Source organism: Pelophylax lessonae (genome assembly GCF_965119305.1).
Source record: "Pelophylax lessonae genome assembly, chromosome: 1".
NCBI classification, from domain to species: domain Eukaryota; kingdom Metazoa; phylum Chordata; class Amphibia; order Anura; family Ranidae; genus Pelophylax; species Pelophylax lessonae.
In genome coordinates, this window is record NC_138768.1 from 388,264,165 (window position 1) to 388,408,343 (window position 144,179).

The following is a 144,179-nucleotide window of genomic DNA, read 5'->3' on the forward strand; positions in this document are numbered from 1 at the left end:
AGCCGATCTGCTCCAGCCTGCTTCCACGCCAGCCGATCTGCTCCAGCTTGCTTCCATGCCAGCTGATCTGCTCCAGCTTGCTTCCACGCCAGCCGATCTGCTCCAGCCTACTTCCACGCCAGCCGAACTGCTCCAGCCTGAAGTTCTGGTCCCTTTTGTCCAGCCTGAAGTTCTGGTCCCTTTTGCCCAGCCTGAAGTTCTGGTCCCTTTTGCCCAGCCTGAAGTTCCGGTCCCTTTTGCCCAGCCTAAAGTTCCGGTCCCTTTTGCCCAGCTTGAAGTTCCGGTCCCTTTTGCCCAGCTTGAAGTTCCGGTCCCTTTTGCCCAGCTTGAAGTTCCGGTCCCTTTTGTCCAGCCTGAAGTTCTGGTTCCTTTTGCCCAGCCTGAAGTTCTGGTCCCTTTTGCCCAGCCTGAAGTTCCAGTCCCTTTTGCCCAGCCTGAAGTTCCGGTCCCTTTTGCCCAGCCTGAAGTTCCGGTCCCTTTTGCCCAGCTTGAAGTTCCGGTCCCTTTTGCCCAGCTTGAAGTTCCGGTCCCTTTTGCCCAGCTTGAAGTTCCGGTCCCTGCTGCCCAGCTTGAAGTTCCGGTCCCTGCTGCCCAGCTTGAAGTTCTGGTCCCTGCTGCCCAGCTTGAAGTTCCGGTCCCTGCTGCCCAGCTTGAAGTTCCGGTCCCTGCTGCCCAGCTTGAAGTTCCGGTCCCTGCTGCCCAGCTTGAAGTTCCGGTCCCTGTTGCCCAGCTTGAAGTTCCGGTCCCTGTTGCCCAGCTTGAAGTTCCGGTCCCTGTTGCCCAGCTTGAAGTTCCGGTCCCTGTTGCCCAGCTTGAAGTTCCGGTCCCTGTTGCCCAGCCAAAGGGGCAGGTGCCCAATGCCCAGCCTGTCTCTGGACATCCTGTCCCTAACAACCTGCCTGCCTCTGATGGTCTGCTGCTCGATGACACGTCTACCCCTAGGGATCTGCTGTCTGACAACCTGCCTTCTTCTGCCTCTGATCCGGTGACAGATGTCCAGCCTGATGATCCCATGCTTGATGTCCAGCATGCGTCTGATGATCCTTTTACCATTGACCAGCCTGATCTTACTTCTCTTCTACTTACCACCCAGCCGGGTTCTACCGACTCAATACCAGCTGCTCGGTTGGACTGTCATGCAAAAACAAAGTGTTCACCTGCTAATGGGTTTGAAAGCTCTGAGTCCTCGCATGCTTTATATGGGTTACCTGCTTGGCCTGAGATTCGTTTGTCGGTTGCCTCGGTTGAGTCCCTCTGGCAGAGTGTTGTTCCTATGGCTCCAAAGCCTGGTGGTCCGGACATGCCCATGGTAACTAGTAGCTGCATTTGCCTTCATGGCCCTGGTCATGGTAAGCTCCTGGGGAATGGAGGGGTACTATCTGTGCCTCTCCATGATCCGGATGCGCTTGCCCCAGCTTTGGGTGCACTAGGGGACCCGGGTCAGGTAACCAGTGCCTCAGAGATACCTAGGTGGCTTTTGAAGTGCAGAGTAAGTCCTGGAAACCAGGCAAGCTACTTGGTTATGGCGAGACACTTCTGTGTCAGAGTTCTGGTATTGTCACATGACCCCATGGCTAAGTCTGCAGGCAACTCGTGGGACCCCAGCAATGGGGTACCTGCTGTTCTGAGGGACTTGAAGTATCAAATTCTGTACATGTCAGAGGATCTGGCCAGCAGGACACCCAGCCAGTTGCTTGACCTCAGCGGTGGGATACCCAGTCAGTCACCTGACCCAGGCGGTGGGACACTTTGCCTATTGTTGGATCTTGGCAATGGGGCATCTCGCTTGGAACCCGGCACTTCTTCAGCCTACAAGGAACTTTTGCTCTGGATTTGTGCAGAAAATGACTGTCTTTTATGGACTGGTTTAGCTAGGGTTTTTTGGAGCGATCTGAGGCCGCTCCTTAGAGGGGGGGTACTGTCAGGAAAGAGCTCACCTGCTGGTGGCACTGTAGCTCCCAGATCCATAAGCTGCAGTTCCAGTGTCCACCAGCGGGTGTCTCTCAGTAGTCAGAAGCGAACATCTTATGCAATCAGTCATCACCTGATGCTGGTTGCAGGAAGTATATTTAAACCCTGTGTATGCTTCTTCTCACTGCCTTGGTATTGTCTCCATGTGCGCCTGACCTGCATGCCTGTGTCCCTGTATCCTGATCCTGGACTCTGATCCTGACCCTGACCCTGCAGCCTGATTCCTTCCTTCCTGTTTGCTTACTCCGTCTCCTGCAACCCTCTCTCTGTTCTGTCTTGCTCCCAGCTCCCTCTGCTTGATCTCCCGTGTATGACCCCGGCTCTGTTACTATTACTATTCATTTATCCTGTTTTGTATATATTTGGTTTGAGCAGTTGTTTGCTGTGTGTCACTATTGTTTGGGTATCTGATTGGATTTACACAGTTATAGTTTTCTGGAGGTGCGTTTACATTTGTGTTATTCACTTATTTTTAAATAAATTATATTCTTTACACCTTAATTATGTCTAATGTTCTCTGTGTCAGTCCACACATTTCTGGTCACACCTGTTGCTGACACTACCATAACTCCAAGACCGCGGGGCATCCTGGAAAGAATCAGCTGTCCTGGGCTGTTTCACGTCTGTTCTGGTGGCCTTCCCTACGTTCCGACATCGCCGCATATGTAGCGGCATGCTCCGTTTGTGCCCAGAGTAGGTCCCCTCGGCACCTTCCGTTGGGCCTTCTGCAACCCATAGCCACCGGGGAGCGCCCATGGTCACACCTGGGGATGGATTTCATTGTGGACCTCCCTGCATCCCGAGGCCATACGGTCATTCTCATGATTGTGGATCGGTTTTCCAAAATGTGCCACTGTGTTCCTCTCAAGAAGTTACCCTCTGCACAGGAGTTGGCCACGATTTTTGCCAGGGAGGTCTTCCGGTTGCACGGTTTGCCCAAGGAGATTGTGTCGGATCAGGGGAGTCAGTTTGTGTCCAGGTTCTGGCGCGCCTTTTGCTCCCAGTTGGGGATTCATCTCTCCTTCTCCTCGGCCTACCACCCTCAGTCCAATGGGGCCGCAGAACGATCCAATCAGGCCTTGGAGCAATTCCTTCGTTGCTATGTCTCCGATCACCAAGACAATTGGGTTGACCTCCTGCCTTGGGCTGAGTTTGCCAGGAACACGGCGGTGAACTCTTCCTCTGGGACGTCTCCCTTCATGGCCAATTATGGGTTCCAACCTGCCGTGTTACCGGAGGTATTCTCTCCCCAGGATATTCCGGCTGTGGAGGATCACCTTTCCGTCCTACGTGCTTCTTGGGTACAGATCCAGAAGTCCCTTGAGGTCTCTGCGCAGCGCCAGAGACTCCAGGCTGATCGCAGACGAGCGCCTGCTCCTTCCTACCAGGCCGGAGACCGTGTATGGTTGTCCACCCGCAACCTCAACCTTCGAGTGCCCACTCCCAAGCTGGCGCCTCGCTTTGTTGGTCCCTTCCGAGTGCTTCGCAGGGTAAACCCGGTAGCCTATGCCCTTGCGCTTCCTCCTGGCATGCGGATCTCCAACGTGTTTCATGTCTCCCTGTTGAAACCACTGGTGTGTAATCGTTTCACTTCCTCGGTTCCTCGGCCTCGTCCGGTCCAAGTGGGCAATCGTGAGGAGTATGAGGTGAGCAATATCCTGGACTCACGCCTGGTCCGCGGTCGGGTGCAGTTTTTGGTTCATTGGCGTGGTTATGGTCCAGAGGAGCGTTCCTGGGTTCCCTCCGCAGATGTCCATGCTCCTGCCTTGCTCCGAGCCTTCCACGCACGCTTCCCTCAGAAACCGTTCTTTACTCCGCGGAGGAGGGGCCCTTGAGGGGGGAGGTACTGTCATGGTCTTACCTTCTTGCTGTTCTCCTTCGTTTGACATGTGCTGGCGGCCATCTTGGTTTCTGGGTTTCTTGTAGCCTCCCACCCTGCGGCTCCTCCTTCCCACTGGGAGGAGCTGGATGCCTAGCTCATATATATAGGAGGTCTGTGGCTTCAGTTCCTTGCTTGGTCCTCCTGTGTTCACATGCTTCTAAGACTGCTGTTGCTTCTGGTTCCTGATCCTGGCTTCGTCTGACTACCCTGCTGGTTCCTGATCCTGGCTTCGTCTGACTACCCTGCTGGTTCCTGATCCTGGCTTCGTCTGACTACCCTGCTGGTTCCTGATCCTGGCTTCGTCTGACTACCCTCCTGGTTCCTGACCTCTGGCTTCGCAGGACTCTGCTTCGGTTTCGCCATCCGTTTGGACTTTTGCTTTTCAGCTTGATTTTCAATAAAGCCTTCTTATTTTCACTTATCTGTTGTTGTACGTCTGGTTAATGGTTCCGTGACAGGAGCCCCGGATACTGCCCCTCCCTATGTGAATGGGTGCCCCTACCCATTCCCCCCAAAAAATGTACAAAAGTAAAAAAAAAAACCCAAGAGACAGTTTTTGACAAATCCTTTATTAAAAATTTTAAAAAAGTGTCCCTCGATGGTAAATCCATCATCAATCATACCGCCCACTGGACCCAAAAAATAAAAAAAAGTGAAAAAAGCTCTTTTTTTTAATTTTTTGGGTGCGTGATTGATGGTGGATTTACATCAAGGGACCCTTTTTTTTTATTTTTTTTAAATAAAACACGATGTACCGGATACCCATTCACTTAGGGGGAGGGGAGTATCTGGGGGTCCCCTAGTAAAAGGCTTCCAGATTCCGATAGGCCCCCCGCCCGAACACCCCAACAACCACAGCACAGGGTTTGCCAGGAGGAGGCCCTTGTCCCCATAAACATGGGGACAAGGTGCTTTGGGGTGGGGGGACCCCACGCCATTTTTTTTTAATATTGGAATATTGGCGTGGGGTTTCCCTCCAAAAAGAAAGAGAAAAAGAAAGGAGTTCAACCTAAGAATTCTCCTCCACCACCACCTGACCATCTACAGTCAGTGACTTCTGTGACTGGATATGGCTAGGAAAGAAAAAAAGTCACAACAAAATAATGAGGACCGATCAATTTCTATCTAGGTTATGATTCATAGTGAAAAAGAGGATCATCTTTCTCATTTATTTGTCCTTCCCCCCCTCCCCTTTTCCCCAATTGCCTTCCCCCGCTCATCTTAAACCTCCCCCTCCCTCCCTCCTACCCTCTTTGTCAAGGCTTACCTTGGTCCTTCCTTCATGTGTTCCCAGTGACCTGGCGCTTGTCTTCTCTGCTGACTTCTCGTACAGGGGGGCTGTGACACTGCGCAGGGGCAGACATGGCTTGTCTGTTCAGGAGAGCAATAGCAGAGCAGTCCAATACTTTCGGGTGACCCTCCTGCAGATCCTGGGACACGCTATTTGATCTTACACCATGGTTTTTCTCTGTGCACCTGCTGTTTTTATCAGTCTTACAAGTGAGTAAGTGACTACAATAAATGTGAGTTTGTTTATATGTACTGCACCATGAGCCCCTTTCCTCTTTTTGGGTATTGAAATTCATTGGTAAAACTGATTAACCCCTCTGGTGGATCGGCTTATCCGGGTATTGGATCATCCTTCATATGAGATCCCCTTTACCATTAAGAATCCACCTGGATCCCTGTAACCTGTATTCATGTCATCACACTAAGTGTTTCTGGTAAGCAGCCCATTTATTTACATCCACAGGTGATTTCTTGTAGCTCACAGGGATCTTGGTGGTGGTTTCTCATTAGATGCTATCCTGGTGTCCAAACATACCACACTATGTATTTCTTTTTTTTTTTTTAAGTTTAATTTATGTTTTTGAGACCTGATTTATGGAGTTTGTCTGCTATTGGAAGTGGAGAGGAGTTACAACCTGCGTACAACTGTGTACTTTTCATTAGAGTCTGGTAAGCAGCTTGTGTGACAATAACTGTTTGATGATTTTAAAGGGATCCTGGTGACGGTCTTTTGTTGAATACATCATCTATACTGTATTTATGCATTTCTGTTGGAAAAGCGAGATTCAACACCATCTTTACTTGCTGACAGGTTCATTTTGATTTTCTATCTGTTAAGCAGACTGGACTGTCCCTATCATTCATATGGACTGTTATTTGAGCGCCACAACCTTACATTTTCTTTGCTTGATCCGTAGTTGTCCATATCAGAATTTGCTGGCAGCCTTACTTTGGACTTTATCATTTTATATTATTTTGAGCGCAGAATTTCTTCTATATATTTTTTTGTGTGTATGTTTGTTTTTTCAGAATAATGAGGCTGTTTATGTCTCTTTTACAATATCGGTTGTAATTTATGAGGTTCCACTAGAGGACGTTGTTTCCCTGTTTCCTTGCTCTGCTAAAACGCAGAGTGCTGTGACCTGCTTAGTTGTATAAAAAATTACATAATGGCTCATGATGTATTTATACCCTTTTTTTACGGACCACATTTACCTCTACAGCTAAGCTTAATCAGAATGAAATGTGCGGAGGGCATTGACAAAATGAAGGGACTGTAGCTGAAGCCTCTGTTAGCCTCCCAGCAGATTTTTGTGAGCCAAAGTAATGCAGTGCCGAATCGCAAAATAGGGCCTGGTCATTAAGGAGGCAAATCCTTCCTGTCTTAAAGTGGTTAACTACTCCTCCAGCCTTCCTATAAACCTCTCCCCCAGCACAGCAGACCTCCTTCCATTTAAGTGCAAACCATCTTTAGTAAATAGGTTCTACCCAATAAAAAGTCAACCCAGTTCTCTGAAAACCAAAAACTTTACCTCTTACACCAGGTCTTTAGCCATGCATTCATTTATCTAATCATTGCTAGAAACATTCTCAACAATTGCTAGAAATGTTTACGAGTGTATAACAGTGTACATAGGGTTCATTCAGATTTTTAGTGTTCATGTGTTCACACCCCTTTATCACCTGATGGATTATATACGTGTGAAGCTATTTGGATTTGAGCACAGAAATATATTTCTTTAATTAAAGGGCAGGTCAGTGACCAGGCTTACATCTGTAGCTCTGCTACAATTATGTATTATTTGCCCCATATTGGCACTATATCCAATGAAGTATGCTGTAAAAGCAAGAAATCTGCATTTTGCAGAAAGGAGTATAGGCTTTCCAGGGAGGGATTGCTTTGATGCTGTTGGCTATCTTAAATATGTATTGTAATGTACATGAACCCAAAATCCCTGTTTTTTATGCAAAAATAGCTAAATAAAGCTATTTGGATTTAAACATATACATATACTTTTTCTCTATATAACATGGCTGTGAGGCTAAATTGCCCGAGCTATATTCAATGGCGATAATCCCATGCTAACTAAGGGTAGTGCAGTGGATATATGCGCACCTGCAGAATTATTGAGTTTTCTTGTTTTGTTTTTGGGGAAGAATCACAACCTTTTTGTTTTGGGACTATAGCTTATATTTCTTTGGTACAATAGATTGGAATATGATATAGACAGGTTTTACCAATAACTTTTGTTTTATATTGTAAAACTGTAATAGGTTTTGGATTGCTGTTTGTATCCCATTTATGGAGATTAATTTATCATTAGTCTTTTTATTACCAATGTCACCTAAAATGAATTTTAGGGCCAATCCTGATTTGGGGTTTTGCCAGAAAGAATGGAATTGAGGGTAAATCTTTCAATGGAAACAGCTGTCTATGAGGGTATTTCCCGGAACATTGGCCAATACATCCTTTTCCTTTTCTCTTAAGGAAACAAGAGAGGAATTTAAATTTAGTGTGTCTCTCTCAAAACAGAAAAGGGAAAATTGGCTGTAATAAAAAACTGAGTGCATGTGGAAAGTGTTCTGAACACAGCAGTGGATTGAGTATACCCGTATGTACTGCAATGACATATTGCAGTATGAGGAAGTTTTTGAGGCAACATTAAAATAACTACTAAATGTGGCTGATAAAATATGTGTTAGATCTGACTTCTGCATTTACTTGGGGGAGAAAAAATCAACATAGCGAAAAATTATAAGTGCTATGATTGCTTGTCTGCCTAAGTTGGTTACATAATGTATGTGTTAGGAGTTACTAATTATACAGCATTGCTGTCAAAGTATACAAGTGGATGTTAACATGAAGCTTTATTAATAAGTGAGGCAACAATACCAGAATGACAGTTGTGTTCCTCAAGCAGTTGGTTCTGACAAATGCCCAGAATAGCAAGTTTAACAATAGCTTTCACTTGGAGCTTTTTCACAAAAACCATTTAGTGCAGCGTAAGTGAACCAAAACCTACCATAACATTGCATACCAGCTACCACATACAGTATGTAAGTTGTCCATATCTCACCTTTCTTTCAAAAAGCTCTCTAGTTGATCATGTTTTTTTTCATAAAAATTAATAATCTCTGTGTTTTTCAGATGTGCCACCTTGAGAATTTCACAACTATCAATTTAATGCTTGAAAACAAATAGGTATTCCAGCCAATTTAATTTAAAATCATAGCTCACCACAACACAGCTCTCTGTCTGTCAGGCATTCCTATACTGAATAGCCCTACCGGATTAACACCAATCATACACTGGTTCATAAATACTGAGTAACATCACTTCATGTTTTGCTGAGGTTGCATAGATTCAGTTATCAGGACCTGCTCACTGCTTGATCTCTTTGGACGAACTTACTTTCTATCTTGTTTCTAGTGAACCTTGAACTCCTTGCTCCTCCTTTAAACTTCTTTTTTTAAAAATAAAAATGTTTACACTTCCTGTTTGTCAGATTATTGTGCTATTTTTCAGCCAATATCTTGCTCCTGTTCCCACCCACATCTTCATTATCATTCATTACGGACCTTTGGCTTGTTCCTCGACAACGCTTCCACTTCCATTGCAGCGAAAACTGTCTCAACCATCAGGAGCTCTGGTGAAGACTGATTAGTGCTTCAACCCCATGACTTGAATGAGCCCATGTCACCCACTGGGGGTATCTGCTTTTGTATTTATCCTGCTGGTGGCTGTGTGAGAGTTTCCACTGCTATAGCCACTGTCCTCTGAACCTGACCTCTGATCCTGTAATTAGCTCAGTCATAAAAGCAGTAAATTAGCACTAAAGACTGCAACCAAACATATTTTTCAGTAAAACTGAAATGGTTGGAATTACCATCTAGGTTATCATTATTGTGCCAAATTGTTATTTTTTTGTTGTTTGTTTGTTAAAGATAAATAAAAATGTGTAAGTCCCCGTTCACACTGGGGCGACCTGGGAGGTCGCCGTAGGTCGCCTTCCATAGGGAAGCTGCGGACCCATTCTAATAGGAGCGACACAAGTCGCTCCGACTTAGAAAAAGGGTCCGGAGCTTCTTTGGGGCGACCCGGAGCGACCGTCATAGACTTCAATGTTATGAAGTCCGTGCCGGCCGCTCCGAGGTCGCGGTGCACTGCTCGCACCGCGACCTCGGAGGTCGCCCCTGGAAGTCGGATCGCCCAGTGTGAACGGGGCCTTAAGAAAATGAGAAAGAAATATTTACTTTTCTCAAATTTATCTATTTTTTTTGGACTGGAGCTGGGTTAAGTAAGACAGCCTAGTATATTGGATATTTGTTCATATTCCCGAGAAGCAGAAAAAGGTGGTTCATAGACCTCTAACATAGTTACACAATATTAGTTTATATGCTCAGTAACATCACAAATATATACATAGATATTGCCTGTCTTCCTACATAACAAAATTGCAATTTCCAGGTACGCTTTTAGGGTTTTATTTTCTTCCATGTATAGACAGGTCTAGTACAGTAACTGATATAGCAAAGCGTATAAGTGTCCCATTCATTTGAAGTGTCATTTGGAGTGTCAAAAATAGTAAAAGTAGCATTGCGATGATTCCAATGTACATATAGACATGCAGTATGGTAGAACCATTAGTAATAAGTTGGTTAGTTGTCATTTTAGCTGGTGACTCTGAGATGTACAGTGAATATTATTTTAATTAGGAAACTATAGTGACATTTTGTCTCTGCAAAGTAAAACCTTTCCATGTCAATCAAAAAAAGAGCAAAGAAATTGTAGAAATTATGAAAAAAAATATTTACCGGACAGAAAATTTCATGTGGTCAGGAAATATTACTTATATTAACTACAGCCATGCTAATAATATTAAATATACATTTTCTGAAAATGCATAATAAAAAATTAAGACAATTACTTATGTAGCAAGATATTAGCAATGAGCAACTTGAAACATGAGAACCAGTTTTCATTAAACAGGAGTTAAAAACAGATAAACCCATAAGGATGCTTTAAAAAAAAAACACAATTTGGATATTTTTAGTGGAATCAATCCATGTTAGTAAGTGTGGTCCAATTGCAGACAACTGTAATGTAAATAAGTGGCAGAGATGGCATGAAAGGCCACAGCTCCAATTTATGTGATGGTGTCAAAACTCTTAGGGGTGGGGATCTCCGGTATCACATCCTGTCCACCTAGTGGAAGGCACCTTGGCTTCAGGGAGATACGAATCAGCGGTGGGCATTTCATAAATTATTCGAAGTGCCAAGACTGGGCACCCTCTTTGTGAGTATATTTTCGACCCTTTGGCTTTTAAATAGAGTTATGCTATGATGTTAGCCATGGTCTTTTTCCTTTTCTGAGTTAAACTGGGATGTGAATCCATTGTTCCTAGTTGGTGGTGCAGCATTAACCTGAAGCCTGGTTGACCTACCTTAGTATATACTTAGGGGATCCATATCGATGGGTGAGTGCATACCCTGGTGGGGTCACATATGGTGAATTGGAGTGGAATATTTGTGGATGCCTGGAGCACTGCTTGAAGGCATTTTTATAAGGATAGAAACAGCTTCCCAGACACAAGTGAGACATTACATACTGTATGTTTGATGAACTTTTATGCACTTTACTGACTTACTTTTTGCACTTTAATAATATTAAATGCACTTTATTTGCACTAGTAGCACTTTTATTTGTATAAATGATATTTCATATGTATTAATTTCATTTTTTTTACCTATTGGAGCACTTTAATATAGAAAGGGCAAGTGCAGCTTCTGAAATAACTAACTATAGGGATATCTGTAAAAATTTGGCAGATCTTCAAAAAAAATAAAAATATTGCTATTTTTAGCTCATGTTGCCTTTGCACAGTATACACATTTCCGAGTATACTTGTAACTGAATATATCGCTTAGTATAATTTATTTCCCTAATGTGCCACAGTCAAGCTGTGTACTTATTGCTACCCTAACTTATCATTATCCTCATATAACTGTACATTCCCAGATTGCATTCCAATCCTTATTTGCTAATTTTCTTTTAAGCATTTGCTAATCTTTTTTGAAGCCATATGGTTGGGATCCCATATGGCTTTGCTTTTAGCACAAAATACACAAGGTTGTTTACAGATTGTAGGAACAGGTCAATCTGAGAAACGGATCTCAGGCACTTTGATTAATGATGGTGTGGTGATGGATAACACTGGCGTTTATTAATGACACATCAAGAGGATTTTCTATCAGAGACAGCTCCATCAATTTGGGGGCTATTCCTAAAGCAACTTTTTTTGTCTCCCTCTTCTTTTCCGATTTTTTGGCTGCAGCAATAGAAAAAATGATGCCCTGACTCAAAATTACTTGGATGTAATCAATTTATCTTTTATCCTACAGCTTTCCTGAGGAAGAGAGAAAGGTTTTAAAATAAAGGTTCTACTTTTGTCCTCTCAGGGGCAGGGACAGATTTGATTTCATAAAAGGTCTCAATTTATTTGCATGCAATTTATCTTACAAATATTTGTTTGATAAGGAAGCAGATATGCAATTAAGACACTCATTTGAGCAATAGTAGGATTTTACAGCTAGTGACTTTTGGGCATTGAATGACGTGGTCCAACTCCTGGAGGAGAATGAGCCCCATTTAGAACAATATCCAAAACAGCAGAATATTTACACAACACATTTTTAGGAGCTGGAGAGTAATTGTCCTGTGTTTAAACCTAAAATGTCCAGCCTTACAAACCAACTTAAGTGCTTGAGCTTTATTAAAACAAACTACAAAGGAGAATGAACAATTGTCATTGGAGGATACATCAACTTTTAATTTGACGTGGCCGTAGTGACAGACTTTGTTTAAATTAGAAACAAATCATAGTATCATTATTAAATCGTCAGTTAAGAAAACACTGATGTAATGAAAAAGCATTTCAAGGCTATGGGGTTGATTTACTAAAGGTAGATATACTGTAAACTGCAAATGCACTACAATTGGACTTGCTCCAAAGCTTAGTAAATAAAGTAAAGCATCACTTTGCAAATAACACTTATTCACATGCAAGAAAAAGGAAACAAAATATCCTTTTTGCTTGTACTTGATTGGATGATAGAAACCAGCAGAGCATCTCCTCATTTCAGAGCTTCCCCTCAGATCTAGAGCAGATGCACTTGAAGTGCACTTGCAGTGCACAGTATATTTGCTGTTAGTAAATCAACCTTTCAGTGTTATATAATAACATATAATAGAGACTGGCATGAGCCAATATCCTCCATGTTAGTTTAGGAATTCCACAAAGAGATTTGAATATATTCCAAACAGGCATATGATAATACCATTATTTTCAGAGATACTTTTGAACATTTGAATGGTAAATTTCCAAAACCACCTACTTTATGCACTTCTATAGACCTACAAAAGCCTTGTACGACATTTAGGATGTCCTATAATTTCAAGCATTGGATCTCAAGTAGAATTTGATGGTCACCTAAATGATTACTACCTCAGACTGCATGTGGTAGTCTAGCATACTATATTGAGGATATGAATGATTTGCATAAAACTTTGGGAGAAATTCACATTCCACCAGAAGCATTTCTGGTGCCAATTGCTAATGAAGCTCAGTGCTCTAGTAAACCAAAAGCTGAGAAAAACCCTTGATAAATGAGTCTTTATATGCAGTAAAGCATGCTTAATATGTATCTCTATTCATTATTTGTGCAGAAACATAATATTTATATCACAATACATAATAGTTTTACAAAATGTAAGTGCAATCAGTGCACAAAATGTGCATGAACATTAAGTCCTTTAAAGTGCTGGTTATCTTATACTTCCAGTGTCAGTATGTTCCAACAAGTGCCGTTGTCCTCCTTATGTGCCCTTACTCACCGACTAGTGATGGGTTAAACGCCTGTAATTCAAAAATAATCCGCCAGTGGCAAAAACAGTTTTTTTCATTCTTTTGTGACTCCGGCAGGTAGGTCAAAGAACCTCATATGAGTGTAGGGAGAAAGAATCAGGATAAATCCATAGTGTAATTCTGTTTTTATTGTTTAAAAAAATACATATAAAAGCCAATTGCGCACTTATAAAACTCTCCTCTTGCATGTGAGCATGTAATGACGCCATTCTGGAATTCAAAAGTCGCAGTTTGCATTCCCAAGAGCGAATGTGACATAACCAAAAGTATGCACCTGCCTAATGCATTTCGCTCCACCCAGGAAGAGTCCTCAGAAGCTGAGGGATTCTGTATCTGATTCTATATTTATATGGTTAACACCTCCTACTACACCTATCACTACATCTTCTTTTACCTATTACACCCATACTTACTCCTTCCTGTTTACTCGATTATTTCCCTCCCATCTGCAGTCACTTCCTCCCCAAACTGCGTGACTACATTGTATGGATTTTCTTTTGTTTCACTATTAGTTATTTCTATGACTCTACCTTCCTATCTTTTTCCCATTTGCTTTGTATGTAAACTTACACATCTCCACATTCCCATTATTAGAGTCATAATTAACATCATAAATGTGAAAAAATGTAAACAAAAATAAAATAAAAAATAAAAATATATTTTTAAATAGATTTAAAAATTATTCATCATAAAAAATTTTTTTTAAACAAATGTTGATATGTCACTATCTATTTTTTATATCTATAAAAACATAATTGTACATATGAATATGCATGTAAGTTTTAGAACTTTTTCCTGTAAAAATATATAAAACCTCCCCTTTTTTATCCATTGTTCTTTCTCTTTCTTCTATACTATTTGTAGATGCTCATAGATGTTTTATTTCATAGTTCTTATTATGGATTTTGTTTTTATTCCCTAATGTGTATGAAATAATTTATATCTATTTCACTAAAAATTGAGAGTCATATTAGGAGAACACATAAACAGTATTAAAAAAGTTTTTAAATACCATAGTGTGTCAGAACATTTTAGGAAACATCACAAAAAAGATCCAAAAAACCTGAAAATGTGTGCAATAGATAGAATTGATGATCATTGGCAGGGGGTTCATTAAAAAACAGGCGATTTCACAAAATTAAACATTTTGGATCCACAGGCTCAATACTATGACCCCTGTGGGTCTAAACATTGAAATAGATATAAGTTCTAGATATACAGTGCCTTGCGAAAGTATTCGTCCCCCTTGAACTTTGCGAGCTTTTGCCACATTTCAGGCTTCAAACATAAAGATATAAAACTGTAATTTTTTGTGAAGAATCAACAAGAAGTGGGACACAATCATGAAGTGAAACGAAATTTATTGGATATTTCAAACTTTGTTAACAAATAAAAAACTGAAAAATTGAGTGTGCAAAATTATTCAGCCCCTTTACTTTCAGTGCAGCAAACTCTCTCCAGAAGTTCAGTGAGGATCTCTGAATGATCCAATGTTGACCTAAATGACTAATGATGATAAATAGAATCCACCTGTGTGTAATCAAGTCTCCGTATAAATGCACCTGCACTGTGATAGTCTCAGAGGTCCATTTAAAGCGCAGAGAGCATCATGAAGAACAAGGAACACACCAGACAGATCCAAGATACTGTTGTGCAGAAGTTTAAAGCTGGATTTGGATACAAAAAGATTTCCCAAGCTTTAAACATCCCAAGGAGCACTGTGCAAGCGATAATATTGAAATGTAAGGAGTATCAGACCACTGCAAATCTACGAAGACCTGGCAGTCCCTCTAAACTTTCAGCTCATACAAGGAGAAGACTGATCAGAGATGCAGCCAAGAGGCCCATGATCACTCTGGATGAACTGCAGAGATCTACAGCTGAGGTGGGAGACTCTGTCCATAGGACAACAATCAGTCGTATACTGCACAAATCTGGCCTTTATGGAAGAGTGGCAAGAAGAAAGCCATTTCCTAAAGATATCAATAAAAAGTGTTGTTTAAAGTTTGACACAAGCCACCTGGGAGACACACCAAACATGTGGAAGAAGGTGCTCTGTCAGATGAAACCAAAATCGATCTCTTTGGCAACAATGCAAAACCTTAATGTTTGGCGTAAAAGCAACACAGCTCATCACCCTGAACACACCATCCCCTCTGTCAAACATGGTGGTGGCAGCATCATGGTTTGGGCCTGCTTTTCTTCAGCAGGGACAGGGAAGATGGTTAAAATTGATGGGAAGATGGATGGAGCCAAATACAGGACCATTCTGGAAGAAAACCTGATGGAGTCTGCAAAAGACCTGAGATTGGGACAGAGATTTGTCTTCCAACAAGACAATGATCCAAAACATAAAGCAAAATCTACAATGTAATGGTTCACAAATAAACATATCCAGGTGTTAGAATGGCCAAGTCAAAGTCCAGACCTGAATCCAATCGAGAATCTGTGGAAAGAACTGAAAACTGCTGTTCACAAACGCTCTCCATCCAACCTCACTGAGCTTGAGCTGTTTTGCAAGGAGGAATGGGCAGAAATTTCAGTCTCTCGATGTGCAAAACTGATAGAGACATACCCCAAGCCACATACAGCTGTAATTGCAGCAAAAGGTGGCGCTACAAAGTATTAACTTAAGGGGGCCGAATAATTTTGCACGCCCAATTTTTCAGTTTTTTATTTGTTAACAAAGTTTGAAATATCCAATAAATTTAGTTCCACTTCATGATTGTGTCCCACTTGTTGTTGATTCTTCACAAAAAATTACAGTTTTATATCTTTATGTATGAAGCCTGAAATGTGGCAAAAGGTCGCAAAGTTCAAGGGGGCCGAATACATTCGCAAGGCACTGTAAATGATAAGAAAAGGAATTTAGCCATTTATATTTACTGAAATAACTGCATTTCCATGTTCTGTGTAATGTGAGAGACCGGATATAGCGAATATAGGGTCCTGGGTTTAAAAACTCTTTAACCTCTTGCCGACCACCACTCTGCAGTTTTACTATGGCAGGCTGGCTCGGCTGCGTGAAATGACATAGCTCTACATCAGTCGTGTGCGTGCTGCTGGTGGGGGGGGGGGGGGCGAGCGTGTGCCGCTGGCAGTGCGCTTCCATCCCTAGTGGGGATGCCGATGCACAGGGTCGGCAGCTGCGATTGCCGCTGGGCACCCACGATTGCTCCCCACTGAGAGAGAAGGACGGTTAGCTGTTGTAAACACAGATGACTGATCTTCTCTCTGAAATGATCACAGAGCACCTGTGATCCCTCTATTTAGGATCACAGGTCTCTGTGGTCATTTCAAAAGCCCATCCCCCATACAGTTAGTAAACACTCCCCTATACTCACACTTAACCCTTTGATCACCCCTAGGTTAACCCCTTCCCTGCCAATGTCATTATTACAGTAAAAGTGCATATTTTTAGCACTGATAACTGTAGTAATGTCACTGGTCCCCCCAAAAGTGTCAAAAATGTCAGTTAGGGGTCCGATCTGTCTGCAGCAATGTCGCAGTCCTGCTAAAAGTCGCTGATCGCCGTCATTACTAGTAAAAAAAAATGTCATAAATCTTTCTCCCAGTTTGTATATTAACTTTTGCGCAAACCTATCAAAATACGCTTATTGTTATTTTTTTTTACCAAAAATATGTAGCAGAATACAAATTGGCCTAAAAAGATGAAAATATTTGATTTTTACATTTTTTTTTTGGGGGGGGGGGGTGTTATATAGCAGAATGTGAAAAAAATATTTTATTTTTTTCAGAATTGTCGTAATTTTTTTGTTTATAGTGCAAAAATAAAAAAAATGGCCTGATCATTAAGGGGGCGAATCTTTCCAGTCCAGAACTGGTTAAGGAATTTGGCCAACCAGCATTTCCATACACATTTGTCCAACACTCACTTGAACATATTTTGACTTGGGATGTATTTGTATTCCAGGGCTCATACTAGCTCCAGGTGCAGGAGGTTGTGATGGGAACCTATTTTGCCCCATCATATGGCAACCTGTAACTGTGGGAATAGAAGCGTGTAATATTTTCAATTGATTCTAAATATATTTACTTATGTGAAAAAAATATACAAAGTATATACCACGCGCCAAAGGTAGGGTTCCAGATGAATATGTAAATAAATAAATAAATAGGGTTCCAGATGAATATATAAATAGGAGATAAAAGCAGCTGCTGTACAATAAAAGATGTATGTAAGAGAATGGACTTTAAAAGAAAGGGCCCACATACAGCGCTTGCTTACTATAATTTAAATAAATCCAATATTGGTGAAACCAAATACACAAATGACTCAATAAAAATGACTTGATAAAATATAAAATACACAGTAAAACCAGTAAAATGAAAAATTATATATCGTGATAAAGTGATGATGTGCTCAAATTATATCCCTTTGTGCATAAGTGGCTGTGACATAATTTATCAGACAATAAATATTGCATTATACGTAATAATACAATTCAAAAATGTAATAAAACAGTCCAATATTGAGTGACTTTATGCTCAAAAAAATTAAAAATTTATATTGTCCTTGGTGAATATCTACTTATGCCACATTCTTGGGTGGCACAGGAACAGTTATTACATCTTTGTCTTTAGGACAGAAACAGTTCAGGAATTATTGCCATTCATACAGATTCTAGACAGGATTCCCTTCAATTTGAGATTCACTATGAATTTTAAACAAAAATAGTAATGTGCAATTAACATACAAAGTGATGGTACACTAGTAGTTATGAGCTGAGCATATCTGGGCTCAGTTTGGGGCAATTTGGCTAGTGTGATTTCAGTTCAGGTGTTGTAGAGGCACCCAATCACTTTCAATATACAGTGAAGTGCTGTGCGACTATGGTAAACTTTGTCAGGATAGAGAGCGGGTGGAGCTCAGGGAACATTCATTCCTTGATCTCCTCTGTGATGTATGAACCTGGAAGCAACTTGTATTTTGTCCCTTCCAGATTCATACCTGTCATTTCCCAGAGTGGGTGAGCAGATAATAAACCACAATCTATGCTTGATTAGCTGCAGTGGATGGCAGAGCGACATTAGTGGTCTAATTATGCATCTGACACCTGCCCACATTTTTATATTAGACCTTGTTAGCTGCACATATCACACATTTTACCTATCAATTTTTAATTAGACAGGGCCTCTGTTGTCAGAAAATATATAATGGTTTGGGGGGGTTATGTTAGTTGCTAGCAAACAGTGCACATTTTTTTGTTAAATGTTAAAAATTGCCCTGGACAAGAAGTGGTTAAACACAACTATGATACGACATATGTATTCTGTGTTGCGCTTGATCAAGTGTATAAAGATCCTCAGAGAGGAGACTTTTAGTTGACAGGGAAATGCAGGGTGGTTCATTGGAATTTTTATTTAAAAGCAATAGTAGCTCCAGATTTAAATGAAAACTAAAGTTACAAACCCTTTCTCTAGATAAGAACTAGGGCAAATGAATGGATGCTACTGAGGAATTGTATGTGCCTCCATCATTGGTGAAGGTGTTTGGTCTGATCCACCCAATTTCTTGCCTGTTTGCTAAGCATACTCTATACATTATTCTTTATTCTTCAGCAGGTCAAGTGTTGTTGGGATGTAAGGTGGACTGTGGGCAGCACCAATATCCTGTGTCTTTTTTGCATTTTTCCCAGTACTATGCATGCCTGGCATGTAGCATCCTACCCTGTCAGTCATATAGTGATGTTGGAAACATAATAAAGGTATACAGGAAGGAGGGGGGAAACTAAATGCTTGACCCCTCTCTATAAGGTTGGGTCTATGCCTTTTTGGGGCTGTCCTGTTGGTATATAGTTCATTTTATGTAGATTGCTGATTAATATAGTGACTAGTTCACATTATTGATCAAAGTATTGCAGTTTAATATGGGGGCTAGTTTTACATTATTCATTGAAATTTGGGGTTTGTTATAGTGATTTAACTGGACTGTTTGCTCTAGTTGAAGCATCTTTGATGAAGCTTTTCTATCTTAGTGGAGAAGCTCTATGAACTATAGACTGAAATCATCTGAATAACTCTTTATTGGATGACTATACTGTATATTGTGTCTAATACCATTATCCTTGATAGAGTAATGTCCCTTAGTCTCTCCATGGGCATGAATGGTATATACAGTATCTCACAAAGGTGAGTACACCCCTCACATTTTCGTAATTTTTTTATTATATCTTTTCATGTGACAACATTGAAGAAATGACACTATGCTACAATGTAAAGTAGTGAGTGTACAGTTTGTATAACAGTGTGCATTTGTTGTCCCCTAAAAATAACTCAACACACAGCCATTAATGTCTAAACTGCTGGCAAAAAAGTGAGTACGTCCCTAAGTGAAAATGTCCAAATTGAGCCCAAAGTGTCAATATTTTGTGGGGCAAGCAATATTTTCCAGCACTGCCCTCTTAGGCATGGAGTTCATCAGAGATTCACAGGTTGCCATTGAAGTCCTCTTCCACTCCTCCATGATGACATCATGGAGGAGTGGATGTTAGAGACCTTGCGCTCCTCCACCTTCCATTTGAGGATGCCCCACAGATGTTCAATAGGGTTTAGGTCTGGAGACATGATTGGCCAGTCCATCACCTTTACCCTTGGCTTCTTTAGGAAGGCAGTGGTCGTCTTGGAGGTGTGTTTGGGGTCGTTCTCATGTTGGAATAATGCCGCAGCACAGTCCCTGAAGGGAGGAGACCATGCTCTGCCTCAGTATGTCACAGTACATGTTGACATTCATGGTTTCCCCCAATGAACTGTAGATCTCCAGTGCTGGCAGCAATCATGCAGCCCCATACCATGACACTCCCACCACCAGGCAAGACACAATTATCTTTGTACTCCTCACCTGGTTGCCACCACACACGCTTGACACCATGTGAACCAAATACGTTTACCTTGGTCTCATCAGACCACAGGACATGGTTCCAGTAATCCATGTCTGCTTGTTTTCAGCAGACTGTTTGCGGGCTTTCTTGTAAATCATCTTTAGAAGAGGCTTCCTTCTGGGATGACAGCTATGCAGACCAATTTGATGCAGCGTGCGGCGTATGGTCTGAGCACTGACAGGATGATCTCCCACCCTTTCAACTTCTGCAGAAATGCTGGCACTCATATGTCTATTTCCCAAGGACAACCTCTGGATATGACGCTGAGCACATGCACTCTACTTCTTTGTTCGACCATAGTGAGGCCTGTTATGAGTGGAACCTGTCCAGTTAAACCACTGCGTGGTCTTGGCCACCATGCTGCAGCTCAGTTTCAGGGTCGTGGCAATCTTTTTATAGCCTAGGCCATCTTTCTGTAGAGCAACAATTCTTTTTTTCAGATCCTCAGGGAGTTCTTTGCCATGAGGTGCCGTGTTGATCTTCCAGTGACCATTATGAGAGAGTGAGAGCAATAACACCAAATTTAACAAACCTGCTCCCCATTCACACCTGAGACCTTGTAACACTAACGAGTCACATGACACCGGGGAGGGAAAATGGATAATTGGGCCAAATGTGGACATTTTCACTTAGGGGTGTACTCACTTTTGTGGCCAGTGGTTTAGACATTAATGGCTGTGTGTTGAGTTACTTTAAGGGGAGAGCAAACATACACTGTTATACAAGCTGTACACTTACTACTTTACATTGTAGCAAAGTATAATTTCTTCAGTGTTGTCACATGAAAAGATATCATAAAATATTTACAAAAATGTGAGGGTTGTACTCACTTTTGTGAGATACTGTATATATTAATGGACAGATTGAGGGCAGGTATGCCTGCAGGGAGCCCACCCCTCCTTAAAGGAACAACTTTTCATCAGCAAATCAACATTTGCCCTTCATATTTATGTGAGTTTTTTTTTCTGGCAGGTGCAGTAGGTATATATTGTAGCAAAGTGCAATTTCAGTGTTGTCACATGAAAAGATAGAATAAAATATTTACAAAAAATGTAGGGGGTGTACTCACTTTTGTGAGATACTGTATATAATTTGTACAGGATCTTGAATTACATAAAATGTCATATATATTGCAAAAGATACCCAATCACACGCAAGGAAAAATAAATGCATTTTTGCTTGAACATGATTGTAGCAGATTGAACCCCATCTCATTCAAAACACTAATGGAAAATGGAAAATTCCCTTGGAAAGTGAATAGCTTATTTGTCTTTAGTAAATCATAACCAAAGTGTCTAGCAAGTGTTAGGATAGCTTCATAACTAGGGATCAGAGTTAGGATGTCAAACCAAATCTTATAGGGATATGGACATAGATAGGAGATTCAGGTCCAAATTTTATCAAACAGCTCTCCGATTATTAACACTAAGCACAGAAAAATGTGTTATCCAAAAATGTTCTTGATACATGATGGCTTTTGACCAATGTTGGTTGACACATTACATCATGCTATTTTTTCTGAATTCTATTATAAAAAAAAATATGTTCTATTACACATTTATTCCCTGTAAATTTCAGGCCAGGTGTATTGATTCATGTATTGATCGTTCAGTGAACTTCAGTTTAGCTAGTCAGACATTCCATCTCCCATACATGCTGTGTTTGAGTAAGATAAGTAAGTTAGATAGATAACACATATGCATCTAGTCCAATAAATTCTCTATTGATTGCTGTGCTGCAATTGCATTAAAAAAAGGATTTGTTTTTTTTTTAAATGTGCGAGTGTTAAATACTGCACACCTTTGCTTTTTATTAAGTCTCTTAATGACCATAGTTTGTCAAACTAGTATATGTTTCTTTCTTGTGATGTATATTGTCCAAAATTCACCCATTTTTGTGTATGCTGTTTCCAAAAGTGGTTATTATTATTTTGGGCTAAATTTACAAGTACACCATATTTATTAAGTGGAATACATGTGACATTGGCATATTTGAGGCATTAAAAAAGCCTGTTTTTTTTTTTTTTTATCGCTCTACCTCTTTAATGGCATATACTTGTACGAGTCATTAAGTCTACTATTTTCTGTACTGTTCAGCTCTCCCCCTGATTCACACCAAGCCCTTCAGATCTTTCATGGATTTTAAAGGGGACCCCAAGAAAAAAACCATCATGGGCCCTCCAAATTCTGTACCTGACCCTTTGGGCCTGGTGTAGATTTAATGGAGAACCACAAAAAAAAAAAACATGGAATCCCTCATAAAAATCTATAATAGACCCTTACTCTAGTATGCAGCCTGGCTGGCTAGAAAAGGGGGCGACGAGCATGTGCTATCTACCTCCAGCCATAGCAGACACAATGTCCTCATCATGGAAAGGTAACTTGCCAGGGGGAATCTGCAAGCAGGGGCTTATCAGAATCTAGAAGCCCTCATTTAACAATCAGGGGGGACCTCCAGGCACTGCCCTCCTATGTGAATGAGTAAGGGGTACATTGTATCTCTACTCATTCACAAGAAATATATTAACAGTACAAAAAAACACATGTACATACACACAGTTTTTGACAAGTCTTTTAATATTAACAAAGTCCCATGATGTACAGCCATTGTCAATCACATTGTTCAGTGACGTCGATCTAGAGTACATCAGGCATGATGCCTGGCATACGCAGAAGGAAAAAAACGTGATCATGCAATCTTACCCCAATCACTGTTGCCCACTCCTGATGTCTTCAGCAGATGACAGCTGATACAAATAAAGGGAAGTCTCCTGGGTGGCATGGTATACCATTGTTGGTCAATGACATCATCTGGGAGACCTTGCTCTTTTATTATTATTATTATCTAAACTAACACTTTTTTTGATTAGACCAACACATGCATGGATAACAACTTATATCCTAAATGCAATAACAAAAATAGAAAAACTTTTTTTTTGTACAAATTTACATATCTCTAAAAAGTGCATGAGAAAATATAAAGAAGAACATTTACCAATGTAACAATTTTTTAGTCAATTTAACTACTTCTGGACCGGAAGGTTTTCCCCCTTAATGACCAGGCCATTTTTTGCAATACGGCACTGCATTATTTTAACTAACAATTGTGCGGTTGTGCGACACTGTACCCTAATAAAATTGAAGTCCTTTTTTTCCCACAAACAGAGCTTTCTTTTGGTGGTATTTGATCACCTGTGTGATTTTTATTTTTTGAGCTATAAACAAAAAAGGGTGATGATTCTGAAAAAAAAAACAATATTTTTTACTTTCTGCTATATAACATTCCCAATAATAATAAAAAGAATCTGCTACATATTTTTGGTAAAAAAAATCCCAATAATGTATATTAATTGGTTTGCACAAAAAGTTTTTCGCGTCTACAAGCTAGGGTAAAGATTTATGTCAATTTTATTCCTTTTTTTTTTTACTAGTAATGGCTGCGATCAGCAATTTTTAGCGGGACTGTGACATTGCGGTGGACAGATCGGACACCTAACTGACATTTTTTTACACTTTTGATGGGACCAGTGATATTACTACAGTAATCAGTGCTAAAAATATACACTTACTGTACTAATGATACTGGCAGGGAAGGGGTTAACACCAGGGGTGATCAAAGGGTTAAATGTGTCCCTAAGGGCGGATTATTAACCTCATACAGTGGGCTGAGCATCACCGAACGCCTTCTCTGCTCCTATCTTTAGATGCAGAGAAGGCGTTTGATAGGGTGCATTGGGGGTACCTCTCAACAGTTCTCCAAAGATTCGGTATACAGGGTCCCTTCTACAATGCAGTCATGAATCTATACTCCTGCCCCTCTGCCAGGGTTCGGACTTCAGGGCTTACATCCAAACCATTTGGAATCACCAATGGCACCAGACAGGGTTGTCCGTTGTCCCCCCTACTTTTCGCCTTAATAATGGAACCGTTAGCGACAGCAATCAGATCGCACCCTAATATTGAAGGGTTAACAGTTGGGAAATCCGTTCATAAAATTGGTCTTTACGCCGACGACATTATTATAGCACTCACAAACCCGACCCAATCACTCCCAGCACTCACTGACTTACTGACCCAATTTGGCATGGTTTCCATGTACAAACTCAATTGCTCCAAGTCCGTTATGTTAGGCATTCGCCTTGAAAACTGTTTAAAAAAACAAATTTCCGAGGTCTCCCCTTTCCCTTGGGCCCCAGCTTCGTCTCTGAAATACTTAGGAATTGACCTTACAGTGCCTTCAACCACCCAGGTGAGGTTCAATCTGGAAAGAGTACTTAAGAAGCTATTGGAATTATCTCTGAGCCTCCGTACTGTCAAAGCGTCCTGGGCAGGGAGAATTGCACTTGCTAAAATGTTTCTCATGCCACATATACTTTATTTATTTAGAGCTATCCCACTGGCTTTTACTCAAGATCAATTGAACAGACTCCAAAAAACACTTAACTCATTTATATGGAATGGTAAACACCCGAGAGTCCACCGATCCACTTTGCATGCTCCAACGTGCTCAGCTGGTTTGGGTGCTCCTGACATAAAAAGGTATTACAAGGCCACTATTCTAGACCAATCCAAATATTGGTGGACTTATTCAAAGCAACATAGGTGGCTTCAGATCGAACAAGAAGTACTGGATTGCCCACCTAAGCACATGCTTGCAGCTCTATGGCTACAATTACAGCCGTCAAAATTTCCCCTATCCTCAGTTAATGCGACTATCCGAGTCTGGCAATCCATTTTACAAATGTCTCAGGGCATCTCAGCAACAACTCTTAAGCTACTACCACTGCAAGCTTTAACCTTACTATGTCAGGACCTAGGGATCGACCCTTGGGTGACTACCAGTTTAACCTCGATTGGAGACTTATACAACCAAGGCCAGCTATCCACCTTCTCTGTACTACAAACCAAGTCTCATATACCAAATAAAGACTTTTTTAAATATCTGCGTATTCGGCACTCTTTGGAAAAAAACCTGTGGTCTTCCTCGCCACTTCCACTACAGATTATTCAAAACCATCTACAACCGTCTAAATCCCGCAGAGGGATCTCCTTTTTTTATAAGCTGTTGGCAAATGGATCGGATCAGCAAAAACTTTCTTCCATGGACAAATGGGAACACCATCTACATTTCACGGAAGACACCAAAGGGTGGCACCAAGCTATGAGATGCCCTCTAAAATTCTCCAAATGTTTGTCACATTGGGAATCGGCTCTTAAAATTCTCAATTTTTGGTATTGCACACCAGAAAAATTGTCACGCATCTTCCCAACACAATCGAATCGTTGCTGGAGGGAATGTGGACAATTCGGCTCGGCATCGCATATTTGGTGGTACTGCCACGAGATCACTGCATTCTGGAGAGCAATTGACTCGCTCATCAAACAAATTACGGGACAACAGATTTCATTGGAACCGCAGACTGCCCTACTGGGAGTGGGGCTTCATAACTGGCACAGAGACTTCCACCCTGTCATCACACACATCTTGATAGTGGCACGATTGGCTATAGCCAGAAATTGGAAATCCCACCACACGCCTACATTGCGACAGTGTATACTTATTCTAAACCAAAACATGCATATGGAATACATGTTTGCGAAGGCTCACTACAGCCTAACAAAATTCTTCACATGGTGGAGCCATTGGCTTAGAAATGGCTCCACCATGTGAAGAATTTTGTTAGGCTGTAGTGAGCCTTCGCAAACATGTATTCCATATGCATGTTTTGGTTTAGAATAAGTATACACTGTTGCAATGTAGGCGTGTGGTGGGATTTCCAATTTCTGGCTATAGCCAATCGTGCCGCTATCAAGATGTGTGTGATGACAGGGTGGAAGTCTCTGTGCCAGACATCACATAAACTTTACAGCTCTCCCTCCTGGCCCCTTGAACGGCAAGCACATGAAATTCCTTAACCAATGCTGCCTACCTTCCCACTGTAGTTGTTTCCAAATCTATTGAGAATATATCAATCTTTATAGCAAAGCTCCTGCCTATGATTTACTCATACCATACAAAGGATACCCTCGTCTGGAAGTGCTCTAACTTATCTTTTTGGAGCTCATATGTGACTCTTCCATTACACCCACCGTTGAGACCATATTTTTCTTTTTTCTTTTTCTGGTTTCTAGTTTAAACCAACACGTTTGCCAATGTATGTTATTATTCAATTGTTGTTGTACATGATCTTTATTGGACATACTATGTAATTGTTTTATGTAGTCATGTTGACTTCTTGTTATACTCAGTTGTTATATGCTACTGAATTGATAAACAAAATAAAAGTTACAAGTTGAAAAAATGTGTCCCTAAGGGATGCTTTTTAACTGTGGGGGGGGGGGGGGGGTGTATTTACTGAATGAGCACAGAGACTTGTGTTCCTAAATAAGAGGAACACAGGATCCCTGTGTTCATTACTGACAGAACAGCGGTCTGCCATGTTTACAATGGCAGACCACCATGCTGTCTCCATGGGGAGGGATCGTGGGTGCAGTTACGCAGTTTCGTGGGACAGAGCCGACCTGCCACAGTATATGTACTGCTGACTGTCAAAAAGTGGTTAAACTAAATAATACAGATAAGGACATTTCCAGAACTATAAATATTTTATCATACACACAATCTCCATGTGAAAGACAGATTTTTAGATAGGGCCGCAACTTTTGCCTGTTGTATGATAACAATAAATTTGAACTAATAAAAGACATGCAATTATTTGCAATAGAGTTAATATTGAAGACCTTATATAAAAATAAATGAGTGCAAGGTGAATCGAATGTGACATATAAAGGGCTAGGATTGACAGCTCATGATTATTACATTTTAAGATTTAATTGAGTTAAAATTACTGTAGGAGTGATGGATACTGGACAGGACAAAGTTAACTGACAAAATGTAGACATGCCTAATAGTCACCCCAAGGAATATTCTAATAAATTAGATTTTCCCTCTTTAAATTTGAATGCATGTATAGATCCGTTTGTGTGGGAGTTTGTTTTATTTCTCCTTTATATTTAGTATCAGTGATGACCCACATTGCAAACTGAATATATTGCATGTGATCATCAGATCTAAAATATGGTTTCTTATGGATATTTATATCAGCTGTCATCCACCAGATGACAACAAAGTGGGCAAGCAGATGTCAGGGTAAGATCATGTTGGCAGGCAATGGGTTTTTGTTTTTCTTTCATTAAAATATTATTTAAAAACTGAGTGTGTTTTTTTACATGTCTAATGTGAATAAGTAGAGGTACTATGTACCCCCCCCCCCATATTAAAGGGGAAGATGTGACTTGTAATGGTTTGGAAAAGGGGGTGCACACGCCTGTTTTCTTGCTCAACCAGGCTTCATGATGGATATGGTATGAAATATGGGGGAACCCCCAAACCACAACAAGTGTCAGGGAGCTGTCATTTTGCCAATAATATAAACCCACTTTTCTATTTGTAAATGTCAGTGTTCCTGTAGGCTGTATACATTGTATAGATGCACACGGTCAGGAAGTACTAAAATCAATGCTCCATGCCAAGAGTAATTGTTTAGGCAAACCTAAACCTATGGTACTCACTATTCTGTTTACCTTTCCCACTCTAGCAACAGGTAAAACAATATTAGTGGAATAACAGTACACAATCCTTTTCAGTAATGACACACAAATCCAGCTCTTCCAACTCTTGCATCTCTGAATGTAGGCAATTGGCTTGTCATTCACAGCTTTGTCTGGCCTGTAGTGCTGGGTGCAACACATTCCCCACCCACAAATTCTGAGGCCACTGTTCTATTGCATTGTGCTATTTAAAACCAAGTCTCCTACACATCAGGTGCTGTCAGTTAGTCACGGGATTATTCACCTGGGGTGTCTACCATTCTCCTGAAACACTGATCCTATTTCCCTACTCCCTTATCATGCTGTAATCTCATACATAAAACTAAATTCTACAATCAGAACTTTTTTCCGTTCCCCAGAAAGTGTTATCTGTTTCGTTCAATCATAGTCCAGAATGCTGATACAGTCACTACCGATTCACAAGGTATGATATTTGCTCCTTCTTATATACCTATAATGAACACATGGTGGACAGTATAGCTCAGCTTTTGCCTTGAGGTTTCTTCAGGGGTGCCCTGGCAAAATGCCTAAAAAGGTATCAAAAATTGTATGCAAGCCAGCAGGTGGATCAAGCCTGCTTTTTAGTTACACAAAGCCACAGGTTTTCATTATGCACCATAGACACTGGCATCCTAACAACCAATGACGCCATTAGTTAATATGGAGGATGTCTGTTGCTTCAGCAGTATCCTTATTTGACCCTCCTCTGCTCCTCTCCCTCAGCACTTGGGTGACGATCGAGAGAAATTGAAAGAGAAGAGAAACATTGGAATACTAGTCAGTACCAGTATGCAAAAGTAAATTTGCTTTGAAAGAATAAAACCTCTAACGTTGGGTGTTCTACATGTGGATGTTGCTGCGTTATAAAAAAAGTGATTGGAACGTTTTTTACATTTTAGAATGGGGTCCCTCAAGACTGTCCATAATTTTATAGGGTGCCTTGAGATTGTCTCTAATTTTAAAGGGTGCATTGACTGAAAAAAGGTTAAAAAACACTGGTATAGCTGCACAAAGAAAATGACTACTATTATCACTAATATTGCTGTTATAGATTTTCCTATATTTTATGACTGTTTGTATGATACCTATTATTAGTTTAAGGCCCCCTGCACACAGGCATCATAATTTACTGATGTTCAGGAACTTGAGATGCCCGTGTGCAAGGGTCAAAAACTGTGTAATTACCTAAGTAATGTTGATTATAGGGGAGTATAGGAGAGTAAAGGTGTACAAGCATATAGACAAGTAAAATTCTTCTTTATTGCAGTATTATAATATAATCACTTATACTCACATAAACACGTAGGTAAATTGCTGCACACAAATGTAAAATTTTCTATTTGATGATGATCACTATCCATTTGAGATTTTGTCAGTTTCATGACCACCATGATATGTAGGGATGGGCGAAACACCCCCCTGTTTGGTTTGTAGCAAAATTCCCTAACAGGGGAAATGTTCTAACACAAATGGCGAACCCCATTGAAGCCTTTCAGAGCCGCACATTAAAAATCAAAAGGGCCCATTTTGAAGGCTGATATGCAAGTAAAAGCCATAAAAGAGGTATGGGGGTCTGGGTACTGCCCTGAGGGCCATGTATCAAGTAAAAAAAAAAAAAAATTTCAGGAGCAGTAATTGTTGCTTAAAGTGCAACAATAAACATTTCTTTAAATATAGTGCTTGGGGGGGTCCCCTTAATGTGCCTGTAAAGTGGTGCATCTGTAGGATGCATAAAACAGGCTATAGCAAAAATGACATTTCTAAGAAAAAAAATGAGTCAAATCCCATTTAAAATGACTCTCGGGTACAATTGCTGATGCCCGGCTATTGAAAAAAATATAAAAAAAAGCATGGGGTCTCCCCACCAATCTATACCAGGTCCTTTGACACATGACGTCAGAAGGAAGCGGTGCCACTGGATGACGAAGCCAGGTGGCCCCGCCCCTTGCCTATATAAGAAATGTCAAGCACAGGGAGGGCATATGCAGGTTGAGAGCGTTTTTCATTTTTTTCTATTTTTTGGGTCAGCGGGTGATTGACAAGGGCATTACATCGAAGGATACTATTTTTTTTTTATATATAAAGGATTTGTCAAAAACTGTCTCTTGTGGTTATTACTTTTGTACACTTTTTTGGTGAATGATTAGGGGTACTATGTACCCAATACCCATTCACATAGTGAGGGGCCGGGATCTGGGGGCCTCCTTGTTAAAGGTGGCTTCCAGGATCTGATAAGCCCCCCGCCCGCAGACCCTGACAACCACAGCCCAGGGTTGTCGGGAAGAGGCCCTTGTCCCCATCAACATTGGGCAAGGGGCTTTTCGGTGGGGGGAAGAGAACCCCTGCCCTAGGCACCACCCCCCCCATGGTGAGGGCATGTGGTCTGGTATGATACAGATGGGGGGAACCTGACTTATCCCCCCTCCCCCCCTTTCCTGACCTGCCAGGCTGCATGCCCAGATAAGGGTCTGGTATGGATTCTAGGGGGGGTTCCCACTCTGTTATTTTTTTAATTTTATTGAGTTTCTCATAAAGAAAAAGGTACAAAAGAATAATAAAACATTGGTACTTTCTGTTATACATTAGAACATATAACAGAGGTTCTTATATGAGTACAATGATGAAACAAGAGTCACAATTGACCTCGAAAGTTGGATACAGTATTAGTGCTAATCTTACGTTATCATGATGTGTAAGGCACTTAGAGGTTATAGTGTGTTTCAAAAAGAAGAAATACATAATAACAATAAAGAAAAAGGAAACATAAAAAGAAGTAACAGCCAATGAAGTTATAATCATAAAGATAATTTGGTTGTACACCAATTGCCTGTTTTGAGATTTTGTTCATACCAGTTTGTCCAGGGTTCCCACATCCTGGAGGCATATGAACTGGGGGGGGGGGGCATCCACAACATTTTTTTATATTTATTTTTTTCCCGCACTTTCTTTTTTATAAACTTTCAGTGGGGAAGCCCAGTGACAGCTGTTGGCTTATCGGTTGTTGGAATGCCGCGGCCGGCTTCCTGGCCCCCCTCCTTACCAACCAGCTTTGCCCAATCAGGGTGCAGAATGCACTGTGCAGCAATGTATTGCAGGGTGTTCATCAGGACGAACACCTGGCGAACACCCTGCAAATTCAAGTGTTCGGCAAATGGCCAAACAGGCAAATGTGTGGCCCGAACTCGTGCCGAACTGTTTGCTCGACCTATTTATATATTTCTGTGTTGATTACAATAATTATTGCTATTTTTAAATGAATATTTTTTTGTGACTATGTTGATTAACATCTAGGTATTTATTGCATTAATAAACCAATATAAAGTATACATTTATGATCGTTACGTATCAGTGAAAACCATCACTCCTACTGGCTATGAATCGGTTCCATAAATGCATTCTTTATTGTTTTTATTATATATATCATGTTTTCTGATATATACACTATATTCATAGGATGACCACATTCATAGATAGGTACTCTTACATATACATTTTCTTGTTATTAACTTGATAAAGTCTAATATATAATTTTGTATGTTTTTTGCCTTTGGTCCTGATAAAGGGGATTGTTTAGCACCTGAAACATGTTGGCTTTTTTGCCAAATAAACATTTTTACTCGACTATTAAAAATGTTGCGGCACTTTCCTTCTTTTTTCAACTTCGCTACACATCTGGTGATACTACAGATGGAAAGCAGCCTATAAATAGAAGTGTACAACAGGTGACACTGCAGATTTCTCTGGGTTATTAGTAAGCTAGATATTGCTATTTGATGTATACATATCAGCAGCAGCATTGCTCTAGAACTGTAAGACCAATTCTACTGATTCACATATACCATATAATAAAATTTAAATTTTTTTTATCAGATTGAAGATAGTTAATGGTGCCAGCTCATAATTTCCTATCTCAGGAGTAAGTCAGCATCTCCTCCTTACTCAGGCTCACCAGTACGCATAAAAGCCAGGAGGGTAGATTATGTGTTGTGTTATATTATGAAACCAAATCACAACCAGGTAGCTAATGCAAACATACCATGCACATTGGTAAGCAATACACGCTTTGTATGTCGCTGATTATATTTATTATTTAGCTTTTCATATTTATGTGATCTAGCAGTGCAACATACATGTATATACTGATTTGGGGTGAATTTTCATTTACTTTATTGCTTGCAGCTTAAATTTTTTTTAACTGGTGCACAGTATTATTTTTACACACATTAGTTTAACATAGCCATTGTTTAAATAAACAATGCATAATATTTACTTTTGACTGCCAGGGTTAGACCTACATTTTAGAATGTTTTCTGGACATTACTCTATGTCAGGGGTCTTCAAACTTCGACCCTCCAGTTCAGGAACTACAATTTACATCATGCCTAGTCATGTCTGTGAATGTCAGAGTTTTACAATGCCTGATGGAATGTATAGTTCCACAACAGCTGGAGGGCCATAGTTTGAGGATCCCTGCTCTATGTAGTTCCCCAGGGCTGTTCTTATAATGTGAAAGAATGTGCAGCTTATGTAAACCGTATGGAATACATACCATCCAAAGTGTTCCTTTCCAACAATGCAAACTCTGCCCTCTCCTCTTGTCACTGCAGCTGCCATCTTCTTCCAGGTCTGGGTGTCCAGTCTTCATAATTGGTTGGTCAAGAATTACTTAAATCTCATACATAAGCAGGCAAACTACTTCATTTTGGTTCCTGGCTCTTCTCTCCAGCTCTATACAACAGTCATTGTAAAATTAGAAAAAGATTGGTCTATTTGGTCCATTTCTATTTTCCTTTATTTTTTGATACAGTGCATACCGTGTTACCTCCTCTCCAGTTTCTCTTTACCTGTTCTCTTGCATAAAACTTTGGATGTTTTGGGTCACAATCATGTTTTGTTTTCTCACGTGTAGTTTTCTCTTTGTCCATCCCGCATACTGCATAGGGCAGCTGCATTCTAGTACATGCACTGCCATTTTGGTATTGCATGTAATACACTGCTTAAACTATTATTGTTTACTTGTAGTAGTGAATTGAAACTATTTGATAGATTTAGTTGTTCTTGAGAAGTTTCTACATGCTCACCAGCTGCAATAGAAAAATGTCCTCATATTAGCAAACTCATTTATTGGGATTTTTTCTTTCCTAATAAAGCTCTGTGATCAGCTGTCTAATTGTTCTCATTCTTTTTTTCAATAAACAAACTTCAGTTTCACTGTTAGGATATTATTCAGTACTTCATATTCTTGCAGGTTATGCCAATTATTTTATAATCATATTAACCCCTTCCACATCTTTATTATAATCTGTAATAAAAGGGACATTATTCTTCATACACTTTTCTGTCCCCTGCTTCATGTTCAAAAGTTCTCCACAGCTTCTTTTAATGCCTTTCTAATCCTATTTTTACTATATCCTTTCTCTTGAAATGTTAGACATTTTCTCCCTCTGTTCCTTGAGTGTTTCCAATTTTCTGCAATTTCATTTTAAACTTTAAAATTGGCCTTTAGGGATATTTTATATCCAATTTTAAGATGACAGCTTTTTGCATTTAGTAGACCATTACAATCCGTTGGCTTCTGAAATGTCCTAGGTACATTTGAGCCCCTTTTAGTTCAATTATAAGGTCCAAAAAATTTAACACCATCTTGGCTGTACCTGTTACTAATTTCTAAATTCCATTCTGGACTATCTAGCTATTTAAAAAATATTTTAAAGACTCTTTAAACCCCTCTTCAGGCAGATATACAATTGTCAATGTAAATAGGTTAACATGTCCTGGGGCGAATTTACAGCCCATGGCCAACCCCTTAACCTGTATATAAACATTATTGTTGAACCAAAAAAAGTATTCATTTATGTATATTAGCAGAATTTAATGCTTTCTTAAAGTGCATCTGTGTCCAAACAAAGAACAATAAACAATTTACAAATTTCTAACAATCAAGGGAAAGAACTTTTAAACAAGCCATGCCTGACTTTTATAGCTGCTTTTAATGTGATATTATTCCTCTCAAAGATCTTAAATAATTACAGCAAAGACTATAGAATCAGGTTTGGGTTATTATTTAACAGCTGCTTGTAGCCTGGAAAAATACTGTTCTAATAGAAAACACAGTGCCTGTGCTGGGAATTTTAAAATCCTGTCCATTGTCACATGTACAAACATAGAGTGGGACTTTAGAAAGGTACCCAGAAAGAGTAGAAAATTACAAAAAAATCTCATATATTCAATGCAATTAAAATGTGAACACAATATAAAAGACTGCAATTAATTACATCAAGGGTTTAATGGCATATATACATTCCATATAAATAGTGTTTTTGTGAAGGTTGCTGGAATTTATATATATATATTTGCAATTCAGATTGTACTATTTAGCTCTTGATGAAGACTGTTTATGAGTTCAGGTTTATTTATTTACAACCTGATATTGAAGAGATCTTTATATGATGTAATTTATACAGTATCTCCCAAAAGTGAGTACACCCCTCACATTTTTATAAATATTTAATTATATATTTTAATGTGACAACACTGAATAAATGAAACTTCGCTACAATGTAAAGTAGTGAGTGTACAGCTTGTAAAACAGTGTACATTTGCTGTCCCCACAAAATAACTCAACACATAGCCATTAATGTCTAAACCGCTGGCAACAAAAGTGAGTACACCTGTAAGTGAACAAAGTGTCAACAAAGTGTCAATATTTTGTGTCAATATTTTCTGTGGCCACCATTATTTTCCAGCCCTGCCTTAACCCTCTTGGGCATGGAGTTCACCAGAGCTTCACAGGTTGCCACTGGAGTCCTTTTCCACACCTCCATGATGACATCACGGAGCTGGTGGATGTTAGAAACCTTGCGCTCCTCCACCTTCCGTTTGAGAATGACCCACAGATGCTCAATAGGGTTTAGGTCTGGAGACATGCTTGGCCAGTCCATCACCTTTACCCTCAGCTTCTTTAGCAAGGTAGTGGTTGTCTTGGAGGTGTGTTTGGGGTTGTTATCATGTTGGAATACTCCCCAGTATGTCATAGTACATGTTGGGATTCATGGTTCCTTCAATGAACTGTAGCTCCCCAGTGCCGACAGCACTCATGCAGCCCCAGACCATGACACTCCCACCACCATGCTTGACTGTAGGTAAGACACACTTGTGTTAAAAAAGAAAATATAATCTGCGCTATGGCTTAAAACATAATAAATGATTGGCTATGTGTGGAATGTGTTGATATATATTAAAAGATATCACAAGCTGCTGCCCCCAATTCTCCCACTTTAAAGGTGGGATCTAGATAAAACAAATAAGGTATTGGGTTGAGGCGCTGCCCTATGTGTTACCTTTGGTTTATTGTGCAAATATTGCAGGGGTTGTAAGTGCACTAATTTTTGCAATATGCCTCGCAAATAGATTAGTACTTGAATAATTGCTGTAAAGTGCTAAGCATTGCATTCAAAACCATAAAAAATTATCATCGATCATACAAATCCTTATATTGGTATGCAAAATATCACAAATCAGTACTTAAAAATGCTTACAATTAATGCTGTTCCTTGCTAATGTTAACGTTCTGTTTCCTGTGTCACCTTTTTTCCCCACCGATGGTCATTTCCGATATTTGGTCCCCCACACTTCTTAGTACATTTAAATTTTTTATTCTATTATTTTTTTCACTTTTTCTTTCCCATTGGTCCCTCTGCTCCCGGGTTGCTCCCCTTTATGCTAATGTATTTGAATATGTGATCTGTATATTATTATATTGTATGGATAAAGCTACATGTACATTTATGTATTGATTATTTATGAGACTTTATTTATTTATTTTAGGGGGCATATATATACTCATTGACAAGTCTGCCACGCATCCGGATCCTGAAGAAGCCCAAACTGTGCATGAAACATGTCGATCCATAGTACTTTAGGATGTGCCTGCCTTGTTATGCGATACACCTTTTTTATACTGTACTTCTACATGTCAATTTTACCATCTTGTTTAGAATAAAATGTATATATTTTTTATGATTTGTTTTCCTTTTGATGTTTTGGGCACATTAAAATTACTTTTAGATGCATGAAAGATAACCTACAGCTTCAGCAGGGTCCCATAGGTCCCTGCAGGAGAAAGAAGCCATCTTAGAACTGGCTATGAGAGCCTGCCCTCAGAGGACCAGCAGGAAACAGAACATTAACATTAGCAAGGGACAGCATCCATGGTAAGCTTTTTTTAAGCATGTGAAAACACTTTAAAAAAATGTACTTGATATTACTTTAATTCACAAAATGCAACCCAAATTGCAACATAAATGAAAAGTCTATGCCATTTCTTTCTCTGCAGAGTAGCACATGATCAGAAAGAAAGGCAAAGCAACTTTTTTGATTAGTGAATAAATGCCCTATGGAATAAAATTTGTATGATAAGCATATCACAGGACTATCTGTTAACAAAATGGCTTCTTTTCTTGTCATACTGAAATGGTTTGTTCTGAAATATGTCACCAAGTTCCCACTTTATTTCATTCCAAGTAGTTTTAGCAAACCACTGTGTAGGTATCTATCCATTATAAGGGACTTTAAAATGCTCAGCTTATGACTTATGGTCTTTCAAAGTTGACATAAAGTATGATGTAAAACTTGCTGCCTCGCTACAATATATTTGCTATGGTCCTCAACTATTACAAGTCAGCATGTACTACTTTCAAAGAAATCGTATTATACATGGTGAAGATGTGATAAGCCATTTTTTAAGTTGCAAGATTTAACCAAGGGCATATGTATTTATATATTTTTTTAATTATGTGTTTATTTTAAATTAGGTAACTGATAATCCACATGATGCTGCTGGCAATTTGGGGATACCTATAATTTGCAGCAGACCTGTTTCAAAAACTGCATTGAAATTTCACCAGCATGACTGCTCTCAGGACAAACTACCAACCCTGTTCCCCTGTAATTAAAATTTAGAGCAAACTGTGACATTAAAGCTGAAATCTGGGGAAAACAAAAATCCTCCCTTGCAGTGGGGTTGCTATTGGATAAATCAGTTTTAGTTACCTGATCCCTCACTCCCTCAGGCTCCCTACCCACTGCTAGACCAAGTCCAGCAGTCTCTTCTCTCCTATGCTTCTCTCCTATGCTTCAGCCATTCAGTACAATGCAGGGTCCATGATCTTCTTTTTTTTTCAAACTTATGCACATTTACAGTTTTTACAGCACACTGTTTCCCTATATACTGCTAAACCTTTTCTTATTTGCATATATTATATCAATGTTATGAGAGTTGCTCTCAATGGCGACCCTGATATTGGTGCCACATCCCGTGTATTTGCGATGCAAAAAAGAGGGGTTCCCCTATTGGTGGGACTTTACAGGCAGTCCAATGAATGTACAATTAAATAATACAAAAGTAATTTTATTGAAGCAAAATGATAACATTAAAAACAGAGCAAGCAGTAATAGCAATACAAAAATGCAGGTGACATGACGTGAAGTTTTTTGTTTAAAAATGCCAAAATCCACAATATCATCACATATTAAGAAAAAGAGGGAGAGAAGGCTAGGGAGCCAATATAAGGAATGTATTATATATTATATATTTAAATCAATAGTTACTTTTTGGTTATCTATAATTGACAAAATCTATAAAGGGCGTCATGTTTTGCTGCTGCACCAAAAATATTGGTGCTTGTGAGCGATAAATGCACTTTGTAAAAACAAAAATGTGTCAGTGCCGCACTTTGGTTGGAGTGTCTTGTCTGGATAGTCTTTCTTCAGTGCACTCCCTTACTCCCCAGCCATAGCACTCGTGACACTGAGAGATGCATGGCCAAAACGATATGTAGCAGGTGTGGGTGGAGCATGATCAAAAACTGAAAGACTAGTTCCCCAGCAGGTCAGCTTTATTTTTTTTAACGTTATTGAAAGTTTTTGGTTACAAAAAAAAGATGGTAACATGGTATTAATACATAACGTTCTGATACAAACATATCAATCTATCAATCATAATTTGACTTTAAATTAGGAAATATACCAAAAGAAATAATAGACCATATGGGGGGGGGGGGGGGAGGGTTTGATAGTCTTGCATGGTACATGGTTATAGCATTATATTGACTTGTTGGTTTTAACAGATATAATTCCTCCCTTATTTGTATTGTATGTTTTGGACATATTGAATTTTCTTAGCATATTGAATCTGAAGTGGCGGATGCGATTCGCTTGTTTACAAAATTGATTAAGCACATTTATCTACAGTGTTTGGTAGAGTGACACACATATATATAATTTATTTTTCACATAGTATTTCTCTACAGCAGATGCAATTCTTTATCTGTTTGGTATTTATTTATACGTAATAAGCACTCAGAGAGATAATTTACTAATAATATTTAGGAGCGCATATACATATTCACATTTTACATATACCATTTGTTCTGTTGAGGCAACAGTATTGAGTACTTGCAGCACCCTAGATATTATTATTGCTTTACTGTGATAGTGCGAGGATCATTAATATACCCCGCATATTTGGGTAATGACATCATCACTGTTCCTGTCCCTGTCCCTGTTGTTTAAATTTAGGTTTTGCACAGGGAATATGAGCTGAATGGGGCCAGGGTTACATCACTGTGCGGGAAGCTGTGACATATATGAGAACTTCCCAGCACAGACATGGCCCACTTTGAGTACTGGCGTATTTTGTAGGTCAGCTTAGCACTGAACTTAATTACCACCAGTTTCGTTATCTACGACACTACAACAGGCTTGTGATGGTACTAACCGTCACTATGAGTAAGAGACAGATAATTAATGGTTTGAATTGCTTCGGATGTGGCAGTAATACTTGTCAGCAATATCTTCCTATAGAAATATGAAGATTCAATCCCACTTTACACTGGGAGACTGTTATAGACCATTGCCATGAATGTGTATATTCCATGTCCCTGCACGCCAGACAGGTTTCCCTATTGTTTGTGTATTGGAATGGAATGTGGATTGTGTCTGTCTCATTGTTAAATGTTAATGACCTCTCTTATTCTGTCTGCCTTAAGATACACATATACATCCCATAATAAGTTTATGTGGATTGGCTGCTAAGGGGGAGGGCGGGTTGTCCCACAGTGTATATCTTTGTGTACACTGTATGGGAGTGTAAAACTCTGTTTTCATTGGATGTGAATGTCAGGGCCTGTTCTCAACCAGGTCCACCTGGGAGGTAACCTTGTGGGGGAAAACTGTATAAAAGTATGTTTCTTGTTCAATAAAGAGATATACTTCACCCTCAATCTAGAGTCCTGTCTCTCATTGGTGGAATCTTCTACAAGGGATTGCTATGCTTTCATACTCCCTTGAATAATCACTAAGCTCTTGTAAGAGCTTGTGTAAGAGCTTGTTTCGGTTCCTGTTCCTGCTGCACTCTCTGGGGAAAGAGAGGTTCACCCACTGGAGCCTGGAGCCTTGTCGTAGGTCCAGGGTGGGTAGGGGATGGCAAGACCCCAACCAAGCTGCGGCGGTTCGTGTGGTCTGAGATGGTTATGGTGTCTGGTGGAGTGCTTGGAGCCCTCGGGAAGCACTAGGAGCATCTGTCAACGGAGGTATCTGGTCGGGGTGCCAGTTGATCAATTACATGGTTCTTAAAGCAGCTGTAGTTAGAACTCTCTGAATTTGTCACCCATATAGGTAATGTTATCAAAGCTGGTGCAATTGTTTTGTCTGAATTAGGTGCAGGTAGTTCTAAAGGAAACTACAATCAAAAAAGTGTCATGCATGCTTTACTAAATTCCCCTAATGATCTCTTACCCTTATTGCCATCAGCTATCTTTCTCCTGGAACCTCTCTTATTCATTTCATTTGAGTATTCTGATATTTCTTTCCACTTGCTGGCTCCTCCCTCTTTCTCTCATTTTTACTTGTGGCCTTTTAATTCTGTGTTCCCTGCCCATTAATCACATCAGCAACTGTGACCATTTTCATGGGTCACCTTGCACTGTATCTCTTCACCTTTTGATCACAGGTGCCTTCAGGTTCTCTTTTTAAAATTCTCAGAAGGGACATGCTGGTTTGGTTTGCTGTAGATTGTATACTTTTGAGTAATCTGATTCCTTTGCAAGCAGTAATTTAAGGTACATGTTCTTCTGACATTCAACTTCAACTTAGTTTCTGAGTCTCTCTGTTTTCAGTTAAGTAAGGTATATATTTCTCTAGCATCTGCTTCCCTGAGTCCATTCAAACATTTACAGATATTACTAAGGTGCATTGTTCACAATCTGTTACAGGGAATGATACAATTATCACTGTACAAATTAAATATGATTAGAACTATCTAATTCACTACAATACTGTATCTTAATGGTCTTAAATTTATCTGTGCAATAAAGTTAGAAAGTTAATGTTAACATTGCTTTTGTCCTACATTCCAGGCACAGTAGTTATTTTATTGCTTTTTGACACCATTGATGACTTTTTCAGCTAATGCATGTGACAGCAGCGTTTGTACAGATTATTAAAGTAGAACTATAGGCAAAACTTTTTTTATTTTATTTTGGATAGAGTAAGGGAGGGTTATAACCCCTGTCAGACTTTCTTTCTCCATTGGTGTCCCATTGCACAGATTTCCCTTCACTTCCTGTTGCATAGCCAAACAGGAAGTGAAAGGAAATCCCTGTAACATAAGGGGATTCCTTGGGGACCCCTAGGCCATCAGAACTAGTGTCCTCATTGGAAGATTTCCCCTCTATTACTTTTCTGGGGACAACCCAAAATGTGGGATTTTCTTTTACTTTCACTTTCATTGTTAATGATACATGGGGCAAACGGAGAAGATGGATCTCTCAAACGGTGGCACAGACAGCAATAGATACTGAAAAGTGTTCTACTCCCTCTCCACTCTATCCAAGACTTAAAAAAAAAAAAAGTTTTGCCCTTCGTTAAAAGGTAATTTTATTAAGTTAAGTTTATCTTCTATACAGTACACATTATCACATAGAGAATTTCACATCACTTTTATGTTGTATCAAAGGTACAATAGGCCTTATAGTATCTGTATGTGTTTCTTTCTTTTTTTTTTTTTTTTAGTGCTCACATTTTAACTGAAATACAGTTGATTATGTTTGTTTATTAAAATATGTTTTTACATTAATACATTATGGTACTATATGATATAATTTGTATTTGTCTTGTAAGCCTTGGTGAAGATGGGGTGTATTTTCCCCTGAAACACATTGAATGCCGTGTAAATCATTGAAGTTGGTTTGGACTCCTGTATGAATTGAGTTTGCTGCTCTTCTTTTGATTTAGGCTCCACCACTCAAGCATAGGGGGAAACAGGAAAGTGCTGGCTGCTGAGGGATCTGGGATCAACTAAGTAAACTGTGTTTTCAAGCACCCTAGACCTAAAGGAGCATTTAAAATTTGCAGTGCAGGGGCAGCCCCTCTGCAAGGGATGATTTTTATTTTTCCAGGAGATAGGCTTTAAGTTAACCCAAACATTGACATTGATTTTGATGTGTTGCATGCTAATAGTAAACTGTTTTTTAAAAATAAATAAATAAAATAAAATAAACAGTACAGCCAATCTCTAATGATGGTATTGCATTAACATGCTTCTGTTTTTACACTTGTTTATATGAATACAGTACATTGCAGTTGACACATTAAAGCAAAAGAAAATAAAATAAGCAGGAAGCTACAGTATAAGCTTAATTCTGCTAGTGGCCAGGATTCCTGTTTTTTTAAACAAAATAGGAGTGCTTTATTTGAAACAATTATAGAACAATATAAAGGCATACACAGTTACATGGTACAATGCCTGACATATTCAGCGAATGGTACACATAGAAGAAAAGTAAACTTGGAATGAAAACACAATGATGATACCAAGGGTATAGAATAGATAGACAGTATAAATGATGCAACAACCACATGTTTCATATCTGGCAGTAAGGCTGAAGTATATCAAACAGGGGAAGGGGGGTGGGGTATACAAGAGGGGGGGGGGGCTGGGGAAAAAAAGGTGAGATTACCCAACCCCTTACCCTGTCCAGTGCACCCCATCACAACATCTACATGATGTAACAACTGACACCTCAACCAGAGGTCCAAGGGGACCATACTTTATCGTACTTCCAAGAGCAACCCCTATTCATATAAGTGATTTTATACTTGGGTAGATCCTCATCCACCATAGCTTCCCAGGAGGATATCTCCGGAGGAGTCAGTGAGGACCATTTCAATAGGATTTCCTTTTTTGCCATAATACAATAGATAGGAAATTAATAACTTGGAGTGGTGGGAGTGTTGGCTATCTTTAGGAATGCTTAACAATACTAGATCTGGAGAAATAGAGAGAGAGCTGCAACTGTAGTTTAAACTCTGAAAAAACACTAGACCAAAAGGATGGTATTATAGGGCAATCCCAGAACATATAAAGATATGAACTCAGATGTAGTTGACATCGGGAGCAGCTAGGATCACGATCTGGTGAGATTCGGTGAAGTCTCGGAGGGGTATAATATACCCTATGTAATTTTATAGCGGCGAGGAGGCTGTCCATATTCTCCAGAGTATGTCGGATGAGAGTAGCGGGGAACTCTCTCCGTCAGACTTGGATAGCGAGTATGAGCCAGTAGAAAGCAGTGGCTCAGAAATGGAAACGGAGGATGACAGAATTCAAACAAAGAGGCTCAGGAGATTTGAGCAGGCGCAGGCTTCCACCAACAGGGCAACACATCCTGAGGCCTATACCCTATGTAAAAATGTTTAGAATTGCAATTTAAAGGGCATGTAAACCCTAACAGTTAACATCTCTTGAAATTTACCATTGAAAATATTTTTTATATCTTTTTGAAAAGTACCAACAATGAGTGTTGCTCTTGCCAGAAATATTTTCAACTGATAACTCCCTGTACTCTCTGCTAGGGCTGCAGTTTTCATTTACATTGTTCTGCAGACTACAGGACCCTGTCCATCTACGTTATGAATAGGAGGACAGAGGAAGATTCCAGTAGTTTCTGCTGTCCTAATAAAGTAGAGTGAGTGAGTGGTGTTACACAAGGACAGAAAATATTGCCCTGGCAGGTAAAAATAAAGGGAAAAACATGAAAAAAGAAAAACAAATGCAGCCACACCATCCAAGGACCAGTAAGTTGCAATATACTGTATTGTATTTTTTACATTTTTGTGCTTTCTTTCTTTTTCCAACAGACCCACAGAGGGAGATTTAGTAAACCTGGTGCACACAGAATCTGGTGCAGCTGTGCATTGTAACCAAGCAGCTTCTAGATTTGCGTGCACCAGGTTTAGTAAATCCACTCATAGTGTTCTGTTTCTTGCCTATCTCTAAAGCAATGTATGCACAGTTATAGCAATGAGTATTAAATTGGATAATAATCATGGTTAACTAAACATCTGAGCTAAAATATGTTCGTTTTGTATAAATGTGTCATTTCTCAGCAGCTTCTGAGCTAAATAGGTAGCTTCATAGTGGGCTAATTAAAAGCTAAAGTTTACACCTGATCCCAAAATTAAACATATCATTTTTTTATTTACACACCTAAGACATCAGTAAGGACACATCTTATATTGGCAGAGAAAAACTAAGATGCAGCAGGAAGGTGAACCAAAGTTTTAAATGTTTTTTCTTTAAGAACGTACAGTATCTTGATGCCTAAATAAATCTTACTCTTTGATGCATACATTTGATAATGAATATAGAATGTAAAAAAACACACTGTTTTTTTTTTTTTTTTCTTTTTACTTTAGAGTTCTCAGAGCATGTGTCTAAGCTAATTAACTTATGTTCAAGTATTGATTTACCATTAAGGATGCTTTTTTCATTTTACACTATCGATAATCTAGCATTGTTATTATGAAGACTGACGCTTCATAAATGAATAAAGGCAATCTTTACACCATATCGGTATGTAAATTAGCTTAATAGGCCAGAAAGATAATTATATCAGGGTGGATCAAACCAAAGGAAGTTCACTGCTCTAGTTTAGCAGTGCAGGTCACAGCATTCATGTCTGGGTGTCCAGATTAAGTAAGTAAAGATAATTTGTCAACCACTCAAAGTATAATATTCTCAAAACCTATTTTAGTTGAATAATATTGCATGTATTTCAGGTAAGAAGAGTCAAAAATGTAATTAGCAAGACAAAGGTATTAATTATCATTGCAAAGATCAATTTGCAATACATTATTTCATTGTACAAATTTCATTTATAGCAATGGACAATTGTGGGTAATAAATAAAAGAGTGGGAAAAGTATGTAGCATTAAATAGGAGCAATAATATCAGCCTAAGAGCCAAACAAGCAATTTAAATATTGCATCTTATTGGATGTTTTTTTTTAATGAAGACCACACAAAAACAGACATCATGTTTAATACTTTCTAACTCTGTTCAAAAATAAATAACACTTTCATTGGACTTTGGCTTTAAAGTCAATGTAAGTTTATGTTTTTTTTTTATTTTTTGTTATCTGTTAGATAAGTAGAAAAATACCTGCTGATCCTAATACAAATTTTGTGAACTGATAACTTCCTGTGCTCTCTACCTATGCTGCACTTTTATCAATTATGTTATCTCTGTAGTCAACAAATTACTTTCCCCCATGTGTTACGAAAAAAAACAGGACAGGAAGTGTAACTGGCAGGGTAACCATTTGATCATCTAAGTACTGGTAATCTGAAATGTACTAAATGTTTATTTTTGGGTTAAGATACACTTACAAGTGTAAAAAGTCACCATGTGGCCCAATTCTAATCATGGTCCCACTCACATGATAAATACTTTTTTGGAACAGACACTGGATAATGTGAAAATTTGGTCTCCAAGTCCATTGAACAAACCAAATAATCCACAGTCATCCGTTATGTTTTCAGGGATCATAGAGCAATGTAACAGTGTCATCATAGAGCAGTGTAGCTAATCTGTTACCATTTTTAATGCCTACAGGTTGCATGGTCATGGCAGGTAGAAATCACTCATGATTCTTTGCAGACTGATTCAACATAGAACTTCATAAGGAAGCATAAAATGAACATATGAAAGAATAGCACCACTCAAATGCTTCCAGTCTGTCCTTCTGTCGGTTTACCACCCTCAGTGGTGCCAGCCCCTTTAGGAGCATGTTTAACTCCATGAGACAACCAGAATATAAACGTTAGGGGGAGTATTCCACATAAATCAACTGCATCCACTGGTAAACACTAAGAGGCTTCAGCTACAGTCCCTGTATCTTGGTCAGTTCCCTCTGATGCATTTAACTCTGATTAGGCTTGGTTATAGAGTATAAAGAAGGTCAATAAGGATTTTTGGGACTTTTCATGTGCAAAAGATATATGAATAAAGTGAAACCACATGATGGAGAAAAAGACTCATGATTTTCTATATATATAAAAAACATACATCTTTTTATTGAAACAATGCAACAAAAATTTAAAAGCGTATAAAAGAAACATTCAAAGAGACACTTGTGGTGGTATCGGCTCTATATGTTTCGCCATGATAACATAGCTTCTTTGGGAGACTTACGAACCCCTTAACAACAAGTGATATTCTCCAAGAATTCAATATTGTTCTCTCTGTCAATGGAAAGCCGCAGAGTAGACAGACTCTCATAGAGGGAGCAGCCAAAGAGACCCAATTCAAGACCTTTGGTGAATCATAGACGGGGAGGACACCAGCTGAGAATAAAAGAGTCTAAAGGTTGGCAGAGCTGCTCTGCCAACATTTAGGCTCTTTCATTTTCATCTGGTGTGGGGATTATTGTCTGAAAACCCTCTGTGATGTTAACAATGGTGTCCTGCATAGAATGTGGGCTTCCTGGTTTGGGAGCCTGACTGGTAAGTAGCTCTTTGGGACACCTTACCAATTCACATGGGCAAATCAGGCTCATTGATGAAACAACTCATGCTTCAAGACAGTTTAAGTTACCTTTTTTAAGAACACAGGCTGGCACAGGCCTCCTTTATGAGCAATCACTTATTGTAATGATAAAGATCCCGGCACACTGACTCCCTGGCTTGTGTTCTGTGGTTCATTATTTAGTCAATGACTGTTTCACAGTTAATGAAACATGTAGCTAAAATAATTCTACATGATGGAAAAGTTGTGGATCAGCTGAAACAAAGCCTCCAGTCCTGACTGATTTGTGTCCTGTTCTGCACTAATGGTGAGGCTTTTGCACAGTTTTCTCTATAGCAGCCACCTTTTATTTTAGGTTAGCATGCCTACCTGTGCTTTGCCATGCTCCTAAAGGTGAAATGCTGTATTAGCAGAGCTGAGAACCTCCTATTCCAAGCTGGATCATCTGTTTCAGGTGCTGTAGTCCACAGACCTGAAAGGTGCAGGTCACAGAAAATAGTCTGCACCTGATGATGTCTACTGGAAGGGTATGGGGCTCCTCCTCAGATGGCTCCAAATGGCACAGCATTTTTCCTGTGTACATATACTCTCTGCTCATTCCTTTTAAACCTGTGATCATGACCCTGCTGCTTGAACCACCTATTCCTAATTCTGCCACCTATACCTGCCCCCTGTGAAATTCTTTATCCATATTCTACTGTTTATACCTGTTCCCTGAAAACCTAACCCCCATTCTTACCTTGTTCCTGAAATGTTTTACCTACTACTTCTTGATTCTGATTTGCATGTGTGTTAACTGGTGTTGCAAGGTTTGTTTTTTTCAGCCCTAACGTGGCAGAACTGAGGTCTTCCACCTCTGGCATTGGCCATGTGCTCACCACTCAGTGCTGTAAGTGACAGCGCTGCTCTCCAGGCAGTGTGCACAGAAGCCTACCTACCCTGAACATTCCTATAATAGCAGAGGGGGAGGCAGGCAGTTGCATATGGGAGTATGGCCTGCACCAAGTACTTCAATTCAGGAGAGGCCACACAGCCATAATCTCTTTCTTTTGACCCTGTGTGCTTTGTTTACCTAGTTCGGTAAATGATGCTAGGCAGCACAAGCACAGCCTGCAAATCATCGGTGGGAAGAGTCGGGGGGGGGGGGGATGATCTAAAATCACCCTCCTCCTGCCTAAGTTTGGCCCACCAAGAACCAGAACAGGTTGCACACTCTGTAGGTACTCTTCTCTCTTTACACATTCACCTGAGTGTACAGCTATTTTTAGTGATACTGGTGCCTGAGAATAATGAGTGCATGACTGCCCCTACTGTGGTGTCAAAACTGAATTTGAAGTTGAATTCTGTCACCTATTATCTGAAAAAAAAAAAAAGCCCTGCGGCGTTGTATACAGTATCTCGCAAACGTGAGTACACCCCTCACATTTTTGTAAATATTTAATTATATCTTTTAATGTGACAACACTGAAGAAATGACACTTTGCTACAATGTAAATTAGTGAGTGTACAGCTTGTATAACAGTGTAAATTTGCTGTCCCCTCAAAATAACTCAACACACAGCCATTAATGTCTAAACCACTGGCAACAAAAGTGAAGGTGTCAAATATGGGCCCAATTAGCCATTTTCCCGACCCAGTGTCATGTGACTTGTTAGTGTTACAAGGTCTCAGGTGTGAATGGGGAGCAGGTGTTGTAAATTTGATGTTATCGCTCTCACTCTCTCATACTGGTCACTGGAAGTTCAGCATGGCACCTCATGGCAAAGAACTCTCTGAGGATCTGAAAAAAACGATTTGTTGCTCTACATAAGGATGGCCTAGGCTATAAGAAGATTGCCAAGACCATGAAACCAAGCTGCAGCATGGCCGCCAAGACTATACAGCGATTTAACAGGACAGGTTCCACTCAGAACAGGCCTCGCCATGGCCGACCAAAGAAGTTGAGTGCACGTGCTCAGTGTCATATCCAGAGGTTGCCTTTGGGAAATAGACATATGAGTGCTGCCAACATTGCTGCAGAGGTTGAAGGGGTAGGGGGTCGTCCTGTCTGTGCTCAACTATACGCCGCAAACTGCATCAAACTGGTCTGCATGACTGTCGCCCCAGAAAGAAGCCTCTTCTAAAGATGATGTACAAGAAAGCCCACAAACAGTTTGCTGAAGACAAGCAAACTAAGGACATGGAGTACTGGAACCATGTCCTGTGGTCTGATGAGACCAAGATAAACTTATTTGGTTCAGATGGTGTTAAGCATGTGTGGCAGCAACCAGGTGAGGAGTACAAAAACGAGTGTGTGTTGCCTACAGTCGAGCATGGTGGTGGGAGTGTCATCGTCTGGGGCTGCATGAGTGCTGCTGGCACTGGGGAGCTATAGTTCATTGAGGGAACCATGAATGCCAACACGTGCTGTGACATACTGAAGCTGAGCATGATCCCCTCCCTTTGGGGACTGGGCCGCAGGGCAGTATTCCAACATGATAACGACCCCAAACACATTTCCAAGACAACCACTGCCTTGCTAAAGAAGCTGAGGGTGATGAACTGGCCAAGCATGTCTCCCGACCTAAACCAAATTGAGCATCTGTGGGGCATCCTCATATGGAAGGTTGAGGAGCGTAAGGTCTCTAACATCCACCAGCTCTGTTATGTCATCATGGAGGAGTCGAAGAGGACTCCAGTGGCAACCTGTGAAGCTCTGGTGAACTTCATACCCAAGAGGGTTAAGGCAGTGCTGGAAAATAATGGTAGCCACACAAAATATTGACATTTTGAGCCCAATTTGGACATTGTCACTTAGGGATGTACTCACTTTTGTTGCCAGTGGTTTAGACATTAATGGCTGTGTGTTGAGTTATTTCGACAGCAAATTTACACTGTTATACAAGCTATACACTCACTACTTTACATAGTAGCAAAGTACCATTTCTTCAGCGTTGTCACATGAAAAGATAAAATTAAAATATGTACAAAAATGTGAGGGGTGTACTCAATTTTGTGAGATACTGTGGGTTCGCTTGTTTTTGTTGTTTTTCATGATGTGTGCTCAATAAACATTTTTTTTTTTTTTTCATTTTGTTTTCTGCTCACACTTACTCTACCAGATACCAGTACATGTTATCCAAACACCTCCCCAGCAACCCTAGAGGTAGAAAGTTCATGTACTATGTCAAATGTCTTCACAATGTGGAATAGGTTCAAGGTAGGTACAGTGAGGGAGATTTAATAAAACTGGTGCACATACTGTATAACCTGGTGCAGCTGTGGATAGTAACCATTCAGCTTCTAACTTTAGCTTGTTCCATCAAGCTTTGACAATAAAACCTGGAAGCTGATTGGTTACTGTGCACAACTACACCAGATGCTTTGTGCAACAGTTTTAGTAAATCTCCCCCAGTATGTGGGACTGACAAGGACTAGCAAACATGGGAACTTTCTGGAAATGCCAGAATTTTGCTTCAGTTGCTGGATCATTTACCGAATAGTTCACACTTTTAAAAATTCTGATTCTACAGATGTAAACAATGTGTTGCAGCATGCATGACATCAATTATCTGAGTTATGCATATATGAAAACCCTTGTCACAAGAGCATTTTTTGCAAATGCTGGACCTTTAGAGAATACTTAAGTGGAAAGGCACAGGTAGGTAGGATGCATGTAGTGGATAAAAGAAAGGACAGAGTGTTTTCAGCCTTATGATACTTCAAATTGCATAAATGGTTTGCAATCCTACTACTGACTTTGGCAGACTCAGTGGCAAAAATGCATTAATCTTGATAATGAAGAGATAATTGAATGTAATCAGAGTTAGACTCGGTGGTTGGTTAGTAGCAAAGGGAGTTTTTGCTGAGGAACTAAGTGGCTTGCCTTTCCTGTGGAGGTCTGGTGGGTGGTATGGCTACTCATGAGCAGGCCGGCAGTACAAATGGGACAATGCAAAAATTTGTTTTAAAGAACAAAAATAAAGGAGGTGACACACTGTTGAAGTGGTATACATTTTTTTTAAGAAGGCTGCCTGTGACTGAGACTGTGTTGTGTTTATGTAATGAGGTAATGACTACAGCTGAAGAAAACCTGCTGCTCTGTTGCTAATGACTGTTATTTGTAATGTATTCATCATCATCATTGTTATCAATGCCAATGCTCACAACATCTTATCATCAATCACCATTGATTACATAGTTACATAGTTAGTCCGGCTGAAAAAAATTGATGATGATGACCTCAGCACAAGAAGCAGAGCGAAGTTGAGGTCATGCAATTTTCCATATATTGACTCCTACAGTCATCCAACCTGTGCTTCTCCTGGTATTTTGCCAGTACCATTTAAGGGACCACCAATGCACCCTGTATCTGAGGACAAGCTTTCTGCCAGTGTTTCCAAGCTCAGGCCTTTCTCCAGCACCATCTGGTGAGTATTGCATTGTCTATGGCCATATTGTAGTTATAAACCTGAGACATGAGCACAGAGATGTATAGTAACGAAGTAGAACTACTTAAGTACTGTACTTAAGTACCGAAATGCGGTATCTGTACTTTCCTAGAGTAGAATTTTTTTCTTCTACTTCTACTTTTACTTCACTACATTTTTTCGATGATTTCGATACTTCTACTCAAGTATTTTTTTTTTTTGTGCTGCATAGTTACTCGTTACTTTTAAAAAAATTACCACTGCCAGATCAGTAGATGGCAGGTTACATAAAGCTCAAAAAAATGTGTATGATGTCATTTGTAAATCAGCGCATACGAAAATAAAGGCTGTGTATAATAAAAGCTGCTATACCAAATCTTTCCAATAAAAAGAAAATATGAAACAAACAAATAAATGGTGCTACAGCGCTTAAAGTGCATCAAGAAACTGCTAACAAACACAATAATTATTCCCACAATGTAACAGTAAATTCAATTCATATAAAATATGACAATAAATCACAATAAAATAAGTTATGAAATAAGTTAGGTCAGGTGCGTGCAACAAGTTGAAGTGTGTAAACCTATCTATAATGAAAAGTCCATAAATGAATTCCAGTGTGCAAATCTAAAGTGTCACTTCACTTGTCAGATGCTTCCACCTCCTTCAGTGCTCGAGTGACCGACCAACACACTTAATGGTGGTGGCACTGGTGGATAGCGTCTGGGTGGCACTGTGGCACTGGCACTGACTGCACTGGTTCAAAAAGCCATATATATTTAATTATTTCAATTCTCAATCTCATAGGTCCTCTCCTCATAAGATATTAATAACTTAAGATTAGGAGATGAACTTCTTGTCGGCCCTGGCAGGATGACGGGGACACCCGCCACTTCTGGAGCCGAGCCGCTGTGATTCCCCAACATTTGACAAAGTGACAGCCGGGAGATCTAGTATCTAGTAGTGCTCAACAATACCGCTTTTATATATAAAAATGAAATAAAATATACTGACTCACAATTTAGTAGTAGGTAGCGTGTAGCAGTAGGCAGCACAACTCAATTCAATCAATCCCACAGGCTCGCTCGCGCCGCGGCCCGCGGAATCACTGTCATGATCATCAAGTTAAGACCGCACTGGAGGAGCCATGCTGCCGTCTTCCCGCTCGAGGTCTCCGCCTCTAAACGTGTTGTGTGTCACTCAGACTCCACCCCTTAGGGCCCTTACTGAGAGGAGTTGTGACACGGGCGGCGGGACTCGGAGCATTTTCTTCGTTATCTCATCTTCTTCTCTATGAGGTGAGTGAGGTGGACCGTGGAGAGGGCCTAATCCCTGCCATGGCAAATGTGCCATTTGAGAATCAAATAATCAATATAAAATATTAATATATTATATACACACGGGTCATGGGTGGCTTTTTTGAACCAAGAAGAGTGAGACTGACGGCTATGATGATTATCCGACCATCCATGGTCCATGGACCATAAGTGTTGTGTTGTGGTGGTGCCTGTGCTTCCTGCAGCCTGCCTCTGCCTGTGCGGCTGTGCCTGCACTGCAGTGGCCACTGGCAGTGGCACTTGACTTGAGCAAAGCAAATGAGCACTACTAGTGTGAAGGACAGGTGGTGGAAGCATGTTCTGACAAGTTCTTATAATGAAAATAATATAGACAGCTTTTTGAACCAGTGCAGTGCCAGTGCTACTAAGATGAGAGGCAGAGAGAGAGGCTATCCAGTCCACCACTTTACTTGAGCAGATCACAGAAGAAAGGTGGAAGCATCTGACAGCAAGTGACAGCACTTCTTAGATTGCACACTGGAATTCAGTTATGGACTTTTCCTTATAAAGTTTAGTTTACACACTTAAACTTGCACCTATCTTATTCACAATCACAACTTATTTTATTGTGGTATTGTCATATATATTTTATATGAATTAAATTTACATTGTGGGAATAATTTGCACTGCATTTAGCACAGACATGTCACTTTATTTTTGATACTGTGGGCGATGATTTTGAATAGAAGAAGAATATATATATATATATATATATATATATATATATATATATATATATGCAGGCACTTTATTAGCATTTTTAGCACAGCCACTTTGTTAGTAGTTTTTGATGCATTTTTCACTTTAAGCGTTGTAGGTTTGATGAAGCTGGCCTGGCACATCATCATCAATTGAGCAAATCAAATTAAACCGCGATTAAGAAGACTGCGCATGCTCCTGTTCTGCCTTTTGATCAGCTGAAAAGATGGACGAACCAAAAACACCACCTTCCACCCCTGGCCCTTCAACTTCAAGTGATCTGCCTGGCTGTGAGAGTGAGGAAGCTCAGGAAGGAGACCACCCCTGGCTTTAAAAGGTGGATGCTTTAAAAGGGGAAGGGAGGGACATACTTTATCTGTTTTTTGTTTACAAAAAGTTACAGCCTAAGGAATTGTGATTGTCCTTTAGGTTAATCATTTGAATAAATCATTTGAAATAATAAAAAACAATATGATGTTCAAACTTTTGACTTCTTTCTTTAATAACTACATAACACAGTACTTCTACTTCTACTTTCAGTGCTTGAGTAGAAATTTTTTTTCAAAACTACTGGTACTTTTTACTTTTAGTACTTAAGTAGCAAATTTTTGGAAAAAACTACTTGCAATACTTAAGTAAAAAAAATGTTGAATACTTTAGTACTTCTACTTAAGTAACTTTTTCTGCGAGCACTTCCACTTCTACTCAAGTCACTTTTTGATCGAGCACTTGTACTTTTACTCAAGTAGAAATTTTGAATACTTTATACAAGTCTGCATGAGCATGAATCGCTTGTGACAAGTTTTCCTGACACCAAGAGAAAAAGGTACAGGGAAGGGCCCTCTAGCTGATTAACAGCCTCAGCTCTGCTCCTGTGTCATGTCTGAAGGGGGTGGGGGTGTCCCTTCCCTCCAAACAGGGCTCTCCTCAGTGAGCTCTGCTAAGTTGGATACACTCACAGAAGACCCGCCTGCTTATATAAACAAAGTAGGCCAGTCTTCTGTCAGACAGGCAGGGAGATATCAGAAGTTTCAGCTATGCTGAAACTCCGATCTCTCTGTGCCTGTCACAGAACCATTCCCCTACATAGTCAGCAAGTCTATTAAGGCACACATTAACCCCTTTGATCACCCCCAGTGTTAACCCCTTCCTTGCCAGTGTCATTTATACAGTAACAGTGCATAATATTTAGCACTGATTACTGTATTAATGTCACTGGTCCTCAAAAAGTGTCAAAAATGTCAGTTAGTGGCCCAATTTGTCAGCAGTAATGTCCCAGTCCCGCTAAAAAATGCTGATCGCCGCCATTACTAATAAAAACAAAAAAAGAAATAAAAATTTCAAAAATCTATCCCGTAGTTTGTAAACACTATAATGTTTGCGCAAACCAATTAAAATACACGTTTTGGGATTTTTTTTTACCAAAAATATGTAGCAGAATACAAATTGGCCTAAACTGATAAGAAAAATTTGATTTTTAAATTTTTTTTATTGGGAATGTTTTGTAGCAGAAAGTAAAAAATATGGCATTTTTTTCAAAATTGTCGCTCTTTTTTTGTTTATTGCGCAAAATCTAAAAACCGCACAGGTGATCAAATACCACCAAAAGAAAGCTCTATTTGTGGGGAAAAAAAGAACATCAATTGTATTTGACATTCGCAAAAAATGGCCTGGTCATTAAGGGGGTAAAACCTTCCGGAGCTGAAGTGGTTAAATAAAAAACAAAGCCATATTTCTCCATTTACATGAAGGTCGGGTTAATAAAACCCAACCAGCAGCACCCCAATACATCAGAGTCTTCAAGATTCCCCCCTTACAATGCAAGGAAACTCTGATGTAAGGGGGGAGCTCTGTGTTCTCCTTTACATCCGAGTTCCCACTTACATCAGGGTATGCAAAGTTCCCCCTTGCAATGTAAGAGGGAATCCTGCAGACTCTGATGTAAAGAGGAATGCCAGAAACCCTGATGTGGGGGATGTATTCACCACCTTCGACAGAGTGAATACAAAAAGGAAAAACATTTGCCCTGGTGGGACTTTGGTTGAGGTGGAAAAAATTGTCACTTTGGTAAATAAAAGTTTTATTGTAAAACAACATGCATAAAATACATTACCAGACAACATGCATAGAATACATGACCAATATAACATACAGGCATCATAACATTGCATATAAAGCATGATGGCAAGATGATAATACCAGCATTGGATATAAATGATCATATATATTGTATTATGAACTCTGTATTGTATTTTGAACTCAACGCGTTTCGTGAGACGGATGCCCACTCATCAGGAGTAATGATGCATGAGCCTGTCTATGAAATAAATCTATATCAGTATGGAATAACATACATAATGCTGACAAATAGGTGCGGAGACTCAATTTAGTATATAACCTATGTGGGGAGATCCACACTTACATATGAATAGGCCAGACTGGAGGTGTGACGCTAACATAGGGCGGAGGCACCAAGTCCAACCCGGGAGCTGAGGGGGCCAGAATCTGCAGCAACCAAATGGGGACCAGGCAAGAACACATGTGGGAAAAGTGTAGTAAAATCTTGGTTTCCATGGAGCTGTTTGGAAAAGATTGTATATATGTATCAAAATATTGTTATATATACTGCATCACATTAGTGATGACAGAAAAAGTATAATAGTATATAGATATGTAGCAGCACCAGTATTTGGAAACCATAGAAAAAGGGGGCAGTGCCAGAGTAGTAAATATGTATGTGCAGATATATAGGTGTGATTGAAGGAAAAGATTGGTGAGAAAGGTGAGAAAAATCCAAAGTTGTAAAGAAAAAAAGTAAATAAAAAATAAAAATAAAAAGTAAACATGTCCATATGTGAAAGAGTATGTCACCATTATGTGCCAACAAAAATATAGTGTGTGTTTAGGACGTTTAGAGGACCATAGTTAATGATACCACATGGTGTTAGTGACCTTGCGGTGGTGGTGCTCCCTCTGGTGGCGGGCTTGTGTCCGATCCGGGAGCTGCGATATATGAAAGGGAAGGGCAGAAGAATGGGGTCGGGTACGCCTGACCTTAGTTCTGGCGACAGAGTAGTGGACCCTGATATCTGTCAGGGTGCCGCTGCTCTCTACAGGTACGAATACTGAGCCTGATTCTGACAGGGAATTCTATAACCGTCCTATTCAGTTTGAAGCATCTAGTCCTATGTGTATAGAGATGTTGTACATGAGGTGTTTTTCCCTCTTGACATGACTCTATCTCTGTCTGTTGTTAATTTTTTAGAAAATATTAATAAAAATATAATTACAAAAAAAAACATATATATATATATATATATATATATATATATATATATTTTTTAGTATACACAGTTCTTAAAAAGTCCAGAAAAGGGAAGAAATACAGTTATTACTTAGTGTTCTGTTCTAATATTTTAAAAGCCCATAAAAGGTCTTGGTGACTGCAAAACTCACTCAGAAAATCTTTTTTTTTTTTTACTAAACTATTGTGGCAGAAACAATCTTTGCAGGTTTTTTGATTGAACGTGAGTTACCTATCCCTGGCTGCAGCTGACCACACAGATTCACTGTTCCCAGCAAAGTGATATTAATGTGGACAATGCAAGTTCACAGCCATTATCAATAAAGCACTGGCACCAAACTGCACCTGTGCTCACTACATTTTTTGTGAGAATGGGATCATTTACTTTTGTGTCTAAATGGAAGCAATAATGTCTATGGTGAAAAATGCTTCCCTTTGCTAGTTCACTTTCTTGAACCCTCTTCTTGCACATTTTTAATGCTAGAGTTGCTGAGCTGCATCTGGTGAATACATTTTCAGAAAATCCAAAACTCCTGTGAGAAGTTGTGTGTGCCTGTCAGTAGACAATGCAAGTGTTAATATGGGGAGACCTAAAGAATATGTCAACCCAAAATGTCATATTTCTTATATGTGCCTGCTATAACTACTTGTATAAAAAAGTATCCTGTCCTCTTTGTGTGAAATACCTTGTGTTCCTGCCAGTCTCTCTGCTTCCCTATTACAAACTGACCACACTGTGCAGTAGTGCATAGTGTGATCAGTTTTCTAGCTGTTCTGGGAACTCCCTCTATACACTCCCCTTTCCACATCCCAGTGCTCACCCTGTTTATTAGAGGAGGGTCATAGACACGGCCGTTGTTCTATTCCTCTACGCCTCAACCAGCACTTTTCTTACCTTAATGTAAGTTTGGATAGTTGTTTTGATAAATGTTACCAAGCTTTTATTTATTTCTGTGCTTTGGTTTCTTTGTGTTTCTGCATGTTGTTTGAGGAGCCTTCCCTGATCTGATATGCCTTATCTGTGAAACACTGTCATCAACGCATCCATCCACTCATCCATCCATCCATTCATCTATCCACCCACCCCTGGACTTCTGCTGGCACTGGCTGTTACCCAGAGCTGCTGACCAAAATAACTTTTGCAACTATTGTGCGGCAGGACCAGCCTTGGAGCATCTACTCCAGGAATGAGTACTGTTTTTGGTTTATTCCATGTAGATTTTTCCAGTCCTTTTAGCTGCTACTTCCACATTTATAATGACCTTGGGACTGAGCACTGAGAGACTTTTATCTACTAGATACTATGATGAACTAGTAAATCTGCAGCTTTGAATATCAATGTCCCACTCTAAACGCTTTACAGTATCAAATCCCATTTCCCTTCCACTGGGCACAACATTACATTACCTATTTGGAAATATGGCTGGCATGTTCCCTTAAGGACATTTTTGCTGAAATGTTTCCACCTCAAAGTGAACTTTTGAGATGGTCCTTATGCTTATTCTCTTGGTTTGGGAGAAATTGTATTCCAAAGATTAATATTTTTATGCAACCCTACCAATGTGGATACCATTGAAATTTCTCAAACCAACCAGTATGGTGTTCAGCAAATTCCTGTGGGCCGAGAAAGGGCACAGACTAGTCATACTCTTTTACCTTTGCCTAAGAAAAAGGGTGAGCTAGGATTCCCAAACCCCGTAGAGTAACATAAGTCTGTTCATATGGCAAGAGTGTTAGAATGGTGCACACATGGTAGCACCTAGGGATAAATAACTGCTGGGATCCCTCTTAATTGCTTACTCTGGCTTACAGAGGACCTCCCAAGATCAGTATACCCATGCCCTTTGATAGGTACTGTAGTTAAGCTCCTGCAATCTGACAAGGAGCACATCCTGAGCAAACAACAATCTCGCCTATGACCCCAGTAATAAGCCATTCCAAATTTGGCCCAGGGAAATCTGATAATACTTTTATGCCCTTTCTCAACCAAAGTCAGTTCTGCTTGACTCATTTTCTAACTGCCAATAAGTTCAGACCCCTTCTAGATATTGAAAGGAAGACAGTTCCTCCTGTCGCTCAATTGAGCATTTTCATATTCGCACTTCCTGATCCAGACTTGGGACAACCGCAGACCACTGTGACTTCCTTTGAAGAACGGTGTACTGCTCATTATGGCCTGTATAAAACCTTTGCACTATACACAACCCTTAATGATTGGGGTACCTGCGATTCATTTTAAAATTGGAATCAGATTTGGGAATTTTTTTTTGTAGATAGAAAAACATAAAGAGAGGATTCTTAGGTTTACTCACAAGATGTCAATCTCCAGCAAAATCCAGGAGACTATCTTTAAGATAGCATTACACTGGTACAGAGTGCCCAAAACATTACACAAAATCTTCCCACAGTGCTCTCCTCTCTGTTGGAGGTGTCAACAACAGGAAGGCTTTATACTACATGTATTTTACAGTTGCCCACTCTTGCATATTCATCTTAGAGATGATCCTGCAGCCTTTCTCCTCCACTTTATACCTCTAGCAGCAAAAAAAATATAAACATTCACTCTTAATACATCGACTGAATGTGACCAAGTCGTGTATCCCTTTATACTGGAAGCAAACAATACCCCCCATTAAAGTCTGGCTTTCCTAAGATTAAAAATATGGAAGATGATACCAGCATGAATAAATTTACTACTATTTTTTTACATGAAACTCTGTTCTCCGCCCGGAAACTTATAGTGAGACGCTGGATGCGTGCTACTATACCGTACAAGAAACTACTGTACACACATCGTGGATGTCCCACGAAATTTAATAAGATATGGGATAGGTGGACTCAGGCCCCGAAGACATGTACTTAATTTGGGGCCTCATCTCCTTTCACCATATAGTTGGTTGGGCTACAGGCCATTTGATGTATGTCTCGGTCTTCTTGCCTTATGATGTCATGTAATTGTTCCATACCAATGACGCTTGCTCAGGTTACATTTCACAATGTATTTGCGAATATGTCTTTCTGATCCTCATGCCCAGTTGTACTGTTCACTGATTATTTAATTATTTGTGGATTATTGCATTACCCTGTTACTGTTGTTTGCACTTTTTCGTTCAATAAAGAACCGTTTGATTAAAAAAAAAAAAAATATGGAAGATGTCTTGGCCTGCTCAAATCAGAGATAAAAGCAATTCCAACAGACATGGCTTAACTGGTTTGACTTTACTGTATCTCCTGAATCGAGTTTTGATGACGAGTTCCTTAGAGTTTTATCTCTTCTTTCAAGACTATGCATTCATTCCCACGTTTTCTCCAACCTTTATCCCCAACCCTTAATCCTTTTCTTTTCTTTTTTTTTCCCTCCCTGTCCTCTCTTTTAGTTCCACCCTCTTGTTTTTTCCATGCTTCAGCTGTTATCCCCTTGGGTTTCTGTGGGAAGTTCCTTCTGAGAGTTTTAACAGAATCCACTTGCCTTTTACTACTATATTTTACAGATTATGGATGAAACATAGTACCTGAGTTGAGCCAGACACATGCATCTAGAACACAAATTGTATTTGCTATATGTAAATTGGGTGACTCAATCAAGTCATGCTCCCAACAAGAGCTGGAACTCATACAGTGATACATGTAAACGCAATATTCAATTTGTCTATTGTACTCTCTGATATCTTGCAATGTTTTAGTTCTGTATTGAGTTGAAATTACACCTATAATGCAATTTCCTTTTGTTTTTGTTATTTGGTTGGTTTCTTCTTCTTTTTTTCAAAAATTAGAAAAATAAAGAATTTACAAAAAAAGAATGTGATCCCAAAACAGAATTGAACTCTTTGAATGACACACTAGCACCCCTTGTGTATCTGAACACTTTTCCACAGCAATAAAAAAAAAAAAAAAAAAACAATTCATTACAAGGTTCTTTCTGTGCCTCTGAATTTTCTAAAAGCTACTTAGCAATTTTCTGAAGCCAATTTTCATTAGTCAACAGCATAATGTATTCAAAACAGAATTTGACAACCCTGAAAACTTCTTGGGTCAAGGCAATTTTTTTTCATCAGGTTCACTACAAGACAGTTCCTGAAAACACCAGATTTGACATTGAGAGATGTGAATGTCTAGACCAGACTGGATTCTCAGTTCTGTGGCTCTAATAAATGATGTTCTAAAACACCCCATAGTTGTGCAACAAAAATGTTATTGTCTTTCATATGCCTTCCCTATGATTATTTGGTAGTTTATACATTAGTAGAGATATTTTGTGACTTCAAAACAATGGAAGACTGCAAAATACATCAGAAACAACATCTGCTGTTATGGGAGCTTTATGCTTTCCATTGTTTGGCAAGTTGTTAAACCCCTTTTCAACTCACAATGAAAGAATATTTAAAAAACAGTATAGAGAGCATCACTATCATTGCAAACCACTAGAGTTGGGCAAACATTTCGAGCCGAGCAAAAGTTAAGCCCCAACATCACCTGTTTCCCCATTCTGTGCACACCCAAATTTGTAGGGTGTTTGCCTGTCAAATCAATGTAAATCTGCTAGTGCATCTAACACTGCTTCCTCAATAGGTTCACAATCCTGCATTCCAAGGGTGGCTCTATTGGTCTTCCATAGAGTTGAGCCACCCTAAGACAGGAAATATGTTACTGGCCAGATCCCCATTTTTTGGGTTTAGATACACTGAAATGCTGGTAAACATATCAAGCCAAGTTGAAAGTGGATGTATGGGAAGTGTCAGGAACACTGTGCTCAAACACATGCTCAAGTGCGTGCTCAAAGGATGTGCATATGTGCAGAACTGTGCATAGAATTAGGAGCCTGTGCACATCTACATGAGCACGTGTGCATACACATGAGCATTAGCGTGCTGTACGTGTTCATGTGTGTGAGCGTGCATGTTTGCTGGACTTTGACACCCAGAAACCTATTTAAAATCAAACAGGACTCTGGATCATTGCTGAGTGGTTGTTAGCTATTTCTGCCTGTGACCTTATCCTGTATACTTTGGTATCCTGACCCAGCTTGTTGAGTCTGCTTGTTCCTGAACCCCTGTTGCTGACTTTGGCTTGTGACCCTGACCTTGTCTTCTGCCTTCTGTTCCGGTACCTTCTCTGCCTACTTGATACTGACCTTGGCCTGCTATGACTCTTCTCCTGAATCCTGATTCTAAACTCCAGCAGCCCAATTGTTGCTGACTCCTGCTTGTCTAGCCACACACCCAAGATCCTGCATCTGCTAGCTGCTAACTTACCTGCTGCTCTATATTTAGTAATGTAGAGTAGTAGAGAAGTCCCTGAAGTGTGCCTGAATGGTCACAGCTTAGGCTTCCCTTGCTTATGTTCCAAAATGTGATGGAACAGGTATCAAGTAAGAAAGAAAAAAGCTGCAAAACAGAGAATCGTGTTCACTGCCATACAGCAATTACACATGTAAGGATTACTTGAAGGATTTAGAGACTTTACTGTTTAGAAAGGTAAAAGACTACCCCCCTGCTAGAGATATTTCAAGAAGGTATCCATAATAATGACCAGCAAGGTTATTACAAATATTTCACTAATTCCCAAAACACAATAATAAAAGTTAAAAAATGTAAATCCAGTTAATGGACATCATGGATTTAAAACCATTTTGCATACTTGCCTGGCCTCAAAGTTCTTGAAAGTATCCAGACAATAATATCTCAGACAAAGGCAGTGTCACTCAACAAATCTGTTTAATTCAAAAAGTACTTTATATATTCAATTGAGGCAAGACTGTACTGTTTCTTTAACTTCTGTATTAAAAAATGTACATGGCTTTGTGTTAGTCCCACATTCAGGATATCATCCATATATTTTTTATTTTTAATTAGAAAACAGTTTTTATTATAAAGCCACAAAGTACGGATAGCCAAATATCTGTCAAACATACAGCATCTGCATAGTGTACACAGATTGAACATAATAAGGATCATACAAATGATAAACTTCTGGTTACAAAATTACAAAATACACATCTCCAAGGTAGAGTGTAGTGGCATTAATAGGGGGAACAGAAAGGGGAAGAGAAGAAAACAAAGAAAAAATAAGGAGTTAGAGGAATAAAAACAAGAATTGAACCATGTGAAAGTCGGCTCACTCCTGATATATTTCAGTCTCCTGTGTTGTGTAAGAGAAAAAAAAAAATTACTTGAATAAGTGTCATTGTGAACCGCTGCAATGCTGTTGTACATAACAGGTGGTTACTATGTACGTAGTAAACGCTCCATAATTAATTGAGGGGGAGCGAGACCTGGCGTGTCAAGCTAGGCTTGCCCTAACAAATAAAATTTTACGATGGGCTCACCTATGTTGATACACCAGTTTCTCACGTATAAGCATATTTTTAACCTGATCAGTCCATTGTTTAACTGTGGGGGCATAGGGAGATATCCATAATCTAGCAATTTATTTACGAGCTATATATAAAGTCTAATGACAGTAATATGCAGGGGTGGGGGAAAAATGTCCTCATGCACCACTCCCAAGAGATATAGCACTGGATCCATTGGCATTTTAACAGAGAATACAGTAGATATGACAGACGTCACTTCCTTCCAGTATCGAAAGAGCTTTGGGCATCTCCACAGCAGATGAACCAAATCTCTCTCATTTACCTTGCATTTTGGGCATAAAGGAATGTCTTTATAACCCCAGCTAAATAACTGCACTGGCGTGTGTTAAGATCTATGTTGGATAAACAGTTGTGACAGTTTATAAGAAGGAGACACAGAGCTCAGTGGTATTGAGTGCAAGCATAAATCCCAAACTTCACCCTCCATATCCCCTATATCCTGCTACCATTTTCTCCTACATGGTAATTGGGATGGGTCTTGTACATTAGATGCTAATGCCGTATAGACTCTGGAGATCATGCCCCTCCTGTTGCTCTCCTGCATTACCTCTCTCACCACTGCATGCTCAACCAGTAGCATAATAGATACAGTGGTGATCGAAAGTTTGGGCACCCCAGGTAAAAATTTGTATTAATGTGCATAAAGAAGCCAAGGAAAGATGGAAAAATCTCCAAAAGGCATCAAATTACAGATTAGACATTCTTATGTCAACAAAAGTTAGATTTTATTTCCATCATTTACACTTTCAAAATAACAGAAAACAAAAAAATGGCGTCTGCAAAAGTTTGGGCTCCCTGCAAAGTTAATATCTTGTCTGATATTTTTTTTGGTCTTCCAGATCTTGCTTTAACTTCCACTGTTCCTGATGACTGCCATTTCTTAATTACATTCCAAACAGAGGATATTGACATCTGAAAACGCTTTGCTATCTTCTTTTAGCCTTCTCCAGCTTTGTGAGCGTCAACTATTTTCAGTTTCAGTCTTCTAGACAACTGCTTAGAAGATCCCATGGTGCTGATTGTTGGGGCGAGGTCAGATGAGTCTGGGCATTTAAAACCTTTGAGATTGACATCACCTGGTCTTCCCAGACAATGATTGAGAACAATTCCATGACGCTAGCAGGTCTCAGCCTTGCAAAGGGGGCAGTGCATGCTATAAATTCTGCAGGGTGCCCAAACTTTTGCAGACACCATTTTTTTGTTTTCTGTAATTTTGAAAGTGTCAATGATGGAAATAAAATCTAACTTTTGTGGACATATTATAAGAATGTCTAATCTGTAATTTGATGCCTTTTGAAGATTTTTTCATCTTTCCTTGGTTTCTTTATGCACATTAATACAAATTTTTACCTGGGGTGCCCAAACTTTCGATCACCATTGTATGTGCATCTGAGCCTGCAAAGCATGCCTTAGCTGTGGTAGAATTGTTGTCTAGGTAAACCAAACTGCAATTCTAAGAAATATTTTAATATATTTTGAGATTACAACTGACACACGTACCTTAGGCCCTTAGATTCCCAGAACTGAAAACCTTCCAACTTGAGTAACTCTAAATAAGAGGGGTTATGCCACAAAGGGTTTTCTCTGAGGTAACCAGTTATTTTAATTTTTTTTTAAGCATAGACCAAACTTTCGTCATCAGTAAGAACGTGGGACCTATCTGCCTAATGACATAAAAGTCCTCCTCTAGGTAGGTCAGAAGTTTTTCCTCCGAAAGAATTACCCCAAAGGATATCACCTATGGGATTTTTCAAGTCTGAGAGTCCCCATCCTCCAAAGTGTTGGAGTTGAGATGCTAGGAAATAGAGCTTGGGGACAGGCACCACCAACCCTCCCTGATCTTTCCCATATTGCAGGGTATTTAATAGTATTCTAGCAGATTTCATCCACCATGTAAGATCCCTAAACAGCGTTTCAATACACTGGAACCATCAAAGTTTTATCCAGACTGGGGCATTATGAAAAATATATCAATGCTTTGGGGCCCAAATCATTTTTATCAAGTTCACTCTACCTGTGACATTTAAGGGCAGTTTACACCACATGGTGCACTTACTTTGGAATTGTTTGAGGAGGGGACGTAAGTTTGCCTGTAAGTAATCTAGGGGGTCAGCGGTAACCTGTATTTCCAGATATTTAAAGGATGTAACTATTTTAAGTTTGCATGCTATAGAGGGAAGGGGTTGAGTCAGAGCTTCCACCAGAAGCAACACAGTTTTGCTCCAATTAATGCAGAAACCAGAGAGGGCTCCAAATCTAGTGATCAAAAACATGACTTGGTAGAATGAGGCATCAGCATCTCCCAGATATAAAAGAGTATCATCTGCATACATTGAGACTTTGTCTTCCCCCTGCACCAAGTCTAAACCCCACTATATGTGAAGAATTTCTTATAGCAGAAGCCAGGGGCTCAATTGCCAGGGCAAACAACAGGAGCGACAATGGGCATCCCTGCTGTGTGCCCCTATGAAGTGAGAATGACTCAGTGAGATCCCCATTAACATGTATCCTAGCATTGGGGGCTGAGTACAGTAATTTGACCCATGCTGTGAACCGAGTTCCTAAACCAAAACGAGTCAATGTCTCCCATAAGTATGTCCATTTGACGCTATCAAAGGCCTTGGCAGCATCGAGCAAAAGAATCGCCCTGCTACCAGGGTTATCAACTGGAACCTGGAGATTTAAAAATAATCTTCAAATGTTTAAAGCAGTAGACCTTTTTGGTATGAAGCCCGATTGTTCTCCATGTATGAGTTTAGAAATAACTTTAGCTAGGTGAGTTGCGAGCACCCTTGCTAGTAGTTTGACATCAGTGGTTAATAGGGAAATGGGTCTATAGGAGTCAGGAGATAGACTATATTTGCCTGGTTTCAGCAGAAGTACAATAATGTCTTCATTCATAGAGTCAGGTAGGCGACCTTGCTCCAAGGCATCTGTAAAGGTATGTTTCAGTCTAGGTAGTAATATGTTTGCATATCTTTTGTAGACCTCCGCTGGTAGCCCATCAGCACCCGGAGACTTAGCAGGGGCAGATAATGTAAGGGCCTCCCGCAGTTCCTCTACAGTAAGAGGGACGTCTAACAGGGTGCGGTCCGAAGGACCAAGAGAAGGTAATGGGCAATCTGAGAGGAATGATGCCACCTCCTCCCCTGTAGGAGAGGTTTTAGAGGAGTAAATGTCCTTATAGAAATTCCAAAATGTTGTCAGAATATCTGCATGAGATGTCACTCTATCTCCTGTGGGTGTAGTAAGGGCAGAAATATAGGAGGTGCCCCTATTCACTTTGGCCATCATTGCTAACATATGTCCGGTACCCTCAACCTCTTCAAAGAATGCTTGTTGCTGGAAAAAACATTTGTTTTCCGCCTTAGACATAGCCATCTGTTGTGCTATAGCCTGTGCCTCCTGGTGTCATCAGCCGGGCGTTCAATAAAAGCCACCTCAGCTTTGGTAGCCCTCTGCAAAGTCCTACCCTCCCATTCCTTGGTACCTGTCTTGAGCTGAGAAATTATCTTTATAAACTGACCCCTCAAAAAAGCCTTAAGGGTATCCTATAGCACTCCCGAGGAGACATTATCGTCATTAATGGGGAAGAAATGGGAGATTGCTTCCGGATCAGGGCTAGGGAATTATTCCAGCCAGTATGGATTGATTTTCCAAAGGGTCCTCTTTAGGGGTCCCACCCTAGCTAATTTTACCCACAAGGGAGAGTGATCAGATACCGTATGTGGTTCATACCCAGCTGGAAAAATCAAATTAAACATTTCCTTATTAACCAGGCTTAAATTCTAGATAAACCTCCATAGGTTGCTGAATAACAAGAAAATTGCCTCACCATGGGGTGCAATACCCTCCAGACATCCCTCAAGCCCATATCCGCCATAACTCTCGAGAATGTCGACGGGCCCCCCGGGTGATACACCCATGGAGGCACACACCGAAAGTCTTAAGGAGGCATCCAGGATATTATTAAAGTTGTTTACAACAAGGGCAGGAATGCCAGGGTGCCGTGCCAAAAATGAGGCCGCCAACTTCAAGACTCCCACAGAGAAGGGCGGAGGGATATATATACAGTATATATATATTTAGAAACAAGAGTTGTTGACTTTCTAGTGTACAGTGCAAAAAAACACATCTTCCCATGGTATCTATATTCTGATATACACAGGGGATCAATACACTAACTCCCCTAGTGTATGAGGAATAAGTAGAGTGAAATTGGTAAATATATAATCTTTGAGAAAATGGCGACACAACGTTTGGAGCTAAATGCATCTCTTCAAGACAGATCACGGAAGCATTTAAATGTCTCACAAAGCGCTGAACAGCCAGTCCCTTTACTCGGTTATTCAGGCCTCTCACATTCCATGATAAAGTCAAAGAGCACTTAGCCATAGGATGTTGGGGGATATTTAACTGTTCGAATGTGCCATACAATTTTGGTACTAAATATATCCAATGGTACGCTGGCCAGTATATATTGTGAATATATGATCAGAGAAATGGTAAGCAGCGATATTGTAGTAACCACAGTAAACATTCAACGTTCACAAGTTTGTTGCGATGGAAGTAGAAGCAAACATTTCAGCAAAACACAAGTAGGCATGTACTTCAATTGAAAGAACAGTTGGACCAACTGGGTCCTGTAACTCAAATAAAACATACTGTTAAGTCCATGTGGGACAACTTTGGGGAAAAACATATCAGCCGGGCCTGCTTCTTAGCGGAAGTATCCCAATTATAGAGTACAGGACAGTGTTCGGTTCATAGGGGTTCATCAGGCTCTTTCAAACAGCCGCCTTGACAAAGGAGCCTGGGGCACTTCCTTAACCTCCTTAGCGATATTCCAGAGTGTGGCTCAGGGTTAAATTTCAGTGCAATTAGCGGTAACCCAGAGCCACACTCAGGGTACCGCCAGGAGCATAGCTGGATCCTGAAAGAGGGGTTACTTACCTTATCCCCGGGATCCAGCGATGTATCCCGGTGGTGTGCGGCAGCTGGATCTTCCGCCCGATGCTTGTGAGCCCCGGCTTCCATCTCCTGCGACGTGACACTCGTAGGGGGGTGGAACCGTGGCAAATTCAAAAAGTTATACACACAAACACACTGATTACAATACAAAATAAAATAAATTGACATTAGTTTGCCCCCAAGTGCCCTTTCCTGCAGTTTTACTGTACTATATATATATATATATATATATATTGTAAGCTGGGGAACAGGTAGCAGGTGCAAAGCTCCCTGGGATAAGCAGTTTTTCAGGCACAGATACCAAATCCAGTGAGGTACTGACAAACAGTGCGGTGTTTATTGGTGTTATATACAAGTCTATATACAGGTGCTGTACAGTGCTTTTTAGAAAACAAGCAGTAATAATAATAAACAAAAGCCTAGCTATGTCCCGGCGCTTACTACACACAATGCAGTCCCTAACTAACACAGACTGAGCAAGCCTACAGCTTGTCAGCTTCCAAAGACACACACAGGTAGTTTTACTGACCTTCCGCTCTCATAGACAAACGTTGTCTGTGTTCCCAGGCTGTGAGAGAGCCCTGCTGTCTGTCTCAGGTGAGATTAAATTGGCCTGGTGAAGAGGATGAAGATCCGAACTGGATCATGGCTCAGAGATCCCTAAAGGTATAGGAGAGATGCCTGGGTGATGTATAAACCCCGAACAGGACTTTTCCTGGCTCTCTCTGGGACACTCTGCTACAATATATATATATAATATATGTATACGTGTATATATATATATATATATATATATATATATATACCCATACATACATACTTTAACTTATTTATAGTTATTTATTATATTATAATTTATGATTTTGTGTTTCAAACTTTATCATAACCGAGATGTTATAAAGAAGAACGCACAGTAAAATAAAATCATATGTAAATAGTTGGTTTAGGCTGCTCATCATTAAGAATTACATGCAAAATAATGGTACCGCTTTCAACACCTAAAATCCGAAACAATCATACCACCAGGTAACTCAGAACTTAAAAGAACAAAAGGGAGTAGAAAAATAGCAAATTTCTCAAGTAGGTAAGTGAAGATTTGCAACATACTCCCGTAAAGTGTTTTCTTCCCAATCCAGCCATTGTGTTGCTAGGGCCGGTTTGTCAAAGAAATGCACCTCACCTTTTACCACGACACGTAGCCTAGCTGGATATAGCATGGCATATTGTATGTCCAGATTTCGCAGCCTCTACTTAATGTCCATAAAGTGTTTTTGCACCTCAGCAGAAAAGTTGGGAAACAAAGAAACTTTAGAATTATCCACAACTAGGGATGCCCCCTAGGGTTCTAGCCCTGGATAGAATAGCATCTCTGTCTTTTAATTCAGCAACTTGAATGGGCGCGCAGGGATTCTATGAGCTCTTTCTAAAGAAAACATAGGAGACAAGGAATCCTTCCCTATCAGAGACAGTAGCCACTGTTCAATAAATGTGACAGGTTTTTTTCCCTTCAGCCATCTCAGGGATCCCAATAGCTCTGATGTTTTTTCTCCTCAGTCTGTTTTCAAGATCCTCCAAGTTTGCAACATGTTTAGTAACTGTGGTATATGTATGAGCAAGGTCACGTTGCATGGGCACTATATCATCTTCAATAGTGCTTACTCCACCTTCAAGATCTGTAGTATAGTCCCTGAGCTTTTGCATATCTTAACAAATAAATTACACTTCAGCTTTGACTCCTTTAATATCATTAGCTAATAAAGTAATAGATTTATAACAGGTAATCACTACTGAGAAAATATCTCTCAGAGTAGGTTCTGGGCTCTCTGAGCCAGGGGCAGGCGTAGCATATAAAGCAGACATGTCTGCAGGTGTACTCACATGATCCCAGTCTATTAAGGAGATAGCAATGTCTTCCAAAGGAACTGTGTCATCTGTGTCCGATTGTGTTCCACTGTGATCGCTGGAAGAGGTAGGTTGTGGTGGGACTTCCTTAGTAGCGGTCTTAGCGAATAATTTTTGGGCTGCCTCCTTATACTCCATCTTGGGAAGCATGGTCTGCCGCCAGATGGGCAGCGGAGCCCCACTTGGACATGTCACTGAGTCCCTGTAGCATGATCAGGTGAGAGCAGGGTGTTCGGGGAGTCGTTTGATGCCATTCGTACCTCTCTAGATAGAGTCTAATAGGTGCTAGCAGGATTATAGAGTGGATACTCGGCGGAGAGAGCAGAGTCAGCGTCTGGCTACATCCGCTGCCAAGTCATGCCCCCAAAAAACTAGGATATCAACCATATTAGATAGTTGCCTTTATAGAGCAATATAACATAGAACCAATACCACCTTTATTAGTCATAATTTGGGCATTATATTGTAGAGGCTTCATTCAGTATGCTCTACCAAGTATATACACAGTCCATCATGCATGGATTAGTATTTGGTGTATCAGATATGGTTGGGTAGATACCAATTATACTTATCAATTGAAAGGACATATCCTTAATCATCCGTTCATCCTTTCAACATCTCCAGACTGGAGACAAACTATAGTCACCCACTGTATCAAATAAAGAATATAATTGATTGGCCTTGTTGACTTCACGGATGCCATTTAATGAACAGTTTACATGTATTTTGCAGATATAGAACTCTGTGTATGTCCTTCCAGTACTGTATTTATCATTTTCATATCCAGCATACTATTCTATTATTGCATTAAGTTTCTACTAACAATAATGAAGAAACGTGCCATTACAACACTTTTTTAAAGACACCACATCCTAATGTAGTATGCAGAAAATATATTGAGGATAAGGGACTTTCTCTGTACCCATTTAAAAACTCTTTGAAACTTGAAACGACAAAGTTAAACATTTTTATTTTACACAATATATTCTAAAAACAACACAATCTGATCAAGATACCCATAGAGGCTCCCATATTTCTACAATACTGTACCAATGCATCCTATAAATAAACATAAAGCCTGTCCAACATAACAATAATATTCAGTAAGCATTATAATGATATTAACACAATAGAATGCATAGAAAACAGTTCCACGGTTGGTGTATTTTTACATGTTTCGCAGCAGTAAGCCGCTTCCTCAGAAAAAGTGTAAGTCACAATGTCTACTAAAAGAAAAGAAAAACAATAACACAATAATACCTCATCAAAATACATCAAAGAGAATAAACATCATGCAAGCAATCATTACATCAGGGCTCCAGGAATTACCCAAGGCTGGAAAATGGGTCATTCAATCCAGGGCAATACACCAGAAAGCCAAATCCTCCTGCCGTTGGGTATGGGATATAAACAGGCAGATCAAAACCGGCTAAAAGCTGTAATTAGAGGGGATTTTTTGTTCAAATTACTATATTATGCATAAGCCAAAGACCTGTTAACACCATGCCAGCATTGCACCAAACTAGCTAATACACCTACCAAGGCAGTTTAACTCCATCATTTAAAGGTGGACCAAATTTGGCAGGGTTAACATGTGGTTAAATAGAGATCCAACTTCACTCAGTTGCTAAGATATAGTAATCTAAGCAAATCGTAATCAAATAGATACCAAAGAAGATGTCCAAACAATCTGTTATAAAAGGAAAAGCAAAAGAAACATTTGGTGGGGAATGCCCCTGTCTAGATATAACTCCACTATATCAGAAGAAGAAGAATATCTGTATCAAATTAGATTAAAAGGGCTACTGCTGCCAAGAAAGAAGTCCCATAAATGCTAGTAAAAACTGAATAGGGCCCACAGGGCAGCCATCAGAAATTTTGGGGCCCCCTTACACAGCTTTAGGCGTGGGCCTCCAGTCCTGACCACCAACATTCCCCAGGGCCTGCCCACTGGCCGTCCCACTGAATCCACCCACTGACAATCCTGCTTCCCTTGAGTCCTTCAACCAGTCACTTACCAACCTCTATATAAGACCCCCTGATACTTACTTACCTCTATATCAGACCCCTGACACCTACATACCTCTATTTAAGACCCCCTGAAACCCACTTACCTCTATTTAGGACCCATTAACAGTACCAACCTCTATATAAGACCCCATTGACACCTACCTACCTCAGTATAAGATCCCCTGACACCTACCTACCTCTATCTAAGCCCCCTTGGCCCCCGTCTATATTTATAGGCCCCCCCATTACCAAGCAGTGCAGTGGTAGGGCCCCCTCCCTCCCATTCAGGAATACTGGCACCCTCAGGATAAGAAGACCCCTGTACAGGAGGAGTGCATGGGGGCTATTAAAAAAGACCCCTTTAATCCATCCAGGAATACAGACAAATATAGCCTTCGACCTGCAGTTAAAGAAGACTCACAGCTAAATGGACCACAGAGGAGTGATCAGAGGGGACCCCAACACAGATCCCCTCTACCCATCCCCCTCCGGGAGAAAGAGACCCCCAGCTAGAAGGACTGCAAGGGGTGATCAGTGGGGCCCCAAAACAGGACCCCCCCCTGCAGGTGAAGGAAACCCTCAGTTATTATGACTGCAAGGGAGTGATTAGAGGGGACCCCAACACAGACCTCCTCTGCCTACCCCCTCTAGGAGAAGGAGACCCCCAGCTAGGGGGACTGCAGTGGGGTTATTAGTGGGGACCTCAAAACAGACCCCCCCCCCTCCAGGAGACAGAGACCCCCAGTTATTAGGACTGCAGGGGAGTGATTAGAGGGGACCCCATGACAGACCCCCTCTTCCCACCCCCCCTCCAGGAGAAAGAGACCCCAAGTAATTAGACTGCAGGGGAGTGGTCAGAGGAGACCCCAACCCAGACCTCCTCTGCCCACCCCCTCCAAGAGAAAGAGACCCACAGCTAGTAGAAAGAATGTCAGAGGGGACCTAACACAGACCCCTCTGTCCATCCTTCTCCATTAAAGGGAGAACCCACAGCTAGAAGGGCTGAAGCTAGCTGCCTTCTGAAAGTCGCCCCACCCCCCCATGTTGGAGATAGTGATAGTGTAACCTATCAAGAGCTGAACAGAAGTTGCGGTGGGGACAGTGCCAGGGAGGGAGGAAGAAATCCTGCTGGCCGCATCCATTCCCCCCCCCCCCGGCAGATGTTGGAAAGTGCCATTTCTGCCCACCCTAGTCCTGGCCCTAGCCAGCAGCAACAACTCCTTAGTTGGGGCCATGGCCCCTCAGGATGCCCAGGCCCCCTACATGTGTATGGGTTGTCCCCCCCTGATGGTGGACCGGAGGGCCCATGAGACTAAAAGAGTGTTGAAAAGTCCATCAAATAGAGAATAACACGACAGAAAGGAAATTAAACATATGTAAGCACAAATCACTCAAAATCCAGCCTGCATCTGGAAAACAAATTGTGAATCTTGTAAAAAAAAAAAAGAATAAAACTGAAGGTTTAATAATTATGCACTATGCCCAGTGGTGAAAGGAGATGCCCCGTACAAAAAAGTAATGATAATAGTGTTCTTTTATGACAGGTCAACAGGGGACTAAATGTGGAGGAGAGCCTGTCTATACAGTAATGTATCCTTATCTTTACTTGTCGAGATATGACTGTCGCTTGACATACTACAGGCTACCTATCTTTAGTACACTACCCACTGCCTCCTCTAGCTCCTCTGCTCCTTGCTGCATTGAGAAAAAAACACCTTTCTTTCCATCCAGGGTGTGCATTCTCTTCAGTGTAATACTGTGGATACACAGGGGTTATTTGACCTAAATTTAGAATTTGTTATATGAGTAATAAAACAGGTATGTTCATCCATAACACCCACTACAGTCACTACTTAACACATAGCGGTTACACAATCAATCCTCCTACAATTAATTAGTCAATAAGTCTGTCATACAGAAATCTTAACCTCTGTTCAGCACAGTTTTTTTTCATGTAGCTTCTTGGCTCCTGGCATATTGTAGTTTATAGTCTTTAAATTAAAAAATGGTGTTTATACGTACAGAGTTCTTACTTTAATAATAGGTTTAGTCCTAAAATACATATTGAATAACCTAGGTTGTTAATATTATATAGTTGAGTTGCTTTTTATATTTTTGTGCTGTTATTTTTTATGCTTTTTTAATTGGCCTAGAATTCATTGTGAGGATTTAATAAGTCATCTATCTTTTAGCTGTATGGAGAAGGTCTGCAGGGTCCCTTCAGGCAATAATGCCTAAACAGTGAAGAACAAATTTTAGACTGCATCATCAGAACCGCATGTTCACTGAGAGAAAGTGCTCTTCTCTCCTGTCCTATTTCTGTCAAGCACAATAGAGCAAATGGGATGGTACTTTGTTGACCTATTTGTCTTCCCATGTGATTACTTTCTGCTTCTCAGGCATTCTAGAAATATAAGACCATTGTTAAAATTCCTGCAAAAGAATATCATTTGGATCCCTACAATAATATGAAGCTTTTCACTCTATGAAGGATGGACTAAATTGAATGCATTACCTCCAATATTCATCACTAACATGAATCTTTTTCTCTAGTGGATGGTGTACTGTCATTTTATTCTGTCACAACTCTAAGTTCTAATAGGACAAAACATGGATATTTGACAGGTAGTGCTAAAGTACATAATTCAGGTTATGTTTATTATTGCTACATAAAATTCTGTTTAAATTTTCTATTTCAAAAGCATATTAATGAAAGCATAAATGTTTGTATGGAGACATTATCAAAACATAATTCATTTCTCAATAGATTAACCTGTTAATAAAATGCAACTAACTAAATAAATAGCAGAAGATCATTACTTTACTAATTATACGCTAAAAAAATGGTCACAAAGTGAGATGAAAAATCCTGTCAGTATGTATTTAAAATATAATAGTAATGGAAATTATATAATACCAATATTATACATTAGTCATATGTAAAAACATAATTTCCATCAAATATTTTTGTTCTGCCTTTAATAATGTGAACATCGACATTGTATTCTTCTTAATCTTTATTGCTAAGTGTGGCCCTAACCAAGAAATTCCCCTTCATCCCAACGGCCATGTAACACTAGTGAGTAGATACTGAAGATGTTTTTTCTGTAAATATCTCTGAATGTTGAAAAGACTAATATACAGGAATTGCATGGTGATGTTTCTGCTCATTTACAGTAAAGTTTTTTAAAATCTAACACTGATTAAAAAAAAAAACATAAAAAGGTGTGTTTTTTTTTACTTGTGAGGTTTTTTTTTTTCCTAAGGAGTGCATGAAAAATAAATTAATTTTTGCAAGTCAATATCAACAAATGAGATGACCTAAAAGGGTAACTTCACTTTTGTGGGAAAATGCATAGCAAACAAAAAAAAAAGAATATAGCATATACAAATGCTACGCATGCCATGTTGTAACTGAAAGTAAAATTACCTTCCCTTTACCAGCTCCTTCCTCAAAACCCTGTTATGCTTAGAGGAAGGAGCTGAATGGCACTCCGAACTGTGTTACCAGGGCAACAGGACCGTCATTCAGGCGTTCCACGGTGGTTACGGAAGCCTTTCTTTTACAGCTGATGAACGCCCACCCAGCTTGTACCTTCTGATACCGTGAGTATCGGCTGGCAACCAACCTAAAGCCTGGATGATCCTTTAGTTGATGTTACTAAAAGCACATTTTTATGGAACACGTGTGGGTGTTTATTTGGCTGCTCCATTAACGTTTTAACACAATATTGCACTTAGAGGTGCCCCCCTGTGTGTTTTTGTTGTAAGTCAGATTTTAAGCATCTCCTGCAACAAAAATGTAATGTTTTTTTTAGATACTCCCAAAGGGAAATCACATCTAAAGGGATGCAGACCCTGCCAGTTTTCTCATTAGAACCTTGCAAGTGCAGCAGCTTATTATTAATTATAAAATCATTAACATTCTCATACACTTTGCACATAAACACAGATAAACAAACAGCTATTTTTTTTCCAGAATAAGAAAAGCTAGGGATATGCAACAATGTTTGGTAAAATCCTTGCAACATACATAGATCACCCAGAGGGTAATGTTTTTTTTTCTCAACAAAAATGGAGTTACTCTTTAAGGTTTGGTCCAAACATAAGTTTGTGTTGGGATAAACACCTGAACATTCACCAATTCAGTGGGAGGCAAACGCCATGGATAATATTGGTATTACTATTTACAGTAGTATGCATAAAAGCTTCCTGCTGTCAATGGTTGTTAAGGATGCTAGCTGGAAACCATGTAAGCAAAGGTATGGGATAGTTTAAAAAAATGGTGTGTGGGTTTTCCTCAGAATTCAAATCAGGTCTAATCTGAAGGATCTGGTAGGAAGGGAAACCCTATCTCTTTTCTTTTTTAAAGGGGTCCCCACTAACATTTATATCAGACCTTCATCTAGGATATGATTCTGAAATAGATGAAGGGAATCTTCAACCACTTTGATTTCAAACAGAATGAGGCAAGTAATTTTAACACACTTTTTTTTTTTTGTACATGTCAGTGTTGCTGTAGTAGGTAGCATAGATCACACAGATGTGTCATTTTACTCAGGTTTATTTAATGCAATTTTGCATCTTTCATCATTTACTTTGGTACATATCCCCCAGGGCAGTGCCCAGCCCTCTGTGCCATGTTTATTTTAGCCCAGAAAGTGTCCTGAACTGTTTTGTAACAGTGGCTCTCTTTGACTTCGATGGGGTTTGGATTCACACCTAAACTTTAGTCATGTTCTCTGAACTTGCCCTGAACCGAACTCGGATACATTTAGCTTATAAGCAGGTTGAAATTATGCCAGTTAGGTGCTGTCCTGGAATGGGAGGGTAAGGATTAATGCCTTTCCTGGTTCTTTGGTTTTGGTGTGTTATCTTTGGGTCCGACCCATTGGTCCTGTGATATGAAAGAGGGGCAGAGACCAGAGAGCCCAGAGCACAGGGGCCTGTAAGAGAGTTTGTGATAGAGGAGATCGAAGAACCACCCAGGTAGGAGTGGAAGAATGTCGCTTGCTATTGCCATGATGTAAAAGGTCATCAGGACCTGGGGTTGGTCCCTGAAGAAACCAACACTTGAAAATGCACATTGTTTGGATCTCTTGATCATATATAGATTCTACTTTTTGCAGGTATGCCAGGGCAGCACACAGTCTGAGTTAGGATCAGTGATGTAGGAGTGTAATGTTCCGGTACCTTTGGTACCCTAAATTACTCTTTTCACAAGTGTATGCGCCCCACCATTCTCTTTTGGAAAGGTGCGCATACACCTTTAAGACTGAAGCTGTCATCACTCAGCGCCGGACTAGATGGCTATTTAAATCGCCGGTTCTCACTCACATGTGTTCGTTCAAACACCCTTACCTGGATGCTAACTTGGCTTGAAGCTTTCGTGCTTGCAAGCATACCTCGCTGACGGAACCTCGCTGCGCTGATCCCTGCATCCCGCTTCCGGATCATCCGCTCCTCCTGAACCAACCTTCGGCTGTATTGCTATTAGTGCTAAGTACCCCGCAGGGGAACCCTCTATAAACTTATACTAAGCTTACACTATCTAGCTCTGCATAGTAAAGACTATTTATCACATCTGCATATCTAGATTGCTAGCTCTTAAGACTACTGCTACTTATTCCTGCACTGGGTTGATCTCTCTTGTATGTCCACCTGCTACTCTGTCATCTGCTACCATACATGATTGCTAAACCTACCTGCATCCATCTGCTACTGTCTTACCTTCAAGTGTCTGTCACCTACCACCTCCACTCAACCTGTCTCTTAAATCTTCATCACTGTGTTACTACATACATAAAGTCACTCTAGGAACCAGCTTGTTGAGTGTGTGTATTTACTAGCTGAATTAAGACCTTCCACACATGATGAGTCATTGAGGTTGGGAATGGTATCTCAGCATCTCTCTTACATGACTACTGAAGTGGAATATTTCTGCAGCTGAAAATCCACACCATACATGAAACGCAGGAGCGTTACAAGGAGAAATATTGTTCTTACATGTTGAAAGCTGAGATGCATTTGCTCTTTTCTAAGTAAAGCTTTTAAACCTTGTTCTTGCCTGGTCTGAAGTTATTCAAGGAGTGTAATGCAAGTAACCAGCACCTTTCTACAGTTCAGGTCACTGAGATACTTTTGGATTTGAGGACATCAGTGCTAAAGTTTATGTAGTGTGCAGATACAAGTGGTTATCTAGAGTAACAGAGATTAACCAAGTGGTCGGTAGTGAAGCATCTGCCTGGTGCAGGTGGGATAGCCTCATGCGGGAGAGAGTTGTTGTCAGCACTCCCTCTGTGATTGTTTTTCTCCCATAGCAATGGGGGTGGACTTGCGCCACAGAGGCCCCCAGACTGAAAACAGGCATGAAAGACTTAAAGGAAGTCAAGTGCACACATGAAGTCCACACTAGGACCCCAATACCATTACTGGGAGGTAGAAGTGAGACGCTGAATGGGTGGATGTAGACAAGGCTTGGTGTGTCCCTCCTAAATTCAAGTTACAGAGAAGGTGCACATTGTCATGGGGACCCAAGTGATAATTGGAGAACAGTTACAGTGCAAGTGTACATGGTGTAAAGCAGAGGCCCACCTTAAGGCTGATTATTCCCCCATAGTGGCCTCAGCCTTGTCTCAAAGCATTGATGGAAATGGCACAGAGTAAAGGTACCCCATGTGTAATACAGTGTGACCTTATCCCAAGTGCCTAGCATAGCCTAGAATAACGCACCCAGGGGGTAGTCCTCTTATGTGACTCAAACATGGCACCTAATAAGTTAATGGAAAAGCATTTAGGAAAGGTCTATCTTAAACCCTACCCCACCTACAAGCTCATCACTAATCACTAAAACAACCTTTGTTTTCCCATAAAAAAAACAATATACAATATGTACTATTTTTAATGACAAAGTTATTGATGAAAAAACAGTCTCCAAGCATAAATTAAAAGATTGCTCAGGTCCCTAGGGTGATGTATAAGTGCGAGAGTTGAAAAGATGAAAATACATTACAACCAGTGCAAAAATACTGCGCTATAAGCTAAATCTTTGTCGAATCAATGATCGGCATATAGAGCAGTATTTGTGTACTGTTTGTAACGTGTTTGGAGCAAATAAAAATTTGATTCCTCATCATCATGGAGGTTCTCATCATCTTTTGAAATTTTGGTCTGAATGTATGATTTTTACTGATTAGAGAGTTCTAGGTCGGACTCTGCAGAGAGACCACTGTTGCCACAAAGAGAGCTAGGGTCCTTCTCTGTAGCATACTGGAAAGTGACAGGCCTTTCTACTCTATGATTGTTTTTTAAATAAAAGAAATAATAAGACGTTGCACAACTTTTCTTTTGATACACCTGGAATGTACTTATTTAAGCTGACTTAACCACTTGCCGACTGCTGCAGTACGGCTCTCCTGGGTCCAGCGACAAAGACCCAAGTCGCTGGAGTTCATGTGATTCCGGCGGCACGCGCACACTGCCGGAAGCTCGCTCCCGCTGTGTTTAGGCACAGCAGAAGTCCGACCGGGGGAGGAGAGGCGGTGATTGCTAGTAATAGTTAGTAGTAGTTAGTAAACGCAATAACTTTCGCACTAACCAATCAAAATATGCTTATTGCAATTTTTTTACCAAAAATATGTAGCAGAAAACAAATTGGCCTAAAATTTTAAGAAATTAGGATTTTGGCTGAGTGAGGACATGTCTCATATGAGCTCCGGCCCGTCTTCTCTCCAGCAGTGTAGCATTGCAGCATTGTAGTTAGAGAGACACGCTGTCTAACACGGACACCCGCATTGCAGAGTATGAAAGCAAATAAGTCAAAAAGAGGAAAGAGTACCGTGAGGACTACGCGCTCGGTTGCTGTAGCTAAGGAGATTAGCCGTTTTTTTTAAACAAGCTGGCCCGCTACCTATGCTTCCTTTGCTTCCCACTATGGCAGAAACACGTGCCCTGACTGCTACCGCTACCGCTATGGAGTCAGCTGACTTACCTATTTGTGACAGTCTGTCTGTATGGTATATACCTGGGGCATCGGCATCGGCGCTGGTAGCGGCATCCACAATGCATAATGCTGGACTTGAAGGTTCAACCATGGCAACTATGGCCCCTGCATCTACCGCCCAGTGGCAAATTCCCTCAACAGCAGACCCAGAGATCCGAGCCCTGCTTCTGGAACTCCCGACTCGTGCTGATATAGAGTCTATGATGGGGCAGATAGAAGAGAACCATCAGCGAGAACTCCAGGAGCTTACTAGAGAGGTACGCTCTGTGGCAGGTAGAGTGACAGCAGGGGAGACCGCTACCTCGGCACTGGAGTTGCGTGTAAACGCATTGGAGTCTGCTCGGGATGCGCACGTAAGTGCGACTAAAGATCTACAATTGCATCTAGAAGGAATGGAGGACCGTAGCAGGCGCAATAATTTGTGGCTACGGGGCTCACCAGAAGCTACGGGGGTGAAGATCTGTTGGCAACGGCTATTGCTATCTTCCGCCAAACTGCTGGTGCGGCTATTCCTGAATTACTTCAGATCGATCGTATACATAGAGCGCTGGGCCCACGTTCATCTGATCCTAATAAACCACGAGATGTAATTTGTAGGATCCATCATTACCCGCACAAAGAGATCATAGCTCGGAAAGCATGGGAACTGGAAGTAGGGGACATTAACTTTAATGGAGCAGTGTTGCGGATATTACCTGATCTGTCGTGGGCCACATTACAGAGGAGAGGTATGCTTAAACCACTGCTAGAAAGAGCCCGGGCACAGGACGTAACGTACCGTTGGGGATATCCTTTCTCTGTGACATTTCAGAAGGGGCGTCGTTCCTGTGCCTTGAGATCGCGAGATGACCTAACTGCAGTGTTCTCCTTCATAGAGGTGGCTCCATTTGCTGTTCCAGACTGGCTAGTTTTCCTTCCTCGCCTTCCGGGGGGGGGGGGGGGAGTGCAGCTTCAATGAGAAGCAGAGGACGTGCGCCTAAACCTCAGCGGGTGGTGCAGAGCAAGCTTGCGGGTAAATCCACATGGAAGGAGGCGATGAAGCTGGGCGATGAAGCTGGACGGTATTACTCTTCTATTGTTTTTGAGTGTTTGTTGTTTTTTTTTTCATGCTTTTTATTCCACGTTGTAGACTCTGATGCTTTTATTGGACTCTACATGGACTCCACATGGACCAAAATACAGAACTGTAGAAGGCACAAAGGGGTGAAGTACCTGTTCAATTGCTTGGCGCGCCAACCCCCCCTCACCTAAAAACGTTTTCCCCTTTTTTTCTGTTGTTTTTTTTTTTTGGTCCTTTGCACATCTTAGATATGGGCTCCCCCTAGTTCGGACTTTTTTTCGAGATGGTCTTAAATGTCTAGGGATGTCTAGGGGTGTTTAAAAGTTTTACTTTTACCATGTGCTTGTGTACAGGAGTGGTCTCGGGCAAGCAGGGGTGGGTGAGGTGGAGGGGATGGTTGAAATAACTTCTAGTCTATTGGTCTCCTGGGTCGTCAGGTATTGGGCCTGGGGGGGATTTCTGTTTTTTGCTGTGTTCAAGGTGGAGTAGAGTGACGTATATAGCACCGATCCCTAGAAGGACACCCCAATGCATAAGGGTATAATTATGGATATAATGCACTGGGGATACCTAAGAACGCATTGGAGTGGAGGGGGATGGTGAGGGGTTATATATGGTTCCATGCAGTGGAATTAATGTGGAATTAATGACATGTTATGACATAAGTATATATATATATGTATAAAAGTGCAGGAGGGGATTCTCTTCATTTGACTTTTAGGAAGTATGTCTGCCATGTGGCAGTTATAATTCTGTAGTGCCAACTGCGACTCTGTTTCTAAATCACGTTTTATTAAACCACCATGGTGGGTTGTATATCTAGAAGTAGTTGGTCATTGACGGCTGATGGCTATCGGCATTGAGGGGCGGTGGATCGCTGCCCTGACTGGGGCGACGTGTGGCCGCTCAGCTGAATACCGATGGCCATCGGAAGGGGGTGGGGAGCACTATTGAGGGTCTGTGGTCTCCTCCCCTATTCCCTTTTTTTAAATTTCCCTGGCTGCACTGCCTGCCTTAGTTAAGAGTGGTAAAATATATACTGTGTGTGGAGGTGATATACGCTGCTGTTGTTGGGGAGGGGCGGACAGAGAGCGGCCTCTATCGGCCATTTCTTCCTATATCCCCACATAGGACAGTGAGCATAAGGTTGGTGACGGCTTTTCGAAGCGCACGTTGGTTCTTGCACTTTATCTGGTGGCTAGAGCTCTTTTGTTTTTGCTCTAGGGGTATTGTTTTTTTTTTTTTTTTCTCTTTAAGGGCTACCATGGAAGAAATTAGGTTGTTATCGCTGAATACTAGGGGACTTAATCAACCAGAGAAACAACAACGTATGTTGTGGGCTGACTTGAGGCAATTGAGGGTGGATGTGACTCTAGTACAAGAGACCCATTTCAGAACTAATAACATCCCCATTCTCCAGTCTAAATATTATCCTTATGTTTACCACTCTTCTAATGGGGACTCTAAGTCCAGGGGTGTCTCTATTCTCATCTCTGCCAAGATACCCTGGACTTATCGAGATTCTATTCTGGATCCCAGAGGCCGTTTTGCTTTTGTAAAGGGTCTCATTGGGGATGTCCTGGTCACGGTGGTGTCCCTTTATGCACCCAACTCCCAGCAAGATGTATTTCTATCCCATACATTGGACAAATTGGCTGATTTTGGCAAGGGCCAGTTAATCGTGGGTGGTGATATTAAATATTACTCTGGTCCCGTCGGTTGATGTTTCATCAGGGTCTTCTACGACCCCTCCCAGGGTCCATAAGGGAGTGTCACGCTCCCTCAATCAAGCTCAATTTATTGATGTGTGGCGGCTTTTTCATCCGACTGAGCGAGACTTTACATATTTTTCGCCACCGCACCAGGTCTGATCCAGGCTTGATTATTTTTTGGTTCCACATGCACAACTCCACTCAGTGGTAGATACATCTATAGGTAATATTACTTGGTCGGACCACGTCCCGGTGACACTCCACTACTGCTTGGGGAGGCCGTTGTCGTCCTCCTCAAGACTGTGGAGATTAAATGAGAGTATTCTACAGCGCCCTGGGGTACTTGCGAAGGTAACTGAGGCCCTTAGGGAGTATTTTATCTATAATGAGACAGATAACTACACGGCGGGCAGGCTATGGGAAGCTCATAAACCCGTTACACGTGGCGTACTGATCAAACATGGGGCATGCATTAAACGGGAGCAAGAGGCCGCCCTTCGGTCGCTATTGTTATGTTTACAAAAGGTGGAAGCGTTTCATAAACACGCTCAAACACCGACTAATACGCAAGAGTTGGTCACTATCCGCCGACAGATTACGGATATTCTCCAATGTAGAGCTAAGGCAGCTATCCAAAGAGGGAGGAAGATAGAATATGAATTAGAAGACAAATGCGGTAAGGCGCTGGCTAACGCAGTGCGTGACCTTAGGTTATCACTCAGGTCAAGACTATGCAGGGCAAGAAATTAACCATGCCAACTCAGATAACGCAAGCCTTCCGAGAGTTCTTTAATGAACTATACAATCTACCAGACCCTTCCCCTGACCCAGCCCAGATGACGGATTATATTCAGGGCTACCTCAGCTACCTTTAGAGGCTGTAGAAGCCCTCGAGGCACATATTATGCAATCTGAAATTCTTAAAATGATCAGATCTATGAAGCCCCCGGGCCGGATGGCTTTACTCATTTTTATTATGCCTCCCTGTTCCCAGTACTAGCCCCATATTTAGAGAAGCTTTATAATACAGTGGGAGAAGGGCCAGCCTTTCTTTGTGATACTCTGGAAGCCCACATTACTTTGATTTACAAGGAAGGTAAGGACCCCGCGGCCTGTAGCAGTTATAGGCCGATTTCCCTCCTAAATTTGGATTTAAAAATCTTCACTAAGCTATTGGCGTCACATTTGTCCCAATATGTACAGTCTTTGGTACATTTAGACCAAGTAGGCTTTATTCCCAATAGAGAGACTAGGGACAATACAAATAAAGTGCTTAATCTAATTCATGTTGCCTCCGACTCCTGTATGCCGGGTATATTTCTGAGTACAGACGCCGAGAAGGTGTACATGTTATATTTACCTGCTCTGTGCAGTGGAGCAGCCCCGATCCTTCTGACCCGGACATTCTGACCCCTCCCTTTTTCCAAGTGCCCCTAGAGCAAAGAGCTTGCTATGGGGGGCACCCGAGCAGGCTCAATCCTGAGGTACTGCTCTGTATGTCCATTTACACATGGGGCCGCAGCATAGCCTCGCCCCCCATCTCTCTCCTCATTGGCTCCCGCTATTGTCTCAGCCAATGAGAAGGGTGAGTCCCCGGAGAGTCGAGGCTCTTGTGCACATCACTGGATCGAGTTGCGGCTTAGGTAAGTTTTAGAAGAGGCTGGGGGCGATGCTGGACACAGAAGTTGTTTTACCTTCATGCATATAATGTAGCCTTTACAACCACCTTACCCACTTAAGGACCACCCCATATACATTTACTGCAGCAGGGTGGCCTTTAAGCGCAAAACCACGTACCTGTATGAGATTCTCGTCTTCGACTCTGGGGCCGCGATGGCCCCAGGGACCCACCGAGCGTTTGTAGGAGAAACAGAACAGTGGTCTGCCCATGTAAACAAGGCAGGCCACTGTTCTGTCACAGAGGGAGAGAGAGAGAGATCTTGTGTTTCTGCTAAGCAAGAACACAAAATCTCTGTCTTCCCCCAGTCAAAGCATCTCCCTCACAGTTAGCAAGCACTCCCATTGAACACATTTAACCCTTTGATTGCCCCTGATGTTAACCCCTTCCCTGTCAGTGTCATTTATACAGTGACAGTGCATTTTATTTTAGCACAGATCACTGTATTGGTGACCCTGGTCCCCAAAAAGTGTTACTTGGTGCCAGAATTGTGTGCCGCAACGTCGTAGTCCTGCTAAAAATCGCTGATTGCCGCCATTACTAGTAAAAACAATTAAAAAGAATAAAAAGTCCATAAATCTATCCCATAGTTTGTAGATACCATAGCTTTTGGGCAAACCAATCAATATACGCTTTTTGGTATTTTGTTTTACCAAAAATATGTAGCAGAATACAAATTGACATAAATTGATGAAGAAACTACATTTATTTTACATTTTTTTGTTGGATGTGTTTTATAGCAGAAAGTAAAAAATAATTGTTTTTTTTTTGTTTAAATTGTTGGTATTTTTTTGTTTATAGCGCAAAAAATAAAAACCGCAGAGGTGATCAAATACCACCAAAAGAAAGCTCTTTTTGAGGGAAAAAAAAAAGGACATTAATTTTATTTAAAGCGAAAAAATGTCATCAGCACACCAAGGATTCCTCAAAGGGGTCCAAAACTTTATTCCTTGGCTACATAATAGATATGTAGCAACGTTTCGGAGCCACGCAGGGCCCCATCATCAGACAAGGAATCCTTGGTGTGCTGATGACATTTCTTCACTTTGAGTATCCACGGTTTCCAACCTATGGTCATTACAGCACCCAGCATCTCTGAACTGCCGGTTATCTTGAAAGTGTGCGTGAGGAATATTGTGTTTCAATTTTCTTTTGGGTACAGGACCGCGCTATTGTCAGTTAATGCAACGCAGTTAATGGCCTGGTCTTTAAAGGGGTAAAACCTTCCAGGGCTGAAGTGGTTAAGGCACTGTGGTGAAAGGTCATATACCATATGGTTTATTTGAGTCTCACTACAAGTGCTGCAATATAATATTAAAATATATAAAAAACTACATAAGTGTTATTATAAATACTTTATGTATCCTTCTTTTTAGAGAACTACTGTTTTTTTTTCATTTCTCTAAAAGGTTTTTTGGTGCATATATTAATGTGGATACTTAAGGTTTAAGGATAAAAGATAAGACTATCACAGTAATTCTCCTGATCTTGTTCAAGGACTTTCTTAATTTGCATTTTTATTTGAACAGTATTTTCATTCATTTACAAAATAAGAAACAGACATTTTTATAGTACTTTGCTAAATAAGGCAATGTCAATTTGATGAGCTGGCATGTTCAAGTTTAAAAAAATCAATTCATTTTTCTTTTTTTAATTACATCATAAATATGTTGTTTTTCTCAACAGTGTAACTATGTTCTCAGAAGACATATAAGGGTGGTGTATAAATTGCCAACTACACTGTGAGGTAAATTGATTGCTTATCCCTTTACACTTAATGAATGTAAAAAGCCTGTCAAATGTTCCAACAATTTCATTTACTTGCAATTATCTATGTAATATAGCTATGCAGATTATTTCCAATTATATTTTAACACTTTCCCTTTCAGTGACATTTTGCAAAGATACTTTAATTACAGCAAATCATTAACAACAACTGTAACAAGAAAATATTTTTGAACAATACAAAAACACTTCAAAGAGTCCCAGGTTACAGCAAGTATGTGAAGTAATTCAAAGTGTCCAATCATTTTATAATGGTCAGATGATTAGCATGGATTAGATTAGGAGATGCAAGTTTTAATTTTTAAATGGCAGAACTGCATATCTTTCATGCTGATCCACTCTGAAGTCTAAAGCCTAGAACAAACGATTTGTTTTTTTCCATCCAACCTACCGGGTTAAATGAAAAAAAGAAAACTGTCAGCCCCGGTCAGAGCCGCTATATTAACTATGCAAAGTTAGTATAGTGATCTCTTCCTCTGAGCTCCCCCCCCCCCCCGCCAGAAAACTCTGGCCAGCGCTCTATGCCATTGGCTGAGAGCGCTGATTGGGAGTTGGTCGTCTGCTGGTTTTCCAGCATGTACATCCAACAGAGGATGGGCAAACATTCACATGGTTCAAATGTCGGCCATATTTTTTTGAACCAGCAAATGTCTCCCGACATTCGGCCTGTGTGTACCCAGCTTATTATAGCTACCACACTGAAACAGATATAAGTGGCTTACAGTTTAGAGATCATTACTCTGAAGCCTAGACATGAAGCAGAAAAAAACAGGAGAATAGTAAAGGTTAAGCTAAGAGTTACAAACCAGGGTAGACAACAAAGAAGGGTATACAGGATGAGGGGATCACAGTCAGGGGATTTATTTAACCCCCTTCATGACCAGTGAGGTCATTGAAGCCTATGTTCCGGCCTAATTTGGCAGTATCACAATGTATTAGGTTAACTTCAAAATAACACTGTGACTGATTTACCTATCAGAATATTTTTTATATTTTCTTGTTCAAATGTTTTATTAAAGAATAAAGTAGACAAACAAAATTAGAGGACATAGAAGACTTTTACCCAAAGGAAAAGGGGTGTACACTGATGCAATACAATGATAGGAATGCAGCCCATACAGGTGTAGAGTAGGTGAAGAGGTACGCACATGAGGATTGTTAAACAACATAGTACATACAGTATAGTTGAAAAAAGATATAGCTGTAGAACAGAATAATATAACTGCATATTAGTAAAGTGTCAGAACCTTTGAGTAATACCCTATGGCATGAGACTCAAGTAAAAACTGACCTAGTGTGAAACAAAAAATGGGGCACTAAGAACCCTAGAATTTAAGAGGGGGTGAAGGGGATCTACTACTATGTGTATGTGGAACCTTGGGTCTTGTGGGACTGATGTGGTTGGAATCCTGTCCAGTCAGTGCCTACTGACAGGCCTATACTAATAATAATAAAAAAAAAAACAGTGGAGAAGTGATACTGGCAGAAAAAAAACTGAAGAATTTAAGAAGAGTAAGGAAAGAGGGGAAGGGAAAGGAGGGGAGAGAAAAAAGAGGGTCAAATAAGTAAGGAGGGACAAAGGCCAGCCCTGGGGGGGGGGGGGGGGGATCTCTTGTTGACTATATTGGAAATAATCAGGGGGATAATAGACTGCTGTTGAAGTGAGCCGGAATGAAAGGATCCACCCAAGGTTTCCACAAGTGCTCATATTTCTTTACCCTATCTAGCAGGATTGCTTCGACCTTGGCTTGTATTATGGCTCTAGTAATTCTATTTTTAGTTTCCTTGTTTTTGATGTGAGGAGTTTTTCAGGCCTTGGCTATAGTTTGCTTTGCAGGAGTAGTGACCTGCGGGAGAAGTTTGAATTGTTGTTGAGTCATGGCTGAAGTTTTTTGTTGGGTAAGGCCAATAAAAAAATCTAGCAGTCTAGAATACAGCTAAATAAGGCAGAGAGAATGAGGAAAATTTGAGCGCAAAACGATTGAGCCATCAGGCAGCTCCACCAAATATGTAAGTGTGAGTCAATATCTGAACAATATGTGTGTGGAAGATTCAGCGCTGAATAAATTAACTTGCAATGAGACCAGCAGCTAACACTCAAGGGCAATCCAACTCCTTCAATGAAATAAATAATAAATAGTGTAGCGCAGTCTATGATAGATTATTGGGATTCAATCATTGGGTAAAACATTTTAAACCAATAATAAATATATTAAATATATTAGAACATGTCTAGAAAGGAGATAGTCAATATAAGAGGTGATAACAGTCGGTAGAGGTAAAAAGTCCACTTGTGATATGGTGAAATAATAACAGGTGTGACTCTGGTGCTCAAATCCCTCCACCAAGCAATATCTGCCTCTCACCTCCAAACCATGACCCTGCAGGGCCAGAAAGCATAAACAATCTCCACAGGTAACCAACTCCTGTTGCTCCGATACAAGCAAGACCAAGACTCCAGTACTTGTCAGCACAAATAAGGATATCGCTGCAGCAGGTACAACTCACACTCGATTCCAAGTTTCCCAAGATATATAAATAAAAGAGGGGGAGATCTAGTGCTCTCTGTTGTAATACTAAAAGCTTTAATTCACTCAAAACATATTGCACTTACATTGTATCCGACCATAATAGGCATAGTAGTTGCAGAGTGTGCAGCGTGCTGGATGGTGCCTGGTTACTTCCTGGTTAACAGCCGTAGGACCGATTGACCAATCCCCCGTACGCGTTACGTCAGGTGGGCGTAGACTTCTTCAGCGGGGATGGTAATAGGTCGAAGGTCCGGCTTTTTATATTATCCCTAAGCTCCGCCCACTATGTCACTTCCGGCGTTTCACCATCGCCATGGAGACAGAGTGTCTCCTGAGACAGAGAGATAGAGGGGCGGGCTAAAAGTAATGATATTCATTCGGCCGTGTTTACAATTACATTTGTCACTAAGGAGACATACATATATCTCGGAGATCGGCCGAAGGATCATTTATAACAGCAGACTAATATTGTATGTCTTTCTTTACAGGAAGAACCATTTAGAAACTGCTCAAAGTTTTTTAATATTATTACCGTGGATACAAATTCCTTGCGTTTTTTGATATTTTTCCTGCAACTTTTACAAGTAGCACACTTCCCGCACGCATAAAAACCTGCCAGGAAAGGGAATATACCATTGCTCTTCACCTGGGGTGGATCAACTACTCCCGGGGCAACTTTGTCTCTGAGGGATGGAGCTTTCCTGTAAACAAATTTGGGCTGCTCTGATAAGACAGGGCCCAATACCCTATCCTCTCTCAGAATGGCCCAATGCTTACGGATGATTTTTTCAACTTTTTTATGTTGGATATTATAATCTAAGACCATTCGGAATTGCGTATCCACTTCTCTAGATCTGGAATTATCCAAAAGGCGATCCCGACTTGTGTTTTTAACCCATTCAAGCTCATTTTTCACATTCGTTTTATCGTATCCCTTTTCTAAAAACCTTCCTGTTAAAACCTCTGACTGTGTAATAAAATCCTCCTCAGTGGTACAGTTACGCCTTAAGCGTGTAAACTGTCCACGAGGGATATTACACAGCCACTGTCTGTGATGGCAACTGTCAAGGGGGATAAAAGAATTTCTGTCTGTGGGTTTAAAGTAATTACGGGTTTTAAAAACACCATCTGCTTTGTACACTTCCAAGTCTAGAAAAATTATACTCTCATATTGCAAATTCCATGTAAGAACAATATTCTTTTCATTGTTGTTTAATTTGTTCATAAACGCTTCCAAACTCACCATGTCCCCCCGCCATACCATGAATAAATCATCTATATAGCGACGGTAACATATGAGCTGTGGGGGCAAATCTTCAAACACAGTTTCTTCCTCCCAGTGGGCCATAAATAAGTTGGCCACACTGGGAGCAAACTTAGCCCCCATCGCAACTCCTTTGACTTGCAAATAAAAACTATTGTTGTACCAAAAATAGTTCTTCTCAAGACAAAAATTTAAGCTCCTCTGAAGAAACCTAATTTGCTTTCTAGGTAACTGTGAATGAGATAGACTCCATTTAACCGCACTCAGTGCATCCGAGTGGTCAATAATGGTGTACAATTATCCAACATCCGCTGTAATCATTATACATTCAGTGGAGCTTGGTATTGTATTAAGTATTTGTATAATATGTTTAGTGTCTTTAAGGAACGATTTGGTTTTTTGTACAACCGGCTGGAGGAAAAAATCTATGTATTGACCCAACCTGGCCGTGATGGAATCAATCCCATTAACTATGGGGCGGCCAGGTGGGTTTCCCAGCTGTTTGTGTATTTTTGGCAGAAAGTATATTATAGGCCTCCTACAAAATAAGGGGTCTAGATACTGGGCCTCTTTATGAGTGAGGACTCCACTCCATTCGCCTTTAGTAGTTAGACCATGTAGTTCTTCTTTGAACTCTAACATGGGGTCTTTAGACAAGATCTGATATGTGGAGTGGTCACTCAGGAGTCTCAACATCTCATTTTTGTAATAACTCCCACTGAGTACCACCAGACCCCCCCCCTTTATCTGCCGGACGTATAACGATATCACTCCTTTTTTCCAGAGATGCAATACCTCTTTTGATACACAATGGGTCATACGCTTTTTTATACTTCAATTTATCAAGGTCACTACACACCATGTGTTTAAACACATCTAGGTGCTTAGTGTCCTGTCCAGGCGGATTGAAGGTTGATTTATTTTTTAGGGAGGAATGGTGGTATGTAGAGGAGGCGGAGTTGGACTATCTCCTTTCTAGACATGTTTTAATATATTTAATATATTTATTATTGGTTTAAAGTGTTTTACCCAATGATTGAATCCCAATAATCTATCATAGACTGCGCTACACTATTATTTATTTATTTCATTGAAGGAGTTGGATTGCCCTTGAGTGTTAGCTGCTGGTCTCATTGCAAGTTAATTTATTCAGCGCTGAATCTTCCACACACATATTATACTAGTTTTCAATCTATGTGATTCAGCAGCAGAATTATGGAGATTTTCCAATATTTAGAAAAACGGGAAATTAAAATTAACGAGATCTTTTCAAACAAACCAACCATATCTAAAGATCCGGGGGATCTTTCGTATTTATTTAGAAAGCTGGGCTTTTTGTTTGAAAAGAAAATTAAAGTATGGTGGGACATAGTGTCCTTTGAACACTACATCGCCGCTAAGCTAATTCCACGTCGTTTAAGGTGGGATGTCCCTCCTAACGATGGTCTATTGGATAACGAGTCCCTAAAAGATTGGGAGGATTTCTTTACCAATAAGGGTTTAGAGCTCTTAGTATTTTTATTAAATCGGAAAAAGAAAAAAATGACCACATTAGAAACCCAAATAAAAGATATTAAAGATAAAGTGGAGTTGGTTAAAGACCACCCAGACTTAACTCAATTAACAAATGACTTGAAACTAAAAATGGAAAAATGGGATAGAGAAGTACAGGAAAAAAAAAAAAGAAAAATAAATTTCAGCGAGATTTGGCAGATTTTAATTTAAAGGATATATATAAATGGCAACTATCGTTCCATATAAGCCAAGAGTCTCCACAAGTGGAAATAAGTGAACCTTCCCAAGGCACTAGTAATAGTGGGGTATTAGAGACAGTACCTAATAAGAAAACTTATTATGTCCCTATACCAGCTCCCCATGACCAGCACACCCCCAGAAACAATTGGAATAATTACAATAAGAAAGGAGGTGGAAGAGGGAGAAAGAGTTCCTTTAACCCTCCCCCTTCCAATAATAACTATCCTCAGAGATTTGTCAACAATGGAGGTGAGGGTTGGCAGGTGGTAAAAGGGAGAGGGAGAGGAAAAAGCAGAGGGAGAGGAAGAGGGAGAGGAAAAGGCAGACCCCAACAGGGAAATTATGCCCAGTATAGACCTTATTCAGAAAAACCTTCACAGAATAGGTTTACCCCCCTCCGTGATATTGAGGATGCTGACCAACAATATTTTTTAGAGGAAGGGAGGTCCCCATGGAGGGGACCACGGACCCAATTCCAGTCCCCAGCCCCAAGAACCCCAATCCAGAATTACAATTGGAGGGGGAACCAATACCAACTAGAAAACGCCAATCAAAGTGTAGGAAAAAGAAAAAACAGAGAGGATGTCAAGGAGGACGACGAACCAAAAAGGCAGAGGCCACGATAGGTACAGGAATATATAACTTGAGTGGAGTCCCCCTCACGGAGGACGAACTCAAAGTCTTGGATAAGGGGCTAAAATTTGCTCCTATCAGGAATTTGAACAAATTTCAAACTTATGTTAATATACAGAAATTTACTAGACAATTAAGCATTAAAAAATATTTCTTGTCTAATCCTGTTACCCGCAACTCCGCCTCCTCTACATACCACCATTCCTCCCTAAAAAATAAATCAACCTTCAATCCGCCTGGACAGGACACTAAGCACCTAGATGTGTTTAAACACATGGTGTGTAGTGACCTTGATAAATTGAAGTATAAAAAAGCGTATGACCCATTGTGTATCAAAAGAGGTATTGCATCTCTGGAAAAAAGGAGTGATATCGTTATACGTCCGGCAGATAAAGGGGGGGTCTGGTGGTACTCAGTGGGAGTTATTACAAAAATGAGATGTTGAGACTCCTGAGTGACCACTCCACATATCAGATCTTGTCTAAAGACCCCATGTTAGAGTTCAAAGAAGAACTACATGGTCTAACTACTAAAGGCGAACGGAGTGGAGTCCTCACTCAAAAAGAGGCCCAGTATCTAGACCCCTTATTTTGTAGGAGGCCTATAATATACTTTCTGCCAAAAATACACAAACAGCTGGGAAACCCACCTGGCCGCCCCATAGTTAATGGGATTGATTCCATCACGGCCAGGTTGGGTCAATACATAGATTTTTTCCTCCAGCCGGTTGTACAAAAAACCAAATCGTTCCTTAAAGACACTAAACATATTATACAAATACTTAATACAATACCAAGCTCCACTGAATGTATAATGATTACAGCGGATGTTGGATCATTGTACACCATTATTGACCACTCGGATGCACTGAGTGCGGTTAAATGGGGTCTATCTCATTCACAGTTACCTAGAAAGCAAATTAGGTTTCTTCAGAGGAGCTTAAAGTTTTGTCTTGAGAAGAACTATTTTTGGTACAACCATAGTTTTTATTTGCAAGTCAAAGGAGTTGCGATGGGGGCTAAGTTTGCTCCCAGTGTGGCCAACTTATTTATGGCCCACTGGGAGGAAGAAACTGTGTTTGAAGATTTGCCCCCACAGCTCATATGTTACCGTCGCTATATCGATGATTTATTCATGGTATGGCGGGGGGACATGGTGAGTTTGGAAGCGTTTATGAACAAATTAAACAACAATGAAAAGAATATTGTTCTTACATGGAATTTGCAATATGAGAGTATAATTTTTCTAGACTTGGAAGTGTACAAAGCAGATGGTGTTTTTAAAACCCGTAATTACTTTAAACCCACAGACAGAAATTCTTTTATCCCCCTTGACAGTTGCCATCACAGACAGTGGCTGTGTAATATCCCTCGTGGACAGTTTACACGCTTAAGGCGTAACTGTACCACTGAGGAGGATTTTATTACACAGTCAGAGGTTTTAACAGGAAGGTTTTTAGAAAAGGGATACGATAAAACGAATGTGAAAAATGAGCTTGAATGGGTTAAAAACACAAGTCGGGATCGCCTTTTGGATAATTTCAGATCTAGAGAAGTGGATACGCAATTCCGAATGGTCTTAGATTATAATATCCAACATAAAAAAGTTGAAAAAATCATCCGTAAGCATTGGGCCATTCTGAGAGAGGATAGGGTATTGGGCCCTGTCTTATCAGAGCAGCCCAAATTTGTTTACAAGAAAGCTCCATCCCTCAGAGACAAAGTTGCCCCGGGAGTAGTTGATCCACCCCAGGTGAAGAGCAATGGTATATTCCCTTTCCTGGCAGGTTTTTATGCGTGCGGGAAGTGTGCTACTTGTAAAAGTTGCAGGAAAAATATCAAAAAACGCAAGGAATTTGTATCCACGGTCACACAAAAAAGCTATTTCATAAAAAAATTTAATGACATGTGCCACACAAGGTGTGGTTTACATGTTAGAGTGTGACTGTGGGTTACAATACATTGGACGCACCTCGCGGGCTCTACACGTACGTGTTGGGGAACATGTCAACAACATACGGAAGGGGCTTATTACCCACAGTCTATCTAGGCACTTTAAAAATTATCATCATAAAAATCCAAGCACCTTAAAATTCTGGGGGATTGAAAAAGTAAGCTACCATTGGAGGGGTGGTAATTTCATCAGACAATTAAGTCGTCGCGAATCCTTTTGGATTTACGAGGCTAAAGTCTTAACGCCCCTAGGATTGAATGTCGACTTTGATCTGAATTGTTTTATTTCAGACAGATAATTTTTTATGGTCATTGTTTTTTCTTTTTATGATATTTAAATTTTAAATACTTATTTAGTAAATTTTATACTATTTTATTGGGGTTTATGTACGATTTTATATGTTTTTATGTGGTTATAATGTGTTATATGTATATTATTGTATTTAACACTGTTCCCTATGTAAGTGAGCAAAAGTGCTGCCATCTGGTGTCTGGTTGCTAATATAGCCGTACGACCTATAAGATCAACACAGTACAAATCAATGATTGAGTATAAGTTCGTTTTTTAATAATATTAAAAAACTTTGAGCAGTTTCTAAATGGTTCTTCCTGTAAAGAAAGACATACAATATTAGTCTGCTGTTATAAGTGATCCTTCGGCCGATCTCCGAGATATATGTATGTCTCCTTAGTGACAAATGTAATTGTAAACACGGCCGAATGAATATCATTACTTTTAGCCCGCCCCTCTATCTCTCTGTCTCAGGAGACACTCTGTCTCCATGGCGATGGTGAAACGTCGGAAGTGACATAGTGGGCGGGGCTTAGGGATAATATAAAAAGCCGGACCTTCGACCTATCACCATCCCCGCTGAAGAAGTCTACGCCCACCTGACGTAACGCGTACGGGGGATTGGTCAATCGGTCCTACGGCTGTTAACCAGGAAGTAACCAGGCACCATCCAGCACGCTGCACACTCTGCAACTACTATGCCTATTATGGTCTGATACAATGTAAGTGCAATATGTTTTGAGTGAATTAAAGCTTTCAGTATTACAACAGAGAGCACTAGATCTCCCCCTCTTTTATTTATATATCTTGGGAAACTTGGAATCGAGTGTGAGTTGTACCTGCTGCAGCGATATCCTTATTTGTGCTGACAAGTGCTGGAGTCTTGGTCTTGCTTGTATCGGAGCAACAGGAGTTGGTTACCTGTGGAGATTGTTTATGCTTTCTGGCCCTGCAGGGTCATGGTTTGGAGGTGAGAGGCAGATATTGCTTGGTGGAGGGATTTGAGCACCAGAGTCACACCTGTTATTATTTCACCATATCACAAGTGGACTTTTTACCTCTACCGACTGTTATCGCCTCTTATATGGACTATCTCCTTTCTAGACATGTTTTAATATATTTAATATATTTATTATTGGTTTAAAGTGTTTTACCCAATGATTGAATCCCAATAATCTATCATAGACTGCGCTACACTATTTATTATTTATTTCAATATCTGAACAGCCTTGGAAACAGGTAGGGGTTAAGATGGGAGAGATTTGGTAATCCAGGCAGGGACCAGGTACCACCACATTCGAACTTTGTAATTCGCTTCCAAGGCAACTATATTTTGTGAAGCCTATTTGGGGGTGGTACAAATATTGGACCAGTCCTTCACATCTATTTGAAGACCTAGGTCTCTCTCCAACTTGACTGCATAATAGAGGAACATATGAGGAGGTGGATCTCACAGTGAGGCTGAACAGGTATCAGACCACGAACGTGACTCAGATTTGCAGGTGTGTTTAAAACTGGTCATGTCAGGTAAAGAGGAGTCTGTACGCAGGCATGGAGTTAAGAAATGTTTGATTTGCAGGTAACAAAAAAGTTAGTGATTCATTGTCACTCACAGAGGGTGAGGAAAGGCTTAAATGCATAAAGGGTTGTGAACCTATATGCCCAAATAAGATTGGCAGAAGACCAATTTTGAAACGATGAAGGGGACAGTGAATAGAAGGCTGGATTCCAAAAATAGGACAGGAGCAGGTTTTGAGGAGATAAGAGGTGGAACTTAGTTTTGTGTCTGTCCCATAGAGATAGATAATAATGACAGGGTTCCGTAGTGACCTACAATCGATTGGGCAGAGCCAAACCAGGTTGGCTACCGAAAGGGGATCACAGTCTGAGGATTCTAATGCCACCCATAACGTTATCTCACAAAGCGCATGGTATTTGGATAGTTGGGCCAGGTGGGCTGCCTGGTAATGTTTTGTGAAATTTGGGAGCCCTAAACCACCTTTGAGTTTAATGGAGTATAGAATTGCTTTAGTGACACATGGTCTAGTTTTGCCTTAGACATAAGTGAGCATGCAACTTTGCAGAATCCATACAAAATGTGATAGAACCAAGATCAATAGTACTCGGAAAAAATACAAGATTTTCAGCTAGACAGCCATTTTGGTTATGGTAGTGCCTCCCAACCATGCCAGGGGTAGGAGTGTGCATTAGAACAGGAGGCGAGTTAAATGGGCTAGCATTGGAGGATAGTTAGCCTTATACAAAGCAGCAGGGTCAGCTGTTAATTTAATTCCCAGATAAGGGACAGAGTGGGACGACCAGGAGAATGGAAGAACATGTTTGAGTTGTAATAAGGTTGATGGAGGTAAGTATATATTAAGGGCTTTGGATTTCTGCGGATTCACCACTAGCTTGGAAAGCACAGCAAAGTGGTTTAAAATTGTATGGAGGATGGGTTAGAGGTCAACAGAGATGACAGGAAAAGGAGTAAGCCGTCTGAAAAAAGACAAAGCTTATAGTGGAAACCACCAATTTCCAGTTCCTTAATGTTGGGGTTGGAGTGTATCAGTTTGGTAGGGGTTCGATGGCTAAAGCAAATAGGAGCAGAACAGGGGGCAACCCTGTCTCATTCCACGTTAGATGTGAAAGGGATCTGACTTATACCCTGCATATTTAAGATAAGCCGTGGGAGTAGTGTTCAAGGAGGATATCCAATTAAGGAAGTGTGGTCTGAAGACTCAGCGTCGCAATGTGAACCGGTGTATAAATCAGAAGGATGCTTTTGGAACAAGGCTAAGATTTTCACGGGATTACTGGAGTAAAAGTCCTTAGTGATTTTCAGATGAGTGGACTTATGTGTTTGGTCTAATCTGCGTAGAGTCAGGGTGAGAAAAGTGTCGGGTTTATTAGCTTTTATGTAGATCTTATGTCTAGATCAGCATAACGCCTTTAGGGCCAATTCAGTCAGAAAAAGATCTAGTTCCAATCTAGCGTTATCTAAGGTCTGCTTATGCGCGAGTGTGGGGTCATCATGGAATTCAGCATGAGACTGATATAAAAGCATCTCCCAACCGCTGGCGTTGAATCCATCGCTCCTTCTTATAATGGGAAGCCTGACTGATACAGATGTCCCTGATTTCAGGCTTATGTGCTTCCCAAGTGGTCAGAAGAGGTACGTCATTGCAAGTAATGTAGTCCTTGATAGCTAAAAAAATATCCATTCCATAGGAGGGATGAGTGAGAAGAGGCTGTCCCGACAGTTATTAGTATATGATCAATGCGAGAGAAGGGTTTTATGGGGATGGGAGTAATAGGGAAACTGTCGTCTTGCCAGGCTATCTTCCAGCAAGGAGTCCAGGAGAGAGTAGGTTTTCAATAAATGTTGGAGAGTGAGTTTACAGGGGTTAGAGGTGGCTGGGAGAGGGGAAATGGGTCCAAAAAAAAAAAAAAAGATAAATTGCTTGATTAGAGTAGCCACAGATCAACAAGGTGCCCTGTTTATGTGTGTCAATAACTTGCAGTAAGTTAGAGAGAAAAAAAGTAGGTTTGCGATTAAGTGCGTAATAGGACACCACAGGTACTTCTCTATTGAGAAGGTGGCCAGTAAAAATTATATACCTGCCTTTGGGGTCACTAATCTCGGCTGGAGTATAAAAGGGGTAGTATGATGGAAGGTCACTAAGACCACCCTGCGCTTTGTTATCGGCAGAAGTTGAAAATATTTGTGGGTAAGAGGTGCCAATAAACTTCGGACAGTAACGTTTAGTAAAGTATGTCTCCTGCAGGCAGACCACATGATCATTGGCCGAATCAAATGACCTAAAGACTTTAAATCGTTTTTGGGGGGTATTCAAAACCAGAACATTAAGGGTGAGGACATTTAATGGGGCCATGGTGAGAAAAAAAAGGTGGGCTCATTATAAATAATATTCAAAGAAGGTTGCCTGTGTTGGGTACTAATAATGGTGCCACATCCCAATCTAAATCTGAAGAAAGAAATTCCCCTATTGGTGGGACTTTTTGGGCACTCACGTATACACAAAAATTGTAAAAATTTTGTAATTTTATTGAAGAAAATTGTTACAAAATATAAAAGGCAAGTAGAATAGAATACATCACATGTGCAATAAAGAATGACCACACCAGTTCAGGGTGAAGACTCAAATCCCGACTAGTTTCGGAGTTTACAACAGATACTCCTTCTTCAGGGGGAGAGAGGAAACCCTGTGTGGTGGTCTGTAGATAATTGATCAAAAATAGATCAGTCAATAAACAGCATGTCACAATCATTTTTACATCATATCAATCTGAACAACAGATTCAAAAAGACAAAACAGCGTTATAACTTACATTCTATGCAGTGATGAAGAGCACTATATACTTGCGCACATAATGTTAAAATCAAGTGGTCTACATGCTCCGCTGAATACAAACATTGGCTGTATCAAAGATGTAATTAGAGTGGCTGTGCCTCTCAATTATATATTGTATCAGAGAGGGATTGTTATGGTATGTAGTGGATGGCCCCCGGAGAGCACCAGATAAAAACAACTGGATCCCAAGTATGGCTGATCAGCTGGAGGGGAGAGACATGAAAATATCAGATAGGAGCCTTTAATTAAAGGTAAGTTAAAAATGGCTCTATTAGAAAGGAGGAGAGAGCAAACAAGGGGGTTAATTGCCAGTATTATACCGTGCAATAGTATACTATTGCACGGTATAATACTGGCAATTAACCCCCTTGTTTGCTCTCTCCTCCTTTCTAATAGAGACATTTTTAACTTACCTTTAATTAAAGGCTCCTATCTGATATTTTCATGTCTCTCCCCTCCAGCTGATCAGCCATACTTGGGATCCAGTTGTTTTTATCTGGTGCTCTCCGGGGGCCATCCACTACATACCATAACAATCCCTCTCTGATACAATATATAATTGAGAGGCACCGCCACTCTAATTACATCTTTGATACAGCCAATGTTTGTATTCAGCGGAGCATGTAGACCACTTGATTTTAACATTATGTGCGCAAGTATATAGTGCTCTTCATCACTGCATAGAATGTAAGTTATAACGCTGTTTTGTCTTTTTGAATCTGTTGTTCAGATTGATATGATGTAAAAATGATTGTGACATGCTGTTTATTGACTGATCTATTTTTGATCAATTATCTACAGACCACCACACAGGGTTTCCTCTCTCCCCCTGAAGAAGGAGTATCTGTTGTAAACTCCGAAACTAGTCGGGATTTGAGTCTTCACCCTGAACTGGTGTGGTCATTCTTTATTGCACATGTGATGTATTCTATTCTACTTGCCTTTTATATTTTGTAACAATTTTCTTCAATAAAATTACAAAATTTTTACAATTTTTGTGTATACGTGAGTGCCCAAAAAGTCCCACCAATAGGGGAATTTCTTTCTTCTCATTATAAATAATAAGCCAGGAATGGAACCAACCCCCGGGGTTTGGCGGAAGGGAATGGAAAAAAGGGTAGAGAAACAGAGTAGGAAGTAGTATAGGGGGTGAGCAGGAAAAAATCATGAACATCTCAGAATAAGAAGAAAAGTAATGAACCCGTGAAATTGCCTATCTGAACAGGTAAAATGTTCTTGCCTAGAGAGCAATATGTTGTCCAAGGAGGGCCCGACAGGGGACTTCCGCGGACAAAGGTGAGAGCAGCAGTGACAGATGACTGAGGTCACACTAGCCACAAAGTGAGATCAAACTTAGTCAGGATTCAAACAGAGGGTCAAGTCTGTCAAAGATGGGAAGGTTTAACCACTTCAATACCGGGCACTTTCACCCCCTTCCTGCCCAGGCCAATTTTCAGCTTTTAGCGCTGTTGCATTTTGAATGACAATTATACGGTCATGCAACACTGTACCTAAACCAAATTTAGGTAATTTTTTCCCCACAAATAGAGCTTTCTTTTGGTAGTATTTGATCACCGCAGGGTTTTTTCTTTTTTGCTAAATAAATAAAAAAATACTCAAAAGTTTGAAAAAAAAAAGTTTTTCTGTTTATGTTATACAATTTTGTAAATAGATAAGTTTTTTCCTGCACTGATGAGCACTGATGAGGCCGCACTGATGAGGAGGCACTGATGGGGTGGCACTGATGGGGTGGCACTAATATGCAGCACTGATAGGCAGCACTGATGTGCACTGATATGTGGCACTGATAGGTAGCACTGATATGCAGCATTGGTGGGCACTGATAGGCGGCACTGCTGGGCACTGATATGTGGCACTGATGGACACTGATAGACGGCACTGATGGGCACTGATAGATGGCACTGATGGGCACTGATAGGCGGCACTGATCAGCACTAATGGGCGGCACTGATGGGCATTAATGGGCACTGATGGGCAGCACTGGTGGGCAATAATGGGCACTGGTGGGAGGCACTAATAGATGGCAATGATGGGCACTGGTGGGCAGCACTGATGGGGAGGGCAGTGGCGGGCAGCACTGAGCCCTGATTGCCATCCCTGGTGGCCATGGTGGGCATCCCTGGGGTCATGGGTGGGCATCTCTGATGGTTCTAGTGGCACCCCCCCAAGGGTCTGCACTGGTAATCAATGCTCTGATTACCAGTGCAGACCCCCCCCTGTCAGGAGAGCCACAGATCGTCTCTCCTCTACTCGTGCCTGTCAGGCACAAGCTAAGGAAAGCCGATCAACGGCTCTTCCTGTGTACTATGTGACCAGCTGTGATTGGACACAGCTGGTCACATGGTAAAGAGCCTACGTCAGTAGGCTCCTTACTGAGATTGGAGATGCGGTGTGTCAGAGTGACACGCCGCATCACCGATCGCCACTCTGCGCACATTATCCTGCCGCCATCATATGATGTCCGGTCAGGATAATGCAACCACCTTCCCGCCTATAGGGCGGACGGGAAGTGGTTAAGAAAACGACCTGTAATACATTTTAGAAAACTATGGTACAAGCTTTGAACAAGCAGTAGACTGTCTTTGTGGGCCTGAGCGCGCCATGGTAGTTTTTAAATTTTCATATTAGGGACATAAAAGGCTTTTTTGTGGTGCATTGTTCTACAAAGTTTTCTTTTAGTATAGACTGAAGATTGGACAAACATGTAAAAAATGTTATATTATATAATAAATATCAACTATCTTTTATTTTTTATATTTTATACTTACTTTTTTATATATTGTAATATTAACTTACAATCAGCGTACTAAACAAAGGCACACAGATACATTTTTTTTGTGAAGTAACTTTCAGCTTGCATGTGATCACTTATGTCGTAAGTGATTGGTTTCCAATTATTACAGAGGACCAGAACGGTCAGTAAAAGCCTTGTCTGACATTGCCAGCAGCTATGCAAGAGAGTGCACATCTACATAATGTGTAGAAATTAATGGATTAAAGTGTATCTAAACCCAAGAACAGAATTTTGATATATTGCAACTTACTAATCCCCTGATTTGGTAGTTGCATTTACTTTTTTTTTTCAGTGTTCTTTCCCTTTCCTTGTGACCATGCTATTAATACACTTCAAAATTTAAGATGACAACACTCACTTACTGTACTGTAACTATGAAAATGATGCATTGTCATTCTAGTGCAGAATTACAGAACACTACCTTATTCTCCTCACCTCCATAACACAGGACTGTTCTGTAGACCAGAAAAAAGTAACCGATAACTATCAGCACAGGCAGATAGCACAGGATACTATAAGCTCACACATTTAATTGCAGATTCAATAGGCATTTTTTACATGCATTGATGCCATGAATGGTAAAGGACACTAGCCACATGGAGCTCTACAGCAGGGGTCTTCAAACTAAGGCCCTCCAGTTATTCAGGAACAACAAATCCCATCATGCCTAGTCAGGTCTGTGAATGTCAGAGCATTACAATGCCTCATGGGACGTGTAGTTCTGCAAAAGCTTGAGGGCCATAGTTTGAGAATCCCTGCTCTACAGTTTACATTTTAAATATATGAATGGTAACTAAGTACTAGTTACCATCATAGGCATCATCCATATGGAGTTAGTATGTTTTCCACTTGAGTGAACTCTGCATGAGCTTAAGTTATTTAAGGTCACACTAAACAATACCCTTAATCTCCAAAAATAAGCCATACACATCCATAGTTTGGTTCTGTGGTCAGTTTTTCATGAAATGGTTTTTTACTATGTCTATTTGTGACCTTGTAAAACCCTTCATGAGCTCCCAAAACTTTCCTTTATCTTTTCACTTCTGTTTAGATCTAGCAGTGCACGTTAGTTACTATTATGTGCACTGCTGTACGCACACTACAATTCCCATAGCCCATAGTCCCTAGTCCATCTAGGGACTGAGCAAGAGTAGGTTACTTAGCTCCTACATAAAGTAGGTCTAAGGAGAATGAATGTAGCCATCCCCTAGGAGGAGCATGGATCACAATAGCAAATAAAAATAATTTTAAAAATTTGGAGAGGGCTGAGAGCAATATAAGGTACTTTTTTAGTTGAAAATACATAGTTTTTTTTATTTATTTTTTTAAATGGTAAAGAATTATACCAATTTTTCTATCTTCTTAGCAAAACAAAATGATGAGGGTAATGCAGCACACATAGTGTTATTTAATGCTCATTAGTAGGCATAAGCATACAGCAACATTACAGGCATTGCAGCCTTTTGTCAAGCTAAATTCGACAACTCATTAACACACATTAAAAGCGGGAAACCAGAAAAGACACAAATTAGATATATAAAAATCATTGAGTGTATAAATGATACACAGTAACAACATTGACAAGCAACAGGTATAAACATTGATCATTAAATGGAATCAGTCAACTGTTTCCTACTACAGGGGAAATTAAAAAAAAAAAAAAGATATTTTAAATAGGAAAACAAATAAAAGTAGTAATGCCTATTTTAATGTGTTTAATAGTATTTAACCCTTATGGTGCCAAAGTGTTTAATTCAAAGATCTAGCAAACTTCCTTATCACTAGGCCTAGTAATCTGATTCAGAGTTACAGTGATTCTAAAGGCTGAAGGTTTTTTTTTTTTTTTACCTTAATACATTCTCTGTGTGCCTCAACCCCCCCCCCCATACTTAACTGAGTCCAATCTCGATCCAGCGCTGTACACGAAAACAGTGGCACGCTCCGCTCGCTACCTCCCTTCTCATAGGCTCAGAGACAGCGGCAGAAGGCAGTGACTCCTGATATGGCTCATAGGGCCATAGGGATACTAAGTTAAAGTTCATAGTTATAGAGAAGGACTCTAAACCTAGAAGGGGCAGATATGAAATTACCACATGTAAAATGTAAGGAATTTGGTACTATGAGGGGTAAATCATGATTTTGACTTATGTCTGTTTATTTTAGTATTGCAGATTTTCCCCTAGAGCAGGAAACATTGGGCAGTTTTGATTTAGGGAACGGTGCTTACACCTGGTATATGTCACTGTTGTTTGTTGGTATTCTTTATACATCCAATGATTTCTTTGCATCCAATCTACAATATGTCCTTCCCCGTTTCCAGCTTTTCTATGACTAATATTATCTTATTAAATTTAGCTTGATGAAAGGTAGGGATGCCTAAAAAAAAATGCTGCATGATTATGCCTCTTACTGAGCAATAAACAAGGCTCTCTGCATTACAACTCCCTTGCTGTTTTGTTTATTTTCAGATGAAAATGGCAGAATTTGCGTTTTTGCGTACTGTAACCTGTAAGATTTAATTAGGTTTATGTTCTCAAACATTCTAAATAACATTGCCCATGCTTACACAAGCAATTTATTCTTACAGAGCAAGCACAAATGTCAAGTAGATCATTTAGGCAAAGGGAGATTTTTCTTCATAATTAATTTAATAATTGATTTTTTTCTACTTGACATCCAACTTTCTTTTTTACTTAAATTTTTTTCAAAGTCTGTCTGATCCACCTCTGTATACATGTTTGCAACACTAGATCACTTATGACAAGAAGTCATTGGTTGCTTTTATGAGGAAGCAATGGATCACAACTGCAATGACCTGTAGCAGGACCGAAACCCCAGCTCAACGGACAGCTTTTACATTTTATATTAGATCTCCTCTAAGTGTGACAATGGAAACCAATGCAATCATTATTTTATTCTACCCCATAGATAATAAGGTAAGCTAGCAACTATTATTTGTATCATAATAACATTTCTCTAGATATGAAAATCTTTCCAAGGAAGTTTTATTTCAAGAAGCAAAGTTGAAGTGTAACCAAAATTAAAAGTGTATCTGTAATGGGTCTGTATTTTGTATAGTTAGTACAATTGCTGCATATGCAGTATATATGAGAGGCAATATATGGATGTAGAGAACAGCACACACAAACACTGAAATCTGATCAGTAAAGGTATTGCTTTTCCTTCTCATTAGTAAACTCAATTGGAACACAGAAGCCTTTGAATGATGTGATACAGTTCCGCCAGAATGTTCTCTAAAATCAATACTACTGATTTGTTGGGACCTGAGGAAGAATATTTAGCTCAATCTCCAACAAAACTGACCACTGAAGTTATAATAAAACTTTTCTTATTTAGTGCAAATAAAAAAAAAGTAAAAATATAATAGTTTTCTACAAAGGCTGTGATATATGTGTTTAATAACAAAATGTAGCAGAAGGTTCAAGGCAAATATATTTACCCGTACATATTGTACATATGAGTGCATTTACATTTATAGGATGTTTGCTTCATCACTGATCTTCTACTACAAAGTGATAGAAAGCCATCATGCTATTATATTCAACATGGTCAGTAGACTTTTTACCTAATAAAGCTCCTACAGAGGAGTCATCTGCATATATATTTTTAAAAAAAACTGATCATTGTCTAATTTTGCAGTGTTTATCTATATAGTCTTACTCGTTTTTTTTTTTTTTTTTTTTTTTACTAGCCCAGTCAAATTGACTCTACAGTTAACTTGGCCCTTTTTTGGTTAAAACAAAATTACTTTGATGTATCAAAATAATACTAATAGGATGACTTTTGGTGACCCTTTCACTTTTGTAAAGGACAGAAAAGACTACCACCCTGTAAAACAATAAATACTTGTGTTTGCAGCAGGTGATGTGTTAAAACTTGCTCTCTTAAAAAGATTTGGGCGTGTTCCCTGTTGATCACTGTGGTTCCTTCCCCTGACCCCTATGTCTCTATGGGACACAGTAGAGATGAAGGGGTTGGAGAAAGGAACTACAAAACCCCACAGAAGATATCACAGCTGCCAGTGGGTATCATGCTATCCAACACAATCAGAAGTGACTGATGGCAACAGAATTCAGAGCTCTTCAAAAGAGCAACATTTCTTGCCAGAAAGGTAGGCTTTTTACTTATTCCTTTTTAGTAAGGGCATAATCTATGTTCTTCACACAGGTAACAGGGTCACTTTAAAGGTAGTTTTGCTCTACACAAATATATCAGGCTGCAATAAAACACAGCATCCAAAGACAAATAAAATAATAATTTAAACCAAATGCTAGGTACCAGCCGAAATTACCCTGTGGTATTTAAAAAAGTGTTTAATTTAAACACCTGTACTATAATTTGTAGGCAGTCATTACTGTCAACTGAGTGAACACAAATATAAAGTAAATGTCAGAGTGAATATTCAATAACCTAAGTCAGCCACTAAAAGGCTTGTACACAAATCGTTGGCTAGTGCCATACTGCACTGTGCTACTGCACAGGTTTATTGTAATCTTATGTAGGCATGAGCTCAAGGTTTGTTGTGAACACAAGTTTGGCTGTTTAGATGTTTGGATCCATAAGATTATAAGCAATCCCCAGAGGGACCAATTGTCTCTGGACGTGGACAGCTGGGAGTGGGGGATTGGTCTTAAAAGAATATGGCAGTAGTTAGATAGATTATCATTAAAGACCACATGTCACCTGTCTGTCCTCATATGTTAAGGACATAATTAATTTTCTCCAAACCTCTGAGGGACTGAATATTCCAGCTAATACTTGCTTTATTGGTAACCATTGATATTGAATGTCTATGGCAGCATACCAGTGTAGGCAGGTGTCTAAAAATGTTATTCTCTATGTTTTATTGCAATGTGTTGGGATTTCTGCACTGGTAAATTGTACAATGTATGTGTATCTAATGGTGCCTCCAGGAGAGAAATGAGTTTACTTTATGATGCCCCCTGGTGGCCTCTAAATACAAGATAAAGGCAGTCCAAGGGCACTTTCACATGGCCCCGTAGCTGTGACCATGGGATTTCCGTGACAAGAATCAGCAGATACTTGTGGCTGGAATGACCAGGGCATGCAATTAGCTGTTTGTGTGTAGCTAGACACAGAACAGATAGCTCTAGTTAGGTACAGCAGTGGCCACTGCTAATTGCTTTCCCTGATCATTCCAGCTGCAAGAATCCACGGATTCTTGCTTCTGGAATCCTGTGACTGCAGCTACAGTACCTGTCTGTGTGAAAGATACCTGACAGTGCTTAAAAAAGAGAGATAAGACACTATCCTTGTTTTTTTAGCACTTGTGTGTCTCCCAGGCAGCAGAGTTTTTCCTTTCACATCTCCTGCTTTTCTTTTCTCCCTCCCTATTCTGTTTCATTCCTGTTGCTTCCTCCTCCTTCAGCAGAAGTATCTGATTATTGGAACAGTGCCAAGAATAGAGAGCTACTTAGGCTGTGCAGAGCAGGATGAGACAAGGCTTCACTAGATTTTAAACAGTATAGGCACTTTTTTAAGCCTTACATAGCTTTACATGTTTTACTTAGCTATACCTGTAAAAGGGGCCAGTATGGAGTAATCTATCAGGACTTAATTTGCGGACTAAAGTTCCACTTAAATAGCATTTGCATGGTTGTGCATGGTTGCAAATTTGCTTTGTTTTTGTGAAGATATAACCCTTTAAACAGAGTACTGACTGACAATGTGTGGAGGGTTGGATCATGGTTTCCATTTACAGTATAAAGGCTCATTTCGTCATTCATCTCATTTATTGAGGTCCTAGATGCCAGGACAGTACAAATAGCTCCCAAAAGACCCCTTTTTGGAAAGTAGACAGTCCAATGTATTTAATAAGAGACATGGTGAGTTTTTTAAGTTGTCATTTTTTTGTCACAAAAAATGTTATTCTTTCAAAAAGTTGTCATTTTAACAAGTTCTTTCTCACACACAACTAAGGCACACCTGCAATTATACCCCAAAACACATTCTGCTACTTCTCCTGAGTATAGAAATGTGTGTGACTTTTTCAAAACCTAGATGCAAAGAGGGGGCAAAAAATCCAAGGAGCACTTTAGGGCTTTTAAGAAGCATACATTTGCTGTCTACCTAAATTTCCTGACTACCTAACATGTTTCTTTATTTCCGAAGTGCAAGGAGAAACACTCAAAATATAACCACATTTTTTAAAGAAAACAAGCAAGGAATTTTGTGAAAGACATAGTGAGTCTTTTGAAAATGCCATCCTTTGCCACTGGGCTTTTGGAAAAAAGGAGGAAAGAAAAATGAAATATATATGTAACGGATCAACCTGCACCCCGACCAGAAAACTCAGTTGATGGATGCTCCTAGTGCTTCCCGAGGGCTCCAAGCACTCCACCAGACACCATAACCACCTCAGACCCCACGAGCCGGCGCAGCTTGGTTGGGGTCTCACCGTCCCCTACCCACCCTGGACCTACGACAAGGCTCCAGTGGGTGAACCTCTCTTTCCCCAGAGAGGGCAGCAGGCACAGGTACAAGATCTAAAATAAGTCCTGCGAGCAACCTCCCTAACCTAGACTTTTATGTATTGCTGCAAACACTTCACTTCTCAGAAAGTTCACAGTGCCAAATTATTGTATAATTAGTGTTGCGCAAAGACAAAAATCTGTATCACTATGGGTAAATGTATTCGTATCCACCCTAATTCTAGTGTAGGTGATGTGTATAAACTTCCAATTGTTAAAACATAAATACTAAAGTGCATACCATCAATAAATATATAAAGTGCTGAGTGCTAGATCAAATAATTAATATATCAATCTTCCTTAAATTAAGATACTGCAAATTGTGCTTATTATATCCTCTCATGCAATGTGATAATAATAAATAAGTGCAATCAACTTTAAAATATCAGAAACAGTCCACAAAGTGCTTGAAAACTTAATAATGTGTTGAATATAAGTCCGTAGTGAGTAATTAGTGCCAAGTGCTTATAAAAAGTCCTCTATTAGTGCTTGGGCCACCCAGTGTGTGGCTGTGTTCCCGGCCAAAGTGTGTGACCAATGTGTCACAAATCTTTGTCACACCGGGCACCCCCTTGTGATTGGGCGCTCACCTCAAGTAAGGGATGTTAAAACCAAAAACGTAGACAATGGTTCCTCCTGGGGATCACCTCTCCTCACTTCCAATCAGACCCTGATGGCTCTATGAAACCACCTTCCAACATGTACCGCCGGCGCTCCAAATGGGCGATGTTATATACCATGCGGAAAAAATAGCTCAAGATAGTGCTTATACCTTTCACAGCTTTATTGTAGATAAAAATATAAGTAATCTCACTCACATTTTATGGTGCATACATGCACTTATAAACCGCCATTTATCGTATGCTGAATAACCTCAGGATACCTTCCTGGTGCAATGGGAGCCGCCTCGGCTGTGTGACCCTCCATGCTGGTCCGCCTGACAGTCTCACCTCCGATCGGTGCAACGCTCCGTCCGTCCTTGCCCCTCCCCTCACAGGCACAGGTACAAGCTCATACACAAGCTCTTACAAGAGCTTAGTGACTATCCAAGGGAGTATGAAGGACATAGCAATCCCTTGTAGCATATTCCTCCCATAAGAGACAGAACTCTAGATTGAGGGTGAAGTAGAACTCAAACTTTAATGGTACAGCTGCTCCTTTAGACAGTTTCCCCCACAAGGTTACCTCCCAGGTGGACTTTGTTGGGGACAGGACATGACATTCACAATCCAATAGAAACAGGGTTTTACACTTAGTCATTCCCATACAGTGTACACAATCCATCCCCTCTGGCTGATTACAGTATCATATGCAGATGAAAGTGTATACAGGAACTAAACTAATTATTTAGCCATCTGGACAGAACAATGTGAGGTCATTAACATTTAACAATGGGACAGACACAATCCACATTCCATTTCAATACACAAACAATAGGGAAGCCTGTCAATGACAGTCTGTGTGTCTCTCTCACAGGCAAGCACACATAATACACATTATCTAGGAGGCAGACTTCATGGCAATGGTCCATAACAGTCTAAGTCTCCCAGTGTAAAGTGTATAGTGGGAATAAATCTTCATATTTCTATATGAAGATATTGCTGACAAATATTACTGTCCCATCTGAAGCAATTCAAACCATTAAGTATCTGTTTTTCACTCCCAGGGACGGGTAATACCGTCAAAATATATATATTTTTTTACACAAAGTTTTTATTGAACACAATATTTCTAACACACAGCATAGCCATACTTAGAATTGTACCCCAAAACACATTCTTCTACTCCTGCTGAGTGTGGCGATACCACGTATGAGACTTTTTCACAGCCTAACCATATAGAGACATTCAGATTTTCAAGGGGCATAAATTACCTGCCTAATTTCATGACTATCTATTACATTTTGGATGCCCTTGAGCACCAGCATAGTAGAACACCCACAAAATGACTGTATTGTGGAAGGTAAACACCCAAAGGTATTTTTTTTTTATAAACAAAATTTTATTGAGTTTAAACAATAAAAGTACAAACAGTTGGAGGTGATAAGAACTGCAACGTGGGAGAAAACTGAAGTGTGCTAGGTCACACAGCAGAAAATATTGATAGGGCATTACATTAAAAGAGGGGGAGGGGGGGACTTGGGTAGAGGGGGGGGGGAGGATTCTGATGCTTTGCATGCTATGAGCCATCAGTGAGCTCAGAATGTCAAAGGTCCGGGTGCATGGTGTTCACAGAGGTTAAACGGGTCTTGTGCTTGTCGCTCCAAGTAACAACTTGGTCGTCAGAAGACTAGTGGTTGTGGCCATTAAGAGGGGTGAGGAGAAGGACAGTAAATGCAATTAATGACTGGTTTATCGATATGCCTGGTGGCCGCCATGGGCGTGAGGGAATAAATAGTATCAGGGGTGTTTTAAAAGGGGGGGGACCCCTCATCTGTTGAAGGAGGGGTGAGATGGAGGAGTTCGTAGAAGGAAGTTCTCTGTCGATGAAGGCGCCCCACTTCCTGGAGAAAGCAGCCTGGGTGTGGTAGCTGTTGAGGGTCACATCAAGATATTCCTTTCTCAAAAGGTTTAGTAATTTTATCTCGCTGATTGAGGGAGGCGTTGGGGATGTCCAAAGTCTGAGTATGCATCTTCTGGCAACCTTATAACAGGTGGAGAGCCATGCTTTATTGTGCATGGCTGTCTTGGCTTGCATCGTGGTTGTGGTTTGTCTAGGAGTCCAAAGATCAAGGCAAATACGTCCTTACGGGGTTGCAAACCCGTAACATGTTGCACAAAGAGTTTGAGATGGTCCCAGAAGGAGAAGATGTGGGGGCATAGCCAGAGTCTATGCAACAGAGAAGGCATGTTGCTTTTGCACAGAGGGCACAGGTGGGCATTAGGGAGATCTTTCAATGTCAGGTGGGGGATGTAGGTCCTGTGGACAATCTTGTACTGCTGTTCTCTCTAGAATTTGTTTTGGATGAATGAACATGTGGAGTTATTACCCGCCAAAATATTGTCCATGGCGTGCGCGTGTTCGAGGTCCTTGTTCCAGGGGGCAGAGGTTTTAGAGAGCAGAGGTTCCGCGGAGAGAGAGAGGTTAGGGGTTTGTAGATATCGGAAATTCTAAAGCAGCGTTTTTTAATTAAAGTGTCCAAGAGAGAAGTTTTGAAGCGCAGAGTACTGGGGGGACATATGGCGGATACATAGCTGATCGCTTGGTAGACATAAAGGAAATAGTGAGCAGGTAGGTCATGCTTGCGGAGGGTTTGTTGAGGGGGCAGGGGTTTGCCGGTCGTCATGTCAAATAATTGGGCAAAGGTGTAAAGGCCTTTTGATTTCCACATCTGGAATGCTGAGTATTGGAGACCTTGTGTGAAGGACAGGAGGCCAATGAATGGGAGATAGCGAGAGACATAGGGATTTTTAGAGTTTTCTATACTTCCCTCCATGCTATCACAGTGTCACGGACTAGTAGATTGTGCTTCAAGTGTTGTGGTAAAGAATTGACTTTGCAATGCAGAAGGGTGGATAGGTCATAAGGGTGCACCATGTGTGTCTCCAGCTCACAGTTTGAGTGAGTCGAGGAGCGTAACAACCAGTCTATACCCACCCTCAGGAGACAGGATAAATTGTAGAGGCGGATATTAGGAAGGTTCACTCCTCCTTCCTGTTTGGGAAGGCAGAGTTTTTTGCTGGAGATGCGGGTCTTCAGACCTTTCCATAGAAAAGTGGAGAGGGCTGTGTGGAGTTTATGAACATCTTTATGTTTCAGGAGTAGCGGGATGGTCTGGAGAGGGTATAAGAGTTTGGGGAACCCAACCATCTTGAACAGATGGCACCTGCCAAAAAGTAATAGGGGGAGGTGGGCCCAATTGTCAAGTTCTCCCACTATTTTGCTTATTGTAGGGGGAAAATTTAATTGGTAGATGGAGGATAGCTTTTTCCCAATTTTTATTCCCAGGTAGGTTATGCGTGTTTTCGCTATTGTGAAGATGGTTTCATTTGCCCACAGGGGGGGAGTGGGATCGACTCAGGGGGAGGATTTCGCTTTTGGAGAAATTTATTTTTAGGCCAGAGCAGGCTCTGAAAACTGTGAAGATATCTTTTAGGTAAGGCATATCGCTTTTTGGGTCAGATGTGAATATTAAAATTTTATCTGCGAATAAAGCTGTACGCTCCTCTTTTGTGCCTATCTGGATTCCATGGAGGTTAGGGTGACAGAGCAGATATCTGGACAGGGGTTCAATTGCTAAATTGAATAGGAGAGGTGACAGGACATCCCTGTCTGGTGCCTTTGTAAAGGCAAATGTTACCTGATACATGGTCCGGCCGCTATGACGTTTGCTATTGGGGCAGAATACATGGCATTGATTAAGTGGAGAAAGGGACCCGAGAAGCCGAATCTGTTGAGTGTTAGACGTAGCCAGTGGAAGCTGACGTTGTTGAATGCCTTTTCGGCATCCAAGGTGACAACGGCAGCTTCCCCGATGTGGGGGGGTCCTACGGATTCCAGGACAGCTAAGACTTTCCTGATATTAGAAGTAGCAGATCTTCCCTGAATGAAGCACGATTGGGAGGGGTGAATGAAGAAAGGCATGATTCCTGCTAGATGCTTGGCAATTATTTTGAATAGTAATTTGGAATCGATGTTAAGCAGGGATATAGGCCTGCATGAGCCCGGGTCTGTAGGGTCCTTACCTTTTTTAGGTATTAGTTTAATGTGAGCCTGGAGGCCTGAAGGGAGGTATTGTCCGCCGTCTAGAATGGCCTGGAAGACTGAGGTCAAGGTAGGAGCAACGACATCTGTAGACAGTTTATAGAACTCTGAGGTATAGCCATTGGGGCCCGGGGCTTTACCGCTCCCCAGGGATTTGATTGCGGTGATTACCTCAACGGAAGTGATTGGGGCGTTGAGTAAGGCAAGTTGGTCTTCGTTCACGCGAGGGAGCTGTATCCCATCTAAGAGGGATGTCACTTGGGGTTCGTTGATGTGTCCAGGGCAGTAAAGGGAGGTGTAAAATTGTTGTAGTATCTCAATGATATCCTTGGGCGAGGAGGTCAGATCACCCCTGGTGGACTTTAGGGCAGGGATGTGGGTCAGTGTGTAGGGGCCTTTGCACAGGCGGGCAAGAAGTTTTCCGGATTTATTACCGAATTTATGATATTGGTACAATCTCTCCTGCGCCTCTGCCCATGTCTCGAAGCATTGTTTGGCTTCACGCCACAATTTGCGAACAGCCGGCGTGTTAGCGGTCGAAAGCCGTAGTTGAGCCGAACGAAGAGCTGCGCTTTTCTTTTGCTATTCTTTTTTGACTCTTCTTTTATGGGCAGTGGCGTAGGAGATGATCCTACCCCTTAGAATGGCATTTCCCTTTTCCCAAAACAGATTGGGATTGTCACAGTGAGTTGCATTCGTATGGGAGTAGTCCGACCATGTGTCACGGATAACAGCCTGGAGGCGTGAGTCACGTGCTAAGTAAGAGGGAAAACTCCAAGTCTTGAGAGAGTAGGTGGTGGTTAGACCAGGTAGCTCCACCGAAATGGGGGCGCGGTCTGAAATGACTATGTCATGTATGAGTGGGTATGAGTTATGGGGGGGGGGGAAAGTATATTCTCTCCCTTCTGGGTGGGCCAGTCGCCAAATGTCGGGGAGTTGAAGGCTGTTTGTGAAGTGTTGCAAAGGTGTAGGCGTGTTGGGAAGATTTTGGGCGTTGCGGATTTCGCACCATGACATATCTTCGAGGGGACATAAGACGGAATTAAAATCCCCACCAATCAGTAGCAGGAGGTGGATGTAGGGTGCGATGGTGGAGGTCAGGGAGTGGAAGAATGTTTTAGTGGGGGCATTTGGTGCATAAACATTTGTCAGAGCCCATTCCTTGGAGGGAGTTTTAAGTATAGCTGTGAAGATGTGACCTTCTGCGTCCCCATGCGAAGAAAGCACTTCACAGAGGAGATTTTTATGGATCAGGAGTAGGACCCCAGCTTTACCCCTGACAGCGGGGGAGCCGAGGACCTTATCCACCCAGAGCTTGTGCATGCGGTGGAAATCGTCAGTAGTTAAATCTGCCTTCTATGGGAGCGCAATATCAGTTTTTAAGTGCTTCAAATGGCGGAGGACCTCCATACGTTTGTGCAGGGTTCATGGTTCGGAGAGTGACCGGGGAGGCAAGGTGTGAGAGTGTAGTATCACTAAGGGGGGTACTTGGAGTAGAGAGTAGGGTGCAGTGGTTTATGTGGTTGAAGGAATGATGCAGTTATGTGGAATACTGTGTTCTGAGGGGGGGAGAACGGGGATGGTGATAGCCCAACAGGGGCAAGGGGTTGACATCAAAAGGGGGAAATAACATACCCAGGTAAGCCTGGACTTCACTTTTTTCCTCATGTGACTCCTTAACTCACGAACCGCATTACCAGAGGATGTGGGGTGGTTGCCATCAGTGGTAGGGTCATCCCCTCACTGGGGGAGGCCAAGGGGGTGTGAAGAAGAGCAGTTCAGCGACGTTCCGGTTGCCCACCTTAGGGATTAGCATCCTACAGAGCCGAATCTAGGAGAGGCGAGGAAAACATAAACGGTGTAAGGTGAACAGAATTAACTGATAAACCAAACTAAGCATTGTGCTGCAGAAGCGAGAAGCATAAGAGAGGAGAGGTAGACTCATCTACTAGGCCTCAAGAGCAGCGTCAGCGGGGTCTGCCACCGCCAGAGGGCTTCTTGGGAGGTTCCTTCCTGGGACTGCGTCTATCGGATCCCTCTTGGGAGGCTGGGTCGTCGGGCCGGAGGTGTCCATCGGGAGGTGTAAATAGGCTTGCAGGTAGAGTGAAGCTTCCTCTGGGTGAGTGAAGGACTTAGGATTCCCTGCGTGGTCCGTCAGGCGGAATGTAGCTGGGTAGGCCAAAGTAAACTTAACTCCCATTTGGAAGAGAGCCGCACATATTGGTTGAAAAGCCTTCCTCTTGCGGGAGACCTCTTGTGAGTAGTCAGCAAAAAGTAGTAGCTTGTGACCGTTGAGTTGAAGTGACTTTGAATTTCTGAATGAGCGAAGTATGCCGACTGTCTGCATACTCTGTCTGCTGGTGGAGAGGCAGTAGTCACAGATTCTGGTGCCTGTGAGGAGGAGACAGGCTGTTGTTTCCCCTTGCCGTCCCCAGTCTCCGCCATGTTGGCCATGAGGTGCTCAGGTCCTGTATGAAGGGAGCGCTGCGGGTCAGTGTGGCTGGCGGCACTGTGTAGGAGGTATCGCTCCATATCCCTGGCGATGCGGGGAGAGCGGGCGGTGGGCTCAGGGGAGCGATCGCAGGTGTGTGGCTCTGATATCGGGGTTTTACAAGCCGGTCAGCCGGGAGCCTCTGTTCTTCCCGACCCTCACATCAGGCGCCGGAACCGGAAGTAAAGGTATTTTTTAAGAGGCATGTGAGTCTCTTGAAGACTTCAGATTTTTGACACAAGCTTTTGGAAAATGTGGAAAGACTTGAAAATTTTGTAAATTTAGTAGGATATTTTTTGCATACAGCATAGGCATTACACCCCACCTATGGGTGCAGGGACCATAGGTCAGGAGGTAGTACAGCTCAAGCTAGCAGAAGTGCACAGAAACACACGGAAAAACTTGAAACAGTAATAGTGCGAGTGAGTAGTACTGTAATGCACAGAGACAACAAGAAACAACAGGAATCAGTATTAGCAGGCAAAAGTGCATGAGGATACTGATCAGGAAACAGACTAGAATTACACAGGGAAACATGGAAGCAAACTTCAGACACATGTACAAATAATGAAAGGCAGGCTGAGACCCACAGGGGAATACGAAACTACGGGATGGCTGAAAGCTAATAGAGGTATACAAGGGGAACAGAGGCACAAGTGCACTAGAATGCACAATGGATACAAAATATACAAGGATACAGATTACAAGCAGGAACACACTGAGAGTTTCTAGGGACAAGCTGGGAGACACTGGGAAAACTGGGGGTGTGGCTATTACACTGGAAGTAGGGTTGCCACCTCATCCCTTTAAACCTGAACACATATGAATTACAGGTTCTGAGGCTAATTTCATTAAATTTTTAATTTACAGATAAGGTACCAAGTGAGTGTAATTTATATGTGTTTGGTTTTAAAGGAATAAGGTGGCAACCCTAACTAGAAGGTACTGGGAAATGCTTTTGAAGTCACTAGAAAAAATAGGGGGTCTGACTACAGGAATACAAAGAATTTTAAAGTCACCATTAATCTCTCAGAAAGCCGGAAACACTTGGTCACACAAAATCTTCATGGAAACTCAGGAAACACTGGAGGTCACTAGGAATCTTCTCCACTAGGAAATATTGGGGGACCCAAGTAATCTTCTCCATTAGGAAGCACTGGGGAACACTAAGAATATTATCCATTGGGGAACACTAGGAATCTATTGCACTAGAACACTATGACGCTTCTTGGTAATATGAAGTCACTTGGAGACACTGGGGGACCAGGGATTAGGAACACTTGACTGTTGTTCAGGCAATGCCTGAGGATATAAGCCCAGCTCTTAAATAGACAGAGGGATAGACCGGCTATGATTGGCATGTAACTAACTAAATCAACAGGTGAATAATCTTGAAGTCCTATGCATAAGAAGAAACAGAAGAACTGTACAAGTTAAAGCTATAAAACTACCAAAATGTACCAGCATACATGCTGGTCATTTGGAATAGAGGCGACAGACCAACAGGGACCCGTCACCAGGACAAGTCACCAGGACCAGATGGCCTACACCCAAGGGTCATTGAAGAACTCAGCCAGGGGATAGCCAGACCTTTGTTCCCATTTTTTATGGATAGTCTACTGATGGGAATGATACCAGCTGATTGTTAAAAAGCCAACGTGGTACCAATATTAAAAAAAGGGCCGAGATATATCCCGGGAATTATAGGCCGGTTAGCCTAACATCAGTAGTCTGCAAGATATTGGAGGGGATGATAAGGGACTATATACAAGACTTTAGTAATGAAAACAGTATCATTAGTAGTAATCAACAGGGATTCATTTGATCACCATAAATGCTTAATGTACAAACTAAGGTATGTAGGTATGGACATTGAAAACTGGCTCCAGGGGCGAGTCCAGAGGGTGGTGATAAATGGGGAGTTCTCGGATTGGTCAGGTGTGCAAAGTGGGGCCCCCGAGGATCTGTCCTAGGACCAATCCTGTTTAATTCATTCATAAATGACCTAGAGGATGGGATAACCAGCACAATGTCGGTATATGCGGATTATACTAAGCTAAGCAGGCCAATATCTTCTATACAGGATGTGGTAACCTTGCAAGCAGACCTGAACAAAATAATGGGGTGGGCAACTACATGGCAAATTAGGTTTAATGCTGAAATATGTAAGGTAATGCACTTGGGTGCCAGAAATACGAACACAAGTTACTCGCTAGGGGGAGAACCTCGGGGTGAATCTCAGATGGAAAAGGACCTGGGGGTCCTAGTGGACAACAAGCTTAGCAATGGCATTCAATGCCAAGCTGCTGCAAGCAAAGCCAACAGAATACTGGCATGTATAAAAAAAAGGGGATTCAATCCAGGGATAAAACGATTATTCTCCCACTGTACAAGACTCTGGTCTGACCACATTTTGAGTATGCCATCCAGTTCCAGTTACATAATGTAACAAAATAATATAGGAAATACATTGTACTTGTCTCCATGCTACAAATTCATGGATTGATGGATCTGTAAATGTTTTTTGACTTAATTACTTCATTAACTTGAATCAATCTCGAAACCTTGCAGTGAAATGGCTTGCCAATGTTGATATTTCCAATAGAAACTATACATGGACAGATCTGTCTACAGAGCTACTGCAGTTACTACATAGTGATGATGAAATATTGCAATGAAATATTGAGTAGGGTGGGGAGAAGTGATGAACTGAACATACCTAGGTTTGGTTAGGGGTAGGTTAGGCTAGAATGACTAAAGTTCTAGTGCTAAAGCCAAACCTCATTGAAGTCAACGGGAGCCTAATGGTAAAAACAGTAAGGGCCATTTTTCAGGATAATATGCCAGGGATTATTAAAGAAATAGCATGGGGGGAGGTGGGACATTGCCCCAAGGAACATTTACCAAAGCAGATATTGAAAAAAAATTTTGGGAGCAGTGATTTTAGTAATGCTTAAAGTAAAATATTAAAAATGTAAAATTGCATTTAATACCATGCTGGAAGGATACCCTAGCCTTGCCATGAAGTGGCCCATCTATGTGATTTATACAACCTACTACAGCAACACTGACATTTACAAATAAAAAAAGTGTGTTTAATTGTGGGCAAAACTTTAATTAACATGGCTGGAGGCTGCCCTTAACCTGTCTATGTGGCAATGTTGTTGTACAATGTATACAACCTACAGTATTGCAGCAAAACTGACAATTATAAAGAAAATAACCAGTAGATGACAGCTTCCATCCATACCAGACCCTTATCCTACATGGGGGTCTGTTATAGATTTTAATGGGGACCACCATACAGGAAAAAAATTGCATGGGGTTTCCAACTAATTTATACCAGACCCTTCGAAGCTGGTATGAAATGTAAAAGGGATCCTTTGCAAAGAACCTTGTCCTCATGTTAGTAAGAACAAGGGCCTCTTCCCCACAATTGTAGCAAAGGGTTGTGGGGGGTCTGCAGATAGGGAGTTTATTGGAATCTTGAAGCCCCTTTAACAATAAAGAAATTGTGTATTTTTTAAGCTATAATTATAACTTTGTATTGGGAAATCATCAAAAAGGTACATCGACAAGCCATATACAAGAGTATAACAGAGAACATTTGAAAACTTTGGATCATAATCTTTGTCAAAGACTTTCTAAAAGTAAAAGAGAAGTGATACTTGAAAAGTCAAAATGAACGGGTGAACAAGTAGAGGGTGTGTCATATACAGGTAAAAAATAGACACAATGAAGACAAAGGGGTCAAGAGAGAAAGCAGACTGAGCTAACTATCTATAGAAATAAACAATAAGTAAAATATGACCCCATCTTAGTCTTAGTCTTGGCCCTAGTCTTGAACTTAGTGACAGCAATGACAAAGAGGGATAAGGTTGGGAAGGAAATAACATCAGATCAGTAATAGCTAAATTTAGATTAATTCAAAATCTCAGTGGGTGGCAAACTAGGCCCCTTAGTAGTGAATAGAGGGAAGATATGTTATAGGTAAGCTTCTATGGTAATTTATCAAAGGTGTCCATTGGACTTAAAATGTAGGTGTTGTCAGATAATCTTTTGCAAACATGTATTTTAGCAAGAAGTTGTCATTTAGTATATTGGCAACCTCTACAAGGGACAGAGGAGTAGAACATTTTCATTTTTTTTTTAATAGATAGGTGGACTGCTATGAAATCATGGGAGAGAAATACTGTGAAGTGGTCAGATGAGATGTGAGAGTACCATTTATGGAAGTAATAGAGGTAATAGATAGAGCAATATGTAACCATAACCTCTGATGGCATAGGCAAGACCACCATATATGGTAGGGAGTGCCACATTTTCTCCAACAGGAGGGAGAAGTTGATGAGTGGATGGTTGCTAATGATTTCAGAGTAAGAAAGCACTTTGAATCATTGGGGGGGGAGTAAGTTGAAGCATGTATTCCTAATATGTCATGGCAGGTATTTTGGCCAGTGAGTTTGGTGTTGAAAGAAGATTATATATATATAAGATGTCCCTTTCTGTTATGGAGCAGGATGATCATAGAAGCGAAATAAGTTCCCCAAAAATGGTGTTGTCGCTCCAGGCTTTTGGTAAAAGAGCAGATCACACATGAAGGTATTTGAAGAAGTCTCTGCGGTTGATGTCATATGAAGTGCTAATGTCCTGTAAGGAGCAAAGATGACCATTTGTAAATAAATCTCCTATGAGCTAAAGACCTCTGTAGGTCTAAGTCCAGTGGCAGATATCTGGGATAAGAGGTTCCAGAGCATCAAGTGGAAGGACCTGCAGGAGTTGCATGGTGATGCCATTGGTGGATTGGAGGATTGCTCTCCACACCCGGGAGGAAGCATTAGCTGTGTCAAGAGACTAGTAAGGAGGTTGGAGCAAAATCAGCAAGGTGCTTAGAAGCTGCTCGAGGTCTGTAGTGATGTGTGCACTCAATTTATTTGCCACAAGAGCTGGGAAGTGAGAACCCACCAGTGTTTGAGTTGGTCCAAGAAGACTGCTTTGTAATAGCGGTGTACATTTTGGGCACCCAAACCAGTGCAAGAAATAGGATCATAAAGGATTGATGCCTTTACACGTGCTTTTTTAGTAGACCTGATGAATGAGTTTATGTTTTTTTGGATTTAAGTGAGTTATTTATGAACTATCATGATGGACATGGTTCTAAATATATAAAGAACATGTGGTAAGAAAAACATTTTTGTGAGGGCCATACGTCCCACCCAGGTTGTTTTGGTAGACATAAGGATTCAGGAGGAACGTTGATGTTTCTCCATTAAGGTATTATAGTTGATCTGAAGGAAATGAGTAGAAGGTTATACAAACTGAATGCCTAAATAACTCATGGTAGAGTTTGAAGCATATGAGAAAAGAGAGGCGGACCTAATGTGATTTTTAGCAAAGAGGTTCAGACAAAATTCTGCCATGCAGGATTTTTTATAGTCATTTTTATATAAGGATAAAAAGGGCCAATGTATGCTTTGAAGCTGGGAGAAATTGAAGAGGATTAAATAGGAAGACTGGTAAAACGTATGAGTCTTCTGGTACCATCAGAGGCCAGCCTACCCATAACTAATCCCATCTGCTCTTAGTAGACCAGTTGGAGGATGATCGGGGACTGGTGGGTTGCTAACAGCTTAGTGTATAGTTTAATAGCTGAACTTAGTAAGGGAATTGTGTATTTTTAATGTTTCCCTTAAAAAAAAAGTCACATTCAAAAATTGCATCAAAAGACCAAAAGTTTGAAAATGTGCCATGAGAAAGGCCAGAAGAAACCTAAAAGGTTGGGATTTCAAAGCCCTCTTTTGTTGCGTTTAGGGTTCCCAGATTTCATGCTGAGTTTGAGGATCCTGTCACAAACCAAACCAAGGCCAGTTTTCTCAACATTATTGTGTACCTACCAAACTCATTTTTTATTCTAATGGTCATCCTTTTTGGTCTACAACACATTTGGCGTTTATGCTGCTAACTTACCTAAACCTATGTGTGGAAAGACATGATCAAAGGCATTTTTTCACAGAATATAAACATAAACCAGTGAAAAGTTAATAATATGAAAAGCCAAAATACAGACTTTTTTTATCTCTCTATACATAATATTGTAATTGTCCCACAGAGGTTGTAAAACATTTGCAAAAAGAAAGTTTACTCCTAAGTCCTGCTCTGTTTCTCTGGAGTGCAATAAATCTTGGCTGACAGTTTGCATGCATGCATAGACTTCATGAGATTTTGCAAGTTAAAGGAGCCACCCTAAAACTGGAAAGGGGGCATCAATAAGGAGATCAGATAAAAATGGACAAAAGGCAAGGTATGTAACATGAAGAGGAGGCATGCTAAGGAAATGTTTACATGAGGAGCTGAAACTGTGAGAAGTGTAAGGGTTTAACCACTTGAAGACTATGTCTTTTTTTTTACATTTGTTGCTTACAAGAAAAAAAATCTGTATTTTTTGCTAGAAAACTACTTAGAGCCCACAAACATTATATATTTTTTTATATTTATATATTTTTTAACAGGGACCCTAGAAAATAAAGTGGCGGTCGTTGCAATATTTTGTCACACTGTATTTGTGCAGTGGTCAATTTTTTTATTTATTTTTCAATAAAAAATACTTTAATGAGTTTAAAAAAAACAGTAAAGTTAGCCCAATTGTTTTGCATGTGAAAGATGATGTTACGCCAAGTAAATAGATACCTAACATGACATGCTTTAAGATTGCACATGCTCATGGAATGGCAACAAACTATGCTACTTAAAAATCTCTTTATGGAGGGATCTGGGGTCTATAAGACCCCAAACCCTTCCTCTGCACTTGAAAGTATTCAAAACCATTTCTGGACCGGGCCTTTTTCTGACACTTGTTGTTTACAAGTTAAAATCATTTTTTTTGCTAGAAAGTTACTTAGAACCCCCAAACATTATATATATATTATATTTTTAGCAGAGACCCTAGAGAATAAAATGGAGATCATTGCAATATTTTTTATCATACCGTATTTGCGCAGCGGTCTTACAAACGCAATTTTTGGGGGGAAAAATACACTTTTTTAAATTAAAAAATAAGAAAACAGTAAAGTTAGCCCAATTTTTTGTATAATGTGAAAGATGTCATGCTTCAAAATTGCGCACGCTCATGGAATGGCGACAAACATTGGTACTTAAAAACCCCCATAGGCGACACTTTAAACAATTGTACAGGTTACCAGTTTAGAGTTACAGAGGTGATCTAGGAAGAGGCATGGCCCCCCTTACCACCTGTCAAATTATTGCTCTTGCTCTAATGATCACGGCGATAACTCACATGTATGGTTTGAACACCGTTTACATATGTGGATGCGACCTGCGTATGCGTTCACTTCTGCGCGCGAGCGAACAGGGATGGGGCACTTTCATTTTTTTTTCCTATTTATTTTATCTTTTATTTTATTTATTTTTTTTACACTGTTTTTTTTTTAATGTTTTGATCAGTTTTTTTCCTATTACAAGGAATGTAAACATCTCTTGTAATTGAAATAAGCATGACAGGACCTCTTTAATGTGAAATCTGGGGTAAAAAAGACCTCAGATCTCACATTTAAACTACAAAAGAAAAAAAAAGTAATTATTTTTCACGATGAAAAAAATGGGCTCTTTAAATTTGTTGCTAGGAAGCGACGTATGACATCGCTTTGGTCCTCCAAGGCCATAGAGTCGAGTGAGGACCATCTTGCTCTCACTGGACTTTCTGCCCGAAGGAACAACGGACCAGATGGTTTTCTCCATTACCGGCAGCTAACGGCCATGCTGGCTGGTCGCTCGGGTCTCCCTGTGGAACGGGAGAGTCCAGGCAGAGTGGCGGAAGGCGGTGAAAGGGGGGGAGTCCTCTCCCGCTGCTTGTCATAACAGCCGAGCGGCTACTTAGCTGCATCGGTTGTGTTATTACAAGAAAGCCGAGATCTAAAAAACTGCTGCTGACATCTCCCAGATACAACTACTTGAAGCAGAATGACGTACAGGTATCATAAGGGATCCCATAAACCCTGAGCTGCATTTGGTTCAACAGTTTGTCTGTATATTATTTAAACATCCAGTTATTACTGGGGCTTCCTTATTTGGAAGAATATATACTTACTCTCTCTTTGATTTCTAGACCTAATAGATCAAACTGGATGTTTGGGATTCAAATTATCTCCCTGACCTATTTTAATGAATTCTATACATTTCTTTGATCAAAGCAATGCTTACACTATATATATAGATTGTTTTACCCATGCAGCATTTTTTTATGCAGATATCAGCCTTACCCAATATCACATTGTTTAAATCTATGTTCTATTTTTATTGAACAAATAAAACAACCATTTTTGGTGACTGTTTCTTTTTGTTTTTGTTTTCCCTTTTTCCTCCTTCTACTAGACAGATCTCCCAATCTGGGCACACACTAACAAGAACGTGCTTACATATTATACCTCCAATTTTTGTTATTTACCTTCCTCATCCCGGCACCCAAGTACGGGGACGAAAGCATTCCAGCTCTTTGTTTTTAGAATACTATGGGCAGGCATACACTCTAAAGTGTCATCGGACAGATTCTGTAAGTGTTCCATCATAGATGTATTATATCTAAATTTATAATGAATTGTAATGATTATAAAATATTGTTATTTGTTTTCCATATTTACCAATGATTGATTGATGTATGATTGATCACTTGCAGACCGCCATTTTAAGGTTGCCCCTGAAGAAGGAATTCTGTTGTGTCTCTGAAACGCGTTGGGCACTCACCTTTATACAGCGGTATTTGTATCTGCCTCATGACCCTATGAACTGTACATAGCTTGCCATATGTTTTTAATCATTTTTGTTATTATAACTTTCAATAAATTTATATAATTGTATATACTTGTTTCAAATTTATTATTTGTGCCTTTAAAGTCCCACCCCAAGGGGAATTCTTTTCCGAGTCCTTCCCTGGACACCTCACTTACACTCACTTGTCTGTTCCATCTCCACTCTGCCCCCCTACATCTCTCTCTACCTTTTTCTGCATGATCTGCATGATCACACAGTAAGTCAGCACCGATCCTCCTTGCTTCTCTGCCCTGTTCATTTTTCCTCCTTCTTTTATCTGTTCTGTCTATTATCTCTACAGCACATGTCCTGCAGCCCCACACATAATATAATATTGTAGGACATATTAAAATTTTCTCTGCACCCCATGACCTTGCTCTTCATTAGTACATATTCTTACCACCCCAACCTCCTCAATGATTCACTATTTTCTTATCCCTATGTAGCCCTGTGGATTTTACACAGGCTGTATTATCTGAAATGCCCAGTAGATGGCAGATGGACTCAGTATGCTGTTAATAAAACATTGAGCATGGATCACAGGACTTGGCCCTTTCAGTCACAGGATTGTTGCATCATCACAGTGTGACCAGGAAGTGGTGTGTGAGGAAAGACTGAGGGAGATAGACACCAGCTCTGGATGACTTCTTATCCTTCTGCTCAGGCTTTATCACCTATTAATGTCCTGGGAGGACTTCCTAAACAGCTCTGAAGAAGGAGGTCATGGAAGACTTCTAGAAGTTACCACATGCTCAGCCAGAGAAAGGACATGTGACTAGCTGTGAAAGACTGCAGCACAGAGATAGAACCCTGTTGAGAGAACTTACTTCACCCAAGACCACACCAGCTGAGAGAGGGACCCCTGGCAAAGACACACACTGAGTCCAGACGTCTGGTGAATCCAGTGAGAGGAGACTGCAACGGACTGATCTGGTAAATTGCATTGTGAGGGTAAGCCAAGCCTCTCCCTGTATCACCACAGGGCACCTGTCTCCTCACTCACAGTAAAGACTCTGAGGTCCAGAGTAGACATTGCACAGCTCAGGCTGCTTCAATGACTCTGTGGAACAGGACTTATAAGGGCCCCAACTCTCCTATGTGCACCAACGGCCATTAGGGTGAAGATAAGGGGGTGGGACGCAGGTGTGCTAGTGGGTTGGTGAGGAAAATCCACATTGCATTGTTATCTGTGTTACTCTATTGTATTTTCCTATGTATGTTGGTTCATTTGCTACTTACTATATAAAGTTAGTTCCAGTTAGGCTGTGTCAGTCTCACTGCACCAAGTATGTTCCCAGTGGGACCCCACATCCCTACCCCGGATGCCACACTGGGTGGAGGCACTGCCGCAGACATGTAACCCAGCTCCCATATAGCGGAGGCTCAGGATCCGCCTGTCAGGCATAGTGAGTTAACTAGGGTTAGGGACCCCAAAGACACTAGGGGGCGCCCTCAAAACCCCGTTACACCTAATAGTGGGTTCACTTAGGTGCGTGGCGGGTTGGTCACAGCGCGATTGTATGTGCAGTTTACCCACAATTGTAGGTGCCCTTGCATTAAATTCTATTAGGCAGCGTGTTTTCGTGAAAGCAAATCGCAGCCTTGCATGCTGCATCTTTGATGGAGGTTTAGAAAATGCACAGTCCATGAGAATTCATTGGGAGCGCACCTAAATCTGCAGGTAAACTGCACATAAAATCGCACTGTGGCCAAACCACCGCACAAAAGTGTAAACCTGCTTGCATGTCAGGATTGTGCACAAAATTGTAAATTTCCCAACAAACACAGAAGTGTACTGTCCTTTAGGAGACGATCAGCAGTGCCATTGATGGTAAAGGGCACCCCCACAGATCTGCTAAACACACACATTTTCACACACACCAAACCAGATGCTGCCATAGCACTATGTGGTGTGATATGACACATTTTTAGAAAAGGGGTCATGTACTTATTTTCCACATTTTTCGCCTGTAGTGCAGCCTATCGACCAAAACATTTTGGGATGCATAGCATCACAGCTGCATCATGGGCATACCCCATACGGCTGCCTTGAAGCTTAAAGGGGTGGAGACCGTAAAACTGCAACTCAACCACCTTATTTTATTACCCTTCCCCGCAAGCACAAGTGTAAGCAAGGCCATAGGGCTCATTCACATAGGTTAGAGGGAGGTAAAAATAGGCAGTTGAGCTGCATATTAGTGCCCCAACCACCCACCTGAACAAGGAGATGCTGCCAGTCAGGGCTCTGCACATGGCAAGCGTGAAATAGCATGTATGCACACAGTAGAGGCACAATGGAACAGCATTTTTAGGGATAAAACAGATGGTAGCAACGTATGGCCCCCAGTTAAAACACCAGCAATGATAGCAGCATGTTTGAATGAGTCCTTAGAGGCCTTTCAACCCCCTTCCTCCCTCAGAGCCCCCCTAGAGCCCTTTAGGTCCATGCACCCATCAGAGTCCACCTAACCTCCCTCATCCCACTGACACAGAGGCCAATCAGTCCTCCTCAGATTGACACGAACAACATACTGAAGCAGTATCATTTCCTCCCAGTCATACTGTCAACACAGGGACGTTTTTTCCTTATGGTGACACTACACACCACTAACCTATATATGTGCACTCATTTTAAACTCTCCAGGTTGCTGCAGTGTAACACTAAGTACTATTTCAGTGCATGTCACAAAAATTACAGATCTTACACCACTATAAGTCCAATCCCGTGGGGGGGCGCAGTTTACCATCTTTGCCCTGGGTGCTGGGTGACCTTGTCCCAGCACTGAGTAGATGGTAATAGAGGCACCCATTCTTAATCAGATGGAAGTTTCACATAAGACAGAACCAGATGAAACATAAGCAGCCAGCTAAGCTGATAAAATACCAATAAAGGCAGCACATAAAGGACACTACCCACCACAGAAAACACTTCCACATACACAAACACATACATACTCAAAGAGACTATACTAATTCAAAAAGCTGTTTTTCTCTTGTCTTTGTATTATTTCTTGATACTTCACCTTATCTACCTCATATCTCTTAAATTTCAATTCAAAAGAATATCAAGATTTATTTGTTTTGCTCTGTATGTTGTGGTTAAATATCACTTATAATGTCATCGCCAGTGTTACTTTACTGTATCTGTCCTTATGAATAAATCAATGTAAAAATCAATTCACAAGGGTTACCACACAGGTTATCACCCATTAAATAATAACATTGGCTTCAGGGTGGTGGTAAAATAACACTTCAGAAGAAAAATCATTGATGAGATAAAAGAGCTTTCTAGAGATAAATGTTCACTCCATGTGAAAAAATAAAGTTTACACACCTTGGTGACATTTATGTAAGCTAATAAAAAATTTTTTTTGGAGAAATTACCATGAGGTTAGATAAGTAGTGGTGTTATAATAATTCATCCATTTTTGTAAATCAAGGCTAATAAATGTAAAACATAAAAAATTGGTTCCAGATGATTAGTACCTTACATCTGCCATCATCCCAATTAGTCAATGCATAGAACTAACACTAAAAAGTGTTAAACTCCTCTGAGAAGAAAGGGGGGATTTTTAAGGCAATGATACATGAAAAAAAAAACAATATGAATAAAATGTATGAAATTTATTGATTAAAAACAACATATCATATCATGAATACATAGATATACAAATTCCCTGGCCGAATGTGGAAAACCACAGCAGGCCATGGATCACAAAAACATGTGACATATATCTTAATGTGCAGAAATGGAAATCAAAATGATGAAGACATGTAAGAAAGCAAGGGATATAGTACCCCTCCCGCACCAGGGTGCAACCCTAGGTGAAGGAGAGCGTTAATCCAACGCGTTTCGAGTGATTAAACAAACTTTTAGTTCCAGTCTTCGTCAGGGATATATGTACTAGTCCCTTTATTTTCTTACCTAAAGAAAAAATCAACAAACAAACACAAACAAAAAAACAATGTAAGACTACATTTGAGGCATGAATACGTTACCCACCCAACACCTGAAATCCAAGATCATGGATTTAATGGATGGACAGAGATATAACAATGTGCATATATGGATATAAATACCCACCATTGCCTCCTCATTGCCTTGACCTTATTAAAGGATTTTCGCAAGCACGACTTGCTGTAACCTCTCGCTAGAAAACGCTCGGTCAAGCCATCAGCCTCCACCCGGAAGTCGCAAAGGGTCGAACAATTCCGTCGGGCCCTCAGGAACTGGCTGTAGGGAATCGACCTCTTGAGCGACTCCGGGTGGAAGCTGGCAGCATGCAGAACGCTATTACCAGCTGTCTTTTTCCGAAAAAGCTTACTGTGCAAAAGACCATCCTCCCCCTTGAAGATTGTAACATCTAGGAAATCAATCTGCTTCTCACTGGCCACCATGGTGAAAAACAGATTGAAAGAATTCTGGTTCAAACAATCCAAAAAAGTCTTTAGGTGGTCCAGGGAGTCATCCCAGACAAGAAAAACGTCGTCTATGTACCTCTACCACATAAGTATGTGGCAGGTGTACATAGACAAGGCCTCGTCTGAGAAGACCACCCGCTCCCACTCCCCCAGATACAGGTTGGCATAGGTGGGGGCACAACAGGTCCCCATTGCCACCCCCTGTACCTGGAGGTAGTGGGAGCCCTGGAAAACAAAAATATTGTTGTTGAGAATGAATTGTAACATAGAAAGGACAAACTGGTCAAACGCCCAGTTGTCCATGCCCTTCTGGGCCAAAATCTTACTGATGGCCTGTATACCCAAATTGTGCGGGATACTGTTGTATAAACGCTCCACATCAATCGATGCAAGCAGAGCTGATTCGGGAACCTGCACATTCTCCAAAATCTGCAGGAGGTGCAGGGTATCCCTGGTATATGAGGTTAGGCCTAGGACATATGGACGGAGGTAGGCGTCAATGACTCTACTTATACCCTCTGAGATGCTACCGTTGCCCGAGATGATCGGCCTCCCTGGTGGGTCGTCCAAATTTTTATGCGCCTTTGGGAGCGCGTACATGGTGGGAATCCTGGGATGGCGAGTGTGGGCAAAATCCCAAATTTCTTTGGTGATCGTGCCAGCCATCCCGGCTTCATCCAAAAGGCGATAAAAAGTGTCATTGGACTTACCCACCAGGGAGGCGGACACCCGGCGGTACCATCTCGGGTCCTGAAGAATCTTGAGACACATAGAGACGTATTTCTCATTGTCCATCAGGACAATATTGCCCCCCTTATCGGAGGGCTTGATGGTGATACTTGTATTGTCCTGAAGGGCCCTGAGAGCCGCCTGTAAAGTAGAACTTAAATTGTTGGTAGATTTGCTGGCATGCATCGTCTGTAGGTCTTTGGTGACCCGTTTGACAAACAATGCCAGAGCGGGGTTCGAATCAAAGGAGGGAAATTTCGAGGACCCTCTACGGAGACTGGAAAGGGAGGGACCGGTAGAAATGGGGTCCGCAGGACCAGAGGCCCCCATCTCATCCTCATCCCAATCCTCTGAACCATTCTCCAAGAGTAGGAGATTCAGGTCCTTGAGGGCCCTGAAATCTGCCACCGTGAGTCCTGATTGGACCGTGGGTTCCTGATTTGCAGATTTGTCAAACATAGTTTTGAACAAGAGACGTCTCGCAAATAGATGGATATCTTTGGTAAGTTCGAACTTGTTGAACGACCTGGTTGGGCAAAAGGATAGGCCCAAGGATAGGACCTTTCTTTCCTCCGATGTTAACACATGGGAGGAAAGGTTGACTATATTTAGTCCTGCGTCAGATTCAGGTTCGGATTGGAGCTCGATCTGAGCATGTAGGGCTCTATACCCTTCTGGCCGTTGGCTTTGGCCAGAGATCCCTTGCCTAAAAAAGGCCCATCACTATTTTTGGATCTTGCCCCCAGATCTCTCCCACTCATTTTAGCAACTACAACATTCGTTGCCATGAGGAGGCAATGGTGGGTATTTATATCCATATATGCACATTGTTATATCTCTGTCCATCCATTACATCCATGATCTTGGATTTTAGGTGTTGGGTGGGTAACGTATTCATGCCTCAAATGTAGTCTTACATTGTTTTTTTGTTTGTGTTTGTTTGTTGATTTTTTCTTTAGGTAAGAAAATAAAGGGACTAGTACATATATCCCTGACGAAGACTGGAACTAAAAGTTTGTTTAATCACTCGAAACGCGTTGGATTAACGCTCTCCTTCACCTAGGGTTGCACCCTGGTGCGGGAGGGGTACTATATCCCTTGCTTTCTTACATGTCTTCATAATTTTGATTTCCATTTCTGCACATTAAGATATATGTCACATGATTTTGTGATCCATGGCCTGTTGTGGTTTTCCATATTCGGCCAGGGAATTTGTATATCTATGTATTCATGATATGATATGTTGTTTTTAATCAATAAATTTCATACATTTTATTCATATTGTTTTTTTTTTCATGTATCATTGCCTTAAAAATCCCCCCTTTCTTCTCAGAGGAGTTTAACACTTTTTAGTGTTAGTTCTATGCATTAATAAATGTAAAACAGCATTAGCAAACAGTTTAGGCCTCCCATCTATAGGCATGTGCATGGAGCACACCCTAATCACCCCGTGTGTATATTTCCCATCTGCCCTGGATTGGGCGGGACTGTCCCATAATCCAGGGTGAATTACAGAGCCTAGTGCTGTACCATGTTCCCGCATCCGGCTCCACTAGCCTTTGTCCAATCACAGCTGATCACTGATGTAAACAGAAGACATTATTGGCACTCCTTTACTCGTGCTAACATGCATGAGGAGAGAAGAGAGCCGATAACCTGCTTCTCAAAAAGGGACATGTACACTGATAATTAGTGCCTCCTCATCAGTGTCACCTATCAGTGCTGCCTACCAAAGCCAATCAGTGCCCATCATTGCTGTCTATCAGTGCAGCCTCATCAGTGGCCACCAGTGCCACCTAATCAGTGGCCATCAGTTCAGCCTATTAGGGCCCATCAATGCCCATCAGTGCCACCTCATCAATGCCCATCAATGCAGCCTATCAGTGCTCATCAGTCCAGCCTCATCAGCTCACATCTGCGAAGGAGAAAAATTATTTGTTTCAAAAAAAAATATGAAAACATTTTTGTTATTTTTTCATTTATTTAGCAAAAAATTAAAAAACCCACCAAAAGAAAGCTCCATCTGTTTTAAAAAAAAAAAAAAGATAAACATTTTGTGTATAGTGTTGTCATTCACAGTGCAACAACGCTGAAAGCTGAAAATTGGTCAAGAAGGGGGTAAATGTGGCCAGTAGGTAAGTGGTTTTCTAAGCATACAGCATGCATAAATCAAGGACAGGGTGAACGCTATAAGGGACCAAGGCTGCACTTAGAAGACACTTGGCTGCACTTGGAAAGGAGTTTTGGTAACAGCACAGGCAATTAATGTTTAACATTCATTTTTCACCTAACTAATCTGCCCCCGGCAGCTCATCTGTGTTTTCCAGAATACCAGACTTCAGGGCCCTAGTGTCAATTCTAAATCTTTCCACCACTTCCATCAACACATCAGGCAAGTGCTGGAGGAGATAGTCTAGTATGAAAGAACAAAACACGAGTTTTAGTAGCAGAAATAATAATAGCAATCATAAACATCAATTACACTATTACTGTATAATTGTTAGAGTTTCTGCACACAATTACTCTATAATGCCGATACAAACTGTAAAATAATTATTTCCACCTTTTTTCTTTTTGCAGAACTACCAACCTCAGCTCGTCATATCCATTTTAAGCTGAAAAGATAGTCAGTGCCTGTCACACGACTTCAGGAAAACTGAAGAGGGAGAGGGATTGAAGTTGTGTGACAGGCACTGGATGCTGCAAAATAAAGCTGCATTGATTAATTTTGTAACAATAATAGCTTTGCTTTTTTTGGATGCCTTACCCAACTGAGCTTGTAGTCTTTTTCTTATTTCCTGTAATCTGGGGCATGGCCGATGCCATATGGCAGACACAAACCAACTGAGTTATCCGGAGACTGTTTTCAAGTGATTAAATACCTTATGGGCCTTCTTGAAGGGAGATACTGCATGTTCAATACCCACAATGAGGTGTGTGGGTATTGAGGTCAGACCCTAACAAGGTCTTATTATCCAGTAAGAGGCCTATTTACTCATCTTGGAGTGGAGCACGATTGGGTAATCTCTTGCAGCACTAGAAAAATAGGAAGTGCATGCGTTAAACTCCAAATTTAACAATTGATTTTATTTGGGACTTTGCATCATTTTTCAAACATCTCTCTGAATTTTGCAGTTTATTTTTTCCTGCTTGATAGCACGGACTTTATGAATTTGAATTACATTTTTATTAATTTGATGAAGTTACCATTTGCTTTGTGCACTTTATGATTAACTGTTTGTTCATAGTTAGCCATATGAGTTTATTTAAGCACTTTTTAATGACAGTGCAACACTTCTTTTTATATATTTTTAAGCTGAAAAGATACTCTGAGATATTTTTACAGCCTGAGAAAGATTGTCTTTTGGAAAAAAAAAGTTAATTTCAGTGCTGGCCAGAAACCCAGAGGCTCTGAGGGCGATAAAGCTTCACTGCAAAGACAGCTAAACAAATGCTCCTTACTGTACAGCCTGCAAAAAAAGGGTCTGTGATTAGAAGCAAACAATTCTGAAGATTGTTCTTTTGCATCTAACATCAGTATCTTGAATTAAACCGTTAAAGGTGGTACATGGTCAGTTTCAACACTTTATTGAGCTCTCCTCAATATGGTTACAGTTATGCCACTGACACATAGTTATGAGAACTTGATTCTTTATTCTCCACTTATCCCTTAGATGCAAGGGTAAACCTATGCAACAAGGTTTAAAGGTATGGTAGGGGAGAAGAGGGTACAATTGAATCTGTTTTCTGGACAATGCCACACATACACAAAGTTTATTTCAGACATCAAAAAAAAAAACACCCTCCCACTCAGGGGTTTCCCTCTGCAGCTCAAAGCTGAACAATGGAGTCCCAATAAAGAGCATGCACAGTAAAACTCAGATATGACAGATTGTTGTGCCCAAATTATAAAGTATTTACACAGTTTCAATAGATAGGAGAGAGTTTCCTTTTTATTTTCAACACCAAGCACTGTTGGCAACAGTGCACCACCTTCAGAACGTTGAAACCAGAGAATCGCATTCCCAGAATGGCACTCTAATGACTTTAACCGAATGCATTAATATAGTATATACCATAAATACAAGCAGGTTTGACTAGTAAGATTTAAAATGTCATCTCATCATCTTGTCTCTGTTTCATTATTTTTCCCTTCTGTACAAACGTGCTGTAATCAGATAAGCATAGGTCAAAGGTTAAGGAATGTTATATTCATAAAACAATGATAAATTAGAGCATTCCCAAAATGTATACACTATGTCTACAGAAAAAAAAAAACTAGCAAAACATGTAAATTCTTAAATGTAACAGACTATATAACAGAGATAGAAAATGTAGGTCTCACAGAAGAAAATAATTAGAAAGCACTCTTCATCATACGTGGAGTCCATAGTCTTTCTTTGTTCTGTGAGATTAAAGCGGAGTTCCGGGCACAAAATCGATCTTTTTTTTTGTGCCCTTCCGCTTGTTCTCCTTCACCTGAAACAGAATTGGATAGTTAGGTTTTTTTTTTTGTACTCACCTTGTAATTGTAGATCGAATATACTCACCTATTCTTCACTTCCTCCCTCTGCGCCGCGGCTCCGCCGTCACTTCCTGGCTTGCAATGATTCCTGGGAGCTGAACGTCATCGCTCCTAGGAATCAATGCGACGGCCCCACTCGTCACTTCCGGGGCGACGCCGCATTCCCTGCTAAACAGCTTCTGGGCATGCCGCCCCGGAAGTGACGAGAGGGGCCGGTGCAGGCGCATTCTGGGAGAAGAAGACGCGGAAGAAGACGCAGAAGAGGATCGCGCCGGCTTCAGCTGCCCACAAGAGAGATGGCAATGCTGTGGAAGAAATTTTATAAGTGAGTATTTCTTCTTGCAGGTGAGTGCGAACCGGGACAGATCAGAGGCTAGCCATTGTGGAATGTACTAGCCCTGACTGTCCCGGGGGTATGTTCACCGAAATTTTTTTTCTGTGCCCGGAACTCCGCTTTAAGGAATAGACAAGAAGTTGAGCAACATTTAAGAAATAACCAGTAAAATAAAGGTTCCAGAAAGTAAACAATTTGACTTCCCTCCTAGAAATAAATATATTAGGAAAAATGTATTATTCCAGAGCAAGTTCTTTTGTGCACTTTTCTAATATCAATCGTAAATTGTACACAGAAATACTGCTGTAATACCCCTCATGGACTAGAGGAAAGAGACCATTGTAGTTATATAAAAAGAATAATTGTATTAGGTATATATAAAAAAGTATATATATAGAGAAAAAGTGTACAACCGTAGACATCCCAAGTGGGACTATATTAAAACCAATTGATAGTACTCATTAGATATCATACATTAATATTTCCCGATAATACCACCACCTGGAGAATATCATAGGCAGGCTGTTGTATATGGATATCTATTCATCTAACATGTGTCCGACTAATATATTTGTTGAGTCCTTCTTTGGAGATGTATCAATGGATACTCATAGATAGATTCTGGAACATTTTTTCATTCATGTTCATAAACATGTCATAAACACATTCATGTTTATGCTATTGGTGTTCATACAATGATACACCAATGGTATATAGTACATTATGGATCAATAGTAACATGATCAGTACAGTACACAGCAAGCTAAACTTATACTTACAAAACTGAACAACCATTTTGCACATGGTATAGAATTGCAGAGTGAAGATTGCTATATAAATGAACGCGGAGGAGAACTCCAACTCATCCCAGGATGGAGTTTGATCACAAGGACCCGTGGACTCTGTACTCAACCACCAGATGTGATGTCTAAAAATAAAATAGGGTATAAACTCATAAGTTGAATATTCAGAATCCCATCAATAACATTATATATACTCAGGGAATCCTCCCTTCTATGGCTGAGAACCCCATAGGGATTAAAGAGTCCCAAAGCCCTAATAAGTGTGAAATATCCTCAAATATAATACAACTTATTGGTGTGTGGACATAGAAATACTTACCGGTAATACATAAAAATTAGTAAATACGTTCCACAAAAGCTATATTTGGGGTACTTAAAATCCCCAAGAGGCATACTATAATCGAATCATACATGTGTGTCAAAGTGTATCTATCCTATGCAGACAACCACAGAGGGGTGGTGTTAATATACCATGCCTGCAGGTGTGGGTCATATCTGATTATAGCCATCAGATGGCTAGTTGACAGATGGACACACTCATCACCAAGGCAATGATTCGTGTCCATAACGGGTCCCCCGGCAGAGCGGCGTGCAGCGCCAGCCCACCGACGCAGTACAGGCTGAACATCTGCGTTTCATTAAGGAACGCAAACAGGAAGAAGATCACCATACTAGGCATCTCATTCAGCCTGCTAAATTGAGGTCCTGCCTGAATCAGATTAGAACGAAGAAAGGCCCTCTGTGCACCGGGTGAGACAACTCCCGCAGCCTGAGAGCTGGGTCCCCTCAATCCAAGGGGGTATCATCTGATGAAACATAATAGATTTAAAACACCAAGAGGAAAAATAAAAATATATATATATAAATATGCATATTGAGGTAGTCCATCAAAACAAACCAGGAACAGCCAAAATGCCCAAAAAACAAAATAAAACATATAGCAGGTACAACAATATCAATAACAAATGACAATTGTTTCCCTTATTTAATACATAGATCTTTTCATTTGAAATCAAAACATCATAAGGTGCATGGGGATAGTATGACAATGTGTTACAAAAACAGATCGTTCTTACACATGATACCTACAAATATACATACATCTAAATATGTATCTATTAGAGACATCCCTTCCCTTTAAAGAGTGTAATGCTTTAACTTTATTCTTGGTAAGGTTAAGCAAGTTTTTATTGGACAATCTTTTGAATACCTGTCAAAACCAATTTCAAAAAGGCTGCTGCGCTATGATTTGAGCTGGGTGGGGAATATAAACTGGATTTCTTTTTGAGACCACCACTCGCCGATGAAGAAAAAAACGTTCCCGCTGAGGTGGTCCATCGACTTCCACTAGAATGGTGTCTAAATCGATGTAGTCAATAAGACTTCCTGGTTCATTTTCTTCTAATAAAGCTACCGTAATACATTTTCAATTGCCTTTATGTCTTTCTGGGTGTATGTAGAATCTGTACTGTCTTGTTTTTTTGGAGAAGAGACTTTTCAATAATAGATTACATACACAGATGTGTGTGTGTCTTTTATCACCTCAAATGTATTAAGTTGTGATACAGGGCAGAAGGTGAGACCTTTTGCTAACACAGATTTTTCATCTTGAGTTGGAATTTATAAAGCAAAAGGAAATTGGGACTTTATATGAAACATGTGGCTGCAATCAGAGAAGATATATCAATAAATATATCAATGAGCTGACATAGGTATTGCATATATGTACATGAAATTCATAACACTGCATAAACATATAATATCACATTTAATTTATAAATATACATGTTGCATCACAACATAATGACATTGATACATCATTACTGGTTGATAACATTGAATAAATGCATATAAGTCAGCCCATTACAACATAGCATGATACGATTGCACATAATGATGTCAATGATGTCCCATTAGATATTCTGGACTAGCACCAGCATATACGATAAATAAATTAATAAATTTAGGGTTAACATTTTTTGCAATACATAAAAAGATAGTAGGCACTTGATAGTCATAACGTGGCATCCAAAACTGCTGTACGCGTTTCATGGTTGTAACCAATCATCAGGAGCAGATGCGAAATGTATAAATATATGCGTGTCTGTAATAAGATACATAATTGTTAGTATAGTATAACAAAAGGCAAGGGGGGGGAAGGGAAAAGAGGGGAAGAGGGGAGGGGGGATATACCTATTGGCACTTGTAAAGTAGCTAAGGTTGCAAAAATCGCATGAGGTAGATTGAAGGTGCATAGGGAATATCACCCATCTCTGGGAGCTGTGGCAAAGAGATCGCAGTGGAAGGTCAACCCAACCACCACTGGATAAACATCTGGAAATTGTGGGGTACACCCTAATAAATCAGCAAAGAAACAAATAAATAAATATCTCAAATGTGCTGCTGTAGAGTAAATTAAAAGTGTATAAGCGAGGTATTGACGAAGTGTCCTATGTGATTCAATTAAAGATGATACCCAAAGAGATAGTCCCAATAGAGTGACTATAAGTGACATATTATAAAAAAAGTTAAAAAATAGAAAGTGAAGACTATAAGTCTTTGGCTGGGAGAAAAATAAACGATAAAAAAGAATTTAACAACCGTGAACACAAATGAACATTTAAAAAAAGTGTGATACCTTAAAAGATAGGCGCCCAGCTCCTAATCAAAAAATGGTGCTTGGTCTCCTCAAAACAAGGTGCTAAAAGAGTGAGTGTATTACCCATAATGGTTCTTGTAGTACCCACACCCAACGAACCTCCCCAACTTCACACGGGCATCTGTAAAAGGGGAGGGGAAAAAATGCCCATACCAACGGTATTGGCGCCAAAACCACTCCTGAACAGTGCCGTGAATGGAAAACCACGCACCGGTGCGCAGCATCAGCAGTAATGTCACACGCACCATGCACGAATTGTGGCGTGGATGCACGCCGGGTGTCCAGCCCGACCTCCCGTGCCGGAGGGCAGAGGAGGAAGGGAAAGCCCCAGGCGCACATCGCAGCTCCCGAAAATGAAAAGGCACCCCATTTAATTTCACGGAATTATAGTGAAAGAAATTATACATAGTGCAATTTAAAGAATAATTAGAACAATCAATTATAGAAGGAAGATTTTACAAGAGCAAGGAAAAGGGAAGGGATGTCTATATGGATGCATATTTAGATGTATATATATATTTGTAGGTATCATGTGTAAGAACGATCTCTTATTGTAACACATTGTCATACTATCAACATGCACCTTTTGATGTATTGATTTCAAATGAAAAGATCTATGTATTAAATAGGGGAAATGATTGTCATTTGTTATTGATATTGTTGTACCTGCTAAAGGTTTTGTTTTGTTTTGTTTTCTGTTCACATTTTGGCTGTTCCTGGTTTGCTTAGTTGGACTACCTCAATATGCATTTTTAGAGCGGGCCCACGCTTTAGCAGGCTGAATGAGACGCCTCAATGGTGATCTTCTTCCTGTTTGCATTTCTTAATGGAACGCAGACACTTGGCCTGTACTGCATCGGTGGTGGTGTGATGTGGGACGCCACCCCGCTCCACATATCGCTCCGCCGGGGGACCCGTTATGGATGCGCATCGTTGCCATGGTGACGAGTGCGTCCATCTGTCAACTAGCCAGATGATGGCTATATTCAGATATTCAGATATGACCCACACCTGCAGGCATGGTATATTACCACCACCCCTATGTGTCAGTTTGCAATTGCACAGAGGTGGCGGTGGTTGTCTGCATAGGATGGATACACTTTGACACACAGGTATGATTCAATTCTAGTATGCCTCTTGGGCATTTTAGGTAACCCAAATATAGCTTTTGTTGAACTTATCAGTATTTACCCAATGTCCACACACCAATATATTGTATTATATTTGAGGATATTTCATACTTATTATGGCTTTGGGACTCTTTAATCCCTATGGGGTACTCAGCCATAGAAGGGAGCATTCCCTGGGTGTATAGAATTTTATTGATGGGATTCTGAATATTCAACTTATGAGTCTATACCCTATTTTATTTTTAGACATCACATCTGGCGGTAGAGTACAGAGGTGAATATTTCACCCCTCGGGTCCTTGTGATCCAACCCCATCCTAGGATGAGTTGGTGTTCTCCTCATACACATGGGGATATCCTGATTGCGTTCATTTATATAGCAATCTTTACTCTGCAATTCTTTACCATGTGCAAAATGGTTGTGCAATTTTGTGAGTATATTAGTAGCTCATTGTATACTGTACTGATCATGCTACTATTGATCCATAATGTACTATATACAGTACAATTGGTGTATCATTGTATGACCACTAATGGCATATACTTATGTTCCAGAAACTATCAGTACCTATTAAACTTCCAGGCGGTATTCCCGAGCGTGGCTTGGGGTTAAATTCCAGTGCCAAAAGCGGTAACCCCGAGCCACACTCGGGGTACCGCTAGGAAGATCGCTGGATCCTGGTAGAGGGGTTACTTACCTTGTCACCGGGATCCAGCGACGTATTTTGGTGGTGAGCCCCGATCCTCTTTAACCCCCGGCTTCCGTCTCCTGCGACGTGACGTTCGCAAGGGTTGGAACCGGCGGCAAATTCAAATGTAAAACACACCAAACACACTGATACAATGCAAAATAAAATATAGTCACATTAGTTTGCCCCCCAGTGCCCTTTCCTGCAGTTTTACTGTACTTTTTATATATATATATATATATATATATATATATATATATATATATATATATATATACAGTATTGGCAGGGGGTTCATTAAAAAACAGGCGATTTCACAAAATTAAGCATTTTGGATCCACAGGCTCAATACTATGACCCCTGTGGGTCTAAACATTGAAATAGATATAAGTTCTAGATATACAGTGCCTTGCGAAAGTATTCGGCCCCCTTGAACTTTTCGACCTTTTGTCACATTTCAGGCTTCAAACATAAAGATATAAAACTGTAATTTTTTGTGAAGAATCAACAACAAGTGGGACACAATCATGATGTGGAACGAAATCTATTGGATATTTCAAACTTTTTTAAAAAATAAAAAACTGAAAAATTGGGCGTGCAAAATTATTAATACATCTCCGAAGAAGGACTCGATAAATATTTTAGTCCAAAACATGGTAGATGAATACATGTCTACATACAACAGCCTGCCTATGATATTCCCCAGGTGGCGGTATTATCTGGAAATATTAATGTATGATATCTAACGAGTACTATCAATTGGATTTAATACAGTCCCATGTGGGACGTCTATGATTGTACACTTTTTCTTTATATATATACTTTTTTATGTTTACCTAATAAAATTATCCTATTCATATAACTACAATAGTCTGTTTCCTATAGTCCATGAGGGGTATCACCGCAGTATTTCTGCGTACAATTAGCAATTTTCACTTTTAAGTGACAGGGCAGACCCTGTTTTCTCTATACTATAGAGTTTTATACAAACCTTAATTCCTCATTTTAAAAAGTTTTTCTAATATCAAAGTATATTTAGGGAACTCATTTTAGTTACACACTGTTTTTTCACTTAAACTAAACATTATACTATTTTTCTTAAGGACATACATAAAAAAGTTTAATTAGTTTACCATTGTTAAAAAAGCTAATTGAAATAACCTTTATAACATTGCTACACCACATTATTTATCACCACAGTAACTAAACCCGGACAATCTGCTTTTATAAAGTCACAACCTTGTATGAATTCTTCCCTCTTCTAGCATATAATATACTGCCCCAGCTCCTACAAATTTACCATTTTTGTCTTCTTGAATACCCTACTTAAAAAACAAACAAACAAACAAACATGTTATACCTACCTATACCATTGCCCAGAGCAACCACAATCCTCTTTTTCTGGGGTCCCTCGCCAAAGCTCCCCCACCCAGTGTTAGCCCCGCCCCTGCTTCCTCCTCACTGGCTGGGACTGAGCCAATGAGAAGGGAGAAAGCCAAGAGAGCCTCTGCTGTCGTACACATGGCTGGATCAGGATCAGGTAAGTATAGGGGAGGGGGGAGCTGAAGGTTTTGCATTAAGGTAAAAAAAAAAAAAAAACTTTAGGCTTTAGAACCACTTTAAGTTGAATAAAAGATCCTCAGACAGGGAGTTAGAGTAATTAGTAAGAGAATGATTCATAACAGAAAGGTTAAAAAAGTTGCCCTGCATTTCAATTTTAATCTCAATCTCTTAAATTCTCAATCTCATTGTTTTACAAGGTAACAATTCACAAATACTTAAAAGAAAAACTGCATATAGATACGCAGGAATCATGCAATCATTCTGTGTTTGTAGTTGAGTGAATTGGTGAATAAAAAAATGTTCACCCAGCCACTGAAGTGAACCTACAGTTGCAGCCGAAAGTCATCCATTTAATGCTATTATTACTAGAACCACTAAATGACAACATCCCGTTGTGTAGGCTGCAAGCATCTTGAATTGCTAGGATGTAAGTACCCACCTGCCTCCTAGCAACCGAGTAATGTTGAAGCCATCAGTTGCTAAGATGCTGGTGGCTACCCAGTCATTGGTTTCATAGTTAGTCTGGATGAACAAAGACACAAGTCTATTGAGTTTATCCAATAGTTGGTATAATGCAGGGGTCTGCAAACTATGCCCCCCCAGTTGTTCAGGAACTACAATTGCCATCATGCCTAGTCATGCCTGTGAATGTCAGATTTTTACAATGCCTCATGGGACATGTAGTTCTGCAACAGCTGGAGGGCAGTAGTTTGGAGATCCCTGATATAGTGCATGATATTGCAAGGAAAATGTGGGAACCCCCTAAAATTCATATCAAACCATTATCTTAGATACTGATCTGTTAAGGAAATTCATGGGGGACCCCATGCAAAAAACAAGAAAAAAAAGTATGCCACTCCCACCAAAATCCAAAGCAGACCCTTATCCAAGCATTATTGCAGGCTGTCCAAGAAAATGGGGGTTGAGGGGTTCAGCCATCAACATTTTGAACCATCCCAGTAATAATGAATTTAGATAGCAACACTTTTTGAAGTTTTCTTTCTATTAATAAATAACTTTGGCCCGATGTTACTTTTTTTTCCCAATAAGGACCTTTCTGTAAGGTGTCAGCATGTTTATTTACTATTTCTTTTTTTTTTATATAAGTGAGTAACCAGGTGTATTAACCACCTCATTCACATAGGGAGGGTGGTATCTGAGGGCCTCTGATTTTAAAGAGAACTTTGAGATTCCGATAAGTCCCCCCCCCCCCCCACACACACGCACACACACACACACACACACACACACAGACACACAGACCTCACAACCACCAGGCAAGAGTTGCAGGGAAGGGGTTCTTGTTCTTAAAAACATGGAAACAAGGTACTTTGTGAGGGAGGTACCATCCCCATGTTGAGGACATATGACCTATTATGGTTCAGGGTGTGTACATTTGTTGGTCCATAAAGACATGGATGAGCGAGTTTAGGGTGGAGGAACTTGACTGGCCTGCACATAGTCCTGACCTAAACCTAATTGAACACCTTTGGAAATAATTAGAGTTGAGACTGTGAGCCAGGCCTTCTCTCCAACATCAGTGCCTGACCTCACAAATGCGCTTCTGGAAAAATGGTCAAACATTCCCATAAACACACTCCTAAACCTTATGGACAGCCTTCTGAGAAGAGTTGAAGCTGTTAACGCTGCAAAGGGTGGGCCATCTCAATATTGTATCCTACAGACTAAGACTGGGATGCCATTAAATTGCATGTGTGTGTAAAGCCCAATACTTTTGGTAATATAGTGCATACTTTGTCAACTAAATTCTTCTTTCCCAATTTACAATCTGAACAAGAAAGAGTAAGGAATATTAGTCAATGTTATTGTAAGAAAATGTTTGGTTAATTTTTAACTAAAAGTGAATCGCTCATTATAGTCATGGTGTAACTTATTTAAAGTATATTTCCACATAAATAACAAGTTTTAAGTGATTATAGCAATTGATCCTGAGGGTTTGCCCATTTGGCAGATAAGAGTTTTTTAGGTTGTGGGAGACATAAGAGCAGGTTTGCAAAAAAGTAAAAAGTTGGGACTACTTGCCATCCACCCTTTGTACATGAACAGAAAGACAACAGACTCCTGAGGGCATGACTTAATTTAAAAACACCATCTTTGTAAATTTGCTCATGCATGCCCTCTACTGCACACAACCCAAGCGCTACACTGTTAATGCTGTGTTTGCAAAGAGGATTAATAGAATATGGCGCTGTACTATGTGATCTTTGTGATGTATCACAGCATCACGAAGTGTAAACAAAAGGCCCAAGTTTGCAGCAAGCTTTCTCTTTCTTCTTATATACCGATTAGCTGTGAGAGGAAAAGGGGAGTTTTACATCCTGATCACCAGCAGCACAGGTACCACTGTTATCTGGTACCAATGTAACCTAGCACCAGTGTTCTGATCACCAGCCACACCATTACCAGTGTCACCTAATACCACTGTAAGCAAGAACTAGTCTGATTTCCACCAGCATGAGTATCAGTGTCACCTAGTATCAGTGTAAACCACCACCAGTGACGTGATCACCAGCCACACCAGTACCAGTGCCATCAGGTACCAGTGTAAGCCAGCACCAGTCACCTGATCACTACCAGTACCAGTGTCACCTAGTACCAGTATAAGCCAGCACCAGTATTCTAATCACCTAGTACTTGTATAAGACAGTACCAGTCTTTTGGTCACCTAGTACCAGTATAAGCCAGCACCAGTTCCCTGATCACCACCAACACAAGTATCAGTTTCACCTGGTACCAATATAAGCTATCACCAGTGTTCTTATTACCAGCCACACCAGTACCAGTGTCACCTAGCACCAGTGAAAGCCAGCACTAGGGATAAGTCAAATATAAAACCCTCATCCAATTCGCACTAGTGTGAACCCAGCCTTAATGTGCGATATTTTTCTTTTTTGCATTAGTGCATGTCCTTTCTGGCAGTGCCCAATTCCCTGTGTCCTTTATTTGACAATCCCTTGCCTAATAGACCTAAAAAAATGGAGAGAATTGATCTTCAAGATTCACCTCTTATTGTGCTCTCCCTCACCTGTGAAATGTTGCTATATCTGAGGGCTGGCAGTGGAAGAAGTCAGCTCTGTAGTTCAGATAGTAATAGCACTGCAGTGCCAAAACTGAAAAATAAAAAAATGATGGTTGGTGGCTGCAGCCTTGGGTCTCAAGGCATTCTGCATGAAATGCAGGGCATGTGCCCCGGGTGCTAGGCAGACACTAAGCATGCAGTACAAGCCCAGTGCTGGAAGGTGCCTTTAGAACACAAAAAGGCACTATATAAAAGCCCCGAAAACCCATATACTTGTAAGTCACTAGCTGTAAGCCCTGTAATGCAATGTATCCTCTAAGTCCACAGCAGAATCACTGAAATCTTTGAAGTTGTTTTCATACATAGCTTTTCTCACCCTGCTCTGCAATCTGAGATCACCAGCTTGTATTAGTAATCAGAAGCCTGCTAAGTGACTGCTTGGAAGGGGTAAAAGAGAAAGCTGAGCTTCTAAGATAATGGCTTGAAGGACTTCAGAGCATGTGCTCTGAATATGAGGACGAATTGCTTCAAAGTTCTCTCAATTACAGAGGCCAATAAGAGATTGTTTTAAAGCTCTTTTACCAATTGTTAAGAATATTTAAACATTTGTATATGTAACCAGGTGAAGAAATGGTATATGGAATCATTTAGGCTGAGGTGTTGTTCCTTTAAGACTGGTGATCAGTGTGGGTTCTTCTGCAAGAGCCGTGAGTTGGATTATGGGAGATGTATTTGGAGGAAGGATAAAGAATTTGCAGGATGGACTTTACTGGACTACACTCCCAGGGAGCCAATGGATCCACGGAGGATTGTGGGAGAGAAGATAAATAGGGGCCAGAGTCGGATGAATGCTCTCTTGCTTCGGCGACCTCGTACAGAGCAGAGGGTCAGAGAGGGGAGCAGAGCCGCTGCTGAAAGCGGAGTGATCGGAGACTGAGGCCTGAGCTAAGAGAGTGCATCGGAGAGGCATGGGAGGTTGCAGTGAGGTGACTAGCTCTGTGCGAAGGCCTGCTGGACAGAAGTGACGGAGAGTTGGGTGAGAGAGGCCTAACTGTTCTTAATGGAATATAAAGGGAGAGTCTGTGACTCAGCACAGAAAAGGAAAGAGTCCTGAATAGCTGAGACGGTTGCCATTGGACACTCCTGAAACTTTGCAATGCATGGTGAACCGGAGTACCGCAAGTATATTTAAAGTGATACACACTGATCATATTTCTGGCAGAACCTGGATTTACTAATACCCCCTTTCCCTGTGGATTACAAATGTAATTTATTTAAATGACCAGAGCTCCAGCTAATTCACTGTTAAAGGGGGCCCCCTACAGGTGTTAGAGTGCATTCTTTTAGTTGCTATATTAAAGGTTAAAAGGCATTTTAATCAAATACATATATATATATATATATATATATATATATATATATATATATATATATATATATATATATATATAT